The 144,179-nt window shown below is 40.8% G+C and overlaps 3 protein-coding genes across 8 annotated transcripts; 2 read left to right on the top strand and 1 right to left on the bottom strand.

Annotated features, from left to right (window-relative positions):
- Window positions 1–84,222: 84,222 nt before the first annotated feature.
- LIPI (lipase I) lies at window positions 84,223–103,689 on the bottom strand. Of its 2 annotated transcripts, XM_083498675.1 has the most exons (11): window positions 102,876–103,689; window positions 101,124–101,544; window positions 98,853–99,229; window positions 97,505–97,613; window positions 96,343–96,444; window positions 95,211–95,300; window positions 92,058–92,225; window positions 91,247–91,342; window positions 89,726–89,837; window positions 88,897–89,070; window positions 84,223–85,830 (listed from the first exon to the last, which is right to left on the bottom strand). In XM_083498675.1, the coding sequence occupies exons 2-11, from the start codon at window positions 101,206–101,208 to the stop codon at window positions 85,755–85,757; spliced, it is 1,389 nt and encodes a 462-aa protein (XP_083354801.1). In that variant the 5' UTR covers window positions 101,209–101,544; window positions 102,876–103,689; the 3' UTR covers window positions 84,223–85,754. The 2 variants fall into 2 exon arrangements, with proteins under 2 accessions (XP_083354801.1, XP_083354802.1); XM_083498676.1 differs by lacking the exon at window positions 92,058–92,225 and having other exon boundaries at window positions 102,876–103,397.
- Window positions 103,690–103,703: 14 nt separating this feature from the next.
- Window positions 103,704–112,829, top strand: RBM11 (RNA binding motif protein 11). 2 transcript variants are annotated; one of them, XM_083498744.1, is made up of 6 exons: window positions 103,727–103,962; window positions 106,512–106,670; window positions 107,544–107,706; window positions 109,769–109,841; window positions 110,492–110,585; window positions 111,470–112,829. In XM_083498744.1, exons 1-6 carry the CDS (start codon window positions 103,861–103,863, stop codon window positions 111,755–111,757), a joined length of 879 nt encoding a protein of 292 aa, XP_083354870.1. In that variant the 5' UTR covers window positions 103,727–103,860; the 3' UTR covers window positions 111,758–112,829. The 2 variants fall into 2 exon arrangements, with proteins under 2 accessions (XP_083354871.1, XP_083354870.1); XM_083498745.1 differs by lacking the exon at window positions 106,512–106,670 and having other exon boundaries at window positions 103,704–103,962.
- Window positions 112,830–114,289: 1,460 nt separating this feature from the next.
- On the top strand, window positions 114,290–143,962 carry LOC310704712 (multidrug resistance-associated protein 1-like). Of its 4 annotated transcripts, none has more exons than XR_014524969.1 (28): window positions 114,290–114,564; window positions 116,623–116,684; window positions 118,682–118,823; window positions 119,439–119,593; window positions 121,407–121,584; window positions 122,804–123,058; window positions 124,092–124,157; window positions 125,583–125,720; window positions 126,567–126,713; window positions 128,575–128,659; window positions 128,761–128,827; window positions 130,103–130,229; window positions 130,591–130,767; window positions 131,242–131,409; window positions 131,516–131,702; window positions 133,191–133,251; window positions 134,739–134,781; window positions 135,034–135,253; window positions 135,846–136,000; window positions 137,255–137,410; window positions 137,816–138,015; window positions 138,604–138,730; window positions 139,230–139,331; window positions 140,077–140,220; window positions 141,135–141,293; window positions 142,060–142,240; window positions 142,757–142,951; window positions 143,699–143,962. XR_014524969.1 is itself a non-coding variant. In XM_083498560.1 (28 exons), the coding sequence occupies exons 1-28, from the start codon at window positions 114,394–114,396 to the stop codon at window positions 143,832–143,834; spliced, it is 3,990 nt and encodes a 1,329-aa protein (XP_083354686.1). In that variant the 5' UTR covers window positions 114,301–114,393; the 3' UTR covers window positions 143,835–143,962. The 4 variants fall into 4 exon arrangements, 2 of the variants coding, with proteins under 2 accessions (XP_083354686.1, XP_083354687.1); XR_014524970.1 differs by having other exon boundaries at window positions 114,291–114,564; window positions 142,093–142,240; XM_083498560.1 differs by having other exon boundaries at window positions 114,301–114,564; window positions 142,074–142,240.
- The last annotated feature ends 217 nt before the right edge of the window (window positions 143,963–144,179 follow it).

The following is a 144,179-nucleotide window of genomic DNA, read 5'->3' as shown; positions in this document are numbered from 1 at the left end:
TGCTTTTTTTCTAGAAAAAAGAGGTGCTGGTACTCACCCTGAAGTTGTTACAGTAAGTGTCATACTTTTTAACAACAAAAGAGGTGCTTGTACACAGCACCCTTGAATACCCCCTGAAAAAAAGCACCGCTTGTCCCTCATTTCCTCCATTGGAAAGTGTACAGCTCCCATCATTCCTGACCATTGGCCAAGCTGGCTGAAGCTTATGGGAGTCATAGTCCAGTAACAGCAGGAGGGCACCATGTTGGATACCCGTACTTTAAATGTGTTGCTGCACCACACAGACCCCAATTCCCCCATTCATCTAATCTTCTTTTCCGATGCTGCCCTCTGAAGCAGAACCAGCATTGTGCATTCTGCTATGAGTCCCTCCACCAGACTTCCTCAAACTCGGCTCTCCAGATGTTTTGGGCCTACAACTCCCATGATCCCTAGCTAGCAGGACCAGTGGTCAGGGGTGATGGGAATTGTAGTCTCAAAACATCTGGAGGGCCAAGTTTGAAGAAGCTAGACAAAAGGACTAGATGCCACAATATAAAAGTACTAATATTAGGAAGTTGTGTTAACAATAGCAGCTCATCAGGTTCCTTTGAAAATATTGCACTATTCTTTGTTCTGATATATTTGTTTATTATATATAGATTTGAATTAAGAATATGAGAGTGTGAAGAGGAACATCATGTTCCAATCTATGATATGTGGATATGCACTGCAGTCTCATTTGCTCTTTTCTACCTATAACACAAACTGGTTTTGCCATATAAAATTGCAATTCAACTTTTTCAGTGCAATGATTCTCATTGTTTCTGTGTGTGCCTGCAAAGTTTCATAATAGGGCCCTAAATGTATAGTACTAATTCTGTGCTTTATTTGTATATGGATTTCCTCGACAAAAAGATACCCAGCCCTGTCAGGTAGATAAAAGGAGCAGTGCATATGGTTTTCTAGGAATCCGTTTATCTTCGACTGTTTTCTGGCCATCTTGACCATCCTGGGGGTATTATATGATAGTAAATGCATAGAGCGCCTTTAACAGTTTGGTTTAACTTCGGAATAAATTGTGGAAATGTTCCTGTTCATCAGTCTACGGCAATGTCTTACCAGGAGATTGGATGTCTGTGAATTCAGGGTCAGATTCCCAGAGAAAAAAGCAGCAAGGTCTAGAAGATGTAGAATATTCACAAATCTAGCTGTCTGCCCTTGTCAAAAGAAATCACCTCTGAAAAGCAAGAGCAGTCTCATAGGCTGAAGCATGAAGAATATACCTTTGGCTTTCCTTTTAAAGCACACATAGTTTCCCAAGCTTTGGAAAAATTAATGTAGCTGCACACATGGAATATGCAACTTTCAAAAATTCTATTTAAAATACTCAGAAGGAGAAAGGAAAGATATGATCATGTCAGCCAGATGGGCGGGGTATAAATAATAAATTATTATTATTATTATATTGATGATCCTATGGATACAGCCTGATTTGGAAAGGTCTGCCAAGATCAATTTCCGAGGAAATTGGGGAATGGGTTGGAAAAGTAACTGCATTCAGCATCCAAGGAGGCTAGCCAAGCTTTTTAAATGCATTCTAAAGATAAAATGAAAATTTGGTGCCAACAACCATGGTATTCTCCTGGATAGACTTAGTGAGATTGGTATTGAATGCACTGTATTACATATCTTCAGGTTCTTGCCCAGAGAGGGTGAATGTTACTTGCCTCCTGGTATTTGTGCTATGAGTGTTACTTGCCTTCTGGTATTTGTGCTATGGGTTTCCAAAGGGTACAGTGCTATTTAATATGAAGCCATTGGGTGTGGTCATTCAGAGTTTTGGAATGAGGCGTTACCAGTATGATGACGACTGCTCTACTTCTCCACAACATCTGAATCAGGAGAGACTGAGAACACTTTAGACGGGTGTCTGGATGCAATGGTGGTCTGGATGAATGCCAGTAAGCTGTGTTTGAATCCAGGGAAGATGGAAGCTCTTTGGGTGGGTGCTTCCCATGATCAGGAAATTGGCATCAACTGTCCTGGATGGAGTTGCACTCTCTCTGAAGGAGCAGGTGTGTATTTTGGGGGTACTCCTAGACACATCCTTGTTGCTAGAGGCCCATGTGTCCTTTGTATCTGGGGGTGCCTTTCACCAGCTTTGTATAGTTCGCCAACTATGGTAATTCCTTGACAGGGACAGCCTGACCACTAGTCCATGCATTTGTGATCTCAGGAATCACCTGAACCCTTATATTCCTGCTTGATCACTAAGATAATCTGCAGGAGCATCTTTCATCATTCCCCAAGTTGGTGAAGCTCATTGGATACAATGAGAAACTGATTCTTTATTGCCATTGGCCTAGTCCTGTGGAACACTCTGCCAACAGAGATTCAGTGGGCACCTTTGGTGCCAACTTTTAAATGCATGCTGAAAACTTTTCTATTCCATCAGGCCTATGCAAGCAATTAAGAGTACACCCAGTGCTCCCCCCTCCAGAAAATAGGTGCCAGTACTCACCATGAAGTTGTTACAGTAAGTGCCACACTTTTTAACAACAACCCAAGAGGTGCTGGTACTGTGTACCCTTGAGTACCCACCCGGGGGGGGGGGAGCACTGGGTACACCTCCACAAGGGTCTATTGATGTTTGTTTTAAATTTCTTTTTGTTTTTAACTTGTTTTTAACTTTTTATGATTTTGTCTGGTTTTATGTTTTTATATTGTTGTAAACCACTGTGATATATCTTTGTGATGCAGCAGTATATATTTTATATAAATAAATAAATAAATAAAATAAAAGCTAAAAGGCACAATCTTAATAGGTTTCCAGGCCCATATAATCATTTTGTATTGTCATATTCTTAAAGGGCTACGGCAAAGAAACAGATTGTTGTAGTGTGCCTCAACAAAATGAGTAACTTCCTGTTAGATTTTCTATGGGGAAAAAATTCATGTGTGGTTGAGATTCTGTTTGTTTATTTTTACCTGGGAAAAACCATCAAAGGCAGAGAGAGCCCTGGCTATTTTCAAGTGGCGAATCTTCCAATTCTGCTTCAACCTCCTTTCCAAGGAGCATTCCCTTTTAAAATACTAAATCCCTATAAGAAAACAGGGCAGGCTGGCTACCTCCATTGCTGTGCTAAGTTGTTACCAAACTCATCCGCAGCTTCATTTAAAACTCTTGACAAATCCCTTATGGTCCTGAACTTTTGCAACTCTTCATCCATATTAATTTGCAGCCACCTCCTCTGTAGCAATCTTATTTCTCTTCCCCTCTCTCCACTCACTCCCTGGCACGTTTATAGATGTTTCTGGCATCCCTGTTCCATCTTTCTTCCTGAGTACCAAGGCCAAAAATGCAACTGTTTGAGAAATATTTCCATTGCCTCCCAATAAATTATTTTTACTGTGTCAAACAACTGTTGTCTGCTCCCTTTTCTGCTAACAACAAAAAACCAACTTATTTTATCTTACCTTTTGTGCCATTTTCTTTTCATTCCCCCTCTTTGCTTTTCTTATCAATTTTTTACACTCCTTCTGCTTCATTCTGTATTCTTATCAGCCCTTCTCTGTACCTGATGTTTTATACTCCTCATATTCCCTTTCTTATCCGTGATTGCATTTTGTACGTACTTGTTCTCCACCTTGGCCTCTCTCCTCACTTCTGCTATATTTATTGCCATCTGACATGCATAACCTGGCTGTGCACGGCATTTAATTTATCTTTGAAAACTTTCCATTACCCTCCGTATTCTTTTCCCACATCACTTCCGCCTAATCAATTCCATCCAACACATCACACATTCCACCAAATTTTTATCTGCTGAAATCCAGTGTTCTTGATGTCCCTCCACCCACTCCTTTCAGTGTCATCGAAGTCCCACCAACAAATCCAAATATACAGTGGCACCTCGGGTTACAGATGCTTCAGGTTACAGACGCTTCAGGTTACAGACTCAACTAACCCAGAAATAGTACCTCAGGTTAAGAACTTTGCTTCAGGATGAGAACAGAAATCGCGCAGCGGGAGGCCCCATTACCTAAAGTGGTGCCTCAGGTTAAGAACAGTTTCAGGTTAATAACAGACCTCCAGAACGAATTAAGTTCTTAAGACTAGGTGCCACTGTATACCCTCTCTTACTGTTCCCATCCTAGGAATTATTTTCATTGGGCTGGCCCTACCATTAGACTGAGTGATTCAATGGCCCCAGGAAGCAGATGCTAGGGAGCAGCAATGGCAGAACCTCCTGTCATTCCTCCTTATCCCCTGGCCATTCTGATCCCCCTGATCCCCCTGCCATTCCTCCTGATCCCCTCTCCTCTGTTGGGGAGAAGAGCCGTAGGTCCAAGTGGACAAGATGAACCTCAGGGTCCCTTCCAACTCTACGATTCTATATACAGAATCCAATCAGGCTGACAGTTGTACTAGTAAAGGGACAGCACCCTTTTCCTCATCTAAGTGCAGCAAATTAGCTTAGGGAACTTAGGGAGCTCAGGGAGAATGAGGGCTCTGCTTCTACCCACACCCCCAGTATCTACCACCTCTGTTTCCCTAATGGTAGGGATGGCCATGCCACTCATGTCCAGTTTTCCATTCTTATCATTCACCACTTACCGGTATTTGTTTGTTCTTTCTCTCCTCTTTTATCCTCCCTCCCTGTGTTCACTCAGTCCTGGGTTTCCTTTTCCTCCCATCTCCAAACTTTATACATGAGCAGTAGCCCCATGCCATGCATGCATCTATAGCTGGTTCAAATTTTTTGTTCATCCTGCTGTCTCACCAAATGTTTGGAGGTTTGTCCCGGTTTTATAAAAATAAAAAACATTAACACCCCCCTCTCACTTCAAAACTAGCATTTCAAAGGTGAGATCTAGTTTAGTTCTCTCTCAGGTGTTCTAGTTTTGAGTCTGCAGGGAGTTTTTACAGAAGGAAGCAATAACTCTTACAATGGCAGTCTCCTGTGTTAAATGGTAGTTTCATATCTCCTCCTACGCTGCCCCCTGCTCCAGACACAGATTCTTCAGAAGCTTTGCTAACACATCAGCATTCATTATATTTTATGTTGTTTTAGACAAGGGCCTCATGTCACAAACAGGTAACATAGAACAAGTTTTACTGTGACAGCACATTTGGCAGAACAGCTTCTGCACATTTCCATTATTTGCAGTCATGGATATTCATTGCTATTGCACTGCTTGCCACTACCTGCATGGGCAGAGATAGCTGTAATGAATCTGGGGTGTATGTTTGTCTCCTTGTCTCCGACTCCTCAAATACTCCTCCCCTGTATTCCAAAACCCTTTTCCTTTCTGTCCAAGTATGCCAGTATTTCTATAGCCTGTGTGTGTGTGTGTGTGTGTGTGTGCATTTGTGCACACATCTTTTAAAAGCAAATCCCAAGAAATATCTAAAGCTGGTAGAGAAAATGCTACCAGTCTTAGTGATCATGCTTCACAATGGGGGGGGGGGGTTTCTAGGGAGGGAAAAATCATTTACAGGCACTTAAAAAATATTAATAATACCGGGGCCTTCCCCCTGAGTGATTATAAATGACTGCTAAAAGAAATGTCTCATAATAATTGAAATAGTGTTATCTTATGAATTTCAACTCAGTTGAAGGGACTACTGAGTTCAATGAAATTAATGCCCAAGTAACTGTGTTTAGGATTCTGGCTTTTGGTTTCTTTTACCCCCAATGTAAGTATATGTTGATTCCGTCATGTATCGGAATCTAAATTGCAACATTGCAAAAAAGCAAAATGAAATGGTGCCATCTACTGGCCCAAGTAGATCTCACAGCAAAAGAACAGGAAATGCTCCAAACAAAGACATTTGCTTGCTGGAGTCAATTTACTGACTGCAATATCATCCTTATTCTGAACATTTAAATAGCATTCCTCTATTTATATAAAAATATGTATAACATAGACATACAAATATGTGCATGTATGTAGGTAAAAGGTAAAGGCAAATGACCCCTGGACGGTTAAGTCCAGTCAAAGGCTACTATGGGGTGTGGCGCTCATCTTGCTTTCAGGCCAAGGGAACAGGCGTTTCTCCACAAACAGCTTTCCAGGTCATGTGGCCAACATGACTAAACTACTTCTGGCATAACGGGACACTGTGACAAAAGCCAGAGTGCACGGAAACACCGTATACCTTCCCGCCACAGTGGTACCTATTTATCTACTTGCATTGGTGTGCTTTTGAACTGCTAGGTTGGCAGAAGCTGGGACAGAGCAACGGGAGCTCACCCCATCGTGCAGATTCAAATGGGTGGCAGGCGCAGGTGGTCTAAACCACTGAGCCTCTTAGGCTTACTGATCGGAAGGTTGGCATGTATGTATACACTTATCATTGGCGACTTTGTCAAAAGCCTTACTGAAATCAAGACACACTGTGACCTCAGCATTCCCCTAATCCACCAACTTGTAACTCTATACAAAAAGAGAAAGAGATGAAAATCATCAAGCATGACTTGTTTTTGAGAAACTCATGCTGGGTCTTAGTAATCACAGCATCCTTTTCTAAGGAAAAGAGTCTGACATCCTTGCTGATCTACTGCAAACTACTCCAAGATCTATAGGTAGATCCTGATGTACTTTCTGCTCACCTCTAATTTACTGAATTGTGGCCACTATGTATATCACAGACAATGCTAGTCTTTTGCATTTTTAAAATGTAGCATTAAAATTGTATTTAAATTATACACAGCTCTTCCTCTTCTTCTTGTTCTTGTTGTTAACAACCTGCCCTTCATTCTAAGGTCCCAGGGCAGGTTATGACAATTTAAAATGCAGTTTAAAATAGTTTTATTTTCTTAAATTTTAAGTTTTTAAGCACAAAAAAGGTTGGATCCTGAAAATAGGTATGTCAGGTGTTGAAGACAAGGGCATATTCTTGCCTCAAAATATGTGTTTTGTTTGCATTTTTTCCTATAAAATATCAATTGTTGTGCATTTTTCGAACCCAATGCTACATCACAAAATTCAGAGAGGTTCATAATATGCGTAATATCTGTGTTCTGATCTACATCCAAATCTGGGACTGGCAAATTAGGTCAGTTTGCTTTATAATGCAAATCATATTAATTTCTCCTCCATCAATAATAATAATAATAATAATAATAATAATAATAATAATAATAATTTATTTATACCCCACCCATCTGGCTGGGTTTCCCCAGCCACTCTGGGCTGCTTCCAACAAAATATTAAAATACAGTAGTCCATCAAACATTAAAAGCTTCCCTAAACAGGGCTGCCTTCAGATGTCTTCTAAAAGTCTGGTAGTTGTTTTTCTCTTTGACATCTGGTGGAAGGGCGTTCCACAGGCTGGGTGCCACTACTGAGAAGGCCCTCTCCCTGGTTCCCTGTAACTTGGCTTCTCACAGTGAGGGAACCACCAGAAGGCCCTCAGCACTGGACCTCAGTGTCCAGGCAGAACGATGGGGGTGGAGACACTCATTCTGGTATACTGGACTGAGGCCATTAAGGGCTTTAAAAGTCAGCACCAACACTTTGAATTGTGCCCGGAAACATACTGGCAGCCAATGTAGGTCTTTCAAGACCGGTGTTATGTGGTCTCGGAAGCCGCTCCCAGTCACCAGTTCAGCTGCCACAATCTGGATTAGTTGTAGTTTCCGGGTCACCTTCAAACGTAGCCCCACATAGAGCGCATTGCAGTAGTCCAAGCGAGAGATAACCAGAGCATGCACCACTAGCGAGACAGTCCACAGGCAGATAGGGTTTCAGCCTGTGTACCAGATGGATTAATAATCCAATCCTATTAATTGGACACTGCTGCTGAATGTCAGAACTGGGAGATTAATTTAACTTCTCCCAGTCTCATAGCACATTTCAGTTAGCTAAGCTGCCTACTGCTAACAGTATTCTGTTGGCAAAGAAACCTCTTGTTAGGTCAAATTCGGCACCCAGTTGAAAGGCTGGTGCGAAGCACTGTTATAGAATACAACCAAACTGGGACACCGAATAAAAAGAAAAAGAAATTTGCTGACTTGCTTGCTTGGGAATTTCTCAGTCAAGGTGAACTACAAAGCATTCCTGTGGCACAGCATTTTAAAGGCACAAGTAACTCGCTCCATATTTTAATGTAGTGTCAGCAGCTTAACAACTGGTATTCATAAATATTAGATGCTCTTAACACTTTCAGCTGTTCTGATCAACCTTTCTATGACAGCAACAGCTCCTACTTATCCTATTCCAGGTTATTAAGTTCAGTTAAACTCATAAGAACATGAACATTCCTGGACCTCCTAGCCTTGTCATGTCTGCTCACTGGCAAGTGGATCTAAAGAAAGAAAGCAGCTTTGAAAGTGTAAATTTCATGTTGGTTGGGTACTGCAGAAAGCAAAGCTCTCTATATTATATGTTTCCAAAATCCAATTTCCTACTCACCATGTTATTGGGCAAGTGTTTCTTCCTCCATCAATCTGAGGGCTATAATTTTCTTACCTAATGCTGATCATAATCTGTGCCAGTTCAAACACTTGCTAACCAAAAAATGCCCTTTTCTGAGACAAATGCCCATATAAAGTATACTGTGATATCCATTGTTAAACATGCAGGGAGTAGACCCACTGAAAATCAATGGATTTAATTAATTTGTACATTGATTTCAATGGGTTTTCTCTGAGTCAGTTGGATGTCAGCCATATAAAGCACACAAAACCCCCACCTCCCCCAAAATATGTTATTAATTAACGAATTAAATTGTTTCATGTAGTTGTTGTTTTTAAGTTTTTTGCTTACTTATTTCAATCTCTGTGGTTTTAATGGTTTTTTATAATTGTATATTTAGGAACTTTACTTATTTGTATGTTGCCTTGGTCATTGCTCACCATGGAAAGGGAACTGGTAAATGATATCAGTAAAAGTCTCTTCTGCTGCCCTGTGAATTGCTGACATGCCATTTACTTTGCCTTTTCACTGACATTTTTAATTCTTGTCGTCTCTGTCTCTCTCACTATTCTATGACCAGTAGAGGACTGTGTGGTGGGTTAACCTAAGCCAAAGAATGGCAACAGTATTGTGGTCAAATTGTAATATGCACAGAAAGTGTGACTCCATTTATTATGCCTGATTTTTTTATCTTTCTTTTTTTTTAAAAAAAAAAACCGCTATGGGAGAATCTGATCAGGACCAGGGCATGAATTTAGGTTTAACCTCTCCTCTTGCTCAGTGGTCCCTGTCAAGAATCCTCTGCAGGAGCTGCTGCTTCTTTCCTTGGGCAGGGAAGAGCAGGGGCGGTGGGGAATAACAGGTGTTTTAAAAAGCTTCTGTGTGCACCATAGTCCTCCTGATCCTGAGTGAACTCTTTCCAGGTGCTATGTTTAAAGAAAAAAGAAAGACACATAATGTGCATCCATATGTTTAATGTATTGCCTAGTCTTGCCCTTAAAGAGGCAGCAGAAAGGGTAAGGAGGTGGTGTCCTCCTCTGGCAGCAGAAGACATCTGAAGGCCTGTTCACTGTGAAGGTGCTACTGATTTATGGATGTGCACCACCTTGGGATCACTGGTCAGGGTCCTAAATGCTGCAAATCAAGAAAATGAAAATAAAATACTGTTGACTGTCAGCAGTTTTAAAAGCAGTTTGACATGTGGACAGCTGTCTTATGTACACATATCTTTTATGAACCCTGTTCCAAATACAGATGGACTAAGCATTTTGCTGTAAATGTTCACCTTGATGTTTTATACCTACTAAAGCTTGCATCTGCCCACAAATCACTGTTCTACCTTGAACAGTAACAAAAGCAGGGAAAACACTGGTGCATTGATCTCTACAGCACACAGTATAAAGCCCACACTGCAGAAACTGCTTGCTAATTAAATTCCCCTCAACTTTTAAAGTTATTGCCGATAAATCCAAGACCAACTCAATTGCTGGATCCTTATCTTAAAGCATAATGGCAAACTTCTAGATTTGCCCAGGTCAGTTTTATATATGAAAATGTTTGAATTAAAACTTATATGATTTTAAATGCAGAAATATGCTTTCATGTGAAGATGCTGGGTATATCACTGTTTTTCACTCTCTATTTCACCACATGGTGGGGCCACACTTCTGAGGCATAAGCATGGAAGAGCTCCATCAGATTTTTTATTTTTTCAATTTCCACCAAGAAAAGAGAATGCAAAGCAGACTATGAAGTGTTGAGAGTCCCACACATCATTGAGAGAAAGCCCAGACTCTAAAGCCGCAATGCCCAAGATAAGTACAGTTGCCGGAACAAGTTTCTTCTGTGTGTGTTTACTGAAGCCTATTGCCCTTCAAACATTATGGTGTTGACTGTGTGACAGGCAGTAGGCACACTGGATACAGATATGCTACAGAAAATGTTAAATGCCTCTAGCTCCCCTTCCGTCTTCTCTCTTATTCATAGCTAGAAATTATCCTGGGGAAAAAGTACATAAAGCTTTTAAATCTCTACAGAGAATTTCAAACGTAATGTTGTAAATCATGCATTTTGAATGAGTCGCAAATTCAGCTTTGCTTGGAAATGATTTAGTAAAAGCATGTGATGCAGACATTTGGCTAATTCAAACTATTTTGTACATTCAGTATGGCCATTTCAGCGATAAACAAAGTGCAGCCTTTCAAAATTAAGAATCCCCCCCCCCATGCACACACACACAATCCAGTGGTAGATATCTATTTGCAACATATTATTCTATAAATCTATAACACAATGAAAAATGTACCAATCCCCAGAGGAACTGTTGTCATTTTAAATATTTATTTTGCTCTGATAGTAAGATTTAAAGGTTTTAATCAATATAATGCTTGTTCTAATTCATGAAATATGTACACCAATGCTTACAATTAGGAAAAATAACTCCTTGCCCATGACGCTTTTCATACACAGGAAAACCATTACATCTTGGCAGTCGTCCTAACTTAATTATCAGAGGTTTTTCTTGCTGGCCTCCCCACCCCACCCCCACACAGTTAATAGATAGCAGAATCCCAGTAGGGAATGGGGCTTCTGCTCTAACTGAACATTGTCAGACATCAGAAAAGCCGACTGACGTACTTTGTCTCATTTCCATGACCAAAGCAACTGAGCTCTTTTTATACCAGGGATGGTGGTAGAATCTCTTCAGCTATGGGTGGGGTGCAACTACTATGCTACCTTCCTAGCAGGTGGGTCGTCATTGCTTACTGGGAGGGAGAGGACAAGGCAGTGTTGGCGCAAATGCACTGGTGGAGCCAATCCAGTGCTCCTGCTGGTGCCTTTTCACCACACCAACCTTCCTTCCTCCCCTCTCCCAGTAAGCAGCAGTGACCTACCTACCTGGAAGCTAGCGCAGCACCTCTATCCCACCCAACCTCTGCAGTTACGTATTTAACAAAATGCTTGTAATTGGCTGCTTTCACACAAAAGATGATCTTCTCCCTAAGTGACTTTACTTTCTTTCTTGGTTATGCTGTGAAGGGTATCATTACCGCCACCTCAGAAGCAAGGGAAGGGAGAAGCAGCGCTTTCCTTTCCCAAATACTTTTGTCCTGAGGTGGTGGCAGTGCCACTCCTGAAATGGTCACTCCTGCCTGCCAGAAATAAACTGGAGGCTATCAGCAGCAACACTGCTGCATTTCCTATCAAACCAGAGCAGCAGCCATGTTTGACAATTCAGTTTTCTGTCCTTGGAGACACCCAAAAGTTGTTCCTACATTATAATCCGCAGGGCTGACCCTATAATTGGGCAGAGCAAGGGACCAACCAATTCAGGCACCAGAGTTGAAGCATCACAAAATGGCAGCAAATTATTAGTTATTTAATTTTAAAGTTACTGCATTTTATTAGCGCGGGGGGGGGGGGAATAGGTTCTTATGAGATTTGTTGCCTTATGTGTCACAATAGCTTGGAGTGGGGGCTTGGATATTGTGCACCTTGGCTTGGTATTGGGGGAGACAGAATGTCATTTGCACTCAGGCCACACCATGTCTTGGGCCAGCCCTGCAAACACCAGTCTGCAAACCGTAACTCAGCAGTAGAGCATCTGCTTTGAATGTGAAAGGTCCCGAGTTTCACCTTCATCATGTCCACACAGTGCTGGGGAAACCCTCTGAAACCCTAGAAAGCTGTTGCCAGTCAGCGTGGACAACACTGGATAGACCAAGGGTCTGACTCAGGATAAGACAGCTTTCTATCTTCCACTATGCTCCTATGAAAGAAGGCAAAACCTGAAAAAGGGTCAATAGAGGCAGTGGCATGCACAATGCCTTTACACTAACCTGCTTTACCAATTTTAACAAAATCATGCAAGAATTCCATGAAAGGTTTGGCAAGGAACAAGTTCTGTGCTGCTAACACAAAAACCATAACACTGGCAGAGTCCCTTAAGATAAGAACAGTGATGTATTTGAAAGCTAGCTGCTATTTATAGCAATTATTGAAGCCTTGGTTATAAATCTGGATGATGTTCAGAAAGGGTGAACCAATTTGCATGATTATTGATGGCAAACTAATTTTGTGTGGTTGAGCCGAGACTATTGCCCGTCTGAAATGTACTTCATATAACCTTTCCAGTGTGCAAAGTACTCTGGAAGATATTCAGTTTAAATTAAAAAGTATTTCAAAATCAAATGCATGGTAAATGAAACAAATTTTGCTTCTATTGCTGGAGTAACCTCAACATCCCTCCAAACCATTACAAGAACTCTTTATTCCTTTAATCCAGAGTCTGGAGCAATGGACATATTATGGGCGCATTAAAATGCTCTTAACCTGATTGGATTTTTGAGAGTGCTGAAAGGTAAGTAAGTGGGTAAATACATGCCAGAAAAGTCTGAAAATTGTGATTCTCTGAATTATTCATGGCATTCAGTTGTGGCTGGGAGGGGACTGAGTAGCAAAGAGAGAAATACATGTTCATGATTCTAAGTCTTGCTTCAGGGATTTCCAAAACAAATTAGCAGGCTCCAATGCCGTTAGTGCAATGTACCCCTCTGTGGAGAATGCATGGCCACTCAATTTAGTTTCTTGATCTGGTTTCCTGACTGTCTGCTCAACTGTGGCTTTGTAAAGACTCAAGGCTGTTTACTCAACTGCATGAAAAGTTGGAGGACCTCATAACCAGGGGCAAGCATGGAGCAACCCACCCATGGAAAGAATGAAATAAAAGTGATGGCAGCGAAGAGGCCCTCTCTTGGGGAAGGGCCATGGCTCAGTGGCAGAGGATCTGACTTGCATGCAGAAGGTCCCAGATTCAATTCCTGGCATCTCCAGGTATGACTTGTAGAGACTCCTTTCTGAAACACTAAAGACTGCCAGTCATCACAGATGATACTGAGCAAGATGGAGAAATAACCTTGGTATAAGGCAGCTTCCTGTGTAGAGCAACACAACACACAGGCTGTGAATGGCAGAAGAGGGAGTCTTTCAGCTTAGCTTGCACATCACATGTCAGTTGAACCAGAAAACCTCGTATTGATGGCCCGTCAGATGCAAAAGGCAAAACACATGGCAATCTGGAACAGCCAGCAGAAGGAAGGAAGAAAGGTGATAGATACAGATTCCCCTCCCACATGCATGAGAGAGGATGGATTGTGCCTAAACTGTTTAATCCACAACAACATCTTTTATGCAGGATAATACCCTAGCTTTACATAGTTGTGTTCAATAATAAACATTCCATGCTCCGTACAAACACTGAGCACTCAAAATGAATCATATATAAATCTGACATGGACACTTTCCTTTTATGGCTTAATCTTTAATTGTCTCAAAATTTATTTTTATAATATATGAATACTTTTGCAACACCCCCCTCAAATTATATATGTAAAGTAATTTACATCAAATGTCATCTATAATTTAGCAAGCACATTATTACTTTGATGAGCTACCAATCAAGCTTTGATAGAATTAACTGCAAATCAAATGCCATTTTTTTGTTTCAATAAATCTTTCTTGAAAGAAAACCTTGGAAAATGACTGTTGTAATTACTAAAATTAATCCCATTACAATACATAAAATACATGATTTACGGAACATAGGTAGACAGTCCATTGATTACAATGAACTTTACCAGTAGTACTGTGACTTGCTAAGTCAGTTAGATTTTTTTGATCAGTCTGCATGCTAAAAGTAATCACTGAAACTCCTTGCAGCTCTTGGTTGTCATAGAACATATAGGAAGCAAATATAGGTATTATACAATTCTAAGACAATTGTCCATTGTCATGATGAACAGAGAGAAAATTCATATACTGCGCAGGTCTCTGTGAGCTATGAGTAAAGGTTAAATTGTAAATAGACACAAATGCACAAACTCGTGCACACACACAAAGACACACTTAACTAAGGTCAGGAACTATATTTGTGTTCATATTATATTGGTGTGCTCAAGTTAATTACAATAATTTACATTTTACCAGCAAATGTACTTATATTCAGTTGTATGGGGAACCATTCACTTGTATGGGGAACAATAACTGGATGTGTGCAGGAACATCACTGAGCTAAGAGGTAACCTTCCTGTTAATATCCCTGACAGCTTGCTTGGTGGGGGGCAGCAGGTTTTGCCTCTTTCCTAACAATTGTGATGAGAATTGATAGCCCTGTTTCTTTTGTTTCATAAAACATGTTAGTAAGTTGTTCTTCTCCAGGAGCACCTTGCAATGCTTAATTATAAAATTAAGTCTGTCTGAACTTCATACCCCTCCCCTTAGTCTGAAAAGGAAGGACACCCTTCTCCTTAGTCTCCAAAATGTGTGGATTGGGTGTGTCAGTAGAAGAAGGAAAAATCTTTGTACATGTTGTGAACTGAACCAAAGGAACTGCTTCAGATCTTCTCTAGCTGGGTGCCGGCATCTATATCAGTTTACTGAGCTGTGGTTGTTCTGATGCCTGGGCTCAAGTTAAGCCATGGAAGTTAATTGTTGCTTACTGCAAATTAGTGCTGAATGTCAAATAATGTGTTGTTTTTGAACTTGCAGAAGTAGAGCAAAATAAACCATGGGACAATCAAGGCACATTCTCTGAGTTAGAACATTCTGCCAAGGCAAACTCAAATAAATTAAGTTGTTTGTACAATTACCACCATTTACATTAATTAATGTGCTGCAGATACTATCCACACAGGTCATCAGAATGCATTAACGATGCATTATTTTACATTACATGGTGTCTAACTGAAGCTAAACAAGCCAAAATGTGGTATAAACCTATTTACCATGCATATATTGCACTAGCACTTAGGGCAGATCTTATTTTCTCAGATTTCCAGCATGCATTTATTCAGCCCAATAAAGAATCAAATGTGACAGTAATGCTCAACTGGGCTCATGCCAAAACACTTGAAGCTGAGGCTCTCCCTGCCTACCTTCCAAACATAAATTGATACAGCAGGCCTTCAACTCTAAGCAGCTACTTTTCAAAAATGTAGTTCATGCATTATGAATTAAATGCTAATTCTGTTTTTAAGATGGTCTGCGTTCATGTGATGAAAGATTAGGATATCCCATTTAATCTGTAATGTGCTGAATATACATTTTATTCATGCAGCAAACAGGAAAGAAACAAATGAGCCTCTCTGGACTCCCCAGCAGCTGATTCGCACATGTTTTACAACAGAATAGGAAACCCTAACGATGACACCAGATTATTCACCACAACCACCACAGGGGGAGTCAGTATATGAAGTGATAGAAGTGAGGAACAAGGCAAGGTCAGCTGAAAGAGCAACTGTTTCTCATTACAGGCTAGATTGAGGATCATCCTTAGAGAACACCTATGCATTTTGGTGACCCACACACCGCTTCTTCTTTCCATGGACTAGAAGGCCATAACTGTGGTCCTCTAAATGATGCTTAGGAATCAGGACTGGTCTGTCCTTAACTGAATACTATAACTTCTTTGCCAAGACAATCAATGCCTTAAATCAGTGGCAGTCAACACAGACCCCTCCAGATGATGTTGGATTACAACTCCTATAATCCAAGGACCACTTGCCAAGATGGCTGAAGCTGATAGAAGCTAGAGCAGCAGCATCTGCCTTATTTTTTTTTTTATCTATAAAAGGATTTCTATGCCACTAACTCATGTAAAATATAAAGGTGGTATACAATATATACAACAAAACATAAACCACCATGGAAACAATACAAAATAATTATTAAAATGACTGGCTAGACAAGCTGTAGGGAAAAGATGTAAGAATAAAAGCTTTTACATATACTCAGATCAGTGGGACCAATCATAGGCGACCAAACTATACATTTGCTTTTCCTGCATTAAGTCCAGTCAAGTAACAGCTATTTTGCCAAAATTTCTTTCTCCACTTTGCATAATCTGCCACTAATGCACTTCACAACAGCAGTCTAAACAGATCTAACAGGTGTCATTGCCCCCCCACACACAACTGAGTCATTATTAACCAATTAGATATGGGGAGGGGATTTAAGTGATTGTACAGACACCTTTGCAAGGGTAGTAGAAAAAAACTTAATATAATCTTGTCTTTCTTGAATACTGGATTCACTATTTTAATATCTCTCACTGAATCATTATACCATAGACTTGATTTGGCATAGCAACTTCTTGTAACAGAAGTAGCCTATTTGGAGGATATAATGTGATTCTGGTTTTGGACTACACAATAGGAAAAGGTTCCATTTCTTGAGTGATTAAATGCATTTATGCATGAAGTAATTCAATAAATACAAGTACAGTTTTAAGTGACTACTGGAAACATACTACATATCCTGCAATTTGATACCTCAAACAGATTAATTTCGAATCCTTCTGGCTTAAGTTCTTCCTCTTCTCCCTTTCCACGGATATGATTTGATCTCATGTTAAATTCTTTGAAAATAATCAGCTGAATTTCAATGGAAAATGATGACATAATTAACCTTAGTATTATCATCTCTGTGATTGGGTTTGACCTCATTCTGAGACCGTTAATTTACTTCTTTTCATTTCATTCAGTGGGCTTGCAATCTGTATTTCTTGGTCTCTCTTCTTACCTCCCTATCCCCAAAAATCCTTTGTGTGAACATTTTACTGTTATTTAACAGTAAATAATTGCAATCTAAATAGCAAATGCATAATTCACAGTCATCATTGACAGTATTTTCTGGCTGGGTTTGCAAACATTTTTGAAGCCACTGACAATTGTAAGAGAAATTATTAAACTCATCCTTTTTAATTACCCCTAAATAATTTAGGCATTGTGTTTATTCTAAATAACATAAAAATCAAGGGTGGTGTTCCATGATTATGTGGAAATTTGCATTTAAGCAATGTTCAAAGCACTTTTTACATGTAAACTCAGTAATACAACAACCTAGTAATGTAGGTTGGAATTCTGTGTTCTGGAATCCTGTTATTCTTGATGAGGTACTGCATGAGTTACAGCAGTTTGGCAGAAAACACATTGGGATTTACTGGCAGATCTTGGATGCTTTAAAGTTCAACAATGGCAACAAAATTACTCTCCCTCCCCACCTGTAAATTATACTTCTGAAATGAATACATTTTGGGACAGTGAGTAATCAAGAGTGATTTTGCGTGTGTGAAAGCCCTGAGAGCTTAGTTTAGTTCCTTAGCTCTGAATTCTTTCATTCTAAGTATGTGCCTTTTGCACCTGGTTCCACTTAATAGATCTCAGGATTCTTCTTCTTGTTGGTGTTGTTTTAAGTAGATCCCACAGACCTGACATGTGCACTAGTTATTACAGAAGTTTAGCCAGACATTCTGCTATCACTGTTAACTCCTTGACCTTGTCCATTTAAAAGCTTACTTTTAAAATTACATGTGCTTAGTTGGTGGAATATTGTTTCCACAGTTATTAAGGAAGGCCTTCACCTATGAGAACTAGAAACAAACATGTTTAGTAAATAGCATTCTAAGGATTGTGAGATTTCCAGTTTCAGCCCCCAAATCTAAGCACTAGGGTAGGACCTTGGGTTATTTTAAAGCTGGAGAATGACCACCACCATCACCTTTTCATTGGAAACCACTTGGAAAACAACTGTATAAAAGTGGACTATATATTTTTCAGATAAAGAAATAAAAACTCTCTCTCTCTCTCTCTCTCTCTCACACACACACACACACACAAAACATCCAGTGTTTGATTAGTATACTACTTCTTGCACAATGGGACTTTTCCTTCCTTTCCTGTACCACCTCCCAACCTGTACCACCTCTCATACCCTGAAAATCTGCTCCAGAAGGCTAGGAGACATGAAAGGATACCCCCACTGTGCCAATGGAAGTGAATTGCACAACAGAGTTGGCATCATGGAATGTCACTCAATGGGAATAAGTTGGCTTTGAAGAGTTGTTCAGCCTCAAAAATATTTGTAACTAAATACAGAATATCAAATATGTTCAGTTGCTTTAAAATTTCATGATTCCATTAAATTCATGCAAAATGGAAAAAAGATCTATGTAAACAAAACAGGCTACATTCATTTCTGAATTGAGCTGATTTGTAAAATATACATGAAATGTCAAGCAGTATTTCAAGAAATGTACATTAGTACACTTAGATCTTGTATGGACTCCAAGATTAAAACTTGTTACATTTTATGCATCAGTGTATCATTCTCTCCATTGCCAATTCTTTTTATTTCTTCTATGAAGTTTTCCTGATTAATACCAATACGGCTGCCAAAAATATGTCTGAAGAGACTCATCTATTTTGTTCCCTTTGAATGTGCCATATTTTAAAGGGGAAGGGAAGGTTTCTTCTGAGAAACATTATTTTAATTATATGTTCAACAAACATTTTTGTATTAACATTTAACCTTTTTTTAGTATTATATGTCTTTGAAGATCAAGTCTTTTGCTTGGCCAGTAACTATATGACAGACAACAGTCTAACAACCACCCCCTAAATTTTCACAGCCATCCATCATACCTTCTTTACCACAGTTTAATCTGTTCATTTCCATAGCTTTCAGTTCCATAGCTTGATGAAGCATACAACAAGAATCAATAAGAGCAGTGCTTTTTTCTGGGGGGATGCAGGGGTACCCCTAAACATTTTGTGAATCTAAGTTCGGTCTCATTGAGGGGCAGTATTTCAATATGAGTAGGAAAATGAGAGTATCCCTAAACTTTTTTTATAGAAAAAAACCCACTGAATAAGAGCATTTTCATATACTAATCTGGAATTAAACAGATAGTGTTTCTGCAATGCTCTAATATGGAAACATGAGATTTATAATCTATGCAGAACTTTTTGCTGGTCAAAGTCAGCCCTTGAACAGTAGAATAGAAGAATTCAAAGCTTTTAATTTTATTTTTTTTAAAAAAAGGACTGAAGAACTGCCATCTCAGAAATCAAAAGGTAATTTATTTCAGTGTCTCTGTAATAAAAGCCAAACCCCCAATATTTTGCCTCCTTCAGATTATCTTCCTTATCAGATACGTAGAAATGAGCAAAGCACATTCGAGTTATAATACACAAAAGTGAAACGTGGTGCTGAAGTTGACTAGCTCTGGGAAGGTATATGACATCTCAATTATCTTTCCTTTCCTCCAGAGTCCTAAGCATATATACAGGGTCTCACAAGAACCAAAGGGAGATCCTCCCCAATCTATAGCTCTCTTTCCTTGATTTCCATGAACAACAAGTGCTAAGCACCCATCTCTGTGGGATACAGTCTAACTGCAGACACCTTTTTGCTGCTCTTCTGCCTGAGAAATCTGTGCCATTCCTTACAGACAACTCCCATGCTGGGTGAAGCTAAATGTATTTTGCTTGTAAATTCCTGGATGTTCCTTAGAAACTATATCAATCTAGGATCAGCTAGTGATTGAAATTATTGCTGTTTATTTTAAGGCAACCTGCTATTTATCTGTTCACTTCCCTGAAGCCTTCAATTTAAAAAATACTTCAAATCAAAAGCCTGCAGTTGATTCTGTCCAGCTACAGGATTGTCCCACTCACTTGCATTAGCGTTTCGACCATGCTCAGAACATTTAAGGAGAATTAAAGGCAATCTGCTAACAGACCTTCTGCCTTCCCCAAATCTAGATCCCATATTTAGGAGAGTTAACATGGTAATGACAGTGGCTGAATTAAGAAGGAAACATCCCTCAATGTGTTCCATGTGACAAGAACAGTGTGTGTGTTTCTGCTGCAGGGGGCTTCTTCCCAGGTAAGTGTACACATAGGAGTGTAGTCTTAGGCACACAACAGGGGCTTGCAACACCCATTCTACGGCAAAAAAATATTTGCGAAAGTTTAACTTCAAAAACTAAACATTTGCAATGAGACATGTTGTAGCTGCTGTTTTGTTGTAAACAGTATTGGATGGTACTGTTACAAATTGGATACAATAATTCCTTATACATTCTTAATACTTATATGCAGTTTTTCAGAGCAAAGCCCTTCTAAGGCAGTTAACAGAATATACTTTCATGTAAATACAGGATAATTTAGTTATATATATATATATATATATATATATATATATATATATATATATACATACACACACACACACACACACACACACACACAGCACTGGCCCTCAACTGAAGTTGTACCTAAGCACAATGGAGTGGTGCCTGAAAGAGAACACATTATTTACTAAATCAGCAGTTTAGGTTTACGAATCTGAATTGACACATTAAAAGCCTATTTGAATTCCCTTCTACTTGCCTTCAATTCAGAAGATGAATAATCTGCAGAATATTAAACATTTTCTAAGTGAAGTCAGTACAGTTGTAAGAGATTGTATGAAATTGCTTGCATAAAGGAGAAATGGAACTGCATCGGTTAGGGAAGAAAGGAAACCTTGCATCTTTATTTAAGGTATGTTTCATTTGGGCTGTGCCCTTAATCTTTAAGCAAATTTCATAAAGACATTGGTAAAAAAGAAAAGGCAAGTAATGTGCCTTGTGCTGTATCCACATGGGAGCTAATCAACTAGTCAGGTCATGAAGCCACCCCTACCACGGGTCCTTAGCTCCCACATTTCCATGATGTAACACAGGGTGCTTATGATTTGTTTGTCCATATGTCCAGTCACTACACACAACCAGCCCCAACATGAGCACAGCTGGCACAAGCCACTGTGTCATCTGAAACCACCCTCAGACAATAAGTTGTGAAATCTGCCCTTTCCAATATTTTAATTAAGTGAGTGAAGGTATTTCAGAGGAGTTTAAATGAAGTAAACAGTATGACAACATAGCAGGCTTCCACTTTTGGATCTGAAAGAACAAAATGGGTTGTTTAGAATGATCAGCTGGTTGCTAGGCAGGCTTCTTCTTAACTTCCCATGGCTACATTTGCAATGATAGGAGCTATATTTAGACCCAATTTAAATGTGACACAAGGCTTGATTTTTTTTAAATCCACAATCATGTGGAATTCCATGTGACTGGTTCACTTTTATAGTAGATCATCAGCATGCAGTTAGTATGCCAGCTATGATGCTGCCTAGGTGGCATGCTAGGCCGCATGACCTCTAGCTCTGTATGTCATTTACAGCTCACAAGTGACTTTGTAAAGTAGGGATAAGGAACCTGTGGTCTTCCAGATGCCACCGAACTATAACTCCCATAATCCCTGAGATGCTAATATGAGTTGGAGTCCAACGATGCCTGGAGGGCCACAGGTTTCCCACGACTGTTGTAAAACCTCTCCTGTTTACATGAGAGCCCTCCCTGCCTCCTGTTACCTGCCTCCTTTCTCAGGGGAGAAAGGTAGGAGAGACCGGCAGCTGAAGCAAGCTATGAGGCTCCTTTCAAGTTGGACCCATCTCAAAGACCCGGTCCAAACCAAGAACTGGAACTGGAAGAGTTTGCATTTAAAGTTCACTCAAAGTCTCATGCCATCACTTGTTACAGATTCCTAGTGCCAGCCATGTGAAATCCCATACAGGTACATCCCCAATGTCATGATTAAGCCTTGTGTGATAGTACACTATATAGGAAATTCAGTCTCTGTGCTAAACAAAATTCAATGGGCAATTTGTAATGGGTATAAGAACATTGGGCAGTAGCCTTCCCCCAACCCTTCCCCTCCCTGTCCAAGACAAGGGAGCAAAGCAGTACTGCCTACATTTCAGGGAGGCGGGGAGGTAGATTTTTTTGTCATTGTCATGCTTCTGGTAGATCCTACTTCACAATCATAGTATATATTGCTTTTAGCTGGAACAGTTATGTAGTCTGAACTTTAAAATGATATATCTGGGTTCTCTCCTTTCTTTCCCTTTCACACAACTATACATAATGCAATTTTCATAATAATTGCTGTAACAGAAGCTAGAATTATATTACTCAGGGTTAGCACAAGATTTGAGAATCCTTTTTAGACTGATTTCCTTCACCTTGGAGAAAGGGTGTTGGTTCTTTTCAGAGCCAAGACTTGGTATAAAAAACATAACCAGAATAAATGCTGACATTTGCTAAAGCACAAGACCTTATTTCAATAGAGATTGCAACTTCAGAGATTTTTAGTGAGTATACAGTATGAGTGATTTACGCAATTCAGGGTTATCAGAAGTTTGAAAATATACTTATATATTGTACACTATATAGATGTTTGATAGTTCAGTAAGACGGGTTGCAAAGTCAGCTTTGAAGTCACACACAACTGCATCATGATCCAACAAATGTGAAACAAACATCAGGAAAACCCATTTCAAAATTGCCAAACACAATTCAAATCCTTTTGTACCTTTAAGCAATGCAAAATACAATCATCTGACCAATGTACTTGCACCTAAACAAACATATAAACCATCAATTAAAAACCATACCTCCAGTTATCTCAAAACTCTCAAGCACTTCTTCAATTCTCCTTTTCTATTATTTTCATAGCTTAAGGCAGGGGTTGGGAACTGCAACCCCATTCCCCCAAGGTTGTTGAACTTCAACACACAGTATCGCTGACTATTGGCCATGCTGGCTGTAGCTGATGGGATTTGGAGGTAAAGAACATTTTTGGGGGGAGGCTCAAGTTCCCCATCCCAGATTTAAGCTATGAATATACATGCTACTCAGCCATTTCTTCTCTTGCTCCTTTCCCCCCAAACAAAACAATACAGAAATTTTGAAAACTATCAAAGCCAGGCACAGAAGCAAGACAGCACATCCCTCAAATGAAAACAGTCTCTTGAAAATGTAACTGAGCTTGCACAGACAGTCATTAAGAAAAATCGGCAAAACCACAAAGAACATATGCCTCCCTTCACACATCCGAGTTATCACATGGAGAATGCAAAGCATACTTTATATAGCCAGAAAAATTATAATGAATGACTTCTACTACTTTAAATTATACGCTGTTTCACATTCAATAGCATCACAAACATTTAATATTTCAAAGACTTCCAGCAGGAGTGGCTGGTATGGCAGGGCGATGCCACGCTGCCACTTTCCTCACAGTCATAGCACTGTAGCCTAGCAGGACAGTGAAGCAACAAAGTTGGGGCTGTATGGGTGCCCCAGTGAGGCAATATAGCAATCTGCAGAACCCTGCCCTTGCTCCCACTCATCCCTTCACCATTCTGGTAAGCATCAATAACAACACTGTCAAGAGGCAGTGGTTCAGCACCACTGCACTGCACTGGCCACAGCTGTGTGACTAAAAGAACCAAAACAGAGGCTAAAACAACTATTTGCTAATTCATCCATGGTCAAGCAAAACTAAAAATGAACACCTGCAGAATAAGCCAAACGACATTCATATTTCCTCTCAGTAATAAAATCCTTCCATTTACCTTGACCTTGTCCGTTACCACGATCACTCCAAATCGTCAGAGTTACAATTAAAATCCAAGACATCCATCCAGCTACTCTGAAACACCCTTGTTCTTCAGCCATTGCATTATTGGACTCTACAGAGGCAGGAAAGAAAAGAAACCATCACAAATTGATCATCACACCCATGTAGAAATTATACATTTAAGGGGAAACTATATCCTTAGAGTTCATCTATTTGTCTATCTATTTCAAAATGTCAGTCTGTGTTACGGTATGGTATGGGGTGCTTGTTCATCCTTTTTTCCGTAATTTGAAAAGATTTTTCAATACCTAGAACGAAATAATAATAGAAATGAAGGCAAAGTGTTATCATTAAGATTGCTACAAAAACAAAAAAAGTTTTGAAAAAAGCAGATATATCATTCTCTTAAATTGTATATAACTATCAGGAAGAATAAGATAATAATTAAATTATGTTCCCATTTAAGTCTCTGAGGAATTCAAAATCTGGACTCTTATTTTCAATACTTTGTTTGGACACAGTGCCAATAACATTCCTTTTTTGAGGCACAAAACATAGAAGTACAACTCACAAGTATAGATTATATCATTTCTGGTGGCATAAACCATATTTTGTGATGTACACCCCAGCTCCTTATTCTTGCCTATCTATTTTGGCATGAGAATGCTATGCATGCGAGTGCAGTATACCCAACTGAAGCCCTGGATCAGATGCGACTCAATGCCAGCTCATAAAGAACACTCTTCATTTGATCCTGCAATGTCCCACTTTTCCCTATTTTCAATAGAGAAATGGTGGCGGGTATGGAATTATGTGATCTCCGAGCCAAGGAGATAAGCAACTACAGTGGTACTTCGGGTTAAGTACGTAATTCATTCCAGAGGTCCGTACTTAACCTGAAACTGTTCTTAACCTGAAGCACCACTTTAGCTAATGGGGCCTCCCGCTGCTGCCCCGCCACCAGAGCACAATTTCTGTTCTCATCCTGAAGCAAAGTTCTTAACCTGAAGCACTATTTCTGGGTTAGTGGAGTCTGTAACCTGAAGCGTGTGTAACCTGAAGCGTGTGTAACCCAAGGTACCACTGTATATAAGAAATCTGAAAGGAGCACTATATGGGGAAGTTTTTTTTTACTGTTTGATGTTCTATTATGTTTTTATATATGTTCGAAGCTGCCCATAGTGGTTGGGGCAACCCAGTCAGATGGGTGGGGTATAATAAATTAAGTAATAGGACATCCCTATTTTCATTGGAGGGTATGGAGATAGTTTGGAGATAGTTGGAGACAGAGGCTTAACAGGCGTCTGAGAGCTCCAAACTTTGTTGGAGCGAGTTACTCGTTTGGAACTGTTCATGATTCTTCAGCTTTGCCTCTTTCTCCATGAAATCTGGCATCAGACCAACATGGTGTCTATCCATTTCCCCAGCCCCCATTCCACACAGTGTCTTCTTTGTCATTCAAATGGAAATTCTATCAGTAAAGATGTGGTCTATTCTATTCTATTATGGTCTATTCTAGGGACAGGACTATAAGTGTTAAACGTATGAGAGGACGATGGGATGAACATAGTAATGTCCCGAGCATAACAGATATCCTGTCACTGTTCTGGTAGTCTTCCAACTCATGGTAAGGTAAACTTCTGAAGTTTGGAACTTTCGTATCTGTAGAAGCTCACTGTGAGTTTTAGAACTTTGATTTCCCTTGGCTTAAGTTAGGCCAGTAATTATCAGAAACTCTTTAAAATGAGCCACATGTTAAGTCAAGGGTGGGAGGGAGAACTAGTTCCATCTTCTTGGAGTTACACTGACCTGACTTTAATTTCTCAATAAGAGTTCTCAAAATGCCAACCAAAAGTGAAATGCACGGCTGAACTTGGATCATGATATGACAGAACAGGTCTATAGAACCTGTTTTCTTAATCGGGCCAGGTGGTCTTTAGTTACAGGTTGTCTTTCAGTGCCACTATTACTGAACTCACTATATTAACAGTGTCAATAAACTCTCAAAAAATTGTTGGTTTCAAAGAAATAAGAACAGATTCATTAATCTGTTTCAGACAGATACTTTTTTTATTAGGAGGAGTATAAACAGACAGATGGTGTTCAATTAGTTATTTACCTACGTTGGGATTTTAATGAACGCTGGTACAGATAATTTTCAATTTTGTCCTTATCTGCTGAAAGCTGATATTTCATAAATGCCAAATTGCTGTCTCTACATCCTTGCCAGTTTTCTATAAATATCAAAACCTCAAATTCATTAAAATTAATTATTAAAACTACATGGGATTCACTGTCTAGATTTTGTCAAACATATCTTTCACATGGGAATGTTAATGATCTGCTATAAACAGTCCTTCAAAGCGTCATCTAGTTTGCTTCCTAGTTCAGTATGTGTGTGTGTACACCCACCAACCCACACCTCCTTTGCTTTTCTTAAAGATTCATATTTTAGCATTTGCCCTTAAGCTGTATTTTTCTATTGTTGCCCTGGGACAGCAACAAAATAGCATGGGCTATGGTCTTCTAGAAAAAGGAGCCTACACCAGCTATACAGAGGAAGTGGGTGACTGCCCGCAACAGCAGAAACATGGTTTCATAGTACATGTTATGCGTATATGAATATATGCATACAGTGGCTCAATTCAGCCAATTCTCCAAACTGTGGAGGATTATTTGAAATGTCCTTTCCTCTCACTGAGCTTCACTTTCAGTCTTCTGTTAACGCTAACATTAGATTGTACTCAAACCCAGAACCGGAAACCAGCTTCCAACTATTGCTTCCCATTTTGGTTGGAGAAAGCACCTACTGTATTTAGCAGTGGCGTAGCGTGGGTTGTCAGCACCCGGGGCAAGGCAAGTAATTTGTGCCCCCTAACCCGTGGATTTGAGCCCCCTAACCCCCAGATGTTGCGCCCGGTGCGGCCGGCCCCCCCTGCACCCCCCATGCTACGCCACTGGTATTTAGACAATGGAGGTGAACGGAAACTGCAAGATAAAAGTGAAACCACACATAAAGAAGAGGGAGTGTGCAAACTTATAGTTTGTTTCCAGTTCTCCAAATGTTTTGGAGGGTTGTGTGAACAGAGCCAAAAGCCCTATGCAGATGTTAGAACTGCATGAGGCTGAGAGCAAGGGTGGGTGTGCTGGTCCTTTTCCATCCATTTCAGCCCCACTGCCTGACCCATATGCCAGAGGGCAAAGGTCTGTAGACCTTCTCTGTGGTGCTACATGGTGGTGAGGTGAGTCACTGGGCTGTAACAGAGGGAGGAGGTCCAGTGGGTATACCCCTGCTTTTCCCATCATTGCTTGAGGACAAGAATAACTGAACAGAACTATAGTACCCCCATCTTTGGAGCTCCCAGTCCCTTGAGTTGCATAAAACCCTTTCATCAGTGAGGTTTTGACACAAGTCAAAGATATATCTATTCACTCAGGCCTTAGAGTCTTCCTCATTGCAGTGTTGCTGGCTGACAGAGTTTGTTTTAAGAGCAACTATTTTTACTGGTTTAATGTTTAATGTGACAGAAGGGTGATGGTTGTTTTGAACTTCTTTATTTCTACTGCACTAATATTTTGCAATGAAGCCCAATAATTCACACAATCTCAGATACAACTTAGTAATCAATTTTGCCCCCCCCCCTAAAGTGACCCTAAAAGAAATTTGTGCTTCACCTCTGGACACAAGTATTAAAAACCAACACAGTAGTAGGAAATATGAAATCAGATCTTTAAAAACATTTTGAAGGTTAACCATGATCAGAGAGAAGCAGTGCCTAAGGGAATGTCAATGTTAGAGAGAAGCTTCTGCCTAGAATATAAATTCCAAACTGAATAAGGAAAGGGGGGATGAAAGCGAAACACATAAATGCATATTGCAGTTTTGACTTGGTATTGAAGAGAATGAGGGCTTTTTCGGGGGGGGGGGTTACCAACAGGGAGGAAATTAGTTTTCCCAATACCAACTATTTAGAAAACCAACCTCAAATCATGTTTAAGGCATGAACATCTTCAATTATCCTCTGTTTCTGTATGTTTTCATTACACAGAAGGCTGAAATGAATCACACACCATTGTTTTTGTTTCTTTATTAATGCATTGCTAAAAGTTATATATTATCATTTATCAATGTAAGTAGACTCCATCAGAAGGACAAATAAACAATTTTTCCTAACTTTGCAACACCTGCACACAGAGGCATTGAGAGGTGGCGGCCCAGGGGGGACTGAGCCCAAAGTCTTTCATGCTGGGCCCCAGATCTCCAGCCTCTCCTTTTTTAAAACTTAAAATTGTTTCTGTTACTTACTTTGCTTATGGGGTGTGTTACAAAGCACAGTGTAGGCAAAACCTCAGCCACCCAGCTACTTAATTTGTGCCCAGAGGCATTTCTTTCAGTTTCATTCTGTATGCAAGCAGCGGGTCTTGACAACAGATTGCAGGTGGGCTGGAGGGCATAGTATACTGGGCTCAAAAAACCCTCTAACCACCCCACAGCTGAATGTGAGCACATACATTCAGGAGCCTTTCCCCTCTATGAATTTGCACCCTGATTGTTAGCTTGAATATATATATTAGCATGTATCATGGGCCTATCCCCCAAACCTTTTAAGTACCTTGCAATGCCCTGGCCCACACAGATCTTCAATGTGTCATTTTACTACTTTCCCCAAGTTAGTTATATAAGATTGGGGTGTTAGGGGAGGGGTAATACCTCTGGGGGGGACATCATGCTCCTTCTGGTACAGTTTGCCCATCTTGGGTCCCCATCCTGCACTGAGCTCTTACCTGTGGCTCCTAGAAGCTATCAGCATGCAATAGCAACCACACCCCAGGAATGATTTTGATTGGTCAGCTAAACCAGATGAGGAAAGCCGATGGGTCTCAAACAATGAGTTAAGGACTTTCCCTGCATGCAAAGCAGGCTCTGGTAGATTGAGCACACATGACCAATAATAGATCCAATGGTCAAGAAGGCTGCTTCTGCACATGCTGTAGTGGGAAATGAGGGGTAGATAGGGCTCATCAACCAGGAAAGGTAGCCCATCTACCTGGAAAGGAAAACTTTGATTCTAAACCCATGCTGCCTTGTAGGGTATCTTTAGGAGAAGAAAAGGCTAAGGAGTAAACTCTACACAGATTTAGAGTGGAGTCCCTAAGACAGTTGGGACTCTGTACGCCTTTTTCCGACAACTTCTGCAACAAAGGTGGTGCCAAATGTAATGCTCTGCTTTCCTTTGGACCACATCAGCAAGGCTGTGAGGGAGGCTTTGCCATCTGGGCAGCCCAGGACCTTTATACACACTGCCCAGGCTTGTGCCCCAGTGAGGTCACTTTGGTGCTGCTAATGCAGCAGTCTGACTTCACTCCCAGAGGCACACTATACATTGTCTCTTGAGACAGACAGATGCCAACAATTATATGAGTGTGTCACACATTTGGTTTGGTGGCAGTTTAGTTTCCTGCACAGGAGAAAAGCGAGAAACAGCTGGACTGATTTCCCTCATCTTTGACTAACCTTCTGGGCTTTCTGGGAATGAAGGGATGGCTGTTAACATTGCACAGAATTGCCTTGCCCTCAAGTGGCCCTGACTGGGAAAGGGGGAGTTACGAGATCCTGGGGAAACATCAGGAGAAACTATTCTTCCTTTCAATCTGCCTAAGGGCTCTGCGTGACCTCAGTCCTCACTGACTTTCATCCTTGTGATACACTTCTAATTCACAAATCCTTGGGCTGCCTGCTGCTGGTTTCAGAGACAGGAATACATTTTCGGCTAAGCTTCCTACTGACACTGGCTGGATGAATGTTTTTACCTTCTTCATAGTGACCCCACTTGTACTGTTCCAGTTTGGAGATGCGACTTTATATTGATGGCGAAACTGGCATTTTGCTTCAGACAGAGGTCCCAGGGACTTTGAGCAAACTAACCAGCCAATGGACTGGGTTTAAGTCACACACTCAGGGGCATGAGGACTCTCAGGCTTTCATCATTATCATCCTTTCCCTCAAAGCCCCTGACCTTATAGCACACTATTCCCAGCAGAATCAGTATTGCTTATGAGCATTGTCAGTATCTGAATATTCTCCTAGGTATCTTATCCTGGTGCTTTCAAAGACATCTATTCTAAGTTACAAAATACTCAGCCTAAGTGAAAATTGGCTTTTGTGTTTCTTCGGATTTGTGTTCCTTACACTATCAATTCTTGTTGACAGCAGTCAGGCTTATAATCAAATAATACTGCCAAGTTATCATACATGGTACCAAAATAAAGCATTTGATACTTTCAGTCACTCCAATTTTCACAGTATCAGGAAGCAAGGAAGCTTTCATGATATAAAAAGAAGTATTTTCTTTAAGGCAATACCTCATCAATGCCTTACACATAAAAGTCCAGGACAATCACAGTATGTCTTTTAGTTACAGATAGGTAGCCGTGTTGGTCTGCCATAGTCAAAACAAAAAAACACTTCTGTGTGTATCTGAAGAAGTGTGCTTGCACACGAAAGCTCATACCAAGAACTAACTTAGATGGTCTTTAAGGTGCTACTGGAAGGAATTTTTTTGTTTTGAGTATGTCTTTTAGTTTTTCTTTAAAAGGCTGTCTTGTTTTTATTGTAAAGGCCACACTTACATAAGGCTTTAACTATAATCCAAAGTGTCTGGAGGGCATTAGGTTAGTAAAGACTGCCTTATGCATTCATTTTATAAGTTATCTGCATTATATTTCCCTGCAGCTGTGGTCCAAGTTAGATTCCAAGTAGCAGTTAGCATACTAGTCTTAAAAGTGGAAAACCAGGGCTCAAATATATACACTAAGCCACCAAACTTACTAGGTAACCTCAGCCTAGTAGCTATCTATCAGCCTAACCTACAAGGTTATGCTTAAAATTTTACAAGGCAGGCTTAAGCAGTATGTGGACCAAGAACTCCCAGAAGTGCAAGCTGGATTTTGAAGGGGCAGAGGAACCAGAGACCAAATTGCAAACATGCACTGGATTATGGAGAAAGCTAGAGAGTTCCAGAAAGACATCTACTTCTGATTCATTGACTATGCAAAGCCTTTGACTGTGTCGACCACAGTGAACTATGGCAAGTTCTTAAAGAAATGGGAGTGCCTGATCACCTCATCTGTCTCCAGAGAAATCTCTATGTGGGACAAGAAGCTACAGTTAGAACTGGATATGGAACAACTGATTGGTTCAAAATTGGGAAAGGAGTACGACAAGGCTGTATATTGTCTCCCTGCTTATTTAACTTATATGCAGAATTCATCATGTGAAAGGCTGGGCTGGATGAATCCCAAACTGGAATTAAGATTGCCAGAAGAAATATCAACAACCTCAGATATGCAGATGACACAACCTTGATGGCAGAAAGTGAGGAGGAATTAAAGAACCTTTTAATGAGGGAGAGGAAAGAGGAGAGCACAAAATATGGTCTGAAGCTCAACATCAAAAAAACGAAGATCATGGCCACTGGTCCCATCACCTCCTGGCAAATAGAAGGGGAAGAAATGGAGGCAGTGAGAGATTTTACTTTCTTGGGCATCTGATCACTGCAGATGGTAACAGCAGTCACAAAATTAAAAGACGCCTGCTTCTTGGGAGAAAAGCAATGACAAACCTAGACAGCATCTTAAAAAGCAGGGACATCACCTTGCTGACAAAGGTCCGTATAGTTAAAGCTATGGTTTCCCCAATAGTGATGTATGGAAGTGAGAGCTGGACCATATAGAAGGCTGATCGCCGAAGAATTGATGCTTTTGAATTATGGTGCTGGAGGAGACTCTTGAGAGTCCCATGGTCTGCAAGAAGATCAAACCTCTCCATTCTTAAGGAAATCAGCCCTGAGTGCTCACTGGAAGGACAGATCGTGAAGCTGAGGCTCCAATACTTTGGCCACCTCATGAGAAGAGAAGACTCCCTGGAAAAGACCCTGATGTTGGGAAAGATTGAGGGCACAAGGAGAAGGGGACGACAGAGGACGAGATGGTTGGACAGTGCTCTTGAAGCTACCAGCATGAGTTTGACCAAACTGCGGGAGGCAGTGGAAGACAGGAGTGCCTGGCGTGCTCTGGTCCATGGGGTAACGAAGTGTCAGGGAACTGCCATCAGTGCCGGAGGGAGAGAGCAAAAGCCAGAGGGATCACAGAGAGCGTCCAGGGATCGAGAGAAGCAGCCCATCGTCTGGGGAAGGAAATCAGTGTAGCACCAGTGGAGAGGGGGGGGCAGGAGGCTGAAGTGGCGAGGCGGTCCCATGACTCCTTGCCTGGGACCAGCGGGGAGAGTAGGGGTCCTCCATTGCCCACGCCCTCTCTGCGCAGAAGGCTCCCGCGCAGAGAGAGTAGGCGGAGACTGGGCGTCAAAGAGCTTCTTTGCTGGAAGAAGTTTAAGAAACGCCCACTCACGGATTCTGCCAGCGACTGAGTCAGCCACGGGTGAGTGGCGGTCCGGACAGATAAAGTTTACGTTGGCAACTCAACCAGGTCTTTGCACCCAGACAGGGATATAGTTGCCTGTTTGTGCACGAGCAACCCCTAGAAAACATTACACGAAGAGTTGGACACGATTAAATGACTAAACAACAACAATAGAGGGGGAATCTGCCCTGAGAAATTTGAACAGGATAAAAATATTATTAATAATTTTCTAAGCTGTTCTGTTTTCTGCCTACCCTGTTAGTACACAATGGCTATACACCTTTTGCATGCAACCTCATAAAAGAATGGAACTGTATACAGGAATGTTATGTCCACCTAAAAAGTCACATACATTTTTAAAAACAAGAATGATATAGAAAGGTAACCAGGATCTCCAACTGCGCCTACTCATCTGACACAGCTATATGATAAAACAAAGGCACATTCTTAGGCTGCAGTGTAAGCCCATCCTGCTTGTTCACTCAGATAGGAAGCTAAGAAGCTGCCTTCTACTGAGTCAGACAATTGGCTCATCTAGTTCAAACTGGCTATGCTGGCTGGCAGAAGCTCTCTGAGATTTTGGACAAGTGTCTCTCCCAGCCCTATCTGGAGATGTTGGAGATTGAACCTGAGACCTTCTGAATGCAAAGCAGATGCAAAGGTACAGCCTTTGGTATATGATCAGGGAAAAGAACAAGAAAAGTGAGTGGCAGTGCTGTGGATTCCACTCAGAGAGAGAGGGCAACTGAATGGACAGTGGTGATAATGGCAAGGATGCAAGCCTACTAAGGGAAGCAGGAGTCCATTGGAGACACTGGACAAGACAGGCAAAAGAACAATTTTATTTCCTGGTATGCTCTTGTGAGAGTGAAGTTGGAAGCATTGCCTCGCAGTGCTGCGGACATCCTGTAAGCAAAATCCCATTTTTGTATTAAATCCTTCTTCAGCCTATATGTGCATATATATATATATATATATATATATATATATATATATATATATACACACACATATATATATATATTAAAAAAAGAAAGAACAAATCTGACATCTGTTCACATCCATGCTTGCTCTTTTTGGAGGGTATCATTTGCAATAATCAATTGCATAACAATACACTATGAAAATTTCAGACTACCAACTACTGTCAATATGAGATGAAGGGATGAAAAGAATAACTGAGCAGGATAAATTTTTCATGACCCATTAGACACTGTAAACAAGTGAACTGGGGAGTCTGTGCATGAAATAGTGTCCTAAACTGTGTATCAGCCATCATCATTAAAGACATAACGTCTTCTTTTTTGGCTTTTTAAGCATAATATTTGCAATGATTAATAGGCATATTAGAAGGGCAATCAACATAACATAATACTGTCAACAAAGTAGAAGCAAACTTAAAAAATAAAAGCCAGGAAACAAGATAGCTGGTAATGTATATGTTAACTACATTGTTTTGAAAAGACCTTGACGCTGTCCTTCACAAGGAAATACTGTAGAGGGAATAACACTAGAATAAATGTGCCCAGACTTCCAAGTGAAGAAAAAGAAATTCCTGCATAAATTCCAATGACCACAGTGGGACTAAAAGAGCCTAACATGAGTGGGATCCAATACTGCATGAGTGCAAGGATGCTTGCAGAAGAGGAATTCCCCATTCCCTCCTCCCACACTGCAGTCTCTTTGCTTCCACCCAAAAGCTTCTGAGGATCAAGATGCAAAGAGGAGATTGAGCAGAGGCAGTTGTGTGTTTTTTAATGAGTGAGTGTAGGATCAGCCCATCGCATATGCAGCTCTGGGTATTGTGTGCATGTAAGTGTGTTTAAGTATTTGTGAGAGGGAGACTCTTTTTTATGCTATCAGTAAGGGGTTCAGATGAATGCCCTCAAATGTGAGAAGGGCCATGAGACTAGCTTCCCCTCACCACACATGGAAGGCACACTCCTGCCATCCAGGCCTTCAGCTGACATGTGAAGGATTTTTACTGTGTGCACAGAGGGCCCCTTTGCATCCCAGCTGAATGTGCAGATGGCAGTGGTGGGGAGTACAGAGAGTGGGGGATATAGCCACTGCATGCAATCTGTAGGCAACATGTGGGCCACCTGCCACTCACTTGGTTCTCCTTGTGGCTTCTCAAATGTTTCACCGCAGCCAATTTGCAATGCAAATATGAAGGGGAAAAAATTCTGATGGAGTTTGTAGTGCACAGGGAGAGTAATTTCTCCCCACATGCTGCCCTGCCCATGTTAAGCTGCACTTCCCATGGGTCTGCCATACAGCTGCAGGTAATGAGTTGCGGAGGGAGAAATCATCCTAAAGCAACAAGGCATAAAACAATTTCCACATGCCATTTTAGTGCTATGCTCACCATTCTTAATTTCTGCATTTTCCACCATAAGATGCTTTCCTCCATACTTATCTGCACAGCACCCCACTTTAGAATTGTAAAAACTCAGGCATTTTATAAAGCTCAAGACACCCCCCCCCCGAGTCTACCATTAATCAATCAAAGTAGTATAAACAAATGGCACATGGCTTTGAGTGAATGTGCTCTAACAAACTATTCCGGCACAGCAGACCTGTCAAGCTAGCAGCTTCTGTACCTGGCTTTTCCTTGCATCCACATACTTGATCCCTTGTCTTTCCAGGTCCAGACAAGCTGCAGAATCAGCGGGCTTTCCTAGCAGCTGGCAGTGCACGGCTGCCACGCTGTGTACAGGGTTGGTGCCCATGCTTTTTACTATTCTGCTTTAATGGGTTTTTCTAGCAGGCACACACTTAACTCAGCAGTTGGACAATTATCAATGTAAAGAAAATGCAATATATCCTGTGTGAATTTAAGCTTCCTCCTTTAATCTGACTCCCTACAGGGGCAATTTTCCTGATAAAAATTTATAGATGCAAGGGTCACTCTCGCTGCTGTGATCAGATCAGGTTAATTTATTTTCCCCCTTTAATGTCTTCTTTTTGACAAATGAGGGGAACTGAAGAAGGATAATGCTTTCTTCCCAACCACCCCCAAAACAAACCACTTTAGTTTGCAATGTCCTTTTAAGAAAAACAAGGGGAAACCTTACAATGCAAGATATATCATTTGCATAAATTTAATCTGTGCTGTGCATTTTACACTTTGATGTAAACAATGCATGTGACAAGAGAAAATTAATGTCTTTAGACTATCATCCCAAAGAATACAGTGAGAGCAATGTTTTAGAGCAACAAGTGATTACGTGCTTAGGTTGACATAAACACTGGACCCATCTAGGGCAGAGAAGCCCAATGGAAACATTGTTTCCCCAAGTTTCATTTGAATGTTTGAGCAGCACACCTGCATACATTTACTCTTTCACTACCACAGTAAGTATTCTGTACCAGATTTCCAAGTGAACCTGCCTTAGAGTCCTGTGTATTTTAAGTTAGAATGGCTGGAAACATATCTAGTGTGCTGCATAAGGTGAATGTTCTTGTCCCTTATGATAACCCTTTTATTAGCAGCAACTTATCTATTGGGACCCATGATTCTCTTAAATCCTCAAATAAAACACACAAACATTATAGATATGTGTTGTTAGGTAACAGAGTGGAGTTTGGCATGGAGGTGGAGCAACTGTGTAGTCACAAGAACTAAGCCTTTCCACTTACTTTAATTAGATTTTTTAAAAACAATTAGCCAGTGAAACATTATATAAAAAAGAACTACACTGTTCCAACTCAGAAGCTGTTAGTCAAGCAATGGCCTCCCTTGAAACATGTATCAAGGAGCTGCCTCAAATGCACATTTAAACTGACGCATGAGTGAACTCTTCAAGGACTTCATGAAGAAGATTCTGTCAAAGAGGATGCTCAGTCATTTTACAGTTTATGGAACCATGGGAAAACCCAAGATGTTATGTTACCATATTTTACTTCATAAATGGGGCACTGAGGAATACTAGCAACTGGGTGTCAAAATCTCCAGCTGCCAGTCAGTGGCGTAGCGTGGAGGGTGCCAGGGGTGCCGGCCGCACCGGGCGCAACATTGGGGGGGGGCGCGTTTGGCCAGCCCTTCGCAAGACAAAAGTCCATAGGGAAATCTCCGGGACAGCGGGGAAGCGCAGCGCATCTTCCCCACTGTCCTCGGACCTCCTCCGAAGCCTGGCGGTGGGGCAGAGAGACCTCCTCCCGCCGCCAGGCTTCGGAAAGATGCTCCGAAGCCTGGCGGTGGGAGGAGGGCTCTCCGCCCCACCACCAGCCTTCGGAAGGCTGCTCCGAAGCCTGGCGGCGGGAGAAGGGCTCTCCGCCCCACCGCCAGCCTTCGGAAGGCTGCTCCGAAGCCTGGCGGCGGGAGGAGGGCTCTCCGCCCCACCGCCAGCCTTCGGAAGGCTGCTCCGAAGCCTGGCGGTGGGAGGAGGGCTCTCCGCCCCACCGCCAGCCTTCGGAAGGCTGCTCCGAAGCCTGGCGGCGGGAGGAGGGCTCTCCGCCCCACCGCCAGGCTTCGGAGCAGCCTTCCGAAGGCTGGCGGTGGGGCGGAGAGACCTCCTCCCGCCGCCAGGCTTCGGAAGGCTGCTCCGAAGCCTGGCGGTGGGGCGGAGAGACCTTCTCCCCGCGCCAGCCTTCGGATGGCTGTCCTGAAGACTTGTGGTGGGAGCAGTGGCGTAGCGTGGGGGGTGCAGGGGGGGCCTGCCGCACCTGGCACAACATCTGGAGGGGGCGCGGAAGAGACTTGAGTGCTAAAATCCACGGGTTAGGGGGCGCAAATTACTTGCCTTGCCCCGGGTGCTGAGAACCCACGCTACGCCACTGCTGCCAGTTGATTTGGGGAACTTTTATCATCTTATATTATCGTGTTTCCTTCCATCAGAAGAACTATCTGATCACAGTCTCCGAAGTTCTTCCAAAGAGTCAGCCCCATATATGCAAGTAGACTCAAACCCACGTAGACAAGTATTAACCCAAAGTTACTTGAACAACATGGAAATTGATCCATATTTGCCTGGGTGGGTTTGAATTTCTTTTCACATATGGGGCTGGCTCTATGTAATAACCCAGAAATTCCTAAGGAATGTTGAATGGGGCTGAATAGCCAAAGGAATCTGTTGTCTATCTCACTGTATTGAGAAATATATTTCCTCTGCTTTGGGAGGAGTTAAATTTGCCTTCTGTAGCTGTATGGCAATATATTCAATATGCCTGTTTTCAAATTTTGGCTCAGAGGTATGTAGTACTTCAGATCACTTTCTCCTTTCTATTATTTTCAGACTTTGAATTGAACATCTAGTCTACTGTTTTGATATATAACTTTATGATGGATAAAATAAAACTGGATTTTGATCTTACATGGGACACTGATTCCAAGTACAAAAGCCCGTTAAGATTTTCGTGTCTCAAAGCTAGGATTTTTGAGCATCAATAAATGAGAATCAAGTCACACCTGTTCCCTCAAGCCTTTTAAGAAGTTTCTCTGGTTAGACCACCACAAAACCAATCTCATTAAACAAGACCAAAGAAGATTATGCCATTCCCAACCTCCCAAACCTCAGTTTCTGACTCTAAATCAAACAAGCAGTTGAACTGTATGGTAACTAATCTGACAAGTGACAAATTCTTCAAAGAACAGATAAAATATCTCAGCTTCTAGGTAGATGCATCTTGAGATATTCCATGCTGTTGAACAACCAATACAGAATTGTCAGCATTCTCCAGACTCTGTAACAAACTTTAAAAGTATGCAATATAGATGCTGCCCTTGGTCTTAGGGTTGTTGTTTTTTAAGGGCTAAAATCAGTCACTGTGACAATGTGTCATCAGTGCTCTGTGCTACTTATTCCTTTAACATTTCTTGTATTATTCAGCTTCAGTGAAGATTAATGTTTGCTGCTTTTGATGCAGTGCTGGGTGTAGAAGAAGAGTCATTAGGCATTAAGAATGCCTGAAAAGGCTCTGAGGATTGAAGTCCAATATATAATAATGCTCAATTAAACCATTATCTAGCATTTTATTAGTAAGATATGTCCACACAGTGTTTTCTAAAAACACTGTGTAAAAACAAGTGTTGATAGGCAAGCCTTCAGCTAAGAATGTCTCAGCCAAACATTTCACATCTTATGCGGAATAGCTGAACTTGCAGAAGCAAGTTGCACTAACTGATCCTAACACTATCTGCCCTAGAATCAGCATGGCATAGTTTTAAGCATCGTTATTCAGTAGTTCAGTTGCTTTATTGGAACTTATGAATAGGCTGGGGTGGAAAGTTTGAGGCAACACACAAGGCCTTCATGCCTCTTACATGCATAGAACTTTGTAATGCCTTTGTAGTGCCTTGAATGGTGGGGGTGGAATAGAATACAGAAGCTTGAATGGGAGGAGGGAGCAATGGAAATATAGATATAAAGATGGATAGTCAATATCATTGTCTGGTTATGTAATTTCCAGATTCACACAGAGAAGCTACTTTAAAGCATTGTCAATGACAGAGCTGCTCCATACCAATGAAAAAATCTATTATCCTAAAAACCTGGCTTTTTTCAGCCTGAGGATTGTATTAACTGCGTAAAAAGCTCCTAGGGGCTGCATTCCAGTAATGGGTGGGACCAGACCCCAAAGGAGGCAGGGCCAGACAATCTTAGCACATAACCCTTGACACACCTTAACACAGTGGTAGTCAATGTCATGCCTTCCAGATGTTATTGGATGGCAACTCCCAAATCCCTGGCCGCTAACCATGCTGCCTTGGGATAATCGGAGTTGGTGTCCAACAACATCTTGAAAGCACCATGTTGTCTACACTTGCCATAATACATTGTTAACTGACTAGTATTAATAGAAATATTAACACTGTCATCCATTTGTCAAACTATTGTTAGCTTTATCACCACATCTCACCTTCAAAAGACCAATGTAGGTAAAACAAAAATGCTAGTTCTTTTCCTCTCATTAAAATCTGCACAATTGCATTATTGCTGCATTTCCTTGCTTATTTATTCTCGATCTTATCCACACATACCACACAGAATTCAGGAAGTGAATCCACACATAGCAGAGAATGGGTGTTGGACTCCAACTTTCACCAGCCCCAGGAAGCATGAGCAGGGCTCAGCTTTGATGGGAGTTGTACTCTGTGTAAACCAGGAAGGTCACAGACTCCCATCCCTGATATTTAGAAATGACTACAAAGCCTTTGATGAACATCTCACCAGGTATATAATTCTCCATCCCAGTTCAGGTGCAAATAGATGAAACCACTCCCTTTACAAATAACAGCTGAAGAAACTCCACCAGAAGTAGTTTTTACCATTTTCATCTGACTACTGTAAGAGGTCCTCAAAGTTTTCATCAACTTGACTCCCTGGGATGATGAAGTTTTGAGCTGTTGCAGTGAGCTGAACTCTGGCAAGAGGTTAAATCTGATGTCAATTTTCTGAGATAGTTCAGATCAGTTACTTCACAGAACGATCTGTATGCTCCAAGGGAACTGACATCAGAAAACCTTTCCTTCTATTGCTCACCATGCTGGAAAGACAGACACCCGTTAAAAAATAGTCTAAAGAAAAGAGTAATTTCCAATTTTACAGCCTTATTAGAAGCCTTCAGTTGCTGGAAGACTTGGTGACCTCTCACGTCTTTAGAGCTACATATGTGCAGCACTGGGCCTGGCATCAATAAAAGGACAATGAAGGACAAGAAGAAAGAGCAATGTGCCACCAAAGATTTCACCTCCCATAATTGCCACAAATCATAATGGTCATAAACCTCTTTGAAATGTTCTAAATGATCTTGACACCAAATAATAAAATGCAGTTCAAGTTCTTTTATTCTATTGTCAGTGCACTACTTTAGTCACTATAAACCTTGGTTTGCAAAAGCAACAGATGTGCTCAACACATATAATTAATGACATGAAGCTAAATTAACTATTGTCCATCTTGGTTAATTTAAGGTAACCCTGATGGGCAAAGAGACAGGTTAGCCTGGATTTAAGCTGTTGACAAAGTACAAAACCTCAAAAGTCCATAAAAATCCTGTAACCTTCATTTCTCCACAATCTGTTATGCAGTGACATAGCCACAGGATATAAATCACTTAAATTGCCTCTTGGCAGAATCCTAGCATGGTTATTAGGAAAGGATCAGGCCCTTTCTTCCCTGTGTATTATCAAGAAAAGTGGTGGTTTAGATGGGCAAGCACACTCTCTACTGATGCCTCTTGATCTTTCAGTGTTGAACTTAAATAATTAGCACACACTTCTTATTTTTAGCATTCAGGGCATTTAATCTTGGAGGGGTCTCTCAGAATGTTAAAGGTAAGTGGGTGGTGAGGTTCTTTCTTCTACAGGAAATAGATTTGCAGGCACTTCAGGAGGTGGCTAGGTTGCCCCCACTCCCCCATCAGCCTTGTGGCATTGCATTCAGAGTATCCACTGGGGATGACATATTTTCCCTCAATAATATATCTTGAAGTGATGCTGTGTCTAGCCACAGCAGCCTAACCATCATTTGATGTGGCAACAAAACTCCTCTTTCTTTCTTTCGTCAGATTTAGTGAATTTCTTGTTCATATTGTGAACAAGAGGCACAGGTAAGTACCATCTGCTGACTGATGACTCCTCATCCAACTGAATGATGATCATGAGTTGTGCTTCCTGTTTCTACACTTCTTCCCTGATGTTGCTGTAAGCAACGAGCCTGTGGATCAGTCAGGAGGTAGAAACAAGGTGTAGCACTAAGGCAAGCATCCCCAAACTTGGCCCTCCAGATGTTTTGGGACTACAGTTCCCATCATCCCTGACCACTGGTCCTCTTAGCTAGGGATGATGGGAGTTGTAGTCCCAAAACATCTGGAGGGCCGAGTTTGGGAATGCTTGCACTAAGGAGTCAGAACAAAGATACAGACCAAAATGCACCAGATCCAGGAAGACCACTGCTGCTTAGGCAAAGCCCTGGCCCAAACCAGAAGTCCTTTATAACCTTTCTGCACACCAAATGACTAGTCTGAGTGTGCAGAACCAGTCCAGAGCATGGGAACACTTCACTGCATAAGAAACTGCTCCAATGCCTTACTATACAGGATAGCTGAACACAGAGCTGATGGATTCTCCACATCCCAATCTAGCCCCTACAGCTCCTGACACTCAGGAAATGGGAGCTTACGTTTTCTCCACTCTGCAGAAATGTGTGTGTTGTCTGTACACTGAAAGCTCCCTGCTCAGACATTGTAGAAGCAGCTCCAAAATAGGAAATGTCACTCAGGATGCATACATGCCATACATATAAAGTCTGTGTATGCATGTGCACACACACCCCCACAAGAGTCGTGGGAACTGTAGTTTGTTATGGATGTTGGGAATTGTAGTTTGGTGTGGCTAAACTAGTTTCCAGAATTATTTTTGAAATCGATGAGTCAGACCATTGGTCTATGTACCTTAGTACTGTCAGCAATGACTGACACCAATTTCCAGGCTTTTAGAAAGGGGTCTCAAAATCATAAATATAATATCAAAAATAAAGTAGTAAGATGAAACTACATATTTCATAGCTAAAACATTTCAGTATTGGTTCCAGCTTTCATTTCAACACAAACACTAAAACCAAGCACACATAAAAGAAATGCTGCATCTTTTCTTTTTAAATTGACCTGGAAATAAAGCTTGTAAAACTTACTATGGTTTCATTGCCTGCAGTACTGTGATGTACAACAAATGAGGAGAGATGCCAAGTTTTACACCTCAAGTTGACATCAAGTGTTCCACTTCTAGTGTGTGTGCGCGCTTTTAGAAAGTTTTATCCTCTCAATAAATCATAACAATAAAATTCTATAGTAATAGACAGGAGGTTGAGTGCAAAAGTCATTTCTCAATGCTGTATTCTTCAGCTATAGGTTTTTATATACATAATGGGTCTTCCTAGCTGTCCCCCTCCCCAATAATTTTGAAATATTTATTCTTCCAATCCTATGCATTAGAACAAAGTCATAAGAACTAAATATGCAAACTTTCTTCCCGCTCCTATTTTACTTGCTAACTCATCCAATGCATAGGAGTACCAAGCCCTGCAAAGAATTGAGCTCTTAACTGAGATGTGCATATAACTAACCAGGCTCAGACTTGCTCAGCTTCAGCAAGGTTGCTCCATCGTGTGCCTTTTTAGACCATGCCGTAAGACAGCTTGGATAGTGTCTAATACAGGTCCAGCTAAGCATGTCTGCACGGAAGAAAATCCCATACAGTTCAGTGGGTGTTACTTAGCACTGAAACAAAAATGCTTCCTCATAAGGACACAAGAAGAATCCAGCATCCTGTTCTCATAGTAACCAACCAGATGCTCACGGGGAACCTGCATGAGGAACCTGAGCTCAGCAGTGTTGCCCCCACTTATGATTCCCAGAAACTAGTGTTGTGGAGGTAGAATATAGCTGTTGTGCCTAGTAGCCATTTATCACCTTGTTCTCAATTGATAGCAACATTTCCTTCTTTTCTGTTCCTGTTCTTACACTGCATTTCAGTGGAGAAATTCTAGGAATTTTTTTGTGGGTGGGCGAGCTTATGGTAGCTTTCTCCCTGGTCATGCTTAAACTTAATTGCACTCATAAGCAGCAACAGAGGAGCAACAATACCATGTTTTCCTACAATGCCTCACTTAAGATAACATGACTTCATGACATAGTATCCTTCCAGTGATGTTATGAGAGGGAAATATGGCACACCCCCATTGCCTATCAGAATCATCAAAATCTATTAGAATTTTCCTACACTGTATCTAGGGCCTGGAAACCCCTACTTCAATTCCCCCATATATTTTTCAGTCTGGAGTGATGATCCAAACAAAAATTGGTCTCCCATGGTGCTTAGAAACCAAGCTCCCAATGGTAGCCTCCCACCCAAAGGCTAATAGCACTGCAGGGGTGATTTTTGCTGGGATAATGGCTTAGTCACGGGGGAAGAATTAAACCACCCTGCATGCTATAGTACTTGATGTGGTTTCTAATGATGCACTGAGCATCATGTCCATCAATGAGTTTTGGTTTCCACTTCTGTTTCTCATTCCTTCACTTACACCTAACTCTGGGATATGAACACACTGAAGTTCTTGTCTACCTATTTCCCCATATCCATTTAAACGTTTCTCCATGCTTCCCTGTAAAACCAGGCCTACTTTCCTTCATTTGCTAGTCCTTCCTGTTCCCTAATAGTGGAAGTATATGCAATGAAACAGGGCTGGAAACTGAGAAAACCCTTCCATCTATTCCTGCAGTGTGAATGCAGCCTTGGATACCAAGTCGGGATAGCCAGTTTTAGGCTAGTCTTAATTGTAACTTTGGGCAAAGGCAGAGTGCTTCAATTTGACTCAAACTTTCCCTATTGCCTTGGCAAAAAAGAAGAGCTGTTTACTTCTCTTATAAGCCATTTGGAATTATTCCATATAAAATCACCATCAGAAGAAACAGCAGTATTTAGATAAGAGTCATTTCCATATCTCCTCCAGAAGACTTCTGCTCATTGGGAAGAATGTTTTTGTGTGTGTATGCATTTCCTTGATTATGTTACAGCAAAGCATTGTGGGATTGGCCCTTTGCACTAAAAAGTAACTTCTGTATTACTAAACTCTAATAAACTGCAAACTAGGACAAAAAAGTCAGACCGCTCACTCTATCATTACACAAAATAACAACAGCAATGTATCAAAAATCCCCAAACCATTGGAAATGGTTGAACAGATGGAGATGTTGTTCAGTCTGCTACATTGCTACTCATAAGTAAGTCTCATTGTTTGTAATCCCTCATAAATGTGCATATGACTGCAGCCTGAGAGTTATGAGGGTGACAGCAAGGGGTTAAGGCCCAGGTGAGGGAACCTTTTTCACCCTGAGGGCCTCTGGGTAACCTTCTGAGGGCCACATGCCAGTGGTGGATGGAGTCAGAGGCACAAAGTAGGCAGAGCAATGAATATAAATTTGGCCTTTGTACAGTGGGCTAGTTTCTACACACCCCTCTTTATCCTCCATTTAGACAAGCAATAGGGATAGTATCTAGTTCAAGGACTCATTCCAGCTAGGCAAAAACAGTTGGGAGTGGGGCAGGGCCAGTGAGGAGTGAGGCCTGGAGAGAGTTCTGGGGGCCAGACAGAATGGCCTGGAGAGCCACATTTGTTTGCTAAGCCTTATATTCCCCATCCTTAGGTTAAGGCACATTGCAATGGTGACAGAAAAAAGGAGGAATCCTGTTCACAGGACATAGTTTACTAACAACTTTAACTGGATAGTCTGCTGGAATTGATCCAGTAAACCAAATCCTTTATTGCAATTTGCATTGTACACTACTATCTACTGGTAGCAAACCTGTGCAATGCCACAGCTTGGTAGGTACTATTCACAAACACACAGGCCACATTCCAACTCAGAGTTAGTTGTGCTTAAGCCTATTAATTTCAGCAAGATAAAGCATCTGTATCTCTCCTGGATGGTTGCCACGATATATAAAGCAAGGCCAATATATATTTTGGGTGCACATTCTGGAGCTTGTTTTATGACTTTTATTGCATCCAAGCTCAAGAAATCTCCTCAAGAGTGCATATAATGCAATTTTGCAGCAGATGAGGATTAAAGGGTGCGTGTGCCCTTGTTTTAATCCTTTCACAATCACATTCCCCCCCATTAACTCACTCGCTGAGTTCCTCAATGAGCTGTGAAGAAGCTGGAGGTTTGACAAAAAGCCTCGCTATTTCAGCATAATTCAGGTCCCTCACTTTCCCCCTCTAGGCGACTTTGGCGGTGCTGTGTCCGCCCTCCCCTTCATCACCCACGCTGCCACCCTGAACTGCCTTACCGCTTCGGAAATTGCAAGTTGGGAAAGTTTCGAGGGGGTTGGGAGCCGCGCAGCGAGGGGAAATGGAGCGAGTCCCTTACCACTTCCAAGCCAAATGCAATCGACTGCCCGCCTGACTGATGGGGTTCTCCGTCCCTCCTCCATCCCTTTCAACCTGAGAACGCCTTCTCCACCACACCCAGTGGCACCTGGTCATAACAGGGACTAGGAAAATACCTCAGTTTCTGAATTCACCTCCCACCGGCTCTCCACACACCCACCCTAGTAAGGACCAAGCCTACAAAACCAGGGAAACGGCAGAGAGGGACAGTGTCGCATAGTGGTTAGTGTGTCAGGATAGAGCCTGGGAGAACAGGCTTGGAGTCCCCACAGCCCCATGAAAAGACTGGGAAACCTGGAGCCAGCTTCTCAGTCTAACCTACCTCACGGGGTTGTTGTGGAGGTTAAATGAGGAAGGGGGTCGGAGAACCGTGTAGGCGCTTCTTGGAGGAAAAGGTGGGATATAAATGCAAGAAATAAACAGGACGCTTCACCTTCCGGGCGAATAGAGTCAAAGTTACTCAGAGCCCCACGTTGCCGCCCTTCCCTAAACCACGGAGCTGAGGAGACTTCAGCACCAGCAGACTTTAGGGGACCTTCTCTCTCTCTCTCTCTGGCTGCCGAGGGCGTTCCCGGGCCCCGCCTGCCCCTCGACAGCCTCCCCTCAGAACTCACCTCAGCCGCCTTCCTCGCCCGGCGCCCTTCCAGAAGAGCCCAAAGCGAAGCGCGGTCCAGCAAAGAGGGAGGAAACGGGAGCAGCTCCCGTTTCTTCAGCTGCTGCTGCTGCTGCGGCCGTCGTTGCTCGTTGCTTAGTTCTGCGCCTCCACCTGAAGGGGAGGAGCCGCAACGAAGCCGCCGCCGCCCTCACGGCAAAAGGTCCAGCAGCACTTTCCACACGCGAGTCCTGGCAGCCCCACGACTCGGGAAGCTCTTCTTTCTCCCTCTGGGGAAGGCGGAACAAGCCCTCTGGCTTCGAGGCGTCCCTCACAGGCAACCCTCTCTCGTGCCAGGGAGAGGTCACCCACAAGAGCTGTTTTTGAGAGGAATTGGAGAGGGGCAGACCTGAGGGGAATTGAAACATCTGCCCTGAGCAAACGACGTCTGACCCGGGCCAATCAGAATGCTCCCCACACAAACACACGCGCGCACAGGTGTGGGCGTCACGCACGTGTGCCACTGAGGAGTGTTTGTAGGAATACTGCAACCCTGGGGTGGCTCCAAGGTGAAGAGAGGTGTAATGGATGCTCCCCAAATATTTCCTGCTGCCCTTCCCCACCCCCATATTTTTCACTAGCTGAGTCTCTTCTCCTCCAAGGCTTTGAGCGACAGCATTATGTTTCTTTATTTCATAAAATATGTATGCCGCTGCTTGTAGAAACGACAACGACCCTCAAGGCGGTGTACAAAAAAAACTCCTAAAACATTAAAACTTTCAAAAAGTTAAAATAGCAGTAGACTGAAAACAGATTAAAAGTGATGAAAAGATTCTGTGCCACCTGAATGCAATCCAACCTTGGCCTTCTGCAAGACTGGAGTAACCATTAAGCAAAATAAGCGCATGCATCAAGGGAAGGGGGTACTAGGGGGGGGGGAATCAAATATAAATAAAGTGGAAGTATACAAAAACAAACATTTTCCATCTTATTACAGGTTTTATTTCATTTTTTATGGTTTATTGTTGTTTATATTTTGAATTGGTTGTATATGGGGGCACCAAAATCTTTTAAAGTGCTTAGGGCTCTGGTCTTCTGGTCATCGTTTTTGCTGTTCCTTCACCTCTCCTAATTGGGCTTGTTTCAGGAGTCCCTTTCCCCTGTGGTGCAACCACACAAGTTCACACTGGATCCTAAGAATCAGGGCCAGACTCATCAGCATTGCTGAAATGTGAACTCTCCAACACGGAATTGCACCACAGGGAGATCTATCCTAAAGGCAATTGATATGAGCTCAGTGATATCACTCTTGTGGAACTACACTCTTGTGGAACGGTGTCAAAAGGATATGTAGAGGCTGATTGTGGTTACTCTGTGCTGAAGGTAAGGCACTGCAGCTGCACAGAAGACCTCTCTATCTGACCATATATTTTAATGCTTCAGAAATAGCATTCAGTACATTTCTCTAGCTTTGAAAATAAGAACAGGAAGGTTAAGACTGAGCCATAGTGAGCTCTGATTCAAATTATGTCCTGGATATATAAATGCCTCTTAAGAGATCTAACGTTTCTAAGAAATGGTTCAGCTTGGAACAATTCAGCTTGGAGTCAACTTGATTTGCTATGCCATGTCAGGACATCATAGGGATACGGGATATGGTTGATGGAACAAAATGGTCACTCATCGTTTGTCCAAAACTGTGCAATTGTGGTTTTCAAACAGAGCTATTGCACTGCTGCACTTTGAAGAACAAAAAGAAAGCAATCATAATTTCAAAGTCCTAATAATCTATTGTGGGGGAACTATGCAAAGAGCTTTAATAAAAACAAGATCATTTGTGTGGGAAAGTTTAATTGGAATGTTTCAAGTAGTTGCGCAATTGGCCTTGCCCATACTTCACATTAAGAGACTTAAACAGCTAATTAGCTGGGACATATTGGGAAATAATAGGAGGAAATTAGTGGTAATTTATTTCAGCTTGAAGTTTATATGGGGAAGTTTATTGTCACAGAGCGCCACCATCCTGGGCAGCTGAAGGAGGAGCTTATTGATATTCAAATCTACTTAAAATAGCAGTTCATTTTAATTCAGTGGTTTGTATTAATTATATATGAATACTTAATAGCTGGAAAGCTGGCCTCTTCCAGGCACATAAGCTTCTAAAAATGCAAGGAATATTCTTTGGGGATATCCTTTAGCATACACCAGCAAATCATATTAACCACCGGAGATTTCTTTATTTTTTAAATTGAGCATGAGAAGTCCAAAAATATTTCAGTACCATAGACAACAGCAATATACTAATGGGAAAAAGTGTTCTAAACCTTCAGAACCACAAGAAACAAAACATTACAGCCCTAAAAATATGGTCACATGGTGATACGTTAAAATCTGAAAGCATTTCTCATTAGAGTAGGTATAAAATGCATGATGCAATCTGAACTTCAAATGTCAAAATATGAGCCAAAGTACCAATGAATTCAAATGACAAGAAAGAAGAATTTGACTAAACAATAGGAAGAAGTTTATGGTGGCAAGAGCTGTTCGACAGTGGAACAGACTCTCTCAGAAGGTGGTGGAGTCTCTTTCATTGGAGGTTTTTAAAGAGGTTAGATGGCCATCTGCCAGGGATTCTTTAGCTGTTATTCCTGCATTGCAGGGGGTTGGACTAGATGGCCCTTAACATCCTTTTCAACTCTATGAGTCTATGATTTCCAAGTAGAGGCAATGATTGTGCACTCATCTGCTTTTGTGAAGTCTGAGGAAATACGGAATTCTTTCCAACACACACACACACACACACACACACACATTTTAAAGACTTTTAGAAGACATCTGAAGGCAGCCCTGTTTAGGGAAGCTTTTAATGTTTGACATACTGTATTTTAATATTTTGTTGGAAGCCGCCCAGAGCGGCTGGGGAAACCCAGCCAGATGGGCGGGGTATAAATAATAAATTATTGTTAATAATAATAATAATAGTAATATTTTATTGTGTTCATTACATTTTATCCTGCTGTTTGTGAAGGGGTCTCATGTCAACCTACATGGTTTTCCATTTCCATTTAGATAAATAGGTACCGCTGTGGCGGGAAGGTAAACGGTGTTTCCATGCACTCTGGCTTCCATCACAGTGTTCCGTTGTGCCAGAAGCAGTTTAGCCATGTTGGCCACATGACCTGGAAAGCTGTCTGTGGACAAACGCCTGCTCCCTCGGCCTGAAAGCGAGATGAGTGCCGCAACCCCATAGTTGCCTTTGACTGGACTTAACCATCCAGGGGTTCCTTTACGTTTACTGGAGATTTGAACCCAAGATTATCTGGCCTTAATTAAGCACTCTCACCACTACATCAGCCTGCCTCTCAATATAAGGCACAATCAGGCTGATCACTTGAACCTAGGGCTCACCAAACCAGATTTCTTGAATAATTGCTAAGGTAAATTTTGATTGTTAAATGCATGGAAGTGATTCAGAAATGAAGAGTCTCAATCTTATGCATTAGCTATGGAAGAGTTAAGATGTGTCACAAAAACAAAAAGGGCAAAAAGCAAGATAATTCAAAACTGAACAAGCTCTGCTGTAAGTGCACTTGTTGACAATACAATTAAGGATCATAAATAAAGTGAAGCTCTTCTGAGGATACCAGAACCTTCAAAGATCAATAAGGCCCTTAGATGCTATACTTTCACAGAGGGAATACAGTACTATCCTTTCATACCTGAGCCTACAAGCCTTCTTAGCCCAGACTCAGGTAATACACACCCACCAAGATATACTACAACATTTTATAGTGGGATCCTACTTATTCCCTCTAACATCAGATTGAATGATAGATGATTTATCAGCTTGGAACTGAAATGGAACACCCAAAAAGAAGGGTTTCTGCATATTCAAGAAACTCCCTAGGTATGCAGAAATAAATTAATTAGAAATTAAAAGACATTTTTAAAAATCCAAACAAAGAGTTATTCTCAGTGACCTTCTATAATCTATCAAATACTGAAGACAACTATGCCACTGCAAATTGAAGGTGTTGGTAGGTGGGGATTGGCCTACCCAACATTTTACAGTATCCTGGAAGGCTGATTTAGGGCTGGGAGATATATATGCCATTATATTTAAAAGCTTTCTTCCATATTCTCTAGAGCAGAGTTGTGGAATTACAACTCCTGCCATTTCTGAACATTAGCCATGCTGACTGAGGCTGATGGGAATTGAACAACATATGGAGGATCACAAGTTCCCTTCCATTGCTAGTGTGTGTATGCCTTTAAAAAGGATACTTCCATTTCAGAAACCTCCCTCACCACTATATAGGTGGCAGTCAGCCCTGAACCTTTACAGAGCTGGGAAAGGTTACAAATGATGGAATTTTTTAAAATGCCATTTTCCTCTCTTCTGAAACATTCCCATTCATCTGTGAGCTCGGACCAGCTCTGCAAGTCTCCTGTCCTGTGCTGGCAACATTGCTACTGCTACTCCCCTAGTTGTCTAAGCAGATTTTTATCTCCTTTTAAAAAGAAACATTTTCATAGGTAGAGTGTATGCCACAAGTTAAAACCAGCTGCCTTTCAACTTCTAAATAGACTGGTTTAGCTGCTGTGATGTCATGAATATGCTCACTGAATCAAATAGATTGATACTCTGGTTTCTCTTCAGATTGTATAAATCTTTTGCCTTTTACTAGAGATATGTTAGGATACATAAGTTAAGATAAGCTGAGATAACAGTAACATGGTTGAAAAGAATGCACTTATTGCCTTTTACAGAATATAAGGAAATGGTATCAAGAGTTTATAAAGAACTGTCTGGGATGTTGGCAGGATCATTGATGGGATTTAAAGGTATATGGGTAACTGATCTGGACTGTGAGAGATAGGAACAAAAATGGAAATCCCTATGGTGTGATGAATCAGTTAAAACAATACCTGCCTATATGAAGGAAAATACAATTAAAGTTCTGCATAGATGACATAGGATGCCTGCCTAGGTATCATCCCTGGGTGCACGTTTTGTTGCTGCAGACAAAGGGGAATGTATCACATCCTATTCCTGTTATCTACATTTGAAGGGCCAAATGAGAATATTATAATTAAGGATTTAATTATTAAGGTTTTTGATAGTGGTGGCAAGGCTACCTGTTGCTAAAAATGGAAGGAGTTTCAGGGTTTGAGTATCGCATTTTGGAGTAAAAATGTCTGGCAAATAGTCTTAGTGGAAAAGATAACACATGAGATGAGGATACTAAGGAACCAAAGGAACCACAAAAAATTTAAGCCATATTGTGGGAATTTATTGTATATATACAATAAATGACATGGAACTGAAAAACACTCTCCCAGCTGCATCCTTACAAATCTGGTCTTCATGATTTTGTACATCTTAATTGTATTATTGACTACCTGCATGGACAAATTAGTGCACCATCAAATTCTCCTGGACTGGGCTTACATGTTGCCTTGAATTATTGTAGATGGGTGGGGAAGGAAAGTATATTTCTGACCTTAATACTGGTGACCCATTGTATGGGTGTTGGATTAAGTTGTAGATTTGTGCTGTATGTTTTAAAACTAATTCAAAAAATTACAAAATTAAATATATTGAATTTAACTGATTCATCATACTATAGGAAAGCAAAAGGTATGTTTGGTGGGGCAACCTCAGGATACACTTTCAAGGTTGTTAACAGAGGTTAGCAACTTCTTTGCACAGTTTAATTACTTTGCAATACTGAAGATCAGGGTTGTTAAAGAGCAATAAAAAAGTAGATTTTTAAAGCCTTTCAATGAATACTTATTGAAGCCATCCTAAACCCTTGTAGTGTAATTATGTGAATCCACTGAATGGTAGTTTTCCAGAACAATTTGTAGAGAGAATATAAGAATGATATATTGTGTATATGGGGTATCTCAGGATGTAAGGATAAGGAAGGGGGATCTTTGTGTGTTTTTTGTAAGATTATGGACAGGAGATACTCTAAATACATGAAAGATAAGAGAAAGGGGGGAGCTGTGGGTCAGGAAACCAAGGGGGAAGGTAGACTAAACAGATATTATAGGTTTAATTTCACCTATTGATTTGAAGTTACAAGCCAAATCTTTGGCTGCAGATCTCTAGTGTCTATATTGATTTTCCTTCTGCTTGTAGAAGTTATTTTATATTTGCTGTAACCAGCAACTCAATGTACTTATTCACTGCCAGTTGTTTTTTTTTCTATTTTGTGACTTCATTTGCTGCTGAGCACCTCTGTCTCCAGTCTTAGGAAGTGCCCTATGCAGCATACAATGGAAGCATTGCATATGGTAGAACAGACATGGGGAACCTTTGGCCCGCCCGATGTTGCTGAACTACACTCACGTCTTCCCTGGCTATTGGCTATGCTTGCTGAGACTGGTGGGAAATGTACTGTAATTCAGAAACATCTGGTAGAATTTCCCCTTTTACCAGTACTGGAGCAGAGCAGGTGACAAACTACCTGCCACAGAGCTTTTTCCTTCAGATAGTTGACGTGACGGCAGATTGAATCCCTTTATTCTTGTGTTAATGGGATATTGTCTGTGGCAATTCTGGCTGATTTGGCCTTGGCCTTGACCAAGATCAGAGCCGAAGTAGAGCACATAAGGGTAGCAGAGCCTGCAGGATGGATGAGGCTGTTCCTGCCACAGCATTTCTTCAGAGAGCTGGTGTACAATATGTGTGGCATTAATACAGCACATTTTGGGGGTACAAAGTGTTTCATATACATTGACTCAGTAATCCTGATAGGTAGGCTAGGATCATTATCACCAATGGAAAGCCAAAAGATAAGAGTGCTTTGTTATGGCCCAGCTCATACTCATGCTATTATGTTACAGCCTATCTTGGTTGCTACAATGGGCATCTAAGTCTAGAGAATCTAGTTCAAGTTGCTGAAGCCTTCATGGAACCTGTAGCCGAGTCAGTACCAGGCCACCTGTGCTACACTAGTCCTTATTTCTAAGATACAACATTACACCTGAATTCTCTACTAAAAAAAAGCAACAGCAACTGAATTGGCGGGTTAGCTGGAGCCAAATTCCTTTCTTCATTTTGTTTGCTTTGCTTTAAATCCACAGATACATCAAAAAATAGAATTTTGGTAACGATAGGGACCAGGCTACCATAAAATGAACTTGTCATGCAGCATGATAATAAACCAGTGATATATAGATAGATATTTCAAATTATAATTCAGTTCATACTTAACATATTTAACCAGTGCTTGCTAAATTTTTAGACAGATTTAACAAGCAAGCTCTTGAAGTGTCTGAGGTCAAAAGCCTCCCAGGAACCTGTCCTATACTGAGTCAGACCACTGGTACATCTAGCCCAGTATTAACTACACAGAGCAGCAGCAGCTCTCCAAGGATTTAGACAGACGTCTTTTGCAGTCCGGCTAGAGATTATTTTATTCTTATTTCAGACAATTTATACACTGCTTTATTATGTATATATAAATAAAAAAGTCAAAATGATTTACAAAGAAAATCTTGATCATCAGATGCCAGGAACCTAGGACCTTTTGCATGGACTGCATGTGCTCTAACCACTGAGCTAAGCTCCATCCCTTTCACTATGCTTTCACTTTGCCACTATGCTTGACACCAAAGGGATTAAGGTCATGCATAATCAGGATTCCTAAGAATGCCTTTATGTAAATCGTACCCATTAGTTTATAGTAGTGTTCTTTTCTATTAGCTGTTCACAAATTATGTGTCAATTCTACATACAAAATGACTGAGATTTTCTTCTTTCACTTTATCATTTTTGTCCCATATCAATTCAGTATGGTTCCTGAAATGCAGTCTGTCATGGCTTTGTACTGAGAGGTCACTTAGGTGTACAGATGGTCTGAGATATGAAGCATGGAAAAAGAGAGATTAAAAAAGAGAGAGAGAGAGAGCTACTGTGCTGGAGGCTAAAGCCATAAACTTAGTTATACTGAATGTTCTCAGTGACTTTGAGATACATGATCTCAGGAAGCTCAGCCATGCTACAACTGCTTCAGGTTGTGGTGGCGGGGGGAGGTATATCTCATTTCATAGAGAAGACCAGATTATTGTTGGGTTTGGGCACAGAGCTGTGCCAATATTTTACATTGTGTGAAAAAATCGGGGTGAAGCCTTTTATCTCTCGGAGATTAAAAACGTGAACATGTTTGCCCAAGCTCAGTATTCACACCTAGTAATTAAATGTAGAGTGTATTAGTACTTACAAAACATTTTATATTGTTTAAACTGCCATGAATGTGTTCTCAGTAACTCTTAGCAAAACTGTGTAATGTGGATCAGCATTATTCCCAATTTATTGATGAGGGATTGAGGCACAATATAATGGTTTTCCTGAGTCCGCCTAGTAAGTTTATGGCTGAAGAGAAATTTGAACCAGAGACATGCCAATAGTTCATAGCTGAGACACTTTGCTACACTAGCTCTCGGAATGTACCATGTGTTCTGTACATCAAAACACAGTGCTATCATTTCTACTTACAGCAAGAAAATGGACTGGTGATTTGATCAAGGAATGTCAATCCTGCATCTGGAAAACTACTCCCTTCAAAAGTAACTGCCTCCACCTTCTGTTAGCGTTCACATGTCTTTCTGTATGACTCTCAGAAAATGGAGAAGCCATTTGGTAGCTGGCTACTACATTGTACAGCATTGTCCATCCAATAAGTTTTCCCCTACCCTCTCCCATTCAATGCTCTGCTTATTTACAAGCACCTATTATTGCCATGATCCTTATGTAGCTTGCATTCATCACTATGTAGCCGGCAAGGCATAAACCAGTGCAACTGAGCCCCAACAAAACCTTACGCAAACTTAAGACTGGTCTGAGAGTGTATCAATATGCTTTTCTCTTCTTCTTTTAGTGATGTGTGTATGCATTTTTAAAAATGTGCTTACTAAAAAAAGTTATAAGAATGTACAGTTTGGCAAATTGAATTGCAAACATTGCCTATGCCAAGTATACTAGCACAGCAGTGTTGTTACGTAATTGATAATGTAATCATGCTTTTAGGTGAAAAGCAACATTGTAAAACCCCAGTGGCTTAGAATGTTAAACACTTAGAAGGGTGGAATCTGATCCGTCATATCAGGTCCATAATGAGACTAATCTGAAATTGATTTTATATCAACTTTGATTATTATCAGACAAAGTTTTCTCCAATGGAGTTATGGTGGAAATTATATCACAAACGCATGAGTGACGCAAATGTAAAAAGATAGGCTTTTTAAAAAAACTGTATTTGAATTCAATCTGTAAGCTGCTAGATGGCATTGGTTAATATGCAGGACGTCATTTGAGCTTGGCTCACATGCCCCCAGGCATGTTTTAGCTTGGCTGAGTGACAACAAAGGCATCACAAGCATGTACAGAGCTTGAACACTACCCAGCAGCCATAGCCAGCCCCCATGCAGCTCAGATTAGGAACTATGTTAAAATATTTAATTTATCCTATTTATCTTATTTATTAAGTTTATATTCCACCCTTCCTCTCAAAGAAGCCCAGGGTGGCAAACATCAAAGTTAACCCAATATGATTTTAAAAATCATGCTTTAGTTGAGATTCCTACATTGCAGGGGGTTGAACTAGATGGCCCTGGGAGTTCCTTCCAACTCCACAATTGCATGGTTCCATGAAAATAAAAAAATATATATTTTTTAAAAAAACACTTCAAAACAATTTAAAAGCGATCTAATTTCTTTTTAATTCAAAGTGTTGAAAAACATTTAAAAGTTTTCAGATCAGTGAGCCCAAGGCTCCAAGTTTCCTCAGACGTGACAAAGTTTGAAATTCAGTAGCATCTGGGGTGTAGGAAGGGGTGTGTGGGCCGCCCCGGGTGTCATCCCTGAGGGGGTGACAAAATGGCACACCGTGGGGGGTGGCACTTACCACAGGACAGGGCCTGGCCTGCAGCGCACCCGAGCCACGCGTCTCTCCTAGGAGTGACACGGTGGCTTGGGCCCCTGCTCTGCCCAAAATGGCAGTGTGGGGCTTGCGTCCACCAGGTGGACTCTATGGGCTGCTTGCCCCGCCCCTGCCGCTCCGGGTGCTGGAGCAGCTAGCTATGCCCCTGAGTAGCATCCATTCACTTTTGAACCCTCAGAAAAGCAACATGCAATAGATACAGATATATGATTCACCATGATTTATCTGGAAAAGTAACTCTATTTCTACATTAGCATCAGCAGCCTTTTTGCAAAGTCATGCTGATATTATCTTGTCCTGGGTTTAGTCCCATTAAGCTCAATTGGATTTCCTTCTGAGTAGGTAAACACAGGATTACGCTATGAGTAATGTAAAATGCCATCATGTACACAACACAGCCCAGATGCCAGAAATAGCAGTATCACTTCATAAAAAAACAAGCACCCATTTTAAAGCATATTGTGTTTTGAGACATGATCAAACTCAATATTAAAGCCTACTTTGTTTCAAACAGAAGTGCTATTATACTCTTTTCACTTGATGCAATGTTTAGAGCCTACACATTTGTGCCAAGCTATTAGAAAAAAATATTAAACATGAGGGGTCTGTGACAGATAAGCTTGAAATCGTTTCTTTATTTATGACATTTGCATGCCACCCCATGACATAAAGTTTGAGAAGTAAACAAAAATTGAAATAATAAAGTAGAACTATTAAAAAGAAATGAAAGCCTTACTAGGAAATATAACTCATCATGTCCACAAAACTAAGCATAGATTCAGTGGGGCAGCGGTAGCAGAGAATCTTAAGAAAGCACATATTGGAAAAGGCAGGTTTTCAGGTAGCCTGCTCCCAATACATTTAGGGCTTTCAAAGGTAAAACTTTAAATTGAGCTTAGAAATGAACTACCATTTCGACAACCAAGGTGAGGCTTCCGATTGGTTGCAGGAGCTTCCTGCACTCAGTTGGAAGCTGCGTCAGACATTTGGCTTCCAAATAATGTTTGCAAACCGGAACACTCACTTCTGAGTTTGTGGTGTTTGGGAGCCAAAACGGATGAGTATCAAGGTGTTTGACAACCAAGGTACTTTCCTGGGACATTTTTAAAAGCAGCCTTGTGTTCAGTGCAATACAATAGCCAAAATGGGAAGTTAACAGAGTATGATGAATAATCATAACCAATCCAGGTAATGTTTGGGAGGGCACTTAAGTCTCTGGTGACAATGTTGGGTCAGACTGCAAATCCAAGCCTGCAAACCATTTTATTAGATGGACATCATTACCTGACATCAGGTAAAGCATTTCCTTTTGCAGACCAGCATGAATTAAAAATCAGATTCGGTGCCAAATGCAAATCTTGTTTGTAGAAGGGATCAAATGCACTTAGGAACCCTGATTGGGAGCTCCTGAGTGGAGCCAATCCGAGTTGGCCTTGCATTTAGAGCCAAACTTGGAAATTGAGTCCTCCTCACAAAGGACATGTGTTGTGGTGAGATCATCAGAACTGACCTCACTGCTTGTGTGGGTGGGAGCGATTGGATAGCCACAACAACCTGATTGGTGGCCCCTCCGTTGCTAGGCAGATCTGGCCAATGGGGAATTTTGTGTATTAACCAAGGGACCTTTATATACTGCTGCACATTGCGTTGAGCTTCCTCTTAGCGCCTTGTGCATCAGATCACTCACCCTCCCACCCGCCCTATATTTAGGCTCTTGCTACGACCTTGCTATGCCATCATGGGTCATCTGCTGTTGGGGCAGGGGCGTTGTAGGAATTTTCCCATTTGGCTGATTGGCTGGTGCCACTTGGGTTTCGCCTGCCGCGTAGCTAATTGTCACAACTTTATAAGGTTTGGTGGTTAGGCATTGGTTCAAGGTGGTCTGGAGGGGGGGTTGGAGCACCTGTCCCCTCCAATGCACAAAGGTATTCCGTTAAAGGAATCCATGGATTCACCATGCTTTTGTCAACCCCTTTTGGGGAGTAAGGCCACGCAAGAGTCCCTGGGAGCTTGAGTCTGATCCTGGACCATTACTCCCCCACAATGTTTACCTGTACTGACAATATGGCGGGGCCCAGCCGTCAGTGCTGCCCTGCTGAGGTCAGGGGCAGCTAGTCGGGAACCAATGCCTAAACAAACCACTCACTATCTGTAATCAATAAAGTTGTGGCCAAAATTATGCCAGTAACCTAAAACTAAATTCTGTGTCAATTGTGTCTTTATTTATTGGGAAGCTCCTGGGGATCTTAACACGCAAGTCATCCATTCCAAGCTATGTTTACAGAGGAACAATCTAGAGCACTCTTTAAGGCTTCCATTTGTTGCTTTATAGCAGCATTTAGAACAGGCTGAACATAATGCTGGAGCAAAAGACAAAAAATAGGTATAAGTGCATTTTTCTAAAAAAAAATGTTTAGGGGTACTCTCATTTTCCTACTCATCTTGAAATATTGCCCCTCAATGAGGCCAAACATAGATTCACAAAATGTTTAGGGGTATGAGTCCCCCTAGAAAAAAAGCCCTGGGTATAAAAGGAAAATTCCTAGATGCCAAAATCCATGTTTGGAGCAAGTACTCTTTGGTGAGAGAACCCCTGAAGAGATTTAAAATCACAAAATATGTAGCAAAATAACACATGGAAATATAAAGTTGATAGATCTTTAAATTATGGTTTTTCTAAGTGAATTCCAAAATATTCCAATCTTCCCCCAGCCTAGGAAAAGACCACACATTTAGTAAGTTAAAAATGGTTTACTTACAAACTCTCCAAAGGTCAGGTTCATGTGCTTTTCCATACATCGGTCAGAAAGGTTGCACAAGCAGTAAAACTTAGTTTAGTTCTAAAGTGGTGAAAGACCCTAAGTTATAGGGACACAAAAATGGCTTGTATCATCAGGTAGACTGGAGGAAAATAAGGTGAGAGGAACTAGATATAGCTAAGCCCAGCCAAATAGCTTACTCTATGATATTAACCCCTTCATCCATTAAGTAGACTTAAGCATGTTGGTTATATGAGGCTGATTATCCCCCAAATAATTCACCTGGGTGCATGAAAAGTATGCTCATCTTGTTAAGTCTTCATTTGTTCTCCCTCATAGCTGATTTTGTAGCGGCCGGGTTGTTGTTAGGATACTGTGTGAGTGTGGCTAATGCCATGCAGGGTAATAGCTCTGAGTGTACAATAGCTCACAATGCTGCACCAAGCAATAACAGCTCTTGCTATTACAATACACCAACCCACACACTGTGTTTTGCAAGGCCACTTGAGTGGCATAGTGATAGTACAGCAGTCCTTACACTCCTTCCTGAACACCTATTTGCTGGCATGGCAACTCACCTGAGAGTGGGAGATATTTGTTTGGTTCTGTTTTACAATTACTAAGCTTTTTGTGGATAAGACAGCTTTCTTTCTCAGAAGATCATCAATTTTCAAATTATAAGGTAACAAATGTCCAGTTATTAAGCTATCACAAGCAGCGTCTGCAACAAAGGCTAGAGGATGAGCAGCCCCCTAGCATACCACATAACTTTGGAAATATCTAATGCTGTATTAAATTTCTTCACTTAGATGCCATTCCAATATATGATGCCTCCATTTCTTAAGTATTGCAGTTGCTTTGTGAATCATGAAAACCAGGCAACATTATAATTGACAAGGAACCCAGAGAGATTCACTGTTATCTGAGAGACTGGCTACTATATACAAAATTTAAATGCAGCATTTCAATTCAATATACTCTATCGGCCTCCTAGTTACATAACAAGGAAATGAATTCAGCATTGTAAGAGATATTCAGTGAATTGCAAGGGAAGGGAAGAACCACTAAGTAAATAGAAGAAAAAATATGTAAAATCACATTTTCAATTGCTTTTACAAACCTATTTCAAGACAAAGATAAAAAAGAAATTCAATACGAATGTTCAAAAAGCCTTTTATTCTCTTATTAGATATACTAGAAAGTGATTAGCATCTCTATATTTTTTCCCTTAAAGCTGAAAGAGAACTATAAAGTTGCAGGTCATATCCTTTGTAAAGCCTCAAGTGATTTCTTCCACTTTCCTTTCCCTATTACAGACATTGTTAGAGAAAGTCTAATTCTAGAAAATCACTCACAAAAGTCAAAAATCAATGTCAGGTGGAACTTCAGGGAATAGACTGCAGAGAATCTCAGGCACCAGAATGGTTTGTATGTGACTGACAGATGAAACAGAAGAAATCAATAGGATGCTTTGAACAAGGTACCACAGGAAGCAATGAATGCATATTTCAAACTGTGTAATAGTTTATGCATGGCAAACAGTACCAAGGCAACTATCCAATTACTATCAAGGAATGCCCCATTCAAGAACACACTGATGACTTTGATAGAATGAGAGAAGCCTTGATGTTTGAGAGTTGTCCTGGTAGCAGCAGCTTTGCTAGCTGAGCAAAGTTAAAAGATTCTTGACAAAATAGGCCCTCTTTCAACAAGAGAATTTGAATTAAGATGACCATACCTCTTCTGTATGCATCAGAACAACTCTGGTGCAGTCTGCGTGGGTATGGTGCATATTAAGAACATCTTAAAGTACAGTAATATAGAAGGTGACAAATCAATTCATACAAGTCTAGTTTTATTTTGGAATCTTAAGGGGGGCACCTATCTGTTTTTTTAAAAATAGTTTCTTAATTTGACGAAGAAAAAACAAAAATACAGGGAAGGCGGGGGAACTCATCAGCTCACTTGCAAAAGATGAAACTCTATATTTTCTCAGACAGACTGGAAGCAGAATCTAGACTGTAATCCTAACCCCACTTACCCAGGAGTAAGCCCCATTTAATTCAATAGGACTTACTTCTGAGTGTACATGGTTAAGCTTCTTCTGAATGTCTGAAATATCATGATAGGTTCTTGGATGCATAAAATCCCTACCAGATTTCCTTGCACATAGGCGTATACATTTAAGTCATTTCCCTGCACTTACCCTTGTCACTCTCTGTCGTTTGTTCCTAACTATGCAACAACATGATTCTGTAACAAAAAGAATAAATGGCGTTTCAGTGCTAACTGAAAGTAGACTATCAGATAGGAAAAAATGGTTGTGCTCCTTAAAGCTCATTTCAAGATGGGAGAGGGTTCAAAGGAGAGCTGTAGAAATGACAAGTAGTGAATCGAGGACTAGATGAAGTAAAAAGGAGGAATGCTTCACCCTGAAGTGAGCAGCTGTGTAAAGTCTTAGAAACATCAAAATGAGTATCACTCCATTCCTTACTGTCCCTACCTAAACATAAGCTCTGTTGTGAGTAGACAGTCACAATCTGAATAACTGCAAAAAAGCCAGGATGTGGTCTTTAGTTTAGATTCTAGAGGAAGCGCTTCACTAGTAAGAACATTGCATGCCCAGCAGCAGAGTCCCCCACCCGGTGCGCCTGACTGCAAAGGGGGGTAAATAAATGGACAAGACAAGTATCTGGGATTTAAAATGGCCACAACTTTATTGATACAGGAAGCCTTGGCATAGGCATTAGACGTGTATCCCTCTCAGCCGCATGCTGGGGAACTGAAGCATGACAGGGTCAATTCAGGGGTGGGTCCACTGCAAAAAGCAGGTTTACACAGATGTCCCCCAAATGCTGAGGGAAGCTCTATGGCCTGCTAGCTCTCCACAACTGGGCAGAAACTTCCCTCCAGACCCCTCTAAAGGGGTACCGTGTTAACACCACCAGAGAGAACAGGGGGTGGATGAGTCAACACTTCACCACACCCCGGTTGAATGAAAGACTGTAGGATTCCATCCAAGGCCTAAACCATCAGAGTTGTGTCTATTGCTATGGGGAAGGCGAAACTTGCAGTGCAGGGGAAATTCCTTCCTGGCACCAAATATGGAGACCATCAATAGACCACAGCAAAGCCCTCTTAGCTGAAAAGCAAATGGTTAAAGCAGTGAGGGAAGCACCACACTGGGCTGCAACCACCTCTCACTCACCGGGGAGAGATGGTAAGCGGCCATTGTTCTCAATACAATATTGGATCAAAATAGAAGGGGAGGCATACTGAACAGGTGGAGGGGATATATGATGTGGCCACTGAGTACTGGTTATGTGAGCCTAACAGAAGGGTATATGTTGTCAATTCAGCCAGGCTTTCTTTGAGGGCAGGTCTGACCAACTTCCACTTTCATTCCCCAAGCAAATCCCCATTCATTGCCACTGAGATGTTTTCCTTTTGTACAAAGCAGGTGTCACCTCATTCCCTTAATTGATCATCCATGTCAGTCAACCAGCTGGCACTTAATTACAGATGGTTAGCCATCTGTAGGTCATACTTTCTTAATGCATCAATCTGAATACACTGTCCAGTTTGAGGAGAAATTAGTAGAATATACTGTGTGTCATGAAAGGCATAAGGGGAACGCCCTTCCAAGCAGTTTTTGGATGGACAGTTTTTTGGATCCAGATGAAACTACTTTTATTTTGTTTGTTTATATAAATATTTATAGGTTGCCTTTTAGGGCATGATGCTCACAAGTGGACATACATAAAATAATAAATACATACATAAAATAAATACATACATAAAATAATAAATACATACATAAAATAATAAATAAAATTGTAAACAACAATTTTAAAAACAATCCCCAACCATTTCAGAAAAGCAGCATAAAGCTGATATAGAAGCAAGAAATGTTCTATAAAGACGGACGCATAAAAACAATGTTTTTTAAAAATAACTTTAGAAGGTTAAAACTTTAAAATATGCTCATAATAAAAAAACTGTTCACATTTTCAGTACCCTAATACTTACTACATTGTCGTATTTATTTCTAGACTTATTTTCAATAATTCAGTCTTCAAGACAACAGTTTATGTTCAGAGACTTCCATTCACTAATATACATTTTTTTAAATACAATTTGACAAATTAAAAATATACTTAAACCAAACATAACTAAAATATGTAAAAGAGAATATTAGGTTTTATTTATCTTTCGCACACAAAACACCCACACACACTTAAATACTTTATTTAACAAAATATATATTCCACTTGATTGAAACAAAACCTCTAAGCAGTTTGCAAGGAATATTAAAACTATCAATAAAAACAGTTGCGTGTTGAGTCCCACAATTGCCACCCCCAAAAAATTCACACTTCACACGTCAATTTTTGTTTAGGTTTTTGGCATATTTTTTGGCCACAACTTTATTCAAATACAAAAAATGTGAGTGGTTGCTTAGGCACTGGTTATGACTATCTGTCCATGCCCTCAGGGACAGAGCTGGCATACCGGACACCAACGGAAGCCAGAGTGGGAAACAAGTATTGGGTGAGAAAGTGAAGCCGGGCATCAGTCTCGCACTCCTCACCCTCATGTTCCGGGGGGGCTTGCACGGCCGCAGGTCCGACTCCGGGGACAAGGACAAATTGTATGGCAAGCCCCTGGATTCCTTTAACGGAATTCCCAACGCATCATTTGGAGGGGTAGGCACTTACCCCTCCAAGCACCAATTTAACCAATGCCTAACCGCCAACCTTACAAGTTGTGACGATTTGCTACGCAGTAGGCAAAAACCAAATGGCACCAGCCAATCAGCCAGATGGCAAAATTCCTACCAGGCGCCCGCACCAAGGCGGACGACCCCATGACAGGCATAGCAAGGTCAAGCGAACCATGAAAACCACCCTATAAAAGGGAGGGAGGGCAGGTGATCCGATGCAAAACGGCCAAGAGGAAGTCCAACGTCTGGCCCCTGTATTTAAAGACTCTAACCCCTCCTCCAAATTTGGTAAAAACAAAATTACCCCAGCAACCCAATCTTAACCCGTTAAGGGCTTGGGTCTCTCACAAATCTGCCTAGTCATGGCAAGGTGGCATGTTACCCCAACCGCAACACGTGCTCTCTGTTAGGGAGAACACGCTTTACAACAAGTAATTAAAACATTTTTAAGATGTTAAAGTCAGTGGTAAACTAGAAAGAGATTAAAACATGTCTATGTGCCTGGATAAGCTTGCCTAAACAAAAATGTTTTAAGCAGAAATAAAGAATATAGCAAAGTTGCTTGCCTGGTGTCAATAGGCAGGGAGTTCCGAAGTGTTAAGTGCTGCCACACTAAAAGAATAATTTCTTACTAGTATGGAATGAGTAACGCGTGGCACCAGTAATAGGGCCAGTTCTGCAGATTGAAATGGTTGAGTGGACAAATATAGGATAAGATGAGCCTTCAAGTCACATTAGCCAATCACATGGCAGTTTTTAATGGAGTTGGGGGGGAGGGAACCTTATTTTCAGGCCGCTCCCAAGATTCTGTTGGGCTGGGTGTCTCTCTTGCTGTCAGAATTAGGAACATTGCCATGACAACAAGGAACCACCTCTCAGAGGCTGCCGCTGTGCTTTGCTCTTCTTCTTTGCATCTCAGTAACTATATGTGAAAACAAAGAGATAAACATGCTTCCTTTATGACATTCCTATCAGAATTACGTAATAAAAAATCAAGCCAACCACATTTTACAGAACCTATTAAATAAAAATTTGACTTAATTAAATTTGGGCGGTGTGAATGAGTTGAGCCTTAGAGACTGGGTCATACTGATTCATACATCTTTCTTCCCAAGATCTAGTTCCTTTCCCCCTCAAATATTACTGTTGACACGAAAACTTGAAATTTGGAGACTGACAAGATTCACTTAGGAATCCCAAAGCATACAGTTGTCAAAAACTATCAGAGCCACTACAATGGCCAACACTCATAGTCAAATGTGATCATCACTATTCATTTTGTGAGTCTTCAGGAAGTGTGGAAATAAAACATGGGGGCATCAAATTTTTGAAAGCACAACCTGAATTTACTGGCTCCTTTCTTTCGTCTTTCAGATGAGGCAAATTCCCCATAGTCGTGCTCCAGGAATGACACTATGGCCATATTCACACCATATGTTTACAGCACTTTGATTCCACTTTAAACAGTCATGGCTTCCCCCAAAGAATTCTGAGAACTGTGGTTTGTTAAGGGTGCTGAAATTTGTTAGGAGACCCCTATTCCTTTCACAGAGCTACAATCCCCTGTGAAGAGGGATTGATTGTTAAACCACGCTGGGAACAGGTGTCTCCTGACAGTTCTCAGGACCCTTAACAAATCACAATTCCCATAATTCTTTTGGGAAGCCCATGACTGTTTAAAGTGGTATCATAGTGCTTTAAATGTATTGTGTGGCTGTGACCTATATAATGAGATTTATTCATGCATTTCTTGAATGTATGCTGCAAATAAAATGTGTAGTGGGAGCTGATGGGTGGGTGCTGTGTATTTTAAATGTTAAGCAGTCTAGTAAAAACTACTATATAGTTTTGACAGTTGTTTGTTTGCTTGCTTGCTATGCATTTGGGTACCTCTCAAGAGATGTCCAAATTTTGCATGATATTTCCTGAGATCAAAGAGCAGGTGTGACATTTTGAAACAGGATAACAGACTAAACCTTTCAAAACTGTGCTAATTTTAACCAAATTTTGCATGATGATTCATGACATCAATTTTTGGTCTATGTTTAGATTTTCATCACGGATTTCAAAACTGCACTGATTGTTTTGGTTGCTGAAAATTCCCAAGCAGTGCAACTACAAGGCACCTAGTTTTAAATAAATAAATAAAAATACAATTTGCTTCTTGGGCATTTAGGCAGATTGTATTTAACCTCTCAATGTCCACTACCAGGTTGTGTACCTGACTGACAACTTTTACACCTAGCCCCACCCACTTGTGTAAGTAAATGTCCCTATATTTATCCATGAAATGTTAGAGGGTATGTGATCACTACAGAGTAACCAAGGAAGTACAGACTAGTCTCAGTCAGGAAAGCAGTCATTCTCTCAAGCTTCTTTGCTGTATCCTTCACATCACAATTAAGGTCACTTTCTTCTTGACCATAAAACGGACACTTCTCTGTTGCAATTAGTTAATGGGCACTTTCCTTTCTGCTGCTGTTCCCTCATTCTACTTCTTCATCCTTGACCCTTGTGCATCTCTGAAGTGCTGCAATTAGATTAGACAGACCCACGTGACTCCGAGCTAAACAAAGTCTGCAATGTAGTTTTGACATTTGATGCATACGTTAATTTTATTTCTCATGTAAAAAAGAAATCTGGGGTCTAATGAGATTGGATGGCCTTGTGTATGAAAGAAATATGCAACCAGCAACAATACTGTGTATGAAAAACACACCACTACATTATCCTATCCAACAGTCACAAAGTTGAACAAAGAGGAAATCTCATTACAATTCACTAATGACTGGTATAACATAGTGGTTAAGCACTTGACTCATCAGTTGGGAAGGCCTTGGATCAAATCTCAGTTTTAGTTTGTTCTGTAGTGCTTCCACGTCCTTGTTTTCCAGAGTGGCTATAGCATAACAAAGAAGGGCAAAAATAAACTGGAACATTTGTGGTTTAAAAGTTTATAGGATTTCAGTGGGCAGATATGCACTGACTGGAAACTAAGCAGTGTGACGAGCTCAAAACTTCATGCAGTGCATAGTTAAACTATGGAGCTTGCTCGCACAGGAGGCTGTGATGGTCATCAGCTTCAATGGCTTTAAAAGAGAATTAGACAAATTCGTGGAGGACATGGCTATCTATGGCTAGTAGCCATGATGGAGATGCTCTGCCTTCACGGTCAGACACAGAAATGCTTCTGAATACCCATTGCTGGAAACCACAAGAAGGGAAAATGCTCTTGTATTTCAGTCCTGCTTTGCATCTGATTGGTCCAGGATGCTGGAGACTAGATGGACCATCAACCTGATCCAGTAGGTCTCCCTTACATTCTTCTCTTCTTATCTTTGCTGGTGCAAACAGCATGATCATCCCAATAGCATAATGAGCACAAATCATCATGAATGTGCAATAAAAAAGACATCTGGAGTGGTCCCAACTATGGGCGTAGCCCCCCCCATCAAGTAAATAAATTAAAATACTTAACTAACTGACCAATTACATCACAGATAACTCCTTGCTAAGTCCATGGTCCCAAACTATTTTTGTAACAAAGCCAATTTTTCTGTCCTTACTGTTTCATAACTAAGGAGGGACTGGAGCTCAGTGAGAGAGAGAGTGCATGCTTTTAGTGCAGAAGGTCCAAAGTTCAGTTCTTGGCATCTTCACTTCTTTTTTAAGTATCTGGTAGCAGATTATGAAAAGACTTCTGCCGGAGACCCTGGAGAGCGGCTGCCTATCAGCGTGGATCACAACAGGTGAATTACTGGTATAAGGCAGCTTCCTGTGATTAATGTGTGGAATGAAACATAAATTTGCTTAAGAGAACTATAATCCAGTGCACAGAATTGTATGTGATGGAACTGATGACAGACATCAGTGAGTGTGGTGTTCCATGATGGATGAACTAATGGCACAGTTTCTCCATGTGGTGCATGCTATGTTTGCAATTTTCTGCTACCTTTGGTGTGACATGGCATGTCTGAGCTGATTACCTGAAAGAAGAATGGTTGGCAGCTGGCTCTCATGGATGATACCCAAGAGAGAGAAGATATTATTCACATCCTGGGCACAGTATATCCTTGTCATCTGTCATGGAAGTGCTAGACCATAGAATGGATCATGCCCTGGGAAGCTTAACTCCCACCTGAATGCTTTGTTTTCTTCCAAAGCTATTTCAGGAATTTGAGAAGAGAAAGAGGTTATTGTTCAGGGTGGAAGGAAGGCAGAATAGGATAGTGATGACAATTGGGTTTTTTAAGGAAAACATTCACTTTTCAGATGGTACAGATAGCAGGAAAATTGAAATATGAGTTTTTCTTCTAAATCAGGAGTGGTAAACTCCCACACTGGACGTGAACTAGAGCCAGGTTTCATCTGACCTTCTGGGGACCCTCCCAACCATCAGCTGTTCAGTGGGACATGTGCAGTTGCAGATCCTTCCTCTGCAAAAAAAAGGGGGGGAAAGAGCTGTGCTAGGTGATAAAAGAGAAGGGTGTTGGGAAATATTTTAAGTGAATTTTTGTTCCTTGCAAATATATAAAAAGTAGTCCATGCATTTTGCAATTGTATGCATGCAATTTTTGGTATGCAATTGCCTTTTGAAATTTGAGGCTATTATATAGCTATAAGTAGGGTCTGCAGTTCAACTGTGCATTGACCTTATTTGTTTTCTTCTTCTGAAATTATTATTATTATTTCAATTTATATACTGCCCTTCATCAAAAGATCCCAGGGCAGTGTACAACATTAGAAACACATTACTAAACATCAGTGATGAAAACAAAATAAAAACATAGTAAAAGGCATACTGACAGACAGCCGAATTGTAAAATAATCGTAATACAGTGGTACCTCGGGTTAAGAACTTAATTCGTTCTGGAGGTCCGTTCTTAACCTGAAACTGTTCTTAACCTGAAACACCACTTTAGCTAATGGGGCCTCCTGCTGCTGCTGCACCACCGGAGCACAATTTCTGTTCTCATCCTGAAGCAAAATTATTAACCCGAGGTACTATTTCTGGGTTAGCAGAGTCTGTAACCCGAAGTGTATGTAACCTGATACGTATGTAACCCGAGGTATCACTTTAATAACAGTCCTCTCTCTCTCCCCCCCCCCTTTCACAGGCCACAGATTATTTAATAGCCACAGGCCTGGGTAAAGAGGAATGTTTTTGCCTGGTGTCTAAATATCTGTAACGATGCTGCCAGGCGAGCCTCTCTGGGGAGAGCATTCCACAAACTATCCTATTGCCAGTAAGAAAGAAAATAAAAAGGCCTACATTGAGTTCCCACACAATTAAAATTATAGTATTTCCCAGGTTAAAGGGCTTCACTATTCAGCAAGTTTTAACCCCACCACTGCTGTCTTTTAGAAATTGTCTCTCAACCAGTCAATAATTGTATTAAATTCTGTGGTAAGAACACTGAAGTATATCAGTTTGTTCCAAAGCCTGTTGAAGCTATTGGAATTATTGCCACACTGAGTTCAATAAGCTTTGAAACAGGAAGATGTGACAAACTAAAATAAATCTTAGTAAATTCACAACATGGAAAATGACCTTGAAACAGGCTGCTTTTTTGCTTATACTGTACTTGTACAGTAGTTGTGCTGTAACAAAGCTCCAGGGAAATTTACATACCCATCTGGATAAAAAATATAATTCATTTACACCTCACCACGTGGGTGTAACATGCAAATTAAAAACCCTTTTTTCTTGTGACAAATAGTGGTCGTCTTTCTATTTTTGCCTGTAGTGTGAATTATTGTTTCCCGTTCTTTGCTCTAATTGTTTAGGGGAAAACATACAATTTACACTTCAAAGAGTTGCTGTAAATGAGTTGGGCATTGTGCAATTGTGTGAAAGTTTTAATATTATATTGCTGAAACTCTGAAGACCTTCTGCTCATTAAAGTGCAAGATTTTGCCTAGTTTTAATTTGGAAACTGGCAAGTTTGTATTTGCTTCGTCTAGTAGAAATGTGTCAAGTTTGACTGGAGAACTTCCCCCCACGATGGCCAATCTGATCAACCCCAGTGTATACAACTGGAGCATTGCAATATTTGAGTGGGAAGATTGCCATTAGGTATCTTTAAAACTGCAGCTGTTATAGCCGCAAGACACCTTGTCACTTACTGTTTTGTTCCTTAGCTACCTTCCTATTTACTATCAGCAGCTGATGATTCGTTAGCCGCAGCTTTCCATTTGCTGCTAAATACCTCCACAGGGTTAGCCTGCTTCTATGTTACCTGGTATCTGCAGGCTGTCTTGACCACAACAGGAATAGGCTATATAGCAGTGTCTTAGCTTTGAGGTGCTTGAGGATATGAATCAGGGTTGCCACAGGGACATTTTGTACAAGCAGCCACACCACCTTCTTATCAGGTGGTGTGAATGAAAAGAACCTGAAGCTGCCAAGAACAGTTGTAGACCCATGATTGCACCCTGATAAGTGGGGGGGGGTGGTGGTCCTATTTACAGCAGGGGTTCTTCACATAGATCCCAGTCTGCTATGCATTGCAGTGAACTTGGATAGCTCAGTTGGTTAGAGTGTGGTGCTGATAATTCAAGACGCAAGGGAGAAACGTGCTAAGAGGAAGGCAGGTTTGGCAAATCCACACCGTGATCAACTCCTGCCCGGAAACCAATGTCCCCACTGTGGAAGGATGTGTGGTTCCAGAATTGGCCTCCACAGTCACTTACGGACTCATTGTTAAAACATATGGAAGACAATCTTACTCTGCTACAAGTGATTGCCAAAGAAGAAGAAGGTGCTGATAATGCCAAGGTTGCAGGTTCAATCCCTGTATGGGACAGCTGCATATTCCTGCATTGCAGTGAGTTGGACTAGAATAGATGATCCTCAGGGTCCCTTCCAACTCTACAATTCTATGAAACTAGTATCTGGATTGGCCACCTATTAGCTTCCCACACCCAATTACATTGGTTTTTAAAAGCAGATATAGTTTCTCATCATATCTTCTATTTTTCCTGCGGCTTGTTGCATTTTTCTGATTTTAACATCTGCCTGTATTGTATGTTATTTATATTTATGTTATGTTGAAATTTTAAGTATTTATTGATTAATCATATATGGAATTGATATCCACAATGCAGAGTGGCATAGAAATCTTTTAAACAAACAAGCAAACATTTTATATGCATCCTGTGCGAGTAGGAACACCCTATCACCCTCATACAATCTCTATAATTTTCACATTTTGCCAGATCAGCTTCTGAAGAAAAGGACTGTGATGCTTTGAATCAACAAAGAAAGGACCAAAGAAGAAAAAACACATCTTTAATTAAAAGCAGTTCAAGTGCTAATGTTTCCTGCAAAAATAAATAAATAAATCACACTGCAGCAGAATTGATTGTTTGTTTTCCAATATTTAAATCTTTGTCAGAGCTCAAAGGCAGGGGTGCTACTTGCAGTTAAACCTTGTGATAAACTACCCTTGGCAACACTGTGTTGATTCATTATGTTAACAGCTAAGCATTTCTTATAATTTATGGTTACGATGCATTAACTGAAGTTTATAGTGCTATGTACAGAACAACAGTAGTAATTGTTCAATTCCACTTCCAGTAGTTTCATGGAAAAGTTGCAGGAGCTAAAGAAACTTCCTCATGATGAACCTTCCAGTCTCGCAGCTGGATTGTCCCCATTCCCCACCTTGCTGCAGCCATTTCTACCCTTTCTTGTCACCATTCCAGAGAGTTCTTCAACCCATTGGAGCACCTTGGGTGGGGGCAGAGAGATGGATTGGAGGGAGGAGCCAAGAGAACCCCACTGCGCAAGCAGATTATGCTCCGTTATCTCTGGATGTAACCATTTGCCTTTTCCACTTAAATGAAAGGGAATGATAGAAGAACCCTTCACAGAACCTTGAGGAAGAGACCACCCTGTCTACAACCCTATGCATGTTTACTCAAAATTACAGTAAGTCAATAGGATTGACATCTCCCATTTACCTGGGGGTCAGCCCTTTGGACTTTCTGGAACTTATTCCTGTGAAGAATTGCACTGCTTGATTCTTGTTCAACTTGGGTCCTGAATGACCTTTTGTTTCAGGAAAACTAAACCTATTAACATTAGAGTCAGATTTATTTTTAATCTGAATACTGTAGTTGTGTAAATAGGACCAGATTAGCCAAGCAGTGATGATGTTTCTCTTCTGCTTGTGCATTGCATACCAATAAGCTTCCAGCTCAATTTAAAATGATAGTTCTTACATTTAACCTCACTTTATGACCTGGGCCCATTGTATCTTAGAGAGTATCTCCCCCAATATGGACCAAATTTAGGATCACTGTCTAGGTTCTTTCCACTCAGAAAGTTAGATTGTCCTGCTTCTAATATGTGACATCCTTAGTGGTTGCCCAAGTTGTGTGAAATGATTTTCTGCTTATGTCTTCTTTGGAACGTATGTAAGAGTCAATGTGACATTATATATATGACTTAATATCGCATGCATATTTTTAAAACTGCAGTTAACATAGCTAGAGACACTGATCAAGACCTGGACTACTGCAGGTATCAAGGGAGAATTTAACCAATGTTGCCAATGAGATCTTCATTCCTCATGCAAATAGCAGCTGGGGGGAGGATAATTTTCATCAAGACCATGAGGGGAGAGACTTCAGCAAGACTGTGGTGGAGTAAAGGGTTAAATTCCCCTTCTCTACCCACTGCTACCTTAATGCTGATCTGCCCCCTACCCCAGCTTCTATCTGCATTTTTAAAAATGCATGCACTGCAACATTAAATCATGTGTTTGAGAGCCAGTGTAGTGAATAGAAGATTGGACTAGGACCTGGCAGACCAGAGTTCAAATCCCCACTAAGGCATGACTCACTGGGTGACCTTTAGCCATTTACCCTCTTTCAGCCTAACCTACTTCACAGAGTTGTTCTGAGGTTAAAATGGTAAGGGGGAAATCATGTATGCAGCCTTGAATTTCTTGAAGGAAAATTGGGGTATAGTAATAATAATAATAACAACAACAACAACAACAACAACAACAACAACAACAACAACATAGCCCTTGTCTTATATTTATATGAAACTAATAGACAGAAAATGATTAAATATGATTTAGATTTCTGGCTAGCTTAGCATGCTTCTGTATTTTTTTAAAAAAAATAGCAGTGCTCCACCTGTCATAGGAATTTAGGAGTAACCCCTTATAATCTCAAGCAGCTGGGTTTCTTTGTTCTTCAATTGAGGCCTATGCTTCTGATTTTCTCTCTCCTTCTGTTCTTTGATATAAACATTCTTTTGATTTTTCTATTAAATTTTTTTTTTACCTGGCTTGGAAAGACTAAAGAAACTAACCAAATCAGATGTAATTTACAATTTATTTGATATTGCCTATTTAATTCAGCCATGTTTATTAAAAAGGACTCATGAATTCTTAATGGAAGTGTCTGCAATCACTTGCCCTGGCAATTTTAACACTTGAGTGCAAGGGGAAATGATTATAATGATTAGACTCCTGGCTCTTGTTAGATATTTTGTAAATCTTTCACTTTTTATAAGGCCCCAACTTTTAATAACCAAATTTAATAACAATTCACTTCAAAGAGTAGAAGTAAAAAACCAAGCTTTTTTTAAAAAAAGAAACTTCAATGCACCATGAGCAAGTGATTAAAATTACTGTTTTACCTTGAGAAATCTGAAAGATAAACGTGGCTGACTGCTGTACTGATTGGTTTTCTATTAAGGCTTATTTTCACTGTAGCTGATTGCTAGCCAGGGAACTCTTATGCATGTCTACTCAGAAGTAAGCCTCATTAAGTCCTATGGGACTTACTTCCAAGCAGGTGAGTGCAGGATTGCAGCCAGTTGCCCACCATTGGAAAGGACATACCTTACTGCAGCACACTTGAACTTTCCATTCTTTGGGAGGTTTCATTGAATAATATAGCCAGATAACAGGACTGGTCTCAATCACTGTTAGCTCTACCATGAAAATATATGAACTGGCCACTCCAGGCCACAGATTTTGAACAGAATAGAAGACAAAAGTGTGGAAGGACATGAAACTATGCCACCACCCCTCAACATAAGCATCTCTGACCTCTTCGACTCCTGAAGGGTTAGTCTGAAAGGGGATTTTTTTTGTGTGAATTCAACAGAACACCCTTCAAATCTACAATCAGGAATTCTGATATTTCAGGGTTTCCAGCAATGGGGAGGTCTCTAACTCAATGTTCAAAGTATCACTTTTCATACCTTCCACCTCTGTATAAGATCAGGGTAGAGCTGGTTTGGGTAAGGTAGTTGGGTACAGGCAGCCCCTTGGCTTCTCCACAGCTTCCAAGTATACATGAACAGGGCTAAATAGATATCCCAGTGATGTACAATCGGTACAAGCCCCAGGAAATGAACAGGTGTGTGGTGTAGTGGTTAAGAGCGGTAGTCTCGTAATCTGGGGAACCGGGTTCGCGTCTCCGCTCCTCCACCTGCAGCTGCTGGGTGACCTTGGGCCAGTCACACTTCTCTGAAGTCTCTCAGCCCCACTCACCTCACAGAGTGTTTGTTGTGGGGGAGGAAGGGAAAGGAGAATGTTAGCCGCTTTGAGACTCCTGAAGGGGAGTGAAAGGCGGGATATCAAATCCAAACTCTTCTTCTTCTTCTTCAATGTGACGTTAAGAAAGCCAAGAAATAGGGCAGGTGCTGCAAGAGCTGTTACAGGTCAAAGAACTGAAACATCATTGGACCCATGTGCATATCTGTGACATCGCAAAGATCTCCAATTTGCTCAATTCTTCCCTGCCACTCACCAGTGAATGTCTACATAGGGATGAGGAGAAATTCAATTCATTTCACATTTAAAGTCAAACCCGCCTAGTTTGCACTTTCCAAAATAATACACAGATTGAAACAACCACCCTTCGAAACTGATATTCCGCTGATTTTTGCAAAGCAGTTCTCCATCCAAGTAGTTAGCTCAAAAATGCAAATACTAGCGTAAACTGTGCATAAAATTCCTATATTTGTGAAAATAGCTTTAGAAATTAGTGGAAATTGCTTTGCATTAAAATGTGTATTTGGGGCCTAATTGCATACAGACATGCATGTTGTGAGAAGTTACTGATGAATTTTCATCAGGAATTTTTAAAAAACACAAACAAATGCAGAAATGTGAAGAACTGAACTTGTGACTGGGAAAGTTAAAAACTGAGGGAAACTGAAACTGATAGATTAGGCCATCCCTGTGTTTACCTAAAAGTATGTTCCATTGAATTCAGTAAGATTTACTCTTCGGTGAATATGTTTAAGATTGCAGCCTTAATATTATGCCATTTTTATTCCAAGTTGAAAATGTGTTTGGAAAAGTATGTTTTTGTGCCATTTTTTAAAAAAAACTAAAAGATTCCATCAGTAATCTTAAGGACAGTCTCCAGAGTGATTATTCGGTTAAAGCATATTGCAAAAATTAATGAAGAGCTGTAGAACAGACACATAGCAGACACTGGAAATATAAACTTGGCAATTATACAAGCATTTAAATTAGTAGGAAAGTATAGAACAAACACCAATTATGTAAGTCATAACAATTACAGAGGGAATAGCAGAATGAACACTAGAAGGTGAAATGCTAAAGAAATGCTGAAACATTTACATTCTGAACATTTCATAAATTTATACTGATGTGCATAGCTACAGGGCTCAATGTTTATTTATGCCAAATTGAAAAACTAGAAGGATGGTTTGGCTGTAAAGAAATTCAATGTGGAAGTACTTATTATTTTTTTTAATTGCATTTCTATCCCATTTTCCTCCATGCAGCTCAAGGTGGTGTACATGGTTCTCCCCATTTTATCCCCTCAAGAACTCAGCCTAACCTATCAGAGGTAGGTTAGGCTGAGAGACCGTGACTGACTCATGGTCAGCCAGAGAGCTTCATGGCTGAGGGAGTAATTGAACCCTGGTCTCCCAGATCCTTGTCTTACACTTTAACCACTATGCCACACTGACTTACAGTCAAAGCACACTAATGCTGCAACTCTATACTAACTTACCTGTGAGTAAGTCCCATTAAGCTAAGATTCAGTGGAACTGACTTCCGAGTAGACAGGGATAGGTGTGTGCTGTTATTTGATAGCACACTGTATTGATTTCACAGTTGTTTCTGAGGAAACGTGCACAGCCTGTATCACAATACAGGCTGTGTCACAATATAGCACTTTTTCATCCCTTTCTTCACAAGAAAATAGTGGTGTAGGCAAAGTGACAATTTCCTATGAGATGTACCCTTTCTCACAGTGCACATTGAAGGGTTATATCATAAGCAATGATGTGCCTGTGTTCCAGTACACCTTCAATTTCTGCATGAGGAAGGGAAGGTGTGCAAGCAGATGAATATATGCAAGCTCAATGCCTCTGACAACAAACTACCACCATATCACAAACTTTTAAAAAACAACACTTGAACATCATGAATGTTGTCACTGGATAGTCATATTAAATTCAGCTTCTTAAAATTCAGTGTGCTGAAGTGTCTTGCAGAAATTCAAAGGACTGTTGATCATTTATCTAGAATTACTAGATCTAGGCTATACAACTTGTCTGTAGAAGTGTTGGATTGAACAAAAGGAGAGTGTGGTTACAGATGGACGTCTGCTGAACCTTATTTGCATACCACTTAGTTATATTGTACTTCACACGAACCAGCTTTTTAGTAAGGCCACATGTGGTGTGCAACACAACTGTTTAAGATAAGGGTCAGAAACCTCTGGCCTATGGACCAAACTTGGCTTGCCTGGCCTTCCCATTTGTACTGCAAGGCCATTTTTGGAAGCCACACCCACCTGCCATACATCTGGCATAATACATGACATCAGGTGTGCTGCGGGGCTTCAAAGGAACAGTTTGGAGCTTCAAGTGAGCATTCAACTGTTCCTTTGTTGGAGCAAGGCTGATGGGTGGTAGCAGCATGCCTTCCTCAAGGAGGTGGAAGCGGTTTCTATTCAACAGAAACTGCCTCTCCATCCTAGCACTGCAGAGCTGTTTGAAAGCCTATTCCCAAACAGCCCTCTCTGCAGTTTAAGGAGTAGCATGAGTCTGCCAGGAAAAGGGCTTTCAATCAGCCCTTTGTTGCTCTTTAAGTCTTTAAGCCAGGTGTGAGGAGACTACAGGGCTGTGGAATCTACTCTGATTTTTACTTGAACTCCAAGGTCCGTTGACTGGTGCCAGATACAAAATGGTGGCTCAGATGATGAAGCCAATTACCTACTGTATCCTACACAGGCATGACTTGTATATCCAAGCACAAATCAACATCTGAGTTATTGTAGAGCAGAGAATATAATAGCCTAAATTAGGGGGGGAGAGACTTTCTGTTGGTCAGAAACTCTTGCCCAACTGTTGCATACTATCCAGCATTCTACTAGTAGAGTTTGAGGGACCTTCTACCGCCCCCTGACAAATAAACATTCCCTGTTTAAATTACTGGTGATAATTTTGTGAAGACAGTTATATTTCAGTGCACAGAGTACACACAAGCCAAGGACAAACCCTTTAGATAATGTCTTTAGTATACATTATGCATATTTCTTTTATATATGTATAGAAGCTATTGTTGTCTTACTGCTGTGGGAAATCCATGAATTATAGCATTAAGAGCCAACATTGTGAGGTTAAAAAATTGACATGCAAACCTGAATATGTGGGTTAATGAAATGTCTAATGAAAAAAGTCATATTAATTAGTGGATTCACAGAATTCATCACAGCTATATTTTAGAAATGCTAAAGTGTAATGCATTAGCATGGTGGGTGGGGGAATTGTGCCTTCATCTAGAGAGAATCACTCCAAGTGTCTTTGTCTTCAATCTCCTGTCCTTTTCTGTCATAATCGGTATGCTGAAAAGCACTGCCTCTTTTTGAAAATCTTTTGTGAAACAGAAATTGCAAGTAATGTTTATGGCCTTAGATATAATTAGGAGGGCTACAGACAGAGCTTTGTTTTTACTTTTATTTAAAAGATGGATTGAGTTTTCAAAGTTTCATTAGCATTGTCGTCTATGCTGGTAAGTGATTATGGATTTTTCCCCTTCATTGGTTTCGGATTGGTATTTGGTGTCAGCATAATCTCTCTCTGAATCTGCAGAAGCCAGACTTGTTGACTGCCACACTGCAACTTGAATACCAGCACGAGTGTAGGTATCTAATCTCTTATCACAACACTTATCAACACTAAACTATTAACAGTCTTCTTTTAGGAGATGGGCTAATTATCTGAACATTCACAATCTCTACACCCTTTGGAAACATCCTCTTGTTATCCAGCCTGGATATCAGAACATGTGTAGGGTCAGCTCCAGATACTACCAGATTTTGGGGGACCTAATCCTTTAAAGCCAGTCGTTCTGCCTGTTGCTAGATATGGGATTACCAGAATAGCACATGATACACAGTGTGCAAGAACCATTGCTATTTATTAGGTTGAAAGTTGTTAAAATGTTAAAAAGTTGTTAAAAATGTTCAGTAATATGCTGGAAATGTAACAAGGCTGAAGGGAATTTTGCTCATATATTGTGGAATTGTACTCGAATTTAACAATATGTGTGGGGCTGTGTCAGATTATTAGAGAAATTACAGGATCCAATTTACCAGTGAATCCTGCCACAATGCTTTCAGGTTATATTTAAAAGCCAGAGAAAGGATCAGACTGTTTTGGTAAGGCAAATATTGAAAGTTGCTTGGGTCTTGGTCATAAAAAACCCCCTGAAGAACAAATATGGTTCCATCAAATGATCCATGGCTGAAGCAAAGTTAGGATATCATGGTGATGAATAATTTTTTTACATACAGTTATGGGAAGGAAGAATTCAGCATTGGTCAATCCCAGCTGTCAGCTGACAGCATATCAACTAGCAGGCAGGCTGATTGATCAATGGATATATGCCCAATGTTTATGTCAAACCTATTCTTCTGTAATCAAAAAAGTTGTGGCTGAATTAAATTCAGCACTGGACTCCTTGTCTTTATTTGAAACTTGCTTCCCTACTCATGGCTTCACAGTGCCTGGGTCCTCAAGAGGATAACAAAATGCATGATCAAAACTTGTTTAAAGAAACCTGCAATTTTGACTCAGAACCCATCTTCCCTTTAACAAGTGTCTCCTAGTCTTGACTATACCAAGGAAATTGGCTATTATTTTCTTAGTCTAAGGATTGGTGCCTGCTGTTAAAATGGAACATAAAGTTCACCTCAATTCCCTAAGTGTAAAGAATATACTGTGGAGATAAATCGGGCTCTTATATCCCTATAAAAATTACAATATAGAAGGGTATGGGCTTTCAGCTGAGCCACTTTTGCAAGGACAAACTCTCAAATGTCAAGGTAAATCGACCTTCTTTGATTGCCAATGGCAAAGCACTAAACATAGCCATTGTAAATGGACACAACATTCAGCATGGACATGCTCTTGAGAATCCAGCCATTTAGGACTGACTCATGCTTAAAAATCAGGGTATGGTAAGGACACAGAACTCCCTGCTGGTGGGAATAGGGCAGTTTCTATTTCCTGCACTGCTATATATGCATCATTGATGGATACCTTTTCTAAGCCACAGCAATGTTTCTTCTTCTTCTTCTTCTCACCTTAAGGATGTTCAGCTAGCACAGAGGTAGTTTCTGAACATTCTGTGCTGACAGATGGGCCTTAACTGTCTCCTTACTGGTTAAACCTTATACATATGCTGCTGAGACATTTTCAAAACAAGTGGAAGAGAAATTCCTAAAACATACGGTACATTTCCTTTTCATTCTAATTTTAGTTTGCTGTTTTCTCTGTGAAGTAAATTAGTTGCTATAGAAACCACTAGGGCCTAAGGGTGGGTGTGGTTTTAAGTATGAAGGCCAATACCTGAGTAATGGATCCCAAATAATGGTGCAAAATTATTGTAAAATGTTTTTGTTTGATATGAAATACTGTGGGTGATATCCAGTGTTGGGGAAATGGACCTCTGCTTGTACTATGAGAATTTCCTTTCTTTTCCTTTCCTTTCCTTTCCCCTTTCCCCTCCCTTCCCTTCCTTTTCCTTCCCTTCATGCTGCAGCCCTTGTCTCACCTCCCAAGTCTGATCCAGAGGGGAGGCCTTTGAAGCAGTCTTAGGAGGTGATGAGGGCTTCAGTAACTCCTTTTGTGTGAGCGGAAGTCTGTTCCTTTCACAGATGGATATAACTGGGTGATACGCTATATAACTGTATGCTGAAGCAAGCAAATAGGCAATAAACTGATGAATAAATAGACATGTGGACACACACAAATATACTCAGCCTAACCTGCCTCAGAGACCAACTAAGTTTGTTCTTGGTATGAGCTTTTGTGTGCATGCACACTTCTTCAGATACACTGAAACAGAAGTCACCAGACCTTTATATATAGTGAGAGGGTGGGGAGGGGTATTACTCAGAAGGTTGGTGGGAATGGGTGATTGACTGATAGGTGTGGTAAACCTGTTGACGACTGTTAATGACTGCAATTGGCCTTACAGGAAAAAGCAAGGGATGAGATGGCCAAAAATAGCTTTATCATGTATAATGAGATAAGAATCCAATGCCTCTATTCAGAACAGGTCTCTCCATGGTTTAAAGTTTGGTAATAAGTTGTAATTCAGCAACTTCTCTTTCCAGTATATTTCTGAAATTCTTTTGTAATATGACAGCTACTTTGAGATCTTGTATAGAATGTCCTGGGAGACTGAAATGTTCTCCTACTGGTTTCTCTGTCTTGTGATTCCTGATGTCAGATTTTTGTCTATTTATCCTTTGGTGTAGGGTTTGGTCTGTTTGTCCAATACAGAGACCTGAAGGGCACTGTTGGCATTTGATAGCATACCCATTCCCACCACCCTTCTGAGTAATAACCCTCCCCACCCTCTCACTATATATAAAGGTCTGGTGACTTCTGTTTCATTGTATCTGAAGAAGTGTGCATGCACACAAAAGCTCATACCAAGAACAAACTTAGTTGGTCTCTAAGGTGCTACTGGACATTTCATTTTATTTTTATATATATTTATATTTATTTTATTTTTATATATATTTCTACTGTGTCAGACCTACCTGAATCTACCTCAGAGAGCTCTTGTGAAGCTAGAATGGGAGGGGCCATGCAAACTATTTTGAACTTATAAAGATGGCATATAAATGTAATAAATAAGATAATTAAAAGTACATTAAATAAATAAATTGTCTCTCTTTCACACACACTCACCCTTATGTACATATTCCTGTAATGTATGGTGGTGAGGCTTCTCTGATCTCCTACTTTTGGCTGTGTGACTAGGCTCATCTGCTTTGCCACACCAAGCCTTCGCTGAAATAAGATCATTCCTTCACGACATGTCAGCTTTTATTTATTTATACTTCTGATTCTTGAAAATGGCTTTGTCTCTTAAGTTTAGCTTTAGGGGGGAAGAAGTCTGTTATGACATGAACAAAGCAAAAAGACGCACTCACCTTGCTGAATAGTTATAATCATGTCTTCTGCTGAGAACAGAAAGAATTAACAAGAATGCAATCTGTTAACAATCAGGTAGATTGGGTTTAATGTTTCTAATCATCTCCTTTCCACAATTGTTTGTGGCATATTGAATCTGAATGAAGGGAATAATTTAAGGGGATGTTTTCTGTTTTGTTTTGTTTACAATATATGTGAAAAGGCTGCCCTCTTCTGACAGAAGAGCTTTAATTTGTTAAAAAGGAATCATTCTCTTTCATTGCATAATTTGTACTTTGGGGTCCATGTTTTATTATCCATATGATTTTGTATGGAATAAAACATTTTAAAATAAATGGGTATATTTGGGGGCAGGGACCTTCCCTCCCCTGTGCATTGTGAGAACTTTCTTATTGTCTTCTTTTAACTGTTCTCTGAGGCGTTTGGTACTAAATGCACAGAATAAAACACATGTATGTTTTGTTCCTAATAATATCCTTCCCTGGGTTAAAAGACCAATGCCATATAAGCCGCTTTGGATCAGACCACAGGCCTCTCTAGCCCAGCATTCTGCTCTCACTGGCCATCTAAACACCCTTCAAATCCTACACACAATAGCACCTGCTATTCAGAGGTATAATATGACCATTATGACAAGTAGCTTCGATAGCCTTATCCTCCACGGATCTGTCCCCTCTCAAAGCCATTTAATCTGGTGGCCATTGCCACATCTTGTGGTAGTGAATCCCTTCACTGTGTGAAGAAATACTTCCTAAGAAGAGGAGGAGTCCTGCTGAAGTGGAGGTCAACAGGGTTTCAGGGAAAGGAGAGGCATAGGAAGGGGGGCATGGGGCGAACTGCCCCTGGTGTCATCACTGAGGGGGCTGACATTTGGCATGCCACCCACCCACGACTCCCAAGCCTACCCCGAGCCGTTGATGTGTGTGTGTGACAAAATATTCTGCACCGGGTACCACCTGACTTTGCTACGCCTCTGAGGGAAAGAAGTCCTTTTGTGTGAGTGGAAGTCTATTTCCCTTCCAGACAGATGCAGTTGGATGTCACTTGATATAATCTTGTTCTCACAGTGGTCAACTAGATGTGAATGGGAAACCCACAGGTAGAATGTGAGGGTGACAGCACTGTCTCCACTTGTGCTTTTCAGCAACTGCTATACAAAGATATCTTTCCTTCAACAGTGAATGTAGAACTCCCTCTTGCTTTTGCTGAATCTTCCATCATTCAGCTTCATTAGATACTGGTACTAGTATTATGAGAGATGAAGAAGATCTTCTATTGAATTTTGCCACACCCTGCATAATTTTGTGGACCTTTATTATGTCCCCTCCCTCCTTTCATGTTCATTTTGATCATTATTCCTTCTGTTTCCAACGGTGGCAATCCAGAAGTGTCTGGGAGCTCATGAATATAGCACAGAGGCAGCGATCACCCCCCAGTTATCCATCTCCTTAAATATCAAATTCTATTTTTAAAGTATATTTAAAAGGTGCAATCATGTCTCAAATAAGTGAGAAGGCCATTGCTCCAACTTCTTGTAACCAAAGACAGAATAGATCAAACCACTCAGACATCAAGTGTTTTTTTTTAAAGAACCCATTAAAGTTTACAAGTATTGCTTTAGAGCAGGCATAGGCAAACTCGGCCCTCCAGATGTTTTGAGATTACAATTCCCATCATCCATGACCACTGATCATGTTAGCTAGGGATGATGGGAGTTGTAGTCCCAAAACATCTGGAGGGCTGAGTTTGCCTTTGTCTTAGAGAATGCTCATAATGAAAGTCATGTTTGAGCAGAATTTCCAATGTTATATTTTAAACAGCTCTGTGACTGTTTTGAATGGTACTGTCTGACACATAAGAGGAGAGGAGACCTCTCCTCTTATCAGGTAAGACTTCTCCCATGACTGTGAAGCTTACACAGGAATCTTTCTAAAGGGTTAAAAGGACAGTGACAGTCCTGAAAGGCACCAGCTCCCTGCTCCCTGGCTCACATCCCCTATACTGTATATACTGAGGATTGAATCCAGAAGGTAGATCTCTATTAGTGTGAGTGGTGAAAATAAAGCAGCAGCCAGAGTCTAGTTGATAGTGATCCACCTATTAAGGTGCCTGATCATACTAACTGTTGATGTTAGACATAGGGTGTGTGGGGGGTTTTTTTATCCCCTAAAGCCTTTTTATGAACACAGACAGTGTGAATCCTAATTTCCCACATAGCTGTCTCACCTTCCTTTCTGGACTCAATGCTGGCACATGTTTTGACTCTTTGGGAAATAAATTCTGGTTCATGTGCTGTGTGCAGCAAAATGAGCTATGACCTGGTGTGATACAATCATGCCAGACAGTTTACTATGCACCACTCCTTGAAATGAAGAGTGTGGGAGCATAATTATCCTAATATATTTCATGTTACGCTTAATTCCCTTTCAACGCCAGTTAGAACTCATCAACCAAAGAATGAGCTTCATTCATAACTCTTGTGAAACTTTTTGTTCTCTTTTCGCTGTAACAAAACATAGATTTGTCTAAGACTATATTTTGACTCTTTATTAAAAATTGCGGGTGAGGGGGGGATTTTGGCATAATAAATTTACTTGCAATAATATTGTCATATATGTCCCTTTCCACTTCCCTTGTAAAATGTTAAATATAAATCACTGCCACAATCTTCCCAAGCCCTTTAGCATATGGAAGCAGAACAGGTTTAAGTACTTTTCTGCAAATAAGTGCTAATGAGGTCTCTTCGTTATTGCTGCAACAAACTAGCTACAGATTCTACATTTACTCCTGGGATATACTGTCTTCAGATGAGCAAACACCTTCCATTATGGCTAAAATGGAACTAAACTTCATTTTTTGAAAAAAAAATCAATTAAAAATTAGGGCTGCTGCCAAATTCCAGTTGTGCTACAGATAGGGTTGAGGTTTTTGCTCCTAAGCTTTGTGGTCTGGAATTTCAGCAAAGATGGGACAAATTCTGAGTACTGGCCACACTTCCATTTGGCTCTGCTCCTGGGCTATGCATTGTGATTCTACCTGCCTCTGAAGAGATAAGGAAGTCAAATCTTCATCGTTCAAAACCCACACCATATTCTGTAGATGAGGGCTGCATACAATATTGCAACAGCAACAAAAGGTTGCCCATAGGAAGCCTGTTGCCACAGCAACACGCTAATATATAAGCACACTTCCCACATTATCATAGCTAAGTAGCATTAAGATGCCACAAGACTAAAGTGAGCATATGTAAGACACAGCCCAACATTCAAATTTGTTGCTCATATCATTGCCCTCCTCCTGATCACACCCATCAACCATTACAGAGGCTCTGGTCACATCAACACCATGTGTTTAATGGTCATATCAATGCCATATCTTTAAAGCATTTTTCTACCACTTTAAACAGTCATGCCTTCCCCCAAAATGTGATTTGTTTAGGGTGCTGAGAGTTGTTTGGGATGCCCCTATTCCCCTTACAGAGCTACGATTTCCAGAGTTCCCTGTGAAGAGGAATTCATTATTAAACCACTCTGGGAATGGCAGCTCGGGGGGGGGGGGCTGATTAACAGACATGAGTCTCTTAACAACTTTCAACACCTTAAACAAACTACAACTCCCCAAATTCCACATTCCTGAAAAAATGTACTTCATGTGTGCTCCATTAAATGTATCACATTTTAAGTAGCAACTTGCACACCGCTTGAAATAAACAAATCTTTATTAAATGTACATTAAAATCATATTGTTCACATGCTGAAGAATATATGAGTCCCTGTTAGATGCCTGTTTAGGAACTGCAGACATGGTGGACTAACTGGAACATACAGGCTGGTCTAGGGGACGGGAACTTCAGGCCTCTCTCTCCCTGGCCATTAGGACTCCCTGCAGAACACATTCCCTCTTCCCATACCACACTTTTTACTGGCCTTGTGCTGCACCCTCCTCTTGCCTGTGACCTTCAGGTTGGAAAAGGTTTCCTATCCTTGAACAGTGGACATCTCCTCTAGCTGGCTGAACAGCCAGAGTCTATGGCTGGCATGTGCACTGGCACCTAGGGGAGAGGATTAGCTCATGCATTCCACACAGCACTTTATGCATTCCCTATCTATGGTTTTCAAACACCTGAAAGGGGTTAAACTTTTGCTTCTTTGTCTAGTTTTCATCATTTCTAATATCCCAAAGTAGCAACTTGATCCATTTTATAGTCTCAGTTTAGCTGGCTTTTGTGAGGCTGTGGGCTACAATGTGGTCCTCTCCACCAACAAGACCTTTTCCAATAATGCACAGACCCAAAGAATGATCTCAGCGATCTTATCTTCCTGATTTCTGGCACTACCACATTTGTCCTTAAAAGCAGTTACATTTGTCTAACATTTGTTTGGATTTGATATCCCGCTTTATCACTACCCAAAGGAGTCTCAAAGCGGCTAACATTCTCCTTTCCCTTCCTCCCCAAACACTCTGTGAGGTGAGTGGGGGGCTGAGAGACTTCAGAGAAGTGTGACTAGCCGAAGCTGCATGTGGAGGAGCGGAGACGCGAACCCAGTTCCCCAGATTACGAATCTACCGCTCTTAACCACTACACCACACTGGCTCTCTAACAGTCTAACAGCCACAGAATCATAGAATTGTAGAGCTGGAAGTGACCACGAGGGGCATATAGTCCCACCCCTTGCAATGCAGGAATCTTTTGCTCAACGTGAGACGTGAACCCACAACCCTGAGATTAAAAGTCTCATCCTCTACTGACATGAAATTTATTGTGGGGAAAAGGGGGAATCCATTCAATGTTAGCCATACTCAGAAAAGACCCCCTGAAATTCATGGAAAGGTGCATTAATTTCAGTGGATCCACTCTGGGCAGAACTTAGCTGGATACAACCCAATGTTCTCATGTGCTTTGCTTAGCACATAGGGATGAAATTATAATTTCAATGGGACATCAGCAGCATTGTGTGCAAGACAGTAGTCTAAGTCTACACAGAATATGATTCACAGTATCGATTTTCCTCTTGTTAATTAGAAATTGATTGCTGGTAGCATACACATCTCTATGCATCAAAATTGTTTGATTTTCTTGTAGCAGTTCACTGATCCTTAATCTGAGCCATAATCTTTGAAAGTTCAACCTTCTTGAAGGGAGCCGGTTTAGCTCTATGCCACTTCTCGGTGCTGTCTGTGCTTTATGCATGCAGGCGGGTTTGAAAGATGCTATTGTTTCACACTTCAATATCAATGGCATGGAATAGGTCTGAAGGTCATTTCAATATTTTCCAGCAGAACAAAATCATACCTACATAGCTGAATCCTGTAGAGAGAAAAGTGAGGTAATATATTATCAATAGAAAGACTACCTAATCTATTTTGTTTTGAAGATGCTTTTGAAAAATGCACTACTCTTCACCCATATAACTACATACCATAACCAAATTGGAAGATGTCTTCATTCCAGCCTCAGAAAGGCAAGAAAACTCCCTATTCCATATATTTGGGGATGACACATTACAGCTAGGCACTGTGTTTGACCTCTGAAAAAGTTTTTTGTTTGCCATCTTCAGATCTTCCTCTTTGTTCAGTCTCGCACATGGTACCACTGTACTCCATTTTGAACTGCACTACAGATTTCAACCTCTTTCTTAATTGCAACCTTCCCTCAGACTGCTTTCCTAGCAGTTGTCCACCTTTTGCACCACAGGCCCCCTATTTGCAAAATTGCCACCTTCAAATCCTCTAATAGGATGCAGCTCCTATCTATTCCCCTTCTGCTTCCCCTTTCCATACTAAGCCACACAGAGACCTGCTAGAAGATTATATAGTGCATGCTCACTTGCCTATTTAAAGCACTTTTACATATAATGTATGTGGTATTAGGAGGCTCTTAGGCCTGCAAACTACTTAGAAGACATCTGGGCTTTGAAAATCTTTATCTGAGCCTTCTTTTATTCTTCTAATTAAAGGTGTCAGTCCTCAGGGATACCTGTTGGTTCAAAGTCTCAAATGATCCCCCCCCCCATGTGTTCAAACTGAGCTTCTGAGTGGTCACTGGAAGGTCAGCCAGCTTGCACAATGACAGTGCAATTCCATGTATCCACCCCCCCCCCGGGTTCTACCATGATTTTTCAGATCACCTGGGAACGTTCTCCTAAATACACTACAAATGGGCCAAATCAAGATGGCAAGGATGTACAGGGAGGAGTCGTTTTATATATCAATTTTTTCATAATGCTGCACCTGCACTGTACAATTGGAGAGCTGATCCACACTACTATTTTTTGAGGTGTTGATAGTCAGCTCAAACATTTCCCACCAATATTTGAATAGCAATGTGTTCTTGGGGAAACGCCTCTTCCACAAAGCACACACAAAAAGGAGTCATGTGACCTGACGGCCCTTTCCTCAAGGCTATTTTTCCAGGTACGTTGTGGTGAGGGAGGGAGGTTGTGTTAGCTCTTCCTCCAGTGCCTTTCCGCTTTGTACAGTACTTGATACTGTTGGCAGATCACAAATTAATATAATTTTTGGAGCATTATTCTTTCATGCCCGTGCAATTCCTTATCTATTTTTGTTCTAATTTAATTAACATTTAGAGCTTGGTTAAGTACTGTTGTTTTTAACATATCTCTGAGTGTTTATGCAATTACAGTAATGATGAATAACTACAGAAGCCATATGTGTGTGTTCACATCAATTTCACATATTTTACCCAACTGCAAGACGCAATTATGCAATTACAGCTTATGATTGTGTAATAAGGAACTTTGTGCAATGTAATAATTCAATTGTCATTCCAGCCAGACTTGCATAATTGTATATGAGCAACAACAACAAAACACACACACAATACAAAGCACATAATATATGCTTAAATAAGTTAAATAAGTATATAAATAAGTTCACCTGCTGTCCATATGAAGCATATACAGAACTAAAACCTTAGTGGTCACAATCCAGTGCATTGGCTATGCACACTTAAGTGTCACTGAAATGAATGGCATTTAGGTATGTCTAATTCTCTGCTGGATTGTGGCCAATGAATTCATGCCTGAAGCAAGTAATAGTTAGGACTAAAGAAAGTCTAGTGGTGTATACAAAATGCTGTGCAGAATGCAAAGGTAATTGGCTAAGGAAATTACGTATTTTCCGAGCAGTCACAGCTCCCCCTTTTTGTATTATTTATCCCACCATACTGTAAAAGGATTTGTGGTTGGTTTGGATGTTGCTGGTAGGTCTCAAAAAAGCCTGTTATGCAGTATCTGTGAGATGGGGGTCACAGTAGACTGGGGACCTGCTGAACTGGTCAAACCAGACTCTTTGTAAGCTAATGACCCCAGCTAGGCCCAGCTAAGCATCCCGATTAGAATCTAAAAGAGCAGGCCATGTTGCTATGAAGACAACTGAGAGGTGATGTTCTTCAGGAGTGAGTAGGCATCTTTCCCCAACCCAATTGTAAGTAGGAGAACAATAGCAGAGTTAGTGTGCAAGTTTGGCTGGAAACTGGAGAGAAGGACTTGACTTCCTTGCTGTGCTGAATGAGCCCTTCCATCCTGTATTCCACTCAAATATATGTGCAAATAAAACCAGATAGCCACTAACCTTCATTCAAAGGAAGTGGAACCCCAGTTGAATGCTGGAACCTCTAGAGTCCCTCACTACTCAGAGATGGGGGTGCATGCAGCAATACTCTCACTGACCACTTGCACAGTCTTTAGCTTGGTGTTGCAGCTCAGCTGCCTGTTATGCATGTGCACATACTACTCTGGTGGCATGGGGGCTATTCATTTCAATACAATTCTCATACTACCTAACCACCCTCTACTGCAGGGCTTAAGAACCTGTGGCTCTCAAAGTACTGCTGGACTACAACTCCCATCATCCCTGACCATAGGCCATCCTGGCTGGGGCTCATAGCATTTGGAGTCCAATAACATCTGAATGACTGCAGGTTCCCTGCCATTATTCTACAGCACCCCATGGTCCATGCTGTTATTGAGTACAAGACCTTGATAGCTCAGCTATCTTTTTTTGAAATTTCTGCTCCAGGTCCAATCAGGTTAAAGTCATGTTCTCCTATTGCCATTGTGCAACATGCTCCCAATAACTTGTTCCCTGGCCCATTTGTATATAATTTCTCCATCTTTCAGTCGTCTCCTGATCCTTGTAAGAACTATGTGCTAAAGAGCATTATAAAAGGAAGAATTCTGCAGCTGAAATCAAAGTTAGATCTCATACAAATTGCTATGGTCCTCTACTTATATGGTTGGCATTATTAATAGTCATGTTAAGGACTATACATAAAAAGATGTCCACACAGAGGCTTGCAAATAAGGCAATCAATGCAGGTTTTGTTAGGTTGCAAGAAAAACTATATGCTTACCTTTGGGGATCTGAAAGAGATTTTAATCTCATTTGGAGGACCCTAAGCTTGTACTTGGGGCCTATTGCATTCCTTGTAGAAAATGTCAAGGCTATTTTGGATACATTGTCGAAATCCACGTCAAATCCAGCAAGCAAATGGGCTTGTCTATATTGGTGAAATGCAGCTGCACCGCTAAGGAGATATCAGGACACATTATTAGTTCAACACCTATTCTACGTCTTTACAACTTGTGGCTCTGCAAACCAAACACAGCCTGCCACCCATGTCTGCCGGTTGATAACCCTTGCTTGTTCTTGCAATCCCAGGCAGGCAGCAAAAATAGCCAGTCTTCAAAACAGGAAGTGAGCCTGGCCTGAGTGGTGGTGAAGAAAGATATCTAAAATAGAGGGGCATCAGCAGATGGGGAAAATGTCAAGCATCCTGTATATTCATTCTCAACTACGCATGCTTTCTCATCCACACATAATCAATAAGAGAAAAACACCAGTTATGTTCTTGGCGTTCCTTATATGCCTGGTATTATTTCCTAGCTTTGAACCTGCCATATTTATTGGAACAAAGCCAGGTTGCAAACTCATCAACACTGATGAGACATGCTTATTTTTCTTTAGGCCAGCACCTTTGCCATTGCATCACACTGATTAAAAGACAAAACAGACACAACTATTTGTATTTTGCAGTGTTTCTGTATATTTATCTTCAAACTGCCACTTCATTCCAAATGCAATTTACTGGGAAATAAGTATCACTTATCTCAATGGGACTTAGGTATACTTATGGCTGAAGTGACTTCTATAAAGAAAAGATTGACTAAAATAAGACCCACCTATTAATTTTGGATTCTGTTGTATTTCCAGCATTATCTGTTATTTTGATGTTTATGAAACCTCTCCTACTATTTCTGTTCCAGGTAATAATATCCACAGAGTAATGATACACTGAAGGGAGAGGAGGAAAGAATGGTAAATTAATGCAATAAAATATTGTGCTCAGCAAAAAATAACCTCGGCTGCCCTTCCCCAAGTGGTGCTATGGCCAGGGATTTCAGTTTGAGAGCACTCTTGAGACTTGTGATCTCTTTGCATACAGTGATAACTTGGGTTAAATACTTAATTCGTTCTGGAGGTCCGGAAACTGTTCTTAACCTGAAGCACCACTTTAATGGGGCCTCCTGCTGCTGCCGTGCCACTGTAGCACGATTTCTGTTCTCATCCTGAAGCAAAGTTCTTAACCCGAGGTACTATTTCTGGGTTAGCGGAGTCTGTAACCTGAAGCGTATGTAGCCCGAGGTACCACTGTATTTGTAAAGGAAACATACACTGCAAACATAGCATAGTAGAAGCAAATAGTGTCCGGTGGGAGGCATCCAAACCACTGATCTTGCCTTCAATTCCCAGAGAGCAACAACCCCCAGGCTGCATCCAGTTCAGCCAGAATTCAAAACCATCCGTTCTGTACCTAGCTCCCCATCTCCAGACTGTCCCTCCCTCAGATTCTGCTGGGTGAAAAAAATTCAGACTATTAAGTGTCATTAAAATCCTTTTGTTTTGTAGACACCAATCATGTTTGCCAAGAGAGAGAAAAGATAACAATAGTTCCATCTTAACTGAGAAAGCAAAACTAAACGTTTGAAGCATTGTATTGTTGTAATATTGTATTACAGAATGTTTTTCTAACATCTGTGAATGTAATACTATCAAAGGTACTTAATACTAAGTTAGATGGTTTTAAAATGCTAGTATTCATCTCATGATGTGATGGTGCTTTATGCTTACTATGCATATTGTAAATGAGTGCCATTGCCATTCTAAGAGAACAAGGGAGAAGTTCGTGGTGAGCTTTGGCACCTCTTTTTCTAGAAAAATAGCACTGGTCATATGTACAAGTAAAACTGGTGATGATACTGTAATCCCCCTATTCCCTTGTAGCATGCAAGGATTGGCTGACACACATCAAATTTTCAAACCCACAGAAATGTGAGCATCTGAAAATCACATTGACATACAGATCATGATGCAATGCATTGGAGCAAGCACCTAGTTAACTTGCTTCTCTTTCTTTGCAATTCTTAAATTAATATTTTTTTTCCTGATTATCCAATGCAAATCCAGCTGAATCTCATTTCCAGCTCATTTGTCATCTTTTACCAGGTGCCCAGATAATTTCCTGTTTTCAGCGTTTTCCCCTTCCTACACATAGATCTTCTGAGCATAAACAATACAGCAACAGAGAACGAAGTTTAATCAAGAGTGTGCCATGCTATCTGTACAGCAAAAAGCAGTTTGTTCATAATGTTATTAGATAATGAAAACTGGAGAAAGGGTAGAGAGAATGGTTAATCACTTACTGCAGAATGGGTCTTTGTCTGAAGTATCAAAGTAAGCTCTTGTCACAGGAGGGTTCTTTTCAATTAAACGGTCCTTCCACTTATCAGCATAATAACCTGAAATTTAAATTGGAATGTGTTCAGCAGAAAATTAACAAACAAAGGAAAGATAAAAATCATGAAGATGGGTTTTTGTTATATAACGTTCTGGGAAATCAAAACTAACATCAGCTCATAAGAACTTAGACTCAAGTAATGCATGCTGAGTTCTATTACAGTCAGTGGGTTTATGCACAGGAAAATGGATTACACTTTGGCTCCTTTGTCACTCCAGCTATAATATAATATATATGTTCATTCCTTTCTGTCTTATGTCACTATTAGTCATCTTGCTTTACTGATTTACTAAGCTTGTGGCCCCATGCAGACGATGGTGTGGTGAAGAAGAGATACTCAGAGAGTAGCCACAATTGCCCTCAGTTCAGTTGGATTAGTTGGCTTAACTGCTTTTCTTTTGTCTATGCAAACCATAAGGACAAGAACATCCCCAAAACAAGTCAGATTCAGAAGATAACTTAGAACCTATTTGGAAGACATCAACAGTAATTCCTGGTTCATGTGTAACAGGAAGTACAGTTACTTCCTGGTTTGATTCCTTGGTTTGCACCAGAAGCAAAAGGGTGCTGTGCAGGTGTATGAAATACATGCATATAACTGGTCTATTAAGCTAATGTTTAATTATCTGTGCATAGCTAGTATCTTCATTATTGCACAACCAGGAAATTATCCACAGCATGCTGTTTCTACTTGCAGGATAATTAATAGCTCTTACCCAAAACTGGACATGGGAGTGGCTGAAAAGCTTCACAGTGCACACATTTTCCATTCCTATAATTTACGTACGAGTCACAAGGGTATCCAGTTACATTACAATTCTGTTTCAAGGATGCCATGTACAATAAAACAGATCTCTGATGATCACATTTTAAATACTCAGTGCCTTAAAGTAGAGAAAGTGTTACAAAAGAAACAATGAAGCAATACAATGTTAGTTTTATAAAAGCAATACTAATATTATTAAGCAACAACATTTTAAGTCCAACCAATATTTTACTTTTATAGATTATCAGCCGTGATTTTTTTTCTGGGGGGACACAGGGGTACACATACCCCTAAACATTTTGTGAATCTTTGTACTTTTGTCCATTTACTGTATTTATTTTCCCCGATTTGAAGTTTATAAAATGGTGATTTTCTTGAGTCAAAATGAGAGTACCCCTAAACATTTTGTTAGGGGGGGGGGGAGCACTGATTATCAGTGTAGGCCTAGGTTGTCATCTAAGCATATATAAAAGCTTGCCAAATTAATGTGAATCTTACAAAAAAAAAAAAAGGCTGCCTGTCAAACAGTGGTGGCACATGTGCTAAACAGTATTATGTTTCAAAGTGGCAAGTTTGACTTTTGTATCATTTTATGTTTTCCTACAATCAGTTCTTTCGCAGATTCCCATCCTGGGACACAATAGCCAACTCAAAAGAAGCTCTGTGTTTTCTATAGCAAGTCTCATCCCTAGTCTATATTCTGATCCATAGGGATGACCACCACTGAGAATATGTGATAGCTGATGCAAGGAGGAGGCCAGTGGTCCCAGGGTTCCATACAGAAAGGCAAGGATCAGCACCTTGGAGAGAGACCAAGGTTTGGGATTTTAAGACCATAAATAGTGACCTTGCTGCTGAGTCAAAACATACAAGTTGCCTCAGCAGTGCCCTGAAGAAAGTGGAGGATTCCTTGGGCTGCATATCCATTAACTAGAGACTCAACTAGCTCATCAGAGCCAGAGAAGCTGCTGTCTTCACAAACAAGGCAGGTTTGGGGGCACAGGGAGAAGTGGGAGGTATGCTTTTGGAGGCCGAGGCAGGCCAGGGCCCACAGCCCAGGTGCGTCTCATTAGCTCTGGGAGGAGGTGTGTGATTCCTCAGCTGGAGTCAGTGGCGTAGCGTGGGGGGTGCAGGGGGGGCCGGCCGCACCGGGCGCAACATCTGGGGGTTAGGGTTAGGTGGCGCAAATCCACAGGTTAGGGGGCGCAAATTACTTGCCTTGCCCCGGGTGCTGACAACCCACGCTACGCCACTGGCTGGAGTAGCCTCAGAACAGGTGAGGGTCACATGTCCTGACAAGCCCAGATGCTGCAACTAACATGCAAGGAATAAAAGGGAAGCAAAGCTGACTGTGTCTGCTCAGCTGTCTATGTTGATGGAGCTTGCTTTGGGTGCTGCAGGACTTCTACAGGACTGCTTTGGGTTTGACTCTGGATTGTGTTTCTGGACTGATGGACTTTGCTTATGTGGATTGCCCTCCGGACCATGTTTCCTGACAGCTGAACTTTGGATTTGACATACTGCATATGCTAGAGGGAATTGCTGCCAGGTAGGCTGGGGATCCAGGACATCTAGGTCCTGTGGCTTCAGGCTGTAAGGACATCTCCTCAAGGCTCTCCTCTGAGGTATGTGTGGACCAGTCATTGGAGTCTGGTGGCAGAGGTGCCTTTTGGTGGTTCAGGGGTGATGTGAGCTATGGTGCCCATGGCTTCATACGGGCCCATGGCTCCTTCTTGGGACTGCCATCACTAGAAGACTCTTTCTCTGGAGATTCCTAGTTTGGTGCCATCCATCTCTATTCTTTCTCCCCTTCAGTTATGGACAGTTTTCATAGCAGATATCTGCACTTGTAAAAGAACATGCAATAATGTTGTGAACATGACATCCCACTCTCATGCTCTCAGCTGTAAGCTGTAAGCAGCTATTCCATCTGTACTGCTTGTGCAGACTTTCTTATCATGTCTTTGCTGAAGCCCTGGCAGATGTTAAGGAAACTTCTGATTCCCTGAATAAGTGCAATGCAGGTATTTCTTCAGTTAGAACTGACTGCTGCTCTCTTGTAACTAGACTCATTGTGACTGAGCCTACTTCAGCCACACTGGCATTCTGGAATATTATTTTAGCAATGCACAATATTGTAAACATATGGTGTTCATATGGTAATGTGACATTTCTGAGGTTGTATCAGATCCTTCTGCAAGAGAAAGGCATCTGCTTGTGCAATGGAACTTTGTCCTCCACACCTCTGCAGCCCCCTGTGCACCCTCATAATCTGCTCCAGAGGCTTGGGGAGATTCTCTGTAACAAATTGGGGGGGAGGTATGCTCAAATGGGAGCAAAGGAAGGGGAACTGTCATTGTGTGAGTGGAATGCTGTTCACCCAAGCATTCCACACACACACACACAATGAACACAACAACCCTGAGTGTTCAAAGCACTTCACATCCATTATCTCAGTAACCCTTGCAACAATAGTTAACTTGAAGAGGCAGTTATGCTACAAATTTATTTACAACAGGATAACCCATGAAAGCTTTGAAATAAATTAAAGCAAAATTATTCATAGAATCACAGAATTGTAGAGTTGGAAGGGACCCCAAGGGCCATCTAGGTCAAACCCCAGCAATACAGGAATCGTGCCCAGAGCCATCCCTGGGTGGGCTCGAACCACCAACTTTCTGGTTAACAGCCAGACACACTGGCCCATTGCACCACAGAAATCACATGCTTTAACTCAGCTTCAAAACCCAACCAATTTCATTTTCTAGTATTGCACAGTACATAAAGTACAATGCATAGAAAAGACTGTAAAGTTTCTTTTCCTTCCATAGGAGAAAACCTTAATTAGAAGCAGCAGTCCCACCTCAAGGTGAAACCTATATATTAAAATTGGTGCAGTCTTTTTGCTTCAAAAGGGAGAATGACACCATAAAGGGTGCATGTAAAGAATATCAGTCAGGAGGACCATTCCAACATCCTGCCAGGAAATATTTATTTAATGATGCTAATATATTTGCGAGTTGATTTGTGAAAACCCAGTTGACTCCAGAGCATAACTCTTCCTGATGTTTTTATCTATTAGAATTAATTTATCTGTATTTACCACTGAATATTGTTTTTGGGCATCCAGGTTGATCTGTTCCTCCATTTGGGTAGAAATCGATGTTTCCCAAAGGCTCCCTGTAGCCCAAAGCTAAGAAAAATAAAACACATAGTGAAGAAAAATACAGATGTCATTTCACAATAAATGATAACACTTTTCTCATGCATTTGTCAGAATGTTCAAAATGACAAATAAAAACTATTATTCATATTTACAAAAATAACAACAACCAATGAGATTATATTATGGAAATGTAACAAATGGATGCGCAGAAGTTGAGGGTGAGGAGGGATGTTCCTGCAGGCTCAGAAAAACTGGAACCAAGACACTCCCCAGGCTCTAGTGACACATAACTAAGTGACAAGTGTGTGACAACTATGTGACCGATGCTTCGGCTAGAACATCCTACAGGTATCTTGCATGGGGTGAGTAGGTGGGTTATAAATTGGCCAAGGCTGGTCATGTTTTCCCTGGAATAGCAGATGGCCCTTTCCTCAGGCAAACATAATGACCTGCCAGATGCCATTATTGGGCCAGCCCTGATAAATTCTAAGATTGTTCAGGGAACCAAACATAAAGCACGGAAGGCTCTCCTCACGGAGCCAAACTTGGCAGTGAGTCTGATTCCTTTTCAGCACCAGGTGAAGCCCTTTTTATTTCCCAGGCTTTTAAAATGCTGTGTTTCATACAATTTTTTAGACTGTAATCCTATGCAGAGACATGCTTGGAACTATCAGCCATTCTTGAGTTTTTATCTGAACAATCTAGCAAGATAAACATTACATTTTCCCCCTTTATTTAAGAAGAGGCACGACTTCCTATGAGTTGAAAGCGGTTGGTTTTTTTCACCAAAACCCACTGGGGATACTTACAGAAATTGGTTAATTGCACTGGCCAGGAACAAATGAACAGTGCAAGTAGTTCTGCCTGAATGAATTGAGTTTCAACTAGTGTGTATTCAAGACCAGCCAGTAGCATTGCTTCAAAAGAATAAAAAACTGTTTTTGTTTTTTGGTTATGTATAAGCCTTTCAGAACACTTTAAATAGTTATTTTTCTCCCAGCAAACCAGATTAGGGGTGCGGGGAATCATTCTCCATTAGGATAATGGAAATCCAAAATGGTATAATTACCATCAATATCAGTATGAATAACATCAACAAATTGAGCATCAGTGTGATCCAATCTTTCACTGGGCAGCTTTCCTGTAAATGATGGCCCTGCTGGGTCAAGACCTGGCATGAAAAATGAAAAATTTAGCTTATTATAATAAAAATTGTACACACACACATGTACGTACATACGAATCTGTAAATAGTATTTGAGTGGAAGCAAACCACAGTAGCATAAAACACACAGGTATATAGTCAACAAGGTTCCTCCCAACTGTTAAGCTTCATCAGCACAAAAGTAATTTAACAGTAATATAAAACACACCCGCTATTTAAACAAATGAGCTTTCTCTCCAATTTGCCCGTTCTCCTCCCAAAGGAAAGAAGGATGCAGGTCAGGATTATCAGAGAGAATGTAAGCCCACTGATTGCAGCAATCACTTTCACTGAAGAGTCACAACAGTTGAATTCAAGGTAACTAAAGAATACTTAATGCTTTGTAAATTCTGACCCAAGTATTTGGGATTAAAGTGGTAAACTCTTGTTTCATATCCCTGAACATCTTTGCATTCATGGTGTGTTTGCTGAAGGTCAGTGTTGACTGTGATTTCTTTAAACAACAGCTGACCTCCACTGGTTCTACTTTGAAAACTGAGGAAGGGCATCACCAGAAGCTGCCTTTTCATTGTTTAAGTCAGAAGTTGCCAACTTGGTACATTAATAATAATAATAAAAATAAAAATCTGACTGTTTAGTTGCTTGGTAGCCAAAGATCTCCAAGCAGCTTTCACAAAACATTTATAAACACAAACATACATTATAAGTTTAGAAAATAATGCAGAACACCACAAGAGCCAGATGTTGTAGATTATATGTCCACAACATCCCTGACCATTGGCTATGCTGGCTGGACCTGGTGGGAATTGCACTGCAAAACATATGAAGGGCACCATGTTGGCTGCCCCTGGTTTAAACTGTATCTTTTAGAAGGTGGTCAAATTTCAACTATGTGCATGACTATGGCCAACTCACTTAAACCCACCTCAGGCACTGTACCTTATGTTGGGTGACTAAGCCAGCTTGACTTTGTTTGCTTTCTATGACAAACTGAATCATTCAGCATAGGGAAACAAGAATGAGAATAGAGAATAAAACACCAGAATGTCCAGTTTTTAACACTTACCTGTAATTCTGCGAATTTTGCCATTGTATGCCTTCCCAACAAATCCAGCTATATGAGCCCCAAGGCTTACTCCAATCATATATACAGAGTCAAGAGACGCTCCATTTGCCTGTCAGTAAATATGTATGGATAGAAGGTTATAGGAATGTGAACCACAGAGGGCAAACTAGCTTTTATTCTTCTTTCTTAAATAGCCATGTTCCAGCTTTGGAAGTCCAAAGGCTTTTCAAGAGGAGATGAGACATGAAACAATTTCTTAGCAACTTCAAAAGGAAGTTCTTTGTAGCAGAAAATTAATGCCTTTGTTGCCTCTTTAACGGTACCAAAAATGCCATATATTTATTACTAGGCAATACATACCCACATTGACTATATTTCTGGTTATTTCTATGTAGCATGAGCAACCACTTTCTTCAGTGCAGTAAAGCAAGGGAAACAAGGAGACTATGACCACATTCACATCATATATTTAAAGCACTTTGATACCACTTTAAACAGCCATGGCTTCCGCCAATTCATTATGGGAACTGTAGCTTGTTAAGGAAGCTGAGAGTTGTTAGGAAACAGAGCAACAATTTTCAGAGTGATTTAACAATCAATCCCTTTTCCTGGGGAAGTAGCTCTGTACTGTTTACAATTTCCCTTAACAAGCAGTGGATTTCTGGGATTTTGGGCAGAAGTCTTTCCTTGCCCTAGCTGGACATGCTAAAGATTGAATCTGAGGCCCTTTGTATGTCAAGGTCTTCCAATGAGCTACAGACTGTCCAGGTTTGATTATTTCTTGCCATTGTAAACCCATCAAAATGTGGGAGAGTACAAGACAGTTCAGTATTTCACATGGCAGCAAGTTCAGCAGCATGCTTCAGGAGGAGTTTGGAGCCAATGCATTATCAAACATGAAAGCAGCCTCTGCTAGTTTGCTGTGGCTGATGTGCCTCAGCTCTAAGGGCTACTTCACACATTTTCATTTTTCTTAGAGGGCAAGAAATTTCACGTTATAAAAAAGTGTGAGAGCTATGCAGATCATGCGCAGACCTAATTTTTTTTTACTGTGTTTACAAATCCTGGGCATGTATGATTCGCCATGGGTCTGTGGCACATATACAACCGTGCAATTATTGCAGTGTTAGTCTGCATGTGAGTTCACACATTTTTCTGCACAAAAATATTTTCCATATACACAAAAGCATAATGTGAACAGCAAAGCAAACAGTGAAAGGTCATACATCTCATTACACCCTTATACGAGGTACATTTACCAAGAACTAACCAAGGTCCTGTCACCCTTATAAGACAGTATACTGGATTAGACAGAGGTAAGAAGGCTGTTGTGTCCTGGCTTCCTTACCAGCATTTGGTCAATAAGATTGTTCAAAATTCCTACTACTGTCTTGGCATTTTTAACAGCACTAGGATAATACACAGTCGTGGCACCCCGATTCCAATCTACCGTTATGACATTGCTGTCTTCCTTTTTAAGCAGAAGCTCTTTAATTTCATGAATCCATACTGGTGGGGAACCTGTAAATCTGTAACCATGAATAATAATAATAGTTTGCTTGGTCAGATTTAGATGTGTAGAAGCCGTTAGATTGTTTTCACTGAGAATCTCTGCACATTTTTGGTTTCTCCTTGTGTGCAAAAGCAGTTGCACTTTTACATCTGTACCAATCACGGCATTGCCTATGTTAAGATCAGTAAATTTGGGGCATTCTTGTTCTGTATCTGAAAGATAAAATAAGTGAGAAATAAAACACTTGATCAGTTAAGAAAATTCTTTTTAAAACCACAATTTACCTCACCAACCTACAAAGTATACAAGGAAGCTTACTTCATTACTATCCTGTTTCAGCTTCCCAACAAACCTGTAAAGGAGCTTGGCCTCATAGAATTGTAGAATTGGAAGAGGCCTTGAGGGTCATGTAGTCCAACCCCCTGCAATACAGACATCTCAACATGTGGTCTCCCATCCAATTTGAAACCATACTGGACCCTGCTTAGCTTTGCAAATGTGCTAGTGGTTTATTGCTGCATCAGAATCAGGAATTTACCCAAGGTCACCCAGCAAACATCATAGCTCACATGAGAAAGGATTTGAACCTGGGCTGGCTGGTCCAAGTCTGCTCTGTTTAACACAACACAGCATCTGATTAAACAGGCCATATTTTGCAAATGTTTCAATGAGTTTTACCATTATGACAAGCTTACATCTTCTTCATCTTTTGTACCTAAAAATGCATTCAAATTACTGCCATTCAAACAAGCTCTATCACAAAGAATGAAAGTTCCACCGTCCCTAACCTGTGTTAGTCCTTTTAATATAGTGTGTGCATTTTTACGGTTAGAATGGTTGCTTTTAATACCTTTCTGTCATAAAATGTTCCTGTTGTGTCAAAGATAATGCCTGCAGGCTGAAAATACCTACAATGTAACCACTACAATACAGAAATGCATTGGACACATACAACTTGAATATGTTAAATGTAACACAGCAAACATAAACTGTTCCACAGTGTCAGTCAACATCAATGCAAAACCTCACATTGATCTTCTGTCATTTTGTGTGTCTGAGACACCCATATCTTTGTACAGATATAATTTATGATCTGTCTGAATGTGAGAAGTAAATAACTTTTTTTAAATGACATGCTGAGGCTCCTGTTCTAGGTTTGTTTGTTTCCAGCCTTTTCCCCAGACTCAAGGCAGATAAAAAAACACAGTTAGAGAAAGCTAAAAATATATTAAGATAATCATTAAAAAGCAATTAAATGCTAATCAAAATAAAACAATATTTTAAAATGTATTAAAAATTCAAAAGCAACAATGATAAAAACATCACAGCACTAATTCTTTCCTTCAAAACAGTCAGTTCCTAAGGGCCTGTTTGAATAAAAAGGTCTTCACCTGCCAGTGGAAGGACAACAAGGAGGCAGCCAGTCTAACTTCTCTGGAAAGGGAGTTCCAAATCAGGGAGCAACCACTGAGAAGGCCCTCTCCAGTCCCCATCAAGCATGCCTGTGAGAGTGGCAGGACCGAGAGAAGGGCTTCCCCTGAAGATCTCAGGGCCTGGGCAGGTTCATATGAGAGAATAGTTTGTTGAGAGTAAGTCCCATGGAACTTATTTTTGAATAAGCATGCTCTGAAGAATCAAGGTCTGAGATGTTTAAATTGTATGAATCTGCTTTAGACTGAGTCAGACCACTGGTCCATCCAACCAGTGGTGTCTTTTCTGACCGCAGCTTTCTAGCCTTTTAACTGTAGGTGCCAGGGATTGATTCTGGAAGCATTTGCATGCAACACACATACTCTATCACTGAGCCAGTCCTCTATACTATACACTATATTCAGCGGTAGAGCTACACTATTACATCTCAGCAGCAAGGGATTATTATTTTTCCCCTGCTCTCTTTCACCACACAAGGTCAATCTAGCTGCATTTTTTTGTCCAGAGGTCAAAGGCACCTTTATTTGTTTTACAACGAAGGAATAACCTTTGTACTGTTTGAGAAGGAGTCAAGTTAATCTGACAGGCACTGAGAATCATGACTCACACAATACCGTCTGAAAGGTATGCTTCGTTTCCTTATAGCAAAAATACACGAGGAACTTGTTATCTTACCTGCTCTCACACACCAAGCCACGAAACAGGTGAAGACACACAATCCCAACACTGGTGATCTTTGAAAAGCAGCGTGTAACCACATTTCAGGATGGTGTTGCTTTCTCCTTTTAACATGCTGCCGTTTGCTTCAGTATTCAATTAAGATAAAATGGGTGTGGTGTGTAGAAGGAAGTACCTGGCAGAGTGAAACCCAGCCTTTATGCTTTTGCAATCTGGTGACTCCTCCTTTCCAACTAACTTATGTAGGCAGTTTCTGTTCCTTTTAAACTCTCTTGGACTTCTTGGAACCTTGTTTTACAGGACTCTGTATCTTGATAGCAGATACTTGATGTAGAATGCAAGAGCCAGCATTGCAGGTTCGGTGGGATGTAGAAGGGATTACTTCCAGGTTACTTGCTTAAAGAGTGTTCAGCCTAACCTGTTTGCAGAAAGATTAGACAACACTGGCGATTTAATGTGTATTTACCCTGATTTGTTTGTGGGGAGATTAGACTAATAATAATAATAATAATAATAATAATAATAATAATAATAATAATTTATTTATACCCCGCCCACCTGGCTGGGCTTCCCCAGCCACTCTGGGCAGCTTTCAACAAAATATTAAAATACCGTAATGCATCAAACATTAAAAGCTTCCCTAAGCAGGGCTGCCTTCAGATTTCTTCTAAAAGTCTGGTAGTTATTTTTCTCTTTGACATCTGGTGGGAGGGCGTTCCACAGGGCGGGCGCCACTACCGAGAAGGCCCTCTGCCTGGTTCCCCGTAACTCAGCTTCAAAGTGAGGGAACTGCCAGAAGGCCCTCGGCCCTGAACCTCAGTGTCCAGGTAGAACAATGGGGATGGAAATACTCCTTCAGGTATACTGGACCGAGGCTGTTTAGGGCTTTAAAGGTCAGCACCAACACTTTGAATTGTGCTCGGGTGTTATGTGGTCTCGGCGGTCTGTGTTAAGCAACAGTTCTCCCATGCTTTCCAGTACATTTTCCCACCATCTTCCTCACTGGAAGAAGTCCAGTCTTTTGAGGATGCAGGTTTCCTGTCCAAGAGGTTCAAATCAGTTTGCACAGCATATATTTGCCAAATTTGTGACCAATGTGCCATACATTGAAAGCATCATCATGCCACTTTAAACAGCCATGGCTTCCCCTAAAGATCCCTGGGAACTATAGTTTGTTAAGGATGTTGAGAGTTGTTAGGAGGACACCCCCCCCCCCAGCTACAATTCCTACAGTTCCCTGGGGTTGTTAAAGCACTATGAGAATTGTAGCTCTGTGGGGGGAATAGTGGTCTCCTAATAGCTTTCAGAACCCTTAACAAACTGCAGTTCCTGGGATGGTTGTGTGTGGGGGGGGAGTCATCTAGAACTTTATAAAGATCAAAATTAAAAAGATGACAAGGAGGTCATTTTTAGCTGAAAGTCATTGTGACAATGCGTTTTATTTCTTCTGAAAAAAATTAGTTAATTTTCTAAAAGCAATTTGTGCTAAACCGATTTAAATGCGAATATATTTTATCTTAAATTATTTACACGCAGCGAAAAACAGCTTTGCTGATACCGTACTTAATTAATCCGGGAACTCCATCTCACTGAAATGCTAGTGCAATATGAAGATGTGCCACAAGATGGCAGACAAAGTTTAGGAAGCCTCCAGTTACTTCAAACTCACCACCCGCGTCTCTATTACTGAAATACGTTTAATAATAGTTGCATGCCCAGAAAAAAATAATGAACATTAAACGCACGTACCAACACATCATACACCAAGCAATAACATATAGCGGATCATAAGGATTGTGACCGCAGGACAGCTGGTGGGAGGGACAGCCCAGCTGTAAGAGGAGCAGGCTTGTTCTGCAGCCTCCCTCACTTTCTCGGGATTTTTCCCCCCATAAGGAACAGAAGGAAAGAGAAATTAGACTGCAGATCGGTGACAAGTTAGGAGGGCGGGGAAAAGAAGAACGAGGCGTTTAGAGAAACCAAGCATGGTGACGAGAGAGCATCCTGGGCAGTACTATGACGCCCTCCAGATGTTTTGGACTACAACTCCCATCATTCCGAGCGAGCACGGCCAATCGTCAAGGAGGATGGGAGTTGCAAGTTCACAACGTCGGGGGGAGGGGCACCTCGGGGCGCTGAAACAAAACCGTAAAAAGTTGAGAGAATGTGTTTGCAAAAATAAAATAAAAACACCGAGTTAAAAATAACCCTCGGGATTACTTCGAGTTGTGTAGTGCCAGTTTGTAGTGCCACAACGTTAATGCACATAAGACACGCTTTTCTTACAGAAATACCAAGTAAAGGTGTTGTGAATCACACTCTGTGTGTGTGTGTGTGTGTGTGTGTGTGAGTGAGAGAGAGAGAGAGAGAGAGAGAGAGAGAGAGAGAGAGAGACTGCACTACTCTGGATCACGCAATCGCCGCAGGAGGAAAAGAGCGCAGGGGTGACTTTGCCAATTCCGACGGCGGAGAGGGCGGGGCGGTCTCCTTGCAGCTGGGGAAACCCCGCCCCTCTGAACAGCCCCGTCAGTCAGTTGCTAGGATACCCGGCAAGGAGGGTGGCGGCTTTTTTACGGCCTCTCTCGCTTAGCTTCGGCTCCGCGGCAGCCCCGCCCCTTCTCCCCCACCTGCCCCACCCACTTTCCATCTGCTATCCCAGCGCGCAGATGGAGCTGCCGCCTTGACTGGCTCTTCCCTGCGTCTCTCGCGCACAGCTGGGCTGCTGGTCGCTGTCATGACAAGCCCAGGGAAGGCAGACGAGCCGGACCGGACGCTTTTCGTGGGGAACTTGGAGAGCCGCGTGCAAGAGGAGATTCTCTACGAGCTTTTCCTGCAGGTGCAAGGGAAGGCGGGGCGGGGCCACCATGGCAGGTGGGCGGGGCGATCTGGAAGTGAGCGGGGCTGGCAAGCCGTCGGCAGCAGGGAAGGAGGAATGCTTACAAGGAGCAGCAGGTGGAAGATTTTTGTCAGGAGTCTTAAATTCGCAGTATGAAGCAAGGCTTCAGTCCTGTTCCATTCCATCGAGGATGTGTGAAATGTACCAAGAGGTGCCTTAAACAAAATAAAATGGAAAGATAAAGTAGTCATCAGAAGCTAGGTATGCCTAAAACAGGGCTTTATTTATGATGTTTTTTCTTGTAAATATTCAGGAAGCTTGATATTCAGGGTGGCTGGTCAGTTCTCAAGGTGATTGAAAATAAAGGCAATACAAAATGAAAACTATGACCATATTCTTAAAACCCAAAGGGTTTGCCACCTTTTCCTCCATGTTAGTACTGTGGTGCTAACCGCCTTTTTTTTTTTTTTTTTTTTTGGTACACCAGGCAAAAATTTTAAAAGTGCAGCTTTTTGAAGCACAGACATAAAGTTAGGCGAAATGCTACATTTATTTCCATGTGGCCTGCAAGCCCGGTGGGGTTGGACTAGATGACCCTTGGGATCCCTTCCAACTCTAAGATTCTATTATTGTACGTTCTCCCCATCTTCTCAAAAATTCTCAGGCAACCACTGAAAGCAATGGGAATGGAAGTAAAGGAAGGAAATGTGATTGATAAACATATTAAATGTTGGGAACTTCCCAGAGAATGGTTGCAATCTTAGGTGGAAAGGGCCTCTTCCTTTGTTTCCCAAGTGTCAGATAATTCATACATACATGCTATCAATCATTGCTTTCCAGTTTTAACCACAATTTAATCATGGTTCTTGTTGTGTTTTGGCATGCCAAGCAACTGATAATAGCTTACCACACCCTTAACAATAAACACAAAATAAATGGGGGAAGGTTCATGGTTTCCTTATGTTTCTTCGTCAGGCTAACTGCTAGCATCTTGTTTGGACTTATCCCCTCTTTCTACAGTGATATTGCTGGAAGACTTTTCCTTCGTTCTGTGTGCTTCATATCCTTCCCATTTTGGTTTTCTTACTTCTACATGGATACTTACATTTTATAAAGCAGAAATGCTTTCATCTCCAGTAGCACAGCACAAATAATCAATGACGGGAAAGTTCTGCTTGTTCCCACCTTCACTAAATTGGCACCTAATAGCTTTCTGATAACTTCATTACATGCATATGATTCACCCATTCTTTGTACTATAGAGCTGGTAAAACAGAAATAATGGTAAATTAGATGTTTTAAACCTTTAAAAACCCAGCTGTGCCTGTAGCTTGCTTGAGCAGGTATTTTTATTTATTTATGAACAGGGAGATCTACACGTTAAAAAGAACAAGCACCAGAATACTTGATTTGCTACTTCCACTCCTTGAAGAACTCCATCATCTGCAGTAGGCAACCTTGAACACCAGACTGGAAAAATGTTGCTTCAGGGAAACTTGTCTTTTCTGGGGTGGGGCGGTGGGATAAAACAAACATTGATTCTCCTTGGAAAAGCTGAAGGCTTCAGTTATGACTCTGTCAGATGTGATGTTTATTTTTAAAACATTGGAAAATGTATAGAGCCATTATGTTGAGCAGCAACTGATATTTGACACTATTCAATACTGGCAAAATACAAAGACATCTAGCTTGTTTTCTGTGAGTTGTCACACATTCTTATCACATGTCCCCTTTCAGTTTCTTCATCAAGAGAGAAGTGGGTTTTATTGATTAATTCAGCAAACCTCTGTTTTCACAAATTACTACCTGAATCTGTTACAATGAAGAGATGCTGAAGATCCATATAATTTCATTTTTACTAGTTTTTAATATATATCGATCCCTCAGTCATATTTCACCAGTATACACAGCAGTTAAAAGAAGGAACACTGTCTGTTTATAGTAGTAACATAAGAACAGTCAGCTGTATCACACCAATGGCCAATCGAGTCAAACATCCTGTCCTCACAGTGGCCAACCAGATGCTTGTGGGAAACCTGTTTTCACATGGGCATTCTGCTGGATTTCATATAAAGCCTGAGGAGTAAATGTGAACAGGATTACACACACACACAAAGCCTGATTAATCATTCTGCTCTTTGGGCTGTAGACTCACCTCTGCCTGACAAGAGCTTCTGCTCATTTGAAGAGTGTCAGAATTTCTTCATCTTATTTCCCTTGCTAATCTAGCACAGAAAAAAAGATCAAGATACATACAGTCTATTAACCAACAATTGGTTCAATCTCTTCTTAGATAGCTCTGATATTTACCTGTAGATCCTTCTACAGTTTTACACTTCCTTGTTGTTTGTACTGTATAACTCATGTACAGCAATCAAATTTCAACTGCTCCAAAATGAACAGCCAGATGTGTAGAGTTCATGTAACTCCTGTTCTAAACCACATGTACTGGTTTCCAGTTCATTTCTGGGCCCGGTTCATTGTGCTCACATTAAATCCCTGAATGATTTAATCCCTAGATATTTGAAAGACTGCTTCTTTCTCTACAGGTCTTCTTGGGTATTAAGATCAGCAGAGGGAGCCCTCTTGGTATTTTCACCAGCCTCAGAGGTTCCCGGAATGGCAGCCTTGAACAGGGCAGTCCCTGCGGCAGTCCCTATGCTGTGGGAATCCCCCCCCCCAATCCAAAGGAAAGGCACCTTCATTATGTAGTTATGCTGAAGACACACCTCTTTACCCTGGTCTTTCACACCTGAGATTTATATATAGAGGACCCACCTTATTCTCTTGACTGTAACAGGTTTAAAAGTAAAGGGACCCCTGACCATTAAAAGTCCACTCGTGGACAACTCTGGGGTTGCGGCGCTCATCTCGCTTTACTGGCCGAGACAGCTTCCAGGTCATGAGGCCAGCATGACTAAGCCGCTTCTGGTGAACCAGAGAAGCGCATGGAAACGCCGTTTACCTTCCCGCTGGAGTGTTACCTATTTATCTACTTGCACTTTGACGTGCTTTCGAACTGCTAGGTTGGCAGTAGCAGAGACTGAGCAACGGGAGTTCACCCCGTCGCGGGGATTCGAACCGCTGACCTTCCAATCGGCAAGCCCTAGGCTCTGTGGTTTAGACCACAGCGCCACCTGCGTCCCTGGTAACAGGTTTACAATAGTGTTAATATTGTATTTTAAAATTGCTGTAGGGCTCAGAGATCTTATGGTGAAACGTGGGTAAGAAATAACAACAACAATTTATTATATTTTGGACTGCCTACATATATCCCCAAAAAATCCTTAAGTGCTTTGCTGGTTGCCACAGTCCATGTAAATTGGATTGATAAGCTAAATAGAATAAAATGTATGAATAAAATGTGAGATATGCAGACTTTGAATATGTCATGAAAATCTTTGTAGATTAAAGTAAAATTACAGCATAATGGCATGTATTTGTTGCAATGCTGAAATAGCTGGTACCCAGTATTATATACCTTTTCCCCCACTTCTGGTCCAGCAAGCCTTAGAATCAGCAAACAAACAGCTCTTTCCTTCCTGGGATTTATGAGAAAGTAATGCTTAAGTTTCTTGCAGGCTGGACCGGTAACCAAAGTGACCATATGCAAGGACAAAGATGGAAAACCCAAGACTTTTGGATTTGTCTGCTTTAAACACACAGAGTCAGTGCCTTATGCCATAGCTTTGCTGAATGGGATTCGTTTATACGGAAGACCAATTAAAGTGCAATATCGGTTTGGTAGGTTTAGCTACCTGCCAACAATTTTTTTTTTACAAAACCTGGGCATATAATGCACAATCCTGACGTGAAAAGTGATTGTTACTATGTTAGTGGATCCATATTTAATGCATTAAAAAAAACACAATTCTGAGAGTATAAAAATTCTCAAACTAATTGGTATATTGCATTTTTAGCCTTTAAGACACCCCACTTTCGCAAGAAGGTAGGAAAAAAAATCCTGATATCACAGTAAAAATGTGATCAGGTAATAGATATATTCCTTTGGGAATCAATAATAAATGAGAGCTGAATCTTACAATCTTATATTATATCTTATATAATATATACAATCTTATATTATTATTTTACAGTCTGTACTTTGTTACCCTCCTAGCAGAGTGCAACATTGTAATGTGTATACTTGAAACTGCTGGTCTTTTTCAAATTCGTTTAGTTTAGACTTTCAAAATGTCTTTATACAAAACTCCCCCCTCCCTCTATTATGTCCATGTAGCAGGTTGGATGCAGCATTGTTCTGTAATCTCTCTATCAAAACTATGCTGTAATTTTTCCATTTTTTTCAATAGAAAACTTGAAATATGTAGTGGCTACCAATATTATAAATTAGTAATCTAGTTTTTCCTTGAAGAGTTGTCAGCCTGTTATGTTATAATCTGCAAATCCTTTTTTATCACTGCTAATCTCTAGTGAATCTTCATGACCACTTGCAAGTTGAAATATATCAATGAATCACAGTTATTCAGAAACTTACCTTGGTCAGGATCCATATAACGTCTTGGTTTCACACAAGGACCTTGTGCTTTAGCCTGGGAAAACTTGTAATATTTGTTCTTCAATGTATCTGGCCAACATGATAAATCATTAACTGTTTTTGAACCTTTCAGTCATTTCAATAGCAGTCTGCCATATGCTATTAAAGACTGCCATTTGAGAAAAAACTAGCCTAGAACCCACTTTTTAATTGTTTAGGGAGGTTTTTAATATTTGATATTTAATCTGTTTTTAATCTGTTGGGAGCTTCCCAGAGTGGCTGGGGAAACCTAGCAGGATGGGCGGGGTATAGATAATAAATAATAATAATAATAATAATAATAATAATAATAATAATAATTATTATTATTATTATTATTATTATTATTATTATTATTATTATTACATGGGGATCCAACTAAAGCTGCAGTCCTAACCATGACTAAAAAGCAAGTCCCATCAAATTCAATGGGGCTTATTCCCCAGTAAGTGGAATTGGGTTTGCAGTCTCAGTCATAATCAGAGAACCACTGGAAGCAACAGACATTTGTATACAGTGGTACCTCGGGTTGCAGATGCTTCAGGTTACAGACTCTGCTAACCCATAAATAGTACCTTGGGTTAAGAACTTTGTTTCAGGATGAGAACAGAAATCGTGCGGCGACAGTAGGAGGCCCCATTAGCTAAAGTGGTACCTCAGTTTAAGAACAGTTTCAGGTTAAGAACAGACCTCCGGAATGAATTAAGTTCTTAAACCAAGGTACCACTGTATTCAGTGAGTCTGCTCTTGAGTATAGCCTGAATATTACCCCAATTCTTGGAGACCAGTAAAGAAATTACCATTAGGGCTTGCTATGATAAAAACGTTTCCCATATTAACTGCTGAACAATGTGCCCCTAAATGAAATCATTTTCCATTTAAAAAGTTTGCCTAAAAGTAGATTCGACTTTGTGAATGGAAGACTCCAGGAGAAGTTTGGCAGGATTGACTGGGTTTTTGGAGATGGGTGGAAATTGTAGCTTGGTATTGGATAGGTTATGCACTTGGTTTTAATTTTAATAGGTGTTTACAATAAACTAATGGTGTTTCCTGCTTGGCAGGGGGTTGGACTCGATGGCCCTTGTGGTCTATTCCAACTCTATGATTCTATGATTCTAATTATAGTAGTATGATTGCTGAATTTTGTTTCTATATTGGACTTCATTTCTATATTGTAAAGTATGTTAAGCATTCAGAAAAAAATGAAATCAACTCTTTTGACTAGACCAATTTTAATCATTTTAAAAATTATTATTATTCCATTCATAGGGAGTTCCCACTGTGTAGAGTTAATCAGTCATTGCCAGAATGTGGAACATGATATACAGTCATCAACATACAGGTAATGGCTTTTTTCCAGTATAAAAATTATCATGGAGTTTAGTTTAGACAACCTCTGTTCTGATACCCAATATTATGTAGTATATGTGCACTGAAAGTATAGACTAACTTTCCAAAATGTTCAGTTTCCCACCTCCTTCTAGTGCCATATCAATTTTAGCTCCCCAAGAGCAATAATCCAATCACATTTGCATTCTGAATTAGTTCCTAAATTATGTATAATGTTCAGCCACAAAGTTTAAGCTGGGAGGGGCAAGAAAGAGTGGGAGCGTATGGGCAAGACAAAATGTTCCCAGGCTGTCAGAGTGAAGAGGTCCATATCCCATTATGGCAGTGGGGTCCACACAGGATCCAGCAAATTCTGTGCTGGCCCTGCCCCCATTGTAGCAGTTGCCATTTGGGCAGGTGCATTTGACCACTCCTTGCTGATGGGTAGAACTCCCTGACAGTGGAGACTGGCAGAGATGGGCAGGGCTGGGTTGCTCTGCTGGCTTCAAATCTGTACAAATTTATCTGGGAGTAAATCCTGCTGGACATGCAAAGGATTGTGTTGTAAAGCGCCCCAAATCACATCTATATATGTATGTACTGAAAAATGAGTAAATCTATTAGCATTCACTCACCATATCCCCCTACTTTCTCTTTTTATAGGAATTTAGAGCCTTATGGTGGTACTCCATTACCTCTAAGTCCTTTTCAGGTGAACAATAGCCCACCACAGGATTATTCTGCCTTTCAGAACATGGTAAGATTGAAATAATGATCACAAATCTATCACAACAATAGATAGCGTAGAGACACTTTATAGGATGTGTAATGGAAGGGGGAACTGCCAAACACACAACTTGTGGAAACTCTTTCCCCCTTTCCCATGCTATGGCTTTAGTTATGAACCTGCACCCATACCTGAGCAGCCGCTTAGTGAAGCCAGATTATAGCTGGCAATCTGCCCCTCTGTGCCAGCTGTGCCAACATCCTTCCGGAAACAGAAATTGACTGGACTCTGCAACAAAACTCATTGTGCTAGGCTGTCTTTAGTATTGCCTAGCCATGTCTGGTAGATCCAGGCCAATGAGTTTGTAATCACTTTGCTGGTCATGCTGAGCTACAGCAAAATTTGCCTTTCTTCAAAACAAACAAACAAAACACCCCCCCCCCCACACACACACATTTATGTCCTCAGCACTTCCAATATGAAGCATTTTAGGCTAGGACAGTACTGTGACAAATTCCAACAATCTATCAGCCCATAGTTGTGAACATCAATGATATAAATGGGATGGAGGCATTCTTTCATTGCTTACATTGGCATGTCTGCCTCACATAATTTCTGTGTCTATTTCATGTTAAGACCCCCTTTAAAAACCTTATACATTAGTGTATCGTGCTTCAACTGGAAATGGTTTTAGGAGCAGACCACAGTCATGCCAAACTTCATATCTATAACCAAACGTGTGTGTGTGTGTGTGTGTAAGAATTACTTGATTTTTACAGTCTACCTGATAAAGGACTAGTGTAAATCAAAGCTTGCATACTGACAGAAACATGTCCAGTACCTTTCATTCTCTAGAACTAATGCGGCAATTCTCTTCCAAACTTTAAAATATTAATTTACCTTCTATTTTCTAGATGACGTGTTTCTTAGCGCACCAATATACCCCTTATAATCCAATGGGACAGCAATTTCCTGGCTATCAGATGGCATCACCACCGTCATTTCCAAGTTTTCCTGTTCCAGCCTACCTGAATCCAGGACAAATCTCTTTTGAATGTGTGTACCCAGAGCCAAAGAACCACACACAGTATCTGGTTAAGGAAGGTTCATCTAAAAGGAAAAGGTCTCAAGAAACTAGTGACAGTGATAGTAGTGTGGGAAATGATAGGAAAAAAACAAAAAGAAAGTCAACAAAACTATAAGGACATAAATATGTGTACAATGGGGTTGACTACATAGTGCCTATTTGCACCCAACTAAGAAATATGACATGGCTATTGTGGTATATAAGATTATTTATAATGGTTTAAGCTAAAGTATTATAGAAGTTACACTCTGATTAAAAGGGAGAAATAGCATTTTTTGATTTTTTAAAAAAATGACCTTACTACTTCACAGAAAAGAATATACAAAACATTTTAATCTCATCTAGTAACTTTGTCCACAGTAAAGAGTGGCTGTCTTTAGCCTAGCTTGCAGTTCTTCAAAACTGTTTATATAGTTTTTGGTCCTTGTGATTCCTTACATAGCTGCAGGAGTTTAGCCAACTGGAAATGCATAAATAGCATGTGGAGTTACCCTTTTCAGCTTTCCCACATCATGGTGGAGAGTGGGGCATTCAAACATGTAAATGAAACAAAATACTTGTGTACATGGAAATCTAACATGTTAGGCTTAGGCTTAAATTAAGCACTTCTCTCAACTATGCTAGCTTTCCTTGTGGAAGTTGTTTGTTTGTTATTAATGTGGAGAAACATGCATATATGTAACTGCTCGCTTACTGGTTCAAAAAGGTCATATCACTTGTTATTTCTGCATGTTTGAGTTGGCTTTAAGGCTGCAGTATGATTCAGTTTGAGAATCTAGCACCACAAAATTCTGTGGGATTTACTCCCAAATAAGTGCAATATGATTGCAGTCTCACTTGGAAATCCAAGAACTGTATTGGAACCAGAAGGATTTCATTTTGAGTAAATGTATTTATGAAAAGAATGCCAAATCCATATATACAAGGGACACAAATACTGTAAGAATATTACTGGCTGCTATTGAAGGAGACATGAGAATGAAGTAAATTTTCTCTGAAGATATGCCTTGCTTGCAAAGTTGTTTGTGAATTCAAGGGACTAGCCTTGCAATTCTGGATTGCAGAGAATATATAGGCACACATTATTGGTTAAGTTCTTTCCCACATGCAAATGTTGAAAGGCTTGAATTTTCATACGATGTCACAATGTGATGCAGGTAAACAATAAAGCTTATTGCTAAAATCTGCTTTTGATACTTGGCAAGATATTTCTATTTCATGACCTATGCAGATATGCCTTATTCCTGTAAAACTGACAAGAGAGAACAGTTGTTTACTTTTCTATTACTGACAGAAACTCAGTTATTCACAGTTATTTTTAATATTTCAGTTACAATCTGGAGTCAGTCACCCATTTACATTCATACTTCTATCATGTTGCATACAGTGTTTTTCTATGACGTCAGTTCATACATCTGCTGTTTCCATGCAGTTATGTGTAGAAATTAAGTTGTGTACAGTACATGCAGCTTTCTGTGAATCACATCACAGGTTGTATTCAATTGCACTGTTACAAGGAAATGCCTTCTCTTGTAGAAATGACATACTGTATATTGGAAGTCCTGACCTTCCAAGTGCCATATACATATATCCAACAGAGCTTCATTACAGACGATGGGCAGAAACACTACAACTTTGGGAGAGCAACCCCTCCCACTTTATCCCCATGTGCCTGTTAAGTATTACTTGTGAGGGGAGGGGGGAACAATCCTTACCTGCCTCCTGGCTGATCAGTGCATTTCTAGTCATCGATAATATTTTTGATAGGAAGAATTCTGAAGTTCCTACACACCAATTCATAGAAACGTTAAAAATGTTGCTGCATTTAATATGCACATGTTCAGTTTTTTAAAATGGTGATAAGTACCATTAAGGCCAAGCAGGATTGGAACTGTGGTGGGTGTAGGGGGAATTTAACCCTCCCACAATCAGAATTAAAATCTCATCTTCCTCCTTGCTCTTTGCATTGGGAGGGACTATTCCACTGACCAATGATGGTGATGTGCAACCACTATTCATAAACAGGTTGTGCTGGTTTCTTGGCATCTGCCTGGGAAACTATGAAAAAGAAAAGCTAGATGAACTTACTTATTGCAGTAAGCTAGCCTGAAGGGAAGGATCCAGAAGCTTGCTGGCTATCTTTTGGAAGCATAGGTTCTAACATGTCCAGTTCTGTGGGAAACAGGGCAAGGCATGCATAGGTTCCTATGATGATTCTATTTGATTTCCATATTAAAATTTGGATTGTGGATACTCTTTAGGAAAATCAGCCCAGTCTTAAGCAAGGTAGTATAATTTTTGAGTCCTGGGCCAATCACAAATAATTACTAAACTCTGAAAGCGCTGGGGGATGAATAACCCCAGGTGGCAAAAGCAGATCTTAGACTAGTCCGGGGTGAGGAACCCGTGGACCTCCTGGTGTTTGGTGACCTCGAACTCCCAGCAGCATCCGGAGTGCCACAAGTTTCTTTATCTCTGATCGCCGTCTCTCGCCCTTACTTCACGGCTGTGTCCTAACGCGTCGGAAGCAAGGGAAAAGGCGTGTGCTTCTCCCCCGCCATCAGAAGCAAGTCACTACTGACGCGCGCGGGCGTCAGGACTTTTGCTTTGGAGATAAATCGCGCATCTCCCCATTCACCTTTCTATTCACCGCTGTCTCCGGGCGGCTGAGTTCGGGAGCTCCGCCCCCGATTTGCCGCCGGCGGCTGGATTGGTTCCTTTCGCTTCCGATCGGAGGAGCCGAGCCTGTCGATGCCGTCGTCGTCCGGGGGGGCTGCTGCTGCTAAGCGGAAAACATCTGTTGCTGAAGCTGCGCTAGGGACGACGGGCGTTGAGCCTCCGGGATCAGCCGGAGATATGCCGGGGGACTCGTGGGCCAACAAGCGGGGCTCCTACGAGCGCCTCCGGCCCTTCAGCCAAAAGGTAATTGCAACGCCCATAGATGGGTTTTGCATGGTGTTCGGGGGGAGCGCGCACGCATAAAATCCGCCTAGGTGATTCCAGGCGGTGTGGCTGTTTCAGGAAATCATTGCCCTTTAGCCTCCAAAAGCACTCTCCCCGCTCCAACACACACGCACGCGGAAGGTTGGGCTGGGAAATCCTAAGAGACCCCGAGAATAAAAAAGAGGTGGATGTGGTTTTTCTCCAGAAAGACATCCTGTGTCCTCCAGCTAGTTATTCTGAGTATGCTTTGTGTTCAGATAGGTGCTGGGAAGGACCCCTAGGGTGCTGTGGTTAAAATGCTAAGAGGCTCAAGGGGACAGGCTAGGATACAGGCTGCGTCTGGGCAAAGCATAAAGGGGAGGGGGGTCAAAGGCAGCCGAAGAAAATGAGCTGCTCCTCTCTGCACTGGCTGGGCCTGGAGGCAGAAGCTTACATCTGTATGAATCAAGGTCTCAAGCAGCTTCCTAGCTTGATCGGGTGAGCCCTTTGCATTCTGAAAGTTTTGTTTTTCTGGTGACAGCTTGTAAGCATAAAGACCCAGAAGAGTTTATAAACAAATAACTTCTTATTTGTGATCTCACAAGTACAGTGGTCCCTCGGGTTACAGACGCTTCAGGTTACAGACTCCGCTAACTCAGAAATAGTACCTTGAGTTAAGAACTTTGCTTCAGGATGAGAACAGAAATTGTGTGGCAGCAGCAGGAGGCCCCATTAGCTAAAGTGGTCCCATTAGCTAAAGAACAGTTTCAGCTTAAGAACGGACCTCCAGAACGAATTAAGTTCTTAACCCGAGGTACCACTGTACCTGGAAGTTGCACGCACCTCCTGTTCTCTCATGTTTGCTATCTGGGCGGTGAGAGTACTGGATGGAAAGGATAACATACTCTGAATGCCCTTAAATGAGTTGTTAGTCACTTTGACTCTTGACACAAAGGGCTGAAATAGAAGTGAAGCAGATTAGTGTGATCAGATTTCCTATCTGGAAAGCCACCTGAAGGGAGGTAGGGTTGGAACTGAATTGGGGTTGAGGTGCTGCTTCTGCTGCTGGGGATGCTTAATTAATCCTTTTGCCCCATTCCATTGTCCAGATCAAAATCGCACACATCTGTACACACATCTCAAACTGTTACTAACTCTGCTGATTCAAGTAATGGGGCTCTGAGAAGCTGAGATTTAAGGAAAGAATGTGCAAAGGAGGCAGGTTTCCAAATAGAAATAGAAGCAGAGAGTTTGGAAAAAAGGAAGAATTGAGAACAAGTTTCACCCATTTTTTGGCAAAAAATATGTATGTCGTAGACAGACTGGATTTCCCCTAAGCCCTTTAACTTTTGCCTGCCCTAAACCTCTTTACAGAACCAGCCATTGTGATTTTGGTTGGAACTACAATACAGTGGTACCTCGCAAGACGAATGCCTCGCAAGACAAAAAACTCGCTAGACGAAAGGTTTTTTGTTTTTTGAGCTGCTTCGCAAGACGATTTTCCCTATTGGCTTGCTTCGCAAGACGGAAACGTCTTGCAAGTTTGTTTCCTTTTTCTTAACACCATTAATACAGTTGCGACTTGACTTCGAGGAGCAACTCATAGAACGCGGTGTGGTAGCCTTTTTGAGGTTTTTAAAGACTTTGGTGAGTTTTGAAGCTTTTCCAAAACTTTCCCGACACTGTGCTTCGCAAGATGAAAAAAATCGCAAGACGACAAAACTTGCGGAACGAATTAATTTCGTCTTGCGAGGCACCACTGTACTTGATTCAGTCATAGTTCCTTCAGTCCCTATTGTTTAAGTATGTCTATATGTATGTGTTTTGGCATCCATATAAAAAATAAAAGATCTAGAAATGTATCTTCCGTGGAGTGCCCCACAGTTTGATGACATTACAGAAATAATAATATGCAGATTAGAATGGTGTGTGTGATTCTTATTTCATATAAATCTGATAGCAAAGTTGTAGACTTCTTCTGAATTTCACTTTTTTATATATAGGCTAGATACAGAGAGAAGGCTTTAGCCTAGTTTTTTCTTGTTTGCTTTTTTACAGAAATGCAGCCCTGAAGAAAGTGCTTCCTTTTTAAGCAAGATAACATATTCCTGGTATAGCAGGTACAAACGTTATATATGTTGTTTTAAATTTACCATAGAGGTGCTTGTGCTTAACCAGAAACTGGAAAGATAGGAAAGCTTTTAAAGCCTTGCCTTATAAATTATTAAAGGTTCATTTATTTGTTTGAAGCCACACACACCTCAGAACAAATACATGCTTCCATGTAGGTCTGGAGCTTTGGTAATAATAAACTGGAGAAACATGTCCCACATTGACTTATCACCCTTTCACAGAGGCCTTTATGCCTCTGAATACCTAAGTTGCAAGGAGCAACAGGTGTGCAGAGTGCTGTTGTGCACAGGCTTCTTGCATACTCACTTCCCAAAGTCAACAGAACTCATACTAAGATTTTTTTAAAAAATGTTTTTTTTTAACTCCTCTTGGAGAAGTTGAAACATCTAATGTTGCTAGATGAGTCAGTCATCACTAAGTATTATGTTAATTACCCATGGTGGTTTTGCACTCTTTACATCTTTTAAATCATGGACTTGTTTTGAAAAAGTCTAGATTGAAAAGAATGGTTAAGCACATAAATGATACTGGCTGCAAATGAGATATTAATGTAAGCTGCAACTCTCTGTGTAGCTGCGTGTGCTTGTGTCTCATACATGTATATGCATGCATAGGACTGCAGGCCATTGTACAAGACTTGGGATGGCCATCAGCTGACCAGACAATGATTTCATGATCAGCAGGCTGTCACTCCTGTTTAAGATACTTCTTTATATAGGCCGCAGTGCTGCTTTCCCCCAGCTCTGCCTCTTTCAAACTTCCTGTTCTTCCTGATACTGGCAATTTTCTCTGTTGGGAGACGCATAGTAATGTTGTCTACAGTATTGAACCTTTGACATATTCTTTAAGGATGTTGCCTCTGAGGAATTTTCCTCAGGCCGCGCTTCTTGATGTGTTCTGTTCTGGAGCCATCTTGTCACCTGTCTCCCTGCTGTTGTCAGAATGGTCATTTTCTTGTCACAATATTGTGGTTTACAGTGAATGAGCAGCATGCTGCTACATGTAGCCTGAACTCTCCCATTTTGCCTCTCCCTTGGCATCTGCGGGAGAAACCAATCGTGGAGCTGCAATCTAGGTTGGCTCCTCGTGATAAACCAACCAGGGATCCTGGTTAGTTGCTCCCAAACAAGCCAGGATTCATCAGCCAACAACAAATTGTGGTCTTATTTCTTCTGCTTGTGCCAGGAAAGTAGCAAAGGGGGAGCAATTGGGCCGCGTAAAGCAGCACACTGTTGGTTCACAGTATTTTATTTTTTTTATAAAATATTTATTGCAAATTTTAGACGAAAGAGAGATTAACAAGCATATATAGTACCATCGCCATACAGTCCAGCAAAAAAAGAACAGAAAAAGTAAACATAAAATAACTGTATGACTGAGAACGCAGGAAAGGGTGATGTGAGGAAGTCCAAAGTTTATGGAAATATGATTTATGGATAAATTGATTTTTATGTATTTTTTTCTCTTTACTTTTTAATTTTTTTCTGTTCTTTTTTGCTGGACTGTATGGTGATGGTACTATATATGCTTGTTAATCTTTCTTTTGTCTAAAAATTGCAATAAATATTTTATAAAAAAAATATTTCATAAGCTGAAATGTAAAATGCAGTTGTAATTACCCATAGTGTAGAACCTCTGACCTTTTTTGGATTGTGTGAGCAAGTTTGGCCCCTGTTCCTATTTTCCTGCATACTAAAGCATGCCATGGAGGTTTCATAACTGTTCACAGGACAGATGAGGGGAGTGAGTAACCAACACTATTTCCTTTTATTATTATGGAAGCAAATCACATGGAACATTTCCCCTGCGGTCACTTTGTTGATTTGACAATGTTTTATAGGAGATGTTGGATGAAATAGGGAACTAGATTTTAACTATAGAAATAAGCACTTTCTCAATTCTCTTCTCACTCCTTTATGTTTTACTGTCTTGTTGGTTGTTACTTATCTTTGAACTGTTTTGTGATTAACTTGTCTTTTAACAGATTTATAACTTTAGGCTATAAGAAACCATTGGAAAGGGAAGACCTGTCTGAGCTCATTGAAAGTGTTTCATCCTACATTGTGTGTCCAGAGTTTGAAAAGCATTGGAGAAAGGAAGTATTTAAGAAATCTAAGGACATAAAGGTAATTCTGATGGCAATAAAAAAGATGTCCCTGAAAGAAGCTATGGGCTTCCAGAGGCAAGATTTATAACCTGGCCTTGAAGAACTGGAATGATTTTTCATCTCTTAAAGAACTCCTGTGTGACACATGCATAAGCTGCTGCTGTTGCTTCTCCTTTTACCTGTTTTCTCCACCCAGTCTGTCTCTTTAGATTGCAATACCTGTGTGGTGCTTGCTCAAGATGTTTCCCTGGAATGAAAACCTGATCTCCTCAATAGATACATGATTTAATGCCTTAGATGAGTAATCCCTTAGGTGAATCACACCATTTATACCCTCCATGTACAGCGAGAACTGACCATCTGAAGGAGGAGGATGACTCTTAGAGTTTATGCATGTTGCTCTAGGCAACTACTGGAAATCTGGTAACAACCGATTTAAGCATGTTGCTAGGAATGAACATTGATGTTCCTTTGGAAGCTTGATGCTCGCCACCGCACATACAAATTGCGTCGCAGTAAACAGGAGCCATTTTTTAAATGTTACTGTACATTTATTTGTTTTAGAAGGGTTTTCTTTTGTTGTAGGCAAACAGCATTTCCATATTTTCAGATCTTATATCTGTTCAATCCACAGGCTCCTGCTTACGAAGATGTGACAAAAAAGCCAATTTCCCAAAAGCCATCTCTCCTTTCACCACTATGGCAAACATTTAAATTTTTATTGATCAAGGTGGCTATTCTGAAAGTTGCAACTGATTTTTTAGCTTTCCTGAGCCCACAGATTATGAAGTAAGTTTTCAAATATGCCTTAATATCAAGCTGGCAGATCCAGGTGCCTTGGGCTTTTCCAGATCATCCTGTTGCGTGGTTGAAATTTCTTGCAAAAATGTCACAAATGTAGCTCTATGTTGAGAGATAAATTAATACAAATTATATGTAATATTAATTAGCTGGAAACTAGCTATTGGCTTGCAGGAGGACTATTTTTCCTAGTAATTGGTCTGGAAAATCTGGACCATTGACAGTAAAATCTGACCTCCTCCAGCTGTTTAATTACATACATTTGTCATACCACTTTGTTTATTTTTAAATAATATGCTTTTTTAAAATCTCAAGTATTATTTGGCTTGAAGGAGATGATTTACCAATTGTGCTTCTTGCATGTTGATACATTTTCAACTTGAATGAAATGCAGGCAGAATTTGCATAGTTTATTGAAGTCAGAGATATGTAGTCTGCGTTTAAGACATTGGATTAACCTGATGTTATCAGTTTGGGTACCGCTGCCATCACATGCATATGTCTGTCAGATAATGTTTGTGGGTTAATTGTTAGCAGCTTACAGGTGGTTAACTGTGGGCTGTTTGTGCTAGCAATGAGGTCCTTCTGTTTATGCAAGGTGGAGCACCTGGCTCTCACTTATTTCCCTCGCTTGCTGCATCTTTCTCTATCATATATGATAATGTTCCAGAGCATCCTTCGGTAATCAAGAGCAGATCAGTAGATAGGGAGGGTTGTTGACATCAGGTGTCTTTCCTTGTGAAAGCAGAAGTGCTTTATGCTAACGTAAGGACTCCAAGGCTACTATAGCAGTTGTATTGCACACATGGAAGTGGCATACAGTGCCGGTAAGAGCTATATGCCCTACTACTACTATAGTTGCAACCTGATTTAAAAAATAATTGTTATTGATTAAGGAACTTTGTTAAATTAGCATATGGATAACAATATTTCTGGCACATAAATAATAATTCATTTTTTAGATGACTACATGTAGTTCAACTGCCATCAGTTTAGGAAAATCTGCTTCCTTTTGCAGTTAAAGGAGGAATACCTCTTTTAGGATGGTGGGTGCCATTTTCAGTTTTTAAAAGGACTTCATCATTGATGCCTGTTTATCGATTAAAGGCTTTCAGTTAATTAAACTTTGCAGCCCTCTTATCAGAGTTAACTCTGCTATTAGTGCTTCTCAGTTTAGGCATTATCCTGCCCCTGTCAGTGACATATGGAGACTGGGCTGCCTGTGCAAATGCATCAGAGGCCAAGTAGTTTCTGGAATCGGCTGCCAGATTGTTGCAGTGAGAGGCATATTTCTCTGCTTTCAACATGATGGTTCCCTCTGCCTCCGTATGCAAAGGCCACACTCATCCACTGTATATGCTATGCATTCTTGGAGCACATAGCATTTCCTACACTTAGGATGCAGCCTTTGAAGGGGTTCTGTGTTCAGGGTGGGATGCTGCAGATCATATGGATTGTGTCCCAGGAGCTGAGAGGATATTGGCTGAGAGGATGGTGGCCACCCTTCTGCCAGCCTACCCATTGCCTTCATCTGCTCTCAGTCACAGGGGGTGGCCTGGCACAGTGAAGCCTCCCCAGGTATGACATCCAGCTGGTCAGGACCTGGGTGAAACTTGGCATCTTTGTTCAGTGTCCTCCACATTCTAGGAACAAGATAAACATCACCCAGGTGTTCCTAGTTTTTCAACTAAGTGGATCTAATGAAAGTTGGAAGCTTATTCACTGTGTTATATGAATAGGAATAAGATCATAATTTGCTTTAAGAATAAAATAAAACAAACTTCGCTGTCTTACATTGCAGGGAAATGATTCTGTTGTGTGAGCATTCCTCTGCTCCACTCTGGAATGGCTATGGGTATGCAGTGGCTCTTCTGCTTGTGGTTGTTATGCAGACACTAATCCAACAGGCCTACCAGCGCCTTAACTTGCTTACTGTTGGGAAAATTCGAACTGCCGTCACTGGCCTTGTATACAAAAAGGTAATCTCTCCTGTCTGTCCATATTGGGGGTGGGGGCAATGATGCCTGCAGAAGGGAAATCCCCACTAACCCTTCCACAGTTCATTCCTCCCAATCCTTGGGATGTGGGCAGGGGGCCGTAGTAGTAGGCTGTTATCAGGGGGAAATTGGACAGAGGCAGCCTGCACAAGTGAACCCAGCTTGTTCAAACTGCCTTCCCAATTTCCCCTGCCCTGCATTTGAGGTCTTCCGTTCAGGTTCCAGGGTCCTCAGGACAGACCTTTCCAAGGGGGCACTTAGATCTGCCTTGGGGAACAGAAGGTGAGGAATTTCCTTTATAGAAAGTTCAGATATTGACATCAAGTAAATTCTTGCAGAGTGGATAATATAAATCAGAGGTTGGGAACCTTTGGCGCATGGGGCAGTCTTGACCTGCCAGGGCTTCCTGTTTGGCCTTCCAGGCTGTTATTCTAAAACCATGTCCACTTGTCAATCAGGTGATGTTAACCAATGGGTGGGGGTTCAGTCCTGTTTGGGTCAGCTGCACACACTAGTTCCCCAGATGAAGTTGATCCCTGCAGAAAACAAAACTGGATGCTGACCCATCCGTTGATGCATGGGGAATTCCATCCTTCTTGGTTAGGGTGTGCTGGCCACTTCCCAAAGGGAAGCAGCTGATACACGCATACCCTGTAGAAAGTAAGCTTGAACTTCCCACACATTAGCTGATGTGTGGGGAGTTCAGTTCTGCTTTGTCGCTATCTCCTTCACTCCTATGGGTCAGCTTTGACAAGTAGGTGGGACTATGCATATGCCAGCCATCTGTCATCATTATGATGTCAAGCGATTGAGAAATGGATGGTCCCATCCACCTGTCAGAGCTGGCCCATGGGAGTTGACGGGAGATAAGGATCTGCCCCCTGGTCAAAAAAGTTTTGTCACCCCTGAGCTGCTAGTGGAAACAAGAAATTCTAGCAAATATTTCAAAGGTTCTTGTCTTGTTCCAATGTGCACATGGAACTTCCTTGTATATAAGTTTCCTCATTCATTTTAATAGTGAATGCAAAGTTCTGCTGGACTGGATTGATGGAGGCATACTTAAGTTTTAAAAGCATTCCTATAAATCCATCCAGATAATTTAAAGTGGCCATCTTTTATGGTTTTGTATCACAATGGTAGGACTATTACAAAACGTGTTTCCAGAATATTCATTATACCATCCGTCTGTCCTTGGCCGCAGGCTTTAAATTTATCTAGCTCTTCAAGAAAGAAGTATACAACTGGGGAAACTGTCAACTTGATGACAGCAGATATCCAGCAACTCACAGAACTGGCAGTCAACCTCAACCTCTTATGGTCAGCCCCCTTTCAGATCCTCCTGGCCATTACCTTCCTTTGGCAAGAACTGGGCCCCTCGGTGCTAGCAGGTGTTAGTGTGCTGCTTTTGGTGTTACCAGCCAATGCTTTTTTTGCTGTCAAAGTCAAGCAGCTACAGGTAAGGAATTTCAGTTGGACGTACCATAGAAAGTTGTTGTATTATAGGGAGATGATCATTTGAATTTGAATGGGTTGCATCCTGAGTTAGGTAAGTAAGTAGAAGCACTCAGGCTTTCCCAGCCCCTGATCCCATTGTTGCCCCCTCATGCCCACCCAAGAGCAGCACTGACTTCAGGGCATGATGGCACTCGACAGTGAGCAGGTGGTCTCCCAAATGCAACCGCTCTGGCACATGCCTGGCGTGCTCTGGTCCATGGGGTCATGAAAAGTCGGACACGACTAAACGACTAAACAACTAAACAACAACTGGCACATTACATGTTGAAGCTAAGTGTGAAGCTACCTGAGGAAAGGTTGGGTTTCTAAGAGAGGCTGGGGTGTTTTATGTGTAGCGTAAGATAGTAGTCATCCTAGAAATAATTTATCTGTCCAGTGACAGGTTTGAAGTGTGAAGTTGAGAAAGATCTTAAATATTTCAGTAAGAAGTGTCTGTTTGAAACAAAGTGCAGTGCCTTTCAAAAGTACCAACTAAGCTATCTTTGAGTGCAAACACATAAAGTTTTAATTTTGCTCAAAAGATGCCCTATCCTTACTTAGATCCTCTGGGTTCCCCTTCATCTAATTATAATAACTTACTGCTGTTAAACATAAACCCTACTACAAACACTTAATTGAAAACCTCTACTATGGGAATAAAGGGAAAGATTTATCTAATGACACATCTAGCACATTACCCAGCACCCATCTTAAGTGAGGGTGTCTGTCACACAGGTCCAATGTCCCAATTGCTAAATGAGATTTATCAAATCTTCTGTCTTTATAATGCTTATTTTTATAAAAAAAAATAAACAAAAAAGTCCAGTCATCTACCAGTGTAAGTAAATACTACAGTTATTCTACCTGAAACATTATTGATTTGCATTCTCATTGGCTGTATCAGTTGTGGGATATTAAACATATATGTGCTATGCAGCATAAAAAAGGAACCTTTAATCCTATAACCTTTATTAATAAACTTTATTGTTTTTCAGAAAAGTCAAATGAAGAGTAAGGATAAACAAATTAAACTCCTAAGTGAAATCTTGCATGGAATAAAGGTAAGACAGATAGTGAATCTGTATACTTGTTTAGTCTGATTATGGAGGGCAATATATGTCTCAATTCATAACCACATATAGATTATTTTGAGCTAACTTGATAATAGATTGTGCACTTTGCCATTTCTGAAGAATTATTGTTATTATGATTCATTCCCTTTTTCCACTATCAAAAATGTGAAAGTTTTCAGGAAGAGTGCACTATATTTCTTTCAAGATGACTCTCATATCATTCATTCAGAGTCTGGACTGGGCAAGCTTCTGCCATGTAATGTGCTGCATCACAACCAGGAAATTTCAATGCCCTAATTGATAAAACTAAGCCCAAGTGCATGCAACTGAACAGCCACATAAAGATAAAGGATAAAGGGACCCCTGACCATTAGGTCTAGTCGTGACCGACTCTGGGGTTGTGGCGCTCATCTCGCTTTACTGGCTGAGGGAGCCGGCGTACAGCTTCCGGGTCATGTGGCCAGCATGACTAAGCTGCTTCTGGTGAACCAGAGCAGCACACGGAAACACCGTTTACCTTCCCACCGCAGCGGTACCTATTTATCTACTTGCACTTTGACGTGCTTTCGAACTGCCAGTTTGGCAGAAGCAGGGACCGAGCAATGGGAGCTCACCCCATTGCGAGGATTCGAACCACCGCCCTTCTGATCGGCAAGTCCTAGGCTCTGTGGTTTAACCCACAGCGCCACCCGTCTCCATAAACAGCCACATATTACCTGTTTAACCCTGTTTAGGCCTGCCTCCCTTCCCCTTCCCCTTCCCCTTCCCCTTCCCCTTCCCCTTCCCCTTCCTTTCCTCTGCTTTTTCTCTTGTGTTACATCTTAGATTGCAAGCTCCTCAGGGCAGTAACTTGTCCTCTTGTATGCCATAAAGTGTCACGCACGCTGATGGCACTAGAGAAAAAACTAACTGCATCAAGCAGAGGTCCTTCCATTCACCACATAAAATGGCCCTGCCTGAAAAAGAATGAACTACCTGATCACTTTGTGTCTCTTAGGGAAGAGTCTCTGTTTGAGGTAAATGTCAAACTGTGATGGTGTCCTCCGATATAGAATGGAAAAGTTGTCTTCATGGGTTTTATGAGGAACTGCTACACAGCCTAGTTTTCACATCAATATGAGGGGTGTGTGTGCATGTTTTGCACTTTAAATGTACTATAATAACACATGTTTGAGCATAATTAATTTTTATAATGAATGATTTTAGAATGTTGTTTATGCTGTACTTTTGTACTGTTTTATTGCTGTTAGCCGCCCTGAGCCCGGCTTCGGCTGGGGAGGGCGGGATATAAATAAAATTTATTATTATTATTATTATTATTATTATTATTATTATTATTATTATTATTATAAATTTGTATTACACAATATTGCTAACTGGTGCCAGTGTTTCAAAATGTACATTTCTGTTTAGATTCTCAAGCTATACGCATGGGAGCCATCATATCAGAAAAAGATTGTGGACATTCGGGAACGTGAAATCGATGTTTTGAAATCCTCTGGCTACCTGACAACATTCTCCATGTTGACGTTGACTTGTATCCCTTTCTTGGTGTGTTTTAATGAAATAGCACTCATTTATACAGTTGGGTAATTATATATCCTACATCTTGCTGGGTGCAAGACAACCCTGCTGATAAAGAACCATTTTGCCACCATTAAGAATGTGCAGTACATATCCAAGTTTTATCACATGCTGGTTCAAAAGCCACCAGTGTGTGAAGTAATCTTTCTGCATTGGGCAACAAATGGAGCAATTTATTTAAAAGAAATTTCCTGATTACAAAGTAGGGTTTTGTTTTCATGCTCAGATTTTAATTTGATGTAACAAGAAAGTAAAGAGTTTGAGTGGGGAAATTCTGAAGAAAACATGGTGGAAGCAAAATAAAATTTTAAGGAAAGTCTGGCAAATTATATGAATGGAAGAACAATTTAGGATCCAACCCAATGGGTCTAGTTTAAGCTTAGTTTGGAATATAATGCTAGTTATTAGGTAAGACTTGTGCATTTATGCTGCTATAACTTTGCAGTTCATTTTGAATGTATAAGTTCCATTTTAGCATTGCAGCCTAATGCTGTTTTGGCTTTAGCTGTAGGAGAAATCGATACTATCTGCATAGCAAATAGTCCAAAGTGTGCATTACTTATATGCTTGCTTTCTCTATGAATATGAAGGTCTTCAACTTTCAGTTGGAAGTAAGCTAAACTAAGTGAAATGGTACTTAAGAAAGCTTGGTTTTTGCTAGTGGTTTCTGCCAAGGAAACATGTGTTGAATTGAGTTGTTTCCTGTCAGTCATGCTGTTTATTAGCAATAAACTAAAGCACTGTTCAGTCAGTACTACTGAAAATTGAGCTCTTAACCAACGGGGGGAACCCCATTACTTCTTTCTCTTAAAGGTCTCTTTGACTACATTTGGAGTATATTTTCTGTTGGATGAAGAAAATGTTTTAACCGCTGCTAAAGTGTTTACTTCTATCTCTTTGTTTAATATTTTACGACTGCCTTTGTTCGACTTGCCTACAGCGATTTCTGGAATAGCTCAGGTAAATATACTGTTTGAGCATATCCTAGAAAGGATATTTGTGGTGCTTAAATAACATTTAATAATGTGCATGTTTTTCATCTTTTAGTTAACATTTAAAATGTATTGGTTCATTCTGCTAGATAAAATTATAAGGGACTTTGCTAAAGTGATGTGTATACTTTAAAACACATACCATTCCCTTTTCAAAGTTTATCTTGGGGGAGGGGTTTGAGGAATCTCTTAGCACATCTTGAAAGTCGGGGCCAGACCTGTTTGTTTTAACAATTGCATATAGAGCAGGAAGGGAACGACCCTGGATTTTAGAGAAAATTTGATGCATGAGTGTGGAAAGCCAAACTCATATGGCATCTAACACTTTCTTCCCTGTTGCTATTCTCCCTATACAAGTGCATCTGCCCTCAGTTCAGTTGCCATAGGAAATAAGCATCAAGGGTGGGGCAGAGGTACAGATTGCCAAAAAATTGAATCACAAACGGAAGGGCCAAGAATGCCCCCTCCCCCGCTTGTTGCTCTTTTTGCTCTAAACATTGCACAAACATACTTTAAGAATAGTTGGAGGTAGGTTTGAATTTAAACAAGTGACTTCCACTATTAGAATAATTTTGGCTTTAAGATCTCAATTTCCTCAAAACTAGCCATTACCAGCCAACTATCTTGTAAGGCTTGGTCCAGTATACCTGAAGGAGCATCTCCACCTCCATTCTTCTGCCCGGACACTGAGGTCCAGCTCCGAGGGCCTTCTGGCGTTTCCCTCGCTGCGAGAAGCCAAGTTACAGAGAACCAGGCAGAGGGCCTTCTTAATAGTGGCACCTGCCCTGTGGAACGCCCTCCCACCAGATGTCAAAGAGAAAAATAACTACCAAACTTTTAGAAGACATCTAAAGGCAGCCCTGTTTAGGGAAGCTATTAATGTTTAATAGGTTATTGTATTTTAGTGTTTTGTTGGAAGCCGCCCAAAGTGGCTGGGGAAACCCAGCTAGATGGGCGGGGTATAAATAATATATTATTGTTATTGCTATTGTTATTGTTATGGCTTAAGCATGAGAGTCCAGTGATAACGAGTGTGACACCCTGACTCATAGGGTTGCCATATGTACTCCTTTTCCAGGACATGTCCTCTTTTTCATGGGTAGAGTCATCATTGCAATCCATACTTAAAAATAGAATTTGGCAAATGTGTCCTCTTTTTTGCTCTTCAAAATATGGCAACCCAAATTAGGCTGGCCCCCTTCAGCAATGCTTTTTATCTGAGCAGTAAAGACTTTCTAACGTTTAGACATCTTTTGATTCCTACCTGTTTCTGAATTTGTTTTATTCCCTTGTTTTAATGCTCTTTTTATCATTTAACTGTTGTAAGTCACTTTGAGAGCCCAAAGGTGATGTATAAAGGATGTTGCAAATGGGGTACCTTCTGTGATCATGATGCTTTACCTTTCATTGCCCGCAATGCTGCAAGCTACCTTCAGCAATGAATTACTAAATCAAAATCGGAGCGAAAACAGATGACTACTTGATGCAGCCTTCCTTAGTCTCGTGTTCTCTAGCTGCTTTGGGCTAGAACTCCTCTCATCCCCATCTAGTCCACCCAGAAGGCACTATAGGATTGCTGTTTTATTGTAAGGAAGTAGAGTGTACTCTGTTTCCTAGACCCTACAGAGAACTAGCTCCCCACATGGCTAAAGAAAAGCATATAGGACACTTTTGCAAAGAAACAGTGTGTTTTCAGTCTCAGGCTAAGTGTAAGCTGTGCAGCGTTACTTTGCTTTTGGAAATAGCAAAAAATCTCTGCATGGGTTTGTAACATCCTCAAAATCATTTTGTAAAACCTAAATTGACTCAGCATTCACCTGTTTTTGCAGACAAAGGTTTCTATAATTCGTTTAGATGATTTTCTGTCTTCTGAAGACCTCAACCCACAAAACATCCACACAGATTACAGTGGGGGTAAGCTTTTCATCTGTTTCCAGTATATGACTGATGCTTGAGAACTTGGGCTGAAGAGTCTGTGACTGTTAACTTGAGTTGTTTTGTTTCTGAACTTCAAGATCATGCATTTAGATTTGTTAACGCCTCTTTCCGCTGGGAGAAGATTGGAGCTCCAACCTTAAATAAGTAAGAAACAAACTATATTTACAGTCCAATGCAAAAATCTGTAATCATGTGCTAAGGTCAATGTCCTGAATACTGGAGTTGAGTGATCAAATGAAAAGGAGAACTCATACATCTTATAGTGAGGGGGAACTGAGGGGAAAAACCTTATTGGGAAGGGAAGGAATCTCTGAAAGGGCAAATAGTTGGAAGATCAGATTTGCAAGCAACATTAGTACAAGCAGCCCTGCATTTTTCATATGCACTACATCTGACAGCAGCTATGAGAATGGTCCTGGCATCCTCTTCTGCCTAAAGCAAATCATCATGTGTTGCACAAACAGGATATCCAGCCACTGCCTTAATTTGGAGTCTGCTGGTTATTAAACAAGGTGAAAGCTCAGCTCCTATATAAGGTCATCTAATTCAAACCCCTGTTGATTCAGACAACTCACTAGTAAAGTATCTCTCATCTAATCTCTGATTAAACACCTCTACTGAAGGAGAAGAGTTCACCACCATTTGAGGCAGTCTGCTCCACTATCAAACAGCTCATACTGTCAGGAGGTTCTTAAATATTTACTTGAAATTCTTTTTCTTGTAATTCAAACCTATTCATGTGAGTCCCAACAAACTTACTCCATCACCTATGTGATAGCCCTTTTAATAATTGACATACAGCCATGATCCCTCACCCTTAAGTTTTCCCACATCACCAACAGTAGTTATGTGTGTATATATATAATAGGCGTGTGCCTGTTGTACAAAATAAAGGAACTACCACGATCTGTACGGATGGCATGTTAAAACATTAACTTGGGTCCACCGGTAAACAGTAAAACATTTGCCAGGTTCACCAGAGATTTGCTGCTACAAAATGAATTTGTGCACTCTGTAGATGTGCCAAAAGCATTTGAAGATGTGGGTACCCACTGTCCATGGATACCTCCCTGCCCCATGTTTCACACATGAGCTAATAAAAGGGGCCATATGAAAAAAACTTTAAGTAGATGAAGATGGGAATGGTAAAATGTTGATGGCTGAGAGTGTAATTTGACAGGAATAGATGGTGGCTTCTAGCTATGATGTGTATAAAGCCTATGGAAGGCTCTGGAGCAGAGACAACCCTTATTGTGACAGCACGCAGTGGTGACTGAAACACTAGGACCCTGCAGGAAGCTTTGCAACCCAGGTGACCCAAAAGTACAAGGAGGGCAGGATATAGCTTACTGTTGAGTAAGGAGTCTTATTCTTCAGAACAACCATTAAATAAATTCTTCTTTCCTTCAATATTTCTAGATTGAACCTAGAGATCCCAGAAGGTTCACTGGTTGCTGTTGTGGGTCAAGTAGGAGCTGGAAAATCATCTCTCCTTTCTGCAGTTCTGGGAGAAATGGAAAAAACAGGAGGAACTGCTCAGAGAAAAGTAAAATGAGACTGTTTTGGCTTCAGATTATTTTCATTTTGAAAATGTTTATTGTTTGAAAGTGTATTTTTTCTGTGTATTTGAGTCTTTGAAAAACTGCAGTATTTTTTTCATATTACCTTTTAACAGGGTGTTTTTTTAAAAAAGAAAACAAATCCTGTGGCTCTTCTTGAACTCTCAAGAATTCATTGTTTCTCTGCACAGATAAGGGTTTGAGCCAGTCCTATTGTAGGCTTATTCTAGTAGTGTGGCCTGAAGAGAGCCAGAATTGTGGTGTCTGCAGGAAGATGAATATTCATTCATGGAGTTCAGCCCTTCTCAGAGCATTGCACACTTCAGTGTGTTTTCTTCTTTCTTTCAGGGTTCAGTTGCTTATGTGTCCCAGCAAGCCTGGATTCAGAATACCACTTTACGAGAAAATATTCTTTTTGGCCTGGAACTGAACAAGCTCTACTATGAAAAGGTTTTGGAAGCCTGTGCTTTGTTGCCAGACTTGGAGCAATTACCAGCTGGGGATCAAACAGAAATTGGAGAAAGGGTAAGTGAAAATGCCCATGTGCGTGGAAAGTTTATTCAGGGTAGGGATTAAATTTAAAAGTACTAAGAAAGACAGTTGGGTTTAATTAGGGATCTGTCTGAGCCGTTTTCAAATTGTACTCTTTTGGTTGTGGTGATAGTTCATCGCTGAAATGAAACTGCTCCCTTAATAAAATCGGGAAAGCAGACTAAGAGTGTTTGGGGTAATACTGTGTACTTAACATAACATCTGGAGGGCCCCATGTTCTCTACCCAATATAAAACACACCAGCAGGTAAAAGAGTGAAACTTGGCCAAAGCACAGGTCATTTTCTAACTACTTTATAATCTTGCTTTTATACTCTACTGATAAGAGTATTTCTTTTTTAATATTATCAATATTAATGTGTTATATTAAGGATTTTGGGGTGGGGGCGGGAAGTACATTATTGTTTTTTTAAAAGTTTTGAATAGTATTGGCTTTATTTTTTCCTAGGGAGTGAATATAAGTGGTGGCCAGAAACAGAGAGTCAGCCTAGCTAGAGCTGTCTACAGCAGTGCTGATCTCTATTTATTAGATGATCCCTTATCTGCAGTAGATGTCCATGTTGGGAAGCATCTTTTTGAGAAGGTGATTGGGCCCTCAGGCTTATTGAAAAACAAGGTACATAATGATTCTTCTTTTCAGTCTTTTGAATTAATACTTTTAACATGTTTCTCCTATTTAACAGTGCAAAATATAAACATGCTTGTGTTTTCTTTCTCCCAAGACTCGTATTTTAGTGACGCACAACCTTGCAATCCTCTCTCAGACCGATATAGTTGTCATGATGGAAGATGGTAGAATTACTGAAATGGGAAGTTACAAAGACCTACTCTCTCGAAGAGCAAACTTTGCTGAGCTTATTCAAACCTTTGGTGGAGGAAAGGAAGATGAAGAGATGCCCTCAGTGTCAAGTAGGCAACAAAACAGATTTGTACAAGCCAACTTGCATTCTTTTGTTTTGTGACATTTGAACTCTGTGCTCCAAATGATAAAAGCCAATGCATGTGTATTGTGCCCATCTCCTTTCAGACATACCTGTTATAACCCTGGTTTCCATAGATTTGGCTTATTGCCTCCATGACATGTAGGACTTCCCTAGTTTTGAACAGTACCGATGACACCTTATCTGCCATATATGTGCATGCAGGAATCAATTACTTTTTGTCTCTCCTCCTCCTCCTCCCAAGGAGCTCAGGCAGAATATAGTGTCTCCCTGTGGGTTGCCTATAAACTTATAAAGTAGGTTAAACTGAGTGGGAGTGCCTAGGCCAGGGACACCAGATTCCTTCATAGGTGAGTTGTAGGAAATTGAACCCAGATTTCTTCATTCTAAGTCCATTACCCATGACACCATACCCTGTCATGAAACTCACCATTTAGATATTATAGCAAATAGCATGTAAAGTGCAAGTGTGATCTTGCTGCCCCATCATGCATTGAATGTTCAGTGCGTTTCTGCTGTGTGTGTGTGTGTGTGTGTGTGTGTTTAATAATTCCATCTTCTGCCACTTTGGGCTTCTTGAACCTTTAAGATTTCAAGATCTGCTAGAATCTGATGCATGAAAAAACAAGATAATCCAGTTTATTTTAGCCAGAACTTCTTTCTGACTAGCCTAGATCATTCACAACTGACTGTATTTGTCTATGGGATTCACTGTCTGGAAATAACAGTCCAACTATTCTTTGTGAGTCCCTCCCATGCGGTGAAGGAGAGGTGGACCCCAACCCTGATCTTGTCAGAGGTTGTTGGCTCTGATGAGCCTTTTGATGGAAAAGGAAAGAAAAAAGTGAACAGATAATCACTTGTATAAACAAGTCATTTGTAACAGTCAAATTAACCCTTTTGCTTAAATTCAGCTAGCTTTAGATGCTGGAATATCATATTATAATATTTCAGTACTTCTTTTGTGCCCAGTAGAATGGATGACTGCAGTAGTTTTGTTGGGGCAGCGGGAGGGTGGGGATCAGTGACCAACTAATGAATGAACATAGAAATTAAGTTCACACCATCTGTATATGTTTTGTATCAGCAGTTAAATGATCTGTTTCTATCCTGATGAATGTTCATTTGACTACACTTTATTGTGTTGAATCCAAAAATGTTGTGTTTGCACAAAAACACAAGGTCTCTTTTTATGACTTCGCAGAAGCTCCTTGCCTGAGCAGAGAGGAGTATTCAGAGATGTGCTGCTGTTTGTACAAGTCATTGCATAAGCTGTTGTTTGATGTTGCACAAAGTGCCTTCTGCTAGATCTTGCACAACAGCTCATGGTGCTGTTCAGCTCACAGCACCATTGCCAGAATTTCTGGTGTCTCTGAATTCAACCCAATATATCGTATGTATTTCAGTAGGTAATTATTATTATTTATTATAAATCCTGTTTAACCTTATTCTTAAGGTAAAATCAAAACAAGAGACCACATTGTACCAAAGAAAAGACAGCTGGGGGAAAAAGACAGGTGAGTACTCAGAAACAGCTGAAAGAGCCACTTTCCATGAGGTAATTTTAAACTTTGGTTTGTTTTAAAGTAGGGTTGCAATTTTTTCTTTATTTTACTGGTTTATCTTTTGTAAGCTGCTTTGAAGTTGTTGTTTTTACAGTGCAAGTGGTGTCTGAATTTTATGAAATAAAGTATACATGATAGCTCAAAAGGGAGAAAAGTAGAGCTGCAAATGCATTCAGAGCAGGACCAGCAGATCTCCCTTATATATACATTGGCTGTCATTTGGATCTTGTGGATCCAGTTGTGGCTGGTGCCCCCAAAGCTGAAGGCATACACAAAGAAACTCTAGCCTTACTCAAACCAAGATAATAGGATATGTGGTAGTTATGAAATTGGAGGATTCTTGCAGAGTAGGTAGCTGGCTTGACAGAATCATTTTGAAGCAGAGACCAGGATAGTGTAGCTGTAACTAACCATAAAAAGGTAAAGGGACCCCTGACCATTAGGTCCAGTCGTGACTGACTCTGGGATTGCGGCGTTCATCTCGTTTTATTGGCCGAGGGAGCCAGTGTACAGCTTCCAGGTCATGTGGCCAGCATGACTAAGCCGCTTCTGGCAAACCAGAGCAGCACACGGAAACGCCGTTTACCTTCCTGCCGGAGCGGTACCTATTTATCTACTTGCACTTTGCTTTCGTCCCACCCGCGTAACTAACCACCCGCATAACTAACCATCCGCCCTGCAAATACCCAGATGTCTTTCTCCTTTTCTGCAGCCCCAGTCTTGGGGATGGGGGAGTTCTAAAATTGAGTTTTCAGTTCAGTACTCTATGAAAACCACTCTTAATAGCTTTCACTCCTAGAGTGGAGGCATCCAAAGAGTTCAGTGCCATGAGTGAGTGTTTGCTAAATTTCTGTCTTGCTCTTCCTTCCAAAGGCAGCAAACAACAAAGCAGTAAAAACAATTCAATAGTGCGTCCTCCGTCCCCTTGAATCATCTGCTTTTCATTTAGATTTGTGGTGCAGCCCTCTTGTGGGCATATTATAGAAACACAGGGCAAAATCCTAATGCCCATGAGTGGAATTGGGCTCTTTGCCTATTTCCCACTGGAGCACACTGTGCCAATGGAAAAGCTTTTCTCATGCAACCCACCCACCTCTCCCCCACCCCTAATGGTGTGGAATGTGATATGGGGAGCTGGAACAGGAAGGAGGAATTGGTGAAGGAAATGCAAGTGGCAATCTCCATTGTTTGTGCTCCAATTCCTTATTGTGCACTTACACACAACTGTGAGTTTGCCTTCTTCAACCCTCCCTTGATGTAAGTGGCCTGAGGCTGGGGCACACCTGTATTTCTGTCCATCAGAGAAGGCACAGTTTCTGCCTATTCTGTAGAGGACCTGAAGGTTTTAACACTCACAACTTGTTTTTAGATGGGTTCTATGTTTCGTTTTTTATTTTAATGTAAAAGAGCTTTTATTGCAATTCTTCTTTTGATCAAAGGAATGCATTCTTAATGAAGAAAGAAAAAGTTGCCACTGGTTCTGTAAGTATTTTTTTTAATGTTATTTACATGTTTCTAAAATGCAACAGGCAGTTAAATAAACGGTAGATGCAAATGTGAAATCAGTCGCTTGAAGGGGAGAATGTATTTTTGAAGACTCATTATGCGAAATTGAGTTTTATAATTTTATATTGGGTTTGAAGAAGTATAAATCACTTATTCTACCTACTTAATTTACCAAGACTATCCTGTCTGCATATTCTAATAACTCTCATGAACATCTTTTATATTTAGATGAGAATGTCAATTGTTTTGAAGTACCTACAAGCATTTGGCTGGTCATGGGTGTGGCTAACCGTAGCAGCTTACATAGGCCAAAATGTTGTAGCCATAGGGCAAAATCTGTGGCTCAGCACATGGACAACAGAAGCAAAAGAAATCAAAGACTACACAGAATGGAAACAATTAAGAAACTACAAACTTAGTATCTATGGGCTCTTGGGATTCCTACAGGGTAAGCCTACACATATGAGGCATCTGACTATTTTCTTTGCTTTTCCAAGTTTAGCTTCCTTGCTAGTCCTACACTAGGATTCATGTAATCCGTGGTCAATTCTTGCAGGCATTCTGCAAGGTTGGCCCCTTCTTTCTGCTCGCCTGCAGATGGCAAAAGAGGCATTTAATTGTTCATCAAGATTACAAACACTGCTTTAGTGTGATGCCACTTAACACATGCTAGGGAGATCTGTGGAGGTGGTATGCCAAAGGCATGCTTTGTAGGAAACAAACAGTTCAGGGAACCTCTTTGCTGCATGCATAATACAATCTGAACAAGGGCAGGGAACTGCTTACTGTGATTTTGCATGCTCTGGTACCTCAGGCTTCCCAGCAGCGTTGAGTTGCTGCTTGGGGTTTCCTGGAAGTTTGAAGGGCCCACTGAGTTAAACTCTTTACTTCATCATCTCTCTCCATACTTGGGAGACCAGCAGAGAGGATGGATTAAGGTTCACACAAAGCTATCTTGAATGGAGAAGCTGCTGTGGTGAACTCTTTGAAACTAAGTTAGATGAAATTCTTAATGTTGCCTTTAATACTGTTCATCCAAGGTCTTTTGGTTTGCTGTGGTGCATATGTGCTCACTAGAGGATCTCTCTCTGCATCTCGGTCTTTGCATCATCAGTTGCTAGATAGTGTGCTCCACCTTCCACTCCAGTATTTTGAAACTAACCCCGTAGGTCAAATCATCAACAGGTTCACAAAGGTAAGGAGCAAATACTCTCTGTCTGTTTTGTGTGTCACCTTTGGGAGGGTGGTCAGAACCTGCTGCATCTCATCCTTGGGTCATGGGAAAGTTACTCACTCTTTCCTGCCCCCCCCCCCGGTGTGAATGCATCTCGTACTGTCATCACTGCACGAAGCCACTGGTCCATTTTCCTTTCCATGTTGACAGTGACAACAATTTCCAGTTGGAAGGATGCTTACGCAGAGCTAGATCACCTGAGTTTTTCCATCTAGAAATGTCAGTCCGTACTCAGAAGAAGGGCATTCTGGAAAGTTTTTTATATCCCATTTCTTTAGTAAATGTATGCCCCACCCTTCCAATCAGTTTGCATTGCTCAGGCCAGCTTACAACAATTTAAATAAAAACAATCAGTTAAAATCAGTATCTGTTTGAAAGATTGTCATAGCAGCTTGTCATTACCTCTGTCATTACCTTGATATATCTCTTTTTCTTTAAATGAAACAGTAAAATTATCTTATTAGGTAGGAAATATCCATCGGGAACATTGCAGGTGACATGCCTTCATGTGCAAGAGAATTCTTGCCAAGGTTCAGGCAATGCAACAAAATCAACACCTCTCACTCTGATTGGTCTGTGGTACCCCTGTCAACTTATTCCAGCTTTTACAGCTATTTCCTATTTCTTATTTCTTATGAGACCTATCAGGGTAAGTATCAACTGCAGTGTGACCTTGAATATACTTTATTATAAAAAATTAAGAACACAACAACAAAAGCACAACTATGTATAGCAGTGTAGCACTAAAATAATTTGCGCATTTATTTAGAAGTTAGAAAGAGTCTGATTAGGTGTATTTAATCAGATTGAAAAGAGATCTATGCTGCATTCACATGGCTGGTCTGTTTTGCTGACGTTTCACTGTTATTTTCCGCATTATATTTGTTTCATGTAAAAGCTACTTCTGGAAATCTAGCAGGATCTAGTGGCAGTTTTGTGCTCATTTCCATGTTGATTGCTTCTAGGAAAATTGTGTGAATAAAGTCTGTTCCTGGAAGGCAAGTGAGGGATGAGTGCACTGTCATGGTTTACTTAGATGTTGGGCTTTGACCCTGTAGTCTTCACTACTGCTTCTGTTTCTTAAAGGTATACAGCCTAGGGGCAACAGCTGCAAATGTAGTTCTATGAACATGGTAGTAGAGAAACAATCAAGTGTTTTCAAATATATAAGAAGGATTTTTTTAAAAAAATGTCTGTTCTTTCCAATTACCCTAGGATATGTTTATAGTTGATATACGTTTCCATTATTATCTACGGACCTGGTTGAACTGTACACTAGATGTGGTTGGAACGATCCTTGTGATTGTGTATACATCACCCCTGTTCATATTGGGGGTTATTCCACTTGGATACTTATATTTCACTGTGCAAGTAAGTTGAATAAGTGCCAGGCTGAGCATTTAGAAAAATAATAATAAAACATATCCTCGTTTTACTCCCATTTATTTTATTTTAATTATATTATCTAACTGAAAGGGAAGAGGAATGCGTTCCTTTTGAGCAGTTGGTTTGCATTGCACAATTCAGGGGAAAGTTGCTGTTCTGCAATCCGAGGCCTATATTTATTCTAAGATGTAGGGGACATAGGAGGTTTTCTGGTCTAAGGCAATATTATATATTTAAGAGTTTTGTATGCCGCCCTTTGCCAGTAGGCCACAGAGAGGCTTACAACAATACCATATAAAACAATACAATTGAATCAAAACAAAACAAAACAATGCCTTGGTGCCCAATACACACTTCTTACCTGTCCCTCCCTTTGTCTGTTTTCATTAGCGATACTATATTGCTAGTTCCAGACAAATCCGACGGTTATCTGGAGCTACGCAAACACCAATAATTTCACACTTCAGTGAAACGCTTGTAGGTGTATCCACAATCAGAGCATTTGGACATCAGGAAAGATTTCTTAATCAGAACAAAGATGTCGTCAATGAGAACATGGTTTGCTTCTACAACAACGTGATCTCAAGCAGGTGCTGTATTAATGATCCTAGGATATCATGGGAAAGGATTTATACACAGATTAGGAACATAGGAAGATTCCTTATACGGAGTCCATCTAGTTCATTTAAAGCAACTCTCAACTTATGTGGGGGTTATGTTCTGGGGCTAGCTTGTAAATCCAAAATCGAGTATAGTCAAAACACATTGGGTTCAATGGCGGGTGGGATTGCCAAAGTTCTTTTTCCAGAAGTAGCTTTTTCCCTCGGCGCCCGCTCCACTTCTCCCCCCTTTTACTTTCCAAGCGCACAAAGCTGAATGCACACAAGTTAAATGTCTGTAACTTACCTGCACTGACAGGCAGAGGCTCTTGAGGGTTTCAGTTGGGGGGGGCAGTCTTTTCCAGCCCTACCGGGGGGGAGGGGGGCAAGGACCAGGGATTGAAGCTGGGACCTTGAGCACATGCTAGGCAGGTGCACTACCACTGAGCCACGGCCCTTCCCCAAGGCACCATGCTATATTCTTATTTTAATTGACAGGACTGAAAATGCAGATATTTCTAACCAATTTGATAACTGTGTAATTGAATCCTAATTAATCTGGGCATGCATTTATGACAGGTGGCTGGCTGTCAGACTTGAATTTCTGGGGAACCTGATGGTCTTCCTTGCTGCATTGCTTGCAGTGTTCGCTGGGAGCAAGGTGGACTCTGCTACAGTTGGATTATCAATAACATATGCACTGAATGTAAGTAAGTAAGTAAGCGTTATTTTTTTAATGCAGTTACAGTACTTGGAAAATGGATTGCAAATTTGGTAGGAGTGGAATCATTGATGTTACAGTAAGCCAAACTCTGCGGTAAGCCAGCAATTCTAAGAAGTCTCAAAGTGCTGCCAACACATTGGTTTGGCTCCAGATAAGGGCAAGTGGCTCTCCAATTTGCATATCAGGTCTCCTAGCTCATTCAGTTTATATTCCCCTTTCCCATCTCAAGGGACCCTCTGGAACGGCATGGAGGGGGACAGGAAAATTAACAAGTATCTTTCTGCTCACACAAGATGCCTTTGGATCTAAGCCATTCAGTATGCCTGGCAGCATAACATTGGTTTTAAGTCTTTCTTAAAACAGGGTAAAACTACCCTCTTCTTTATATTTATTCTATGCAGTGACTGTCTAGAACCACACAGATTTTACCAGGTTAAACCCACCGCAACAAGTTCTATAAACAAGTATTTATTTATTTCAGATAACTCAAAGTTTGAATTTTTGGGTCCGAAAAGCATGTGAAATTGAAACCAATGCAGTCGCCATTGAAAGGGTTTGTGAATATGAAAAGACAGACAAAGAGGTAAACAGTTTTTGTGAAATGACGATAAGCATACAACTTGAAATTAAGTAATGAAGATTTTTTTAAAAAAAATTAATTGGCATAGAACTGGAAGGCTCAAACCTTTCCCAAGTTTAGGTTGTGATTGCTGCTGAAGCAGCCTTTAAAAGGGTGGGATAAACTGCTGCAAAGAGCACCTGCTTTCAGTTAGTCCCTGCTCTCCTGTGTAAGCAAAGAGAAAAAGGGACTGAGCAGGGAACCCTCTGCTTTTTACCTCATTGCTGCTCAATGGAGCAGTCTCTGTGAGAGCCAGTTACGTCAACTCTGGCAGAGACTGCTTTGCCACACAGCGATGAAGGGGACAAAAATTGGAGAAAAGCAAAAGCAAGAAGACCCTTTATTCTGGAATATGATGGTCCTTTTCAAAGGTTGAAAGGATCAGCATGCAGTGGAGTTTCCAAGAAGTTCCCATGTATCTGATGGTATCAGTTATGTCGGCTGATGGGCAGGTAGCCATGGGCCGGAGATTCACCAAACTTTTGCAGCGCAAGGATTTGTGCTTGTGCAACAGAATTTTCTCCCCTCTCGCTTACCCTTGCCCACACCAAATTTGCTTGCGGGTGGTGTGGGGTGGTGGGAACACAGAACAGATTTAGGGGGTGCACAGGGGAGGAGATGGGGCAAAGTTCCATTGTGCAAGCACGTTTTGATGCTCACTAATTTGTGGCTTGTTTTATTGGCTTCAAAGTTTGTTTATCCCTTTTAGGCCCCCTGGATATTATCCAATCGTCCACCTGTGGGATGGCCCAAAGAAGGAATAATACAGTTTGTAAATTTCCAAGCTCGGTACAGGCCAGATCTGGACTTGGCTCTACAGGATGTAACTTTTCAAAGCTGCAAAGAAGAGAAGGTAACATGCCAAAATTAAGTACTCTGTCATACCTGTTTCCCTTTTTAGAATATAATAGCTATTTAAATATATGTTTTCAAAGTCTGTTGTGTAATTTGTGGCTGCTGTTCTTGAAACTGAGTGCCCCTGGTTTAAGCGATTTCCTATGGACAAAAGGGAGTTGGATGGGTCCCATCAAGCTTTTCCATCTTAAAATGCAGCCCGTCTAACATCAGTACAGGGCTGTAACATGTCCGTATTCAATTGTGCTATCAGGCTCTCCCTTCAGTTTTCAAATGTAGCATTTTTCAGGCATCAGAGCTCCAAGTGCACACCAGAACAAGCATAGGGCCTTGGTTCGGAGCAAACTTGCTCCTGGACTGGATTGTCAGCCAGTGTCCTTGGCCAGTTGAAAACATGCTCAGTTCTTTAATACTTTCTTTTGAAAGATGTATAAACTGCTCGCATAATAAAATATCAGAGTGGTATGAAGAAAAAAAAAGCATAAAATGTGTTCCAAAACTAATGACAATTAAAATAGCAGTAGCAGCAGAAGGTAATCAGTGGACAATCAATTTTAAAAATCATTCAGAAAAGGTTTGTGTAAAAAAGAAGGCATTTAGGTTTTTGTTAGTGATCTCAGGACACAATCTATATTTGTGTGGGTGGGTGCACTCTGTTGAGCTATGTGGCTATTCCTGCATGGCACAAGCACTGGTTGATGTGTGAACCAGAAAAAACAACCAGTTATCTGCTAATGTTGGCCGCTAACCTTTGCTAGTAGAGATTTCTTGTTGAAGGCTTTTTTTCCCCAAGACTGTTTTGCTTTTTTTTAATATGGAACTATACTGTTTTCTTTGCATGTGTTACGTAACATAGTGAAACTGCTGCCATTTTAAAATGCACATATATTTTGAAAAGTACTCTTGTTACAGATTGGAATAATAGGAAGAACAGGAGCTGGCAAATCAACTCTCACAAATAGTTTGTTTAGGATAATAGAAAGAGCTGGAGGCAAAATAATCATTGATGGCATTGACATATCAACTATTGGTTTGCATGACCTACGTGGCAACCTGAACATTATTCCACAGGTTAGCATTGTGTGTGTGTTCGTATGTGTCTGTCTAATATCCACACAATTCTTTTATAAGCTTTAGTCTTTTGAATTCTGTCATTATTCTTTTGCCAATAGTTTTAATGAACTTGTCAAAAAATATTGTAATCCATTAGGTCCACTTGTTGATTTTGCATTGCATTTAACCACCTGCTGTCTTGGAATAAACCAGTCCTTTACTGACTATTGTAGGAGAGGGGAAAATAGGGGATAACATATGAAACATGTATCAGGAATGCCTACCCAGGGATTCAAAAATTTATGCCTAGTGAGTGGCATATTTCAGAGTTCTTTCCACCCCTTTTCCACTTCCTATTGCATGGGCTTCTCATTGCCCACTGATCTCCGGCTTTTTTCCAACTGCCTTTCTGATGAAAGCTTACTCTGGCATAACTCTGGCATAATATAACTGGCATGACAACAGCCTTTGGCTTTGGCCACGTTTATTGTGCTCTGAAAGGTAGTGTGCCTTCCATTTGCCACAAGGGAATAGCAGCCCATGGTCTGTCCCTTCTGGTCTTCAGATTCAGCTATCTTTACAAATAAATTTGCCATTTGCTCTATTTGCACTCAAGGAGGTTTATCTATTGCTTCTTTACAAATATCTCTAAAACCAGTCAGGATTTAATAGCTTGATGATGGGGAGGGGAGGCGGAGGAACAGCAGCCCTTCCTGACCCCACCCCAAAGTAATACCTGAAACCTAAAATCTCTAATATTATACTACATGGAAATACTGTCTAGACATTATTCCATAGGACCCGGTCTTATTCTCAGGGACACTGCGGTCAAACATGGATCCACTTGGAAGATACTCTGATCTTGAACTGTGGGATGCACTGGAATTGTGTGACTTGAAGAACTTTGTACAGTCACTCCCAAAGAAACTTCTCCATGAGATCTCCGAGGGTGGTGAAAACCTGAGGTACGTCTTAAACTATGTTAAGAGGTGAGCTACGTAACCTGAAGAATAATGATCTCCACTAGCAGAGGAGTACTAGTATTCCAAAGTGGTGTTCTACTGATGAAGCTACCCACAGATAGTGTTACTTGGCAGGCCAAAGTAAGGGACAAAGGATGAAGAAACATTACCATTCTCTACTTGGATGTCTGTTCACCTTAGACCTATCCAGAGATTTGCAGGGTGGGGGGGTTGTTCTTGCACATATTAAACTGCCCTAGACAGAGTCTGTCCACATATCCTCATATTTGCTTCTCAGGCTGGCAGTGGTTTTCTAATGGGATATCCAAAACAGGCCTTTTCTAGCACTGCTGCCACCTTCGGTACTTTTGTAGTCATCCTTCTTTGTGTACACACACAAACATAAAGCTTGCATGCCTGTTCACAAGATGGTGCAGCAGCCACCAGCTGCCCAATCAGAAATTGAGGCCTAGCGCCATTCGAGAGCACATACTAAAACTGTATTTCTGTTTTTGTCAGCATGGGGCAGAGACAGCTTGTCTGCCTGGCTCGTGCTTTGCTACGAAAGACGAAAGTATTAATCTTGGATGAAGCAACAGCCTCTGTTGACATGGAAACAGACAATCAAGTGCAATCCACAATCCGGTCAGAATTCCACAACTGCACAGTACTAACCATTGCCCACAGGCTGCATTCCATCCTGGATTCTGATAGGTATGTTGCTGTAAGTGCCATGTGGTTTTCCCACCCCTCTAAGCAGCTCCTGAAAGTAAAGGGATAAACTGGTTTCTGCTTGGGCCTGGTGCAAACAAAATCACCATCCCGCCTCAGTTTCTGTGGACTGTCTCCTCATAAAAAAGAACTGCCATCTACTGCCTATTGAATGCTAGGTGGGTAGCACTACTGGATTCAGTAGAATTTGCCCATTGTAATACACACAAAGCTCAATGGCAAAGTGTGTTTGGAGCCACAGATTTGTAGAATCAAATTTGTTTGATGAAAAGGTAATTGTATTCAGGAATTTAGAGGTCAGCATTTTATTTTTTTTAAGAAAGTTCTTTGGAAGATAGGAAGCTACTTTGTATCATGTCAGATTTATTCATCTACCTCAATACGGTTGACTCTGGGTTATTTCGTCTTTCACATCACTTGCTATCTTCTGTTTAAATAGAAATTTAACCTTCAATCTTCAATAAGCAGAGCTTGTGCTCTTATACGGAGCTGTTCCTTGTTCCTTCTGGAGGTCAGGAACCTTTTGCCTTCCAGAAGTTGAGACTCCAGCTCCTGTCCAGCAACAGCTGGAGAACCGCAGGTTCCCCTCTCCTGCCTTAAAGTAGTCAACCTTCATCCCAGAAATCTTTAACAAATGAACTGCTTAATGTAAAATTTACTTTGCAAGTTGATCAGCTATAACTCTTCCTAGATTAAAGGTTTCCCCATTACGTTGTTTTGCTCTTTCAGGGTGCTTGTTCTGAACTCTGGAAGGATTGCTGAATTTGATACTCCAGCCAGGTTGCTACAACAGAAAGGCATATTTTATGAAATGGTATCAGAAGCTGGAATACCACAGGAGGCAGACACCCAATCTTTAATATGAACAGTGCTTATTATTTTCCTGAATTCTTCTACAAGAATTATAGCAATAATTACTTAATTTTATAGGGATTTTTAAAAAAGAAAATTAAAAATGAACTGTGTTGCCAATATTAAATGTTTTTAATACAAGGTATATGTGTCTGTATACATTATCGAAGTTAGCAAACTTGTAGCAGCTTATTAATTACAAGGAGCATGATGAGAATCAGTTTAGCCCCTTTGGCTCTGGAGTAGTCTTTGCTAACCCGGTGCTATTTGTCCATTTCGGACTGCAACTCCCATCAGCCTTGGCTATTGGCTGGGACCGATGAGTTGCAGTCTGGACATCTGACTGGGGAAAGGGAAG

Source organism: Podarcis liolepis, assembly GCF_965112155.1.
Source record: "Podarcis liolepis genome assembly, chromosome: 4".
Lineage (NCBI taxonomy): Eukaryota > Metazoa > Chordata > Lepidosauria > Squamata > Lacertidae > Podarcis > Podarcis liolepis.
The sequence above is the reverse complement of the archived record's forward strand: the minus strand, read 5'-3'. Positions and strand labels throughout refer to the sequence as shown.

What these genes read in the sequence shown, in the direction of transcription:
- LIPI (XM_083498675.1), bottom strand. Translation starts at nt 101,208, where the DNA reads ATGTGGTTACACGCTGCTTTTCAAAGATCACCAGTGTTGGGATTGTGT. An exon ending in TATTCATACTGATATTGATG is followed by an intron (nt 95,301 to 96,342) that starts GTAATTATACCA and finishes TATTTTTCTTAG; the next exon opens with CTTTGGGCTACAGGGAGCCT. An exon ending in ACTCCCATGTCCAGTTTTGG is followed by an intron (nt 91,343 to 92,057) that starts GTAAGAGCTATT and finishes TTTAAATTTCAG; the next exon opens with GTTATTATGCTGATAAGTGG.
- RBM11 (XM_083498744.1), top strand. Translation starts at nt 103,861, where the DNA reads ATGACAAGCCCAGGGAAGGCAGACGAGCCGGACCGGACGCTTTTCGTG. An exon ending in TCTACGAGCTTTTCCTGCAG is followed by an intron (nt 103,963 to 106,511) that starts GTGCAAGGGAAG and finishes CTTTCTCTACAG; the next exon opens with GTCTTCTTGGGTATTAAGAT. An exon ending in TAAAGTGCAATATCGGTTTG is followed by an intron (nt 107,707 to 109,768) that starts GTAGGTTTAGCT and finishes TTCCATTCATAG; the next exon opens with GGAGTTCCCACTGTGTAGAG.
- LOC310704712 (XM_083498560.1), top strand. Translation starts at nt 114,394, where the DNA reads ATGCCGTCGTCGTCCGGGGGGGCTGCTGCTGCTAAGCGGAAAACATCT. An exon ending in TGACTTGTATCCCTTTCTTG is followed by an intron (nt 125,721 to 126,566) that starts GTGTGTTTTAAT and finishes TTTCTCTTAAAG; the next exon opens with GTCTCTTTGACTACATTTGG. An exon ending in AAAAAGTTGCCACTGGTTCT is followed by an intron (nt 134,782 to 135,033) that starts GTAAGTATTTTT and finishes TTTTATATTTAG; the next exon opens with ATGAGAATGTCAATTGTTTT.